General features: G+C 46.5%; 6 protein-coding genes across 15 annotated transcripts; 2 read left to right on the top strand and 4 right to left on the bottom strand.

Moving 5' to 3' along the window:
• Positions 1–15,846: 15,846 nt before the first annotated feature.
• BLCAP (BLCAP apoptosis inducing factor) lies at positions 15,847–28,679 on the bottom strand. Of its 7 annotated transcripts, XR_013393006.1 has the most exons (5): positions 28,453–28,580; positions 25,406–25,537; positions 23,073–23,231; positions 20,205–20,377; positions 18,483–18,622 (listed from the first exon to the last, which is right to left on the bottom strand). XR_013393006.1 is itself a non-coding variant. In XM_028735028.2 (3 exons), the coding sequence occupies exon 3, from the start codon at positions 18,484–18,486 to the stop codon at positions 18,223–18,225; it is 264 nt and encodes an 87-aa protein (XP_028590861.1). In that variant the 5' UTR covers positions 18,487–18,622; positions 25,406–25,537; positions 28,453–28,579; the 3' UTR covers positions 15,847–18,222. The 7 variants fall into 7 exon arrangements, 2 of the variants coding, with proteins under 2 accessions (XP_028590861.1, XP_028590864.1); XR_013393005.1 differs by lacking the exon at positions 23,073–23,231; XR_013393007.1 differs by lacking the exon at positions 20,205–20,377.
• A 2,779-nt stretch (positions 28,680–31,458) lies between these two features.
• Positions 31,459–44,171, bottom strand: PIGT (phosphatidylinositol glycan anchor biosynthesis class T). 3 transcript variants are annotated; one of them, XM_077929255.1, is made up of 12 exons: positions 43,875–44,171; positions 42,880–42,971; positions 41,769–41,896; positions 40,495–40,595; positions 40,160–40,246; positions 39,805–39,892; positions 39,622–39,719; positions 38,414–38,579; positions 37,942–38,142; positions 35,365–35,530; positions 34,980–35,063; positions 31,459–33,208 (listed from the first exon to the last, which is right to left on the bottom strand). In XM_077929255.1, the coding sequence occupies exons 1-12, from the start codon at positions 44,154–44,156 to the stop codon at positions 32,956–32,958; spliced, it is 1,746 nt and encodes a 581-aa protein (XP_077785381.1). In that variant the 5' UTR covers positions 44,157–44,171; the 3' UTR covers positions 31,459–32,955. The 3 variants fall into 3 exon arrangements, with proteins under 3 accessions (XP_077785381.1, XP_028590865.2, XP_028590866.2); XM_028735032.2 differs by having other exon boundaries at positions 42,880–43,057; positions 43,875–44,100; XM_028735033.2 differs by lacking the exon at positions 42,880–42,971 and having other exon boundaries at positions 43,875–44,155.
• A 6,856-nt stretch (positions 44,172–51,027) lies between these two features.
• Positions 51,028–79,957, bottom strand: DBNDD2 (dysbindin domain containing 2). The gene is made up of 4 exons (XM_028735034.2): positions 79,663–79,957; positions 60,696–60,851; positions 60,425–60,571; positions 51,028–51,352 (listed from the first exon to the last, which is right to left on the bottom strand). Exons 1-4 carry the CDS (start codon positions 79,703–79,705, stop codon positions 51,150–51,152), a joined length of 549 nt encoding a protein of 182 aa, XP_028590867.2. The 5' UTR covers positions 79,706–79,957; the 3' UTR covers positions 51,028–51,149.
• A 21,477-nt stretch (positions 79,958–101,434) lies between these two features.
• TP53TG5 (TP53 target 5) lies at positions 101,435–109,383 on the top strand. Its single transcript, XM_077929512.1, is given in 5 exon segments — positions 101,435–101,573; positions 103,527–103,595; positions 104,132–104,292; positions 106,988–107,315; positions 109,363–109,383. Coding segments are annotated over 5 exon segments (615 nt in total). The 5' UTR covers positions 101,435–101,537.
• A 6,147-nt stretch (positions 109,384–115,530) lies between these two features.
• On the top strand, positions 115,531–126,738 carry LOC114599566 (neuritin-like). The gene is made up of 3 exons (XM_028735038.2): positions 115,531–116,046; positions 117,394–117,556; positions 126,194–126,738. Exons 1-3 carry the CDS (start codon positions 116,004–116,006, stop codon positions 126,417–126,419), a joined length of 432 nt encoding a protein of 143 aa, XP_028590871.1. The 5' UTR covers positions 115,531–116,003; the 3' UTR covers positions 126,420–126,738.
• A 5,559-nt stretch (positions 126,739–132,297) lies between these two features.
• On the bottom strand, positions 132,298–141,244 carry SYS1 (SYS1 golgi trafficking protein). Of its 2 annotated transcripts, none has more exons than XM_028735039.2 (4): positions 141,080–141,244; positions 139,635–139,894; positions 135,167–135,234; positions 132,298–133,842 (listed from the first exon to the last, which is right to left on the bottom strand). In XM_028735039.2, exons 2-4 carry the CDS (start codon positions 139,794–139,796, stop codon positions 133,602–133,604), a joined length of 471 nt encoding a protein of 156 aa, XP_028590872.1. In that variant the 5' UTR covers positions 139,797–139,894; positions 141,080–141,244; the 3' UTR covers positions 132,298–133,601. The 2 variants fall into 2 exon arrangements, with proteins under 2 accessions (XP_028590872.1, XP_077785382.1); XM_077929256.1 differs by lacking the exon at positions 141,080–141,244 and adding an exon at positions 140,187–140,335.
• Between the last annotated feature and the right edge of the window lie 720 nt (positions 141,245–141,964).

Consider the following 141,964-nt stretch of genomic DNA (forward strand, 5'->3'; position numbering starts at 1 on the left):
TTGTACTGTGTTCTACAACCCCACAAGGCTGAAACCTGAGTTGAAATTTCCTTGATACTAAGTTTTGACCTGTTCAAACTGCTCTTTTGAGATTATCTGTCTCATTTTAAAATGCAGAGTCTGGATCCCTGCAGTTCTGCTTCTGTATTTGCCTGCTGCCACCTGGTGCCCAGCCACAGTGCAAAAATTTTCCCAAATACATCCCTCATCCTCTAAAGTGTCAACCTTTTGCTAAGCATGATAACCAAAGAGGGTCAGTTAGATGTAGGTGTCCAGAATCTTGCCTGTACAGTGGTACCTCGGTTTACAAACTTAATCCGTTCCTGAAGTCCGTTCTTAAACCAAATCCGTTCTTAAACTGAGGTGCACTTTCCTAATGAGGCCTCCTGCCGCCAGTGCCCTTCCACCATTCAGCTTCCGTTCATAAACCGAGGTGGTGTTGTTTAGTCGTGTCCGACTCTTCGTGACCCCATGGACCAGAGCATGCCCGGCACTCCTGTCTTCCACTGCCTCCCGCAGTTTGGTCAGACTCATGTTTGTAGCTTCGAGAACACTGTCCAGCCATCTCGTCCTCTGTCGTCCCCTTCTCCTTGTGCCCTCCCTCTTTCCCAACATAGGGGTCTTTTCCAGGGAGTCTTCTCTTCTCATGAGGTGGCCAAAGTATTGGAGCCTCAGCTTCACGATCTGTCCTTCCAGTGAGCACTCAGGGCTGATTTCCTTCAGAATGGATAGGTTTGATCTTCTTGCAGTCCATGGGACTCTCAAGAGTCTCCTCCAACACCATAATTCAAAAGCCGAGGTACCACTGTATTATATCTCACATTTATATCTGCATCCTTTCCCTAAAAGAGCAGCATACATATGGGTTATTTCATCTCATCAGACCAGGCCCACTAGTAGAAGCCCACACAAGAGCTTCCACTAGTGCAATGGGGCTTTCCATCTCTCCTCTACTCCACCACACCCAAATCAGCTTAGGAGGTCAAGAGAACCCCATACATTTCCTTTTTCCTTGGGCCCCTAGGAAATTTCTAGCCAAGTTCACTAATGCACTGACTTCCATGGGCCTTGAGGCAGCTCTGTCTTGTTTAAATTTGTATAGTTATCAAGGCACTAGATGATGTGCCATAGTTCGCTCATGTTGCACTTCATACATAATTCTCTGTACAAAGCCTCACTTCTGAAAAGCCACCAAGCCACCAAGCCCCGGAGCCCTGTTACTTGCTCTCTTTGCAACCATTGATTTCCAAACTTCCACCAGCTTGTTTCTTTCCCCCTGTTCCTCTGATCTACCAAGCTGGTAAGTGAGTCATACTCCTTTTTTAAATGTTTAATATTTTGTATTACACACCCTCTTTAAAGCAGCTTACAAAATGAAAGGGAATTTCTCTCTTCAGCAACATCTTCCCTGCAAGTCCCTGACACATGGACTGATTGCTTAATTGGTGCATCCATTTCTACTGGGGAAAAGGTAAAAGAAGATTTCTGCCAGCCATTATTCCTCTGAAATCTAAAAAACACTGAGGCAGCATGAGGCTGGGAAGAAAGTAGGGCACAATGCTGAGCACAGCTGTCTCTTAAAGCAGATGTCATAAGGAAGGTTTTCCTTAACCACCATGAAACTCTTTGCAATTCAGAGGCTTCTTAGGAATTATCGGTTGTTGCTCCTGACAGTAGCAAACTATACTGTGGGAGGCTGGTGGGGAATATATTATAGTTCAGGGATGCAGAAACTGCATTCTCCAAATGAAGGTTGAACTCCAGTTCCCAACAGCCCCAGTCAGCATGGTCAATGTGAGTTGTAGTCCAACAACATCTGGAGGCATGGGCATAGCCAGGATTTTTGTTGGGAGGGTAGGCCTTTTGTTTGGGGGGTGGCGGCAGAACCTCAGTTAGCTATGTATTTTTTATTGATTTTCATTGATTTGGGGGGCCCATGTCTGTAGATCCACAGGTTTCCCATCCCTGTTCCTAATGCCTTCCACTGAACCATCAGTTTTAGTGCAGTAAATACATGTGTCTACATTAGTTTTTTCTGTCCACTTATTATTATTGTGCTGAGGTCGCACAGTACAAGTGCTCATCCAATCACTTGGTGCCAGTTTTAAAATATGAAAATCTCAGCTAAAAAGCCATTACCCTTGCCATGCATGACCCTGCCACTTCAGTAACCATTTTTTTAAAAGTTTTATTTAATCATATTGTCAGAGACTGCCTCCCGGTCTCAGCTCACAGAAGACCAACGCTAGCCATTAGAACTGTACAGAAGTCTTTATTGGCATTTAGTTTCCATTTCCAAACACTAGCGTGCGTCTCTACGTCTAAACCCTAGACCAGCGAAGCCTCGTCTGAGTCTCCGCCCCCTGTACACCAGCTTAAGACTCTAGCCTTACTCCACCTTCTACGTTTCTCCTTCCTCCTCTGGGTCCTACTACCCCCCTGGGTGCCTTCTTTCCGGGATGCCTCGGAAGCGGACCCTTCGGACTCCTCCCCTTCTCTCCGGCGGGCTTTGGGACCCGGCTCTCTCTCCGGACTGCCCATTGCGCCCCCCTCCTGTACATTTGAACTTGGCGCGCGCGCGCTGCCCCTGACCTTCCTTTTGACCGTTACCTCGCTCTCTGATGCAGGCGTGGCTAACCCTGACTCATGTCCTTCCGCTGACGGAAGGCTGCCTGCTGCCGATGTTTGGGACTCCTCCCCCTTACTGCTCTCCGGTGGGAAAGTTGGTCCCGATTTCCAGCTGCTGCTCTCTGAGTCCCCTCTGGCCCCTCCTTCCTGGGGTGTTCCCTCTGGCAACCCCCTGGCTCTGACCACTGGGGCCCCTTTCTGTGAATCCTCTGATTCACTGGAGAGACTTAGAGACCTCGGATGGCTACCCTCGCTGACTTCTCCCTCAGATTCCTCTCCCTCGGTCTCTACTTCCTCCCTCTCCTGTCCCTCTGCTCCTGAACCCCTGACATCCATCCCCCCCTCGAAGCCCCCCCTTCCCCCCTCCCCTCCTTCCGGTGCGGGTACTGGGTGCTCCGTCGTCGCGGGGGTGCTTGCCGGATACAGTTCATCCCCCATGTACTCGTCAACGTCGCTCTCCTCTGCTTCCATCTCTCTGTCTTCATGCTCGAACCCCACATTGTCCCCCAACACGTCCATGTCCGTCTCGCCCCTCTCCCCCTCTTCGGGTGGTCCCATCCAAGGACCCCTCAGCCACTTCCTGCGCCACTGCTCCTCTGGTTGATCGTCCCACCAATACGAGTGGTCTGAGGCAGACCCCGGTGGCGAACCCACCTGAGAGCTGGGGACTGGTGCCTGTTCCTCGTCCGAGTCGAACCCCAGGAATGTGCTGGCTGAAAGAGTGGGTGTGAAAAGCCAGTCATCGAAATACTCTGCTGGCATGGGCCTGTGCGGGAAGAGGGCATGAAACTCCTCTTTGAGCAGCGGTTCCTCCAAGGCATAGTCCGGTACCCAGCTGTTGGCACTGGCCGGGGTACCCTCTCTGGCTAGGAAATATTCTACTCCCTCTTCCCCCCATCTCGAGTCCAAAATCTCTGTGACCTCATTGATGTGTCCCTTCCTAGGCGGCCCCCTCACTCTGGGCCCTTCACTGCTCTGGTCTGGTGCTGTGTCTGGCTCCTGAAACCTATGAGGTGCTTTGTAGGGCGTGAGCACCGATCTATGGAACACCGGATGCATTCTGGAACCCTCCGGAAGAGCCAACCGGAAGGCCACTGGATTGACCTGCGCCTGGACTTGGTAAGGTCCTAGCTGCTTATGTCCTAGCTTCTTCTTAGCTAATGATCTGGTCGGCACTGCTTGCGCTGCTAGCCAGACCCAGTCCCCCACCTGTATGTCTTCCCCAACTCTTCTGTGTCTGTCGGCCTGCACCTTGTATGCGTGCTTTGCTAGTTCTAGCTGCCTCCTGAGCTGTTCGTGGACTTCCTGCAACTCTGACGCTAAGGCTTCCGCTGCCTGTGGCTCCCCCTCCCCCACTCTCTCTAAACCCGGGAAGGTTCTGGGATGCCTCCCGTTGTTGGCGAAGAACGGCGTCACCCCCGTCGACACGTGCTTCGTATTGTTGTAAGCGAACTCGGCGAGCGGCAGGTAGTCCACCCATGTCGTGGGCTGCTGGTTGGCGTAGCATCTTAGGTACTGCTGCATGACGGCGTTGACCCTCTCCGCTTGTCCGTTGGTCTGCGGGTGTCTCGCCGACGCCAAATTGACCTTGACGTTCAGAATGCCCATCAGCTTCTGCCAGAAGTTCGAGATGAACTGTCGCCCCCGGTCGGAAAGAATAGACCGTGGCAGACCGTGGACCTTGAACACGTGGTCTATGAACAGTTTGGCGGTCTGCTCTGCCGTGGCTACCTTCGCACACGGAATGAAGTGTGCCATCTTAGTAAACATGTCCACCACCACTAGCACTGCTGTCTTTCCCCTCGAGCTGGGCAGATCCGTGACGAAGTCCAGGGCCACCCTCTCCCACGGTTCAGACGGTGTCTGCAGCGGTTCCAGCAATCCCGCCGGCGGTCTGTGAACTGACTTGGCCCTTTGGCAGGTGTCACATCTCGAGACGTAATCCGCTACTTCCCCCCGCATCTTGGGCCACCAAAAGTCTCTGGCTACGAGTTCGACAGTCTTTTCTTTGCCAAAGTGCCCTGCGGTGGGAGCGTCGTGTAGCTGCTGCAGGACCCTTGCGCGGAGGTCGTCTCCCGGCACGTAGAGTGCTCCCTTGTGGAGGAGCAACCCATCGCGGATCTGGAACTCGTCGGCCCTCGCTGTGCCCCTGTGCACCTCCTCCATCTTGGCCCGTGCGAAGGGGTCTTCCCGCAGCGCGCGACGTACGGCGTCCAGGTCCACTGTTGCCGACGCGCATGCCCACGCTTCCGGTGCGAAAATGTGCTTGGCCGCCGACGGTGCCGCCTCCTCCAGGTATTGCGGCTTTCTGGACAATGCATCCGCCATCACGTTGTTGTCGCCTGGGATGTACTCTATCTTGAAGTCGAAGTCCGCGAAGAACTCCGCCCATCTAATGTGTCTCTGGTTGAGGAACCTAGCCGTGCGCCAGTACTCCAGATTCTTGTGGTCCGTGTGGACCTGCACTATATGTCTGGCTCCGATGAGGAAGTGCCTCCATGCCTTGAAAGCTGCATGTATGGCTAGCAACTCCCTGTCCCAGATAGTGTAATTCTGCTCCGACTTGCTGAGCTTCCTCGAGTAGAAGGCACACGGCCTCCAGTCCCCCTGCTGGTCTTGTTGCAACAGGACAGCTCCCACGGCTCTGTCTGAGGCGTCCGTCTCCACCCTCATGGGTCTGCTGGGATTCACATGCAGCAGCTGCTCTTCGGACGCGAAGAGACGCTTGAGTTTCTGAAAGGACTGCTCCGCTTGCTCCGTCCAGATGAATTTCTTCTTCTTGGAGCTGAGCGTGTCGGTGATGGCCGCTGTCTGCATGGCAAATCCCTTGATGAACTTGCGGTAAAAGTTGGCAAAGCCGACAAACCGCTGGACTTCCTTCCGATTGCGTGGGCTCTTCCAGTCCAAAACTGCGCGAACCTTGGCGCTGTCCATGGCGAGCCCCTTGTCCGACAACTTGTAGCCCAGGAAATCCACCTCCGTCACGTCGAACTGGCACTTCTCCAGTTTGGCGTACAGCCTGTGCTCCTTCAGTCTCTGCAGAACTTCCCTGACATCCCTCTCGTGCGCCTCTCGCGATTCTGAAAAAATCAGGATGTCGTCCAGGAAGCATACGCACTTCTTGTAAAGGAGCCCCGCCAGCACGTGATGCATAAAGGCTTGGAAAGTGTGAGAGCCATTTTGTAATCCGAAGGGCATAACTCTGTATTCGTAGGTGCCCAGTGGCGTGAACATGGCCGTCTTCCACTCGTCTCCGTCGCGCATGCGAATCAGGTTGTACGCGCCACGTAGATCCAGCTTGGTGAAAACGCGTCCTTTCCGCACCGTCGCGAGCAAGTCGTCTATCTTGGGCATGGGGAAAGCTGAGGGCTTGGTTTTCGAATTCAAGATTCTGAAGTCCACCACCAGTCTTTTTTGGGGCGTATCCCGCTTCTTCACAAAGAATACGGGACTGCCTCCCACCGCTTTCGACTCCCGGATGAACCCACGCTTCAAATTGTGATCTATGAACTCCCTGAGTTCTTGCAGTTCATCCTCAGACATGGAGTACAGTTTCCCAGTTGGCAGCGTCGCCCCCGGCAGGAGGTCAATCTTGCAATCATAGGGTCTGTGAGGGGGCAGCTTGTCCGCCTCCTTCTCGCAGAATACCTCCAAAAACTCCGCATACTTGTGGGGTACTGCTTGCAGCGTGCCCAACTGCAACTGCGGGTCCTCCTCTTCCCCTTCCGGGCTGGGTATAATGCAGTGTTCTGCACAGTAGGAGGAGCCAAAAGTCAGGTGGCGCTGGTACCACGCCAATGCTGGGCTGTGCCTGTGCAGCCAACTCATGCCTAATACTATAGGCGTGTCGGACAGCTGGGTGACATTGAAACTGATGACTTCCCGGTGATTCCCAATTTGCATCACCATAGGCGGCGTCTGCTGCACCACCTGCCCCCCTAGCAGTTCTCTGCCATCCACCGTGACAACCTTCAGGGGCAGTGTGGCTGGCAGTAATGCTACGTTGTGTTGTTGAATGAACTCCAATCCTATAAAGTCTGCGTTACTGCCAGAGTCAATTGTTATAGGCACTTCTAAGGTGAGTCCATTGGGCAGCTGAAGCGATGCGGTTAGCTGCACCACTGGCTTGGGCGGGAGGGGGTCTGTGGGCTGCAAAATCTCTGGGGACTTCCTCACTGACTCGTCTGGCTGGGCCCCAGTGCCTCCTCTTCCAGCCAGACCTGGTCGTTTCCCTGCTGTGGTGCTCTCTGCTGAGTTGTTTCCAACACTGTCACTGAAGCTGCAGTGTGCTTGAAACTCCTCTGGGGACACTCTTTCGCCATGTGCTCTGCACTCTCACATATATAACACTTCCTGTTCCTTCTAGGCAGCTTCGATTTTACTGCTCCCGGCGTTAAGGCTCTGGTAGCTGAGTGAGCCCTAGCACCGCCAATCTCCATCTGCTCCTCGCCCCCTCCCTGTGGAGGCGTGGACTGCGCACGCGCTGCCTCTCTGGGCAAGAGGGAGGGCACTCTCGCTGGTGAACGTCCCCAACGCCCTTCTTCTTTGCTCCACGGACGTTCTTCCTGCCTCACCCCAATAGACAACGCTCTTTCAACCACTTGCTGAGTGGTGGTGGGTCTCTCACCCCTTGCCATCTCATCCTTGATCTGTGCATTCAGACCCTCCCAAAAAAGGTCTCTAACCGGCGGAGAATCCTTATCCCAATTCAGCGCGTTGACCAATGCAAAAAACCGGGAATGATACTGCCTTACGCTGGCTTTCCCTTGTCTTAGCCCAAATATGTCCCTCCGGGCAATGTCCAGGTCTATTTTGGATAAGAAACAAGAGTCCATCGCCTTAATGAACGCATCTGCGCTTTGGAGCGCTGGATCCTTATCTCTCCACAGGTTGCGCAGCCATGATTTCGCGTCCCCATGCAAATGAGACAAAATAAACCCCACTTTTTCCCGTTCATCTCTAAAGTCTCTTTCCAGCAGCTGCAGCGCAAACAGCACATCTGCTCGGAAATTGGGGTACTGCTGCAAATTCCCATCAAAATGAGATACAATGCTGCCTCCTCTCTTCCCCAACCCGATCCCCTCGGACCTGGGTGCTGGGATCCCCTGCTTTACAAGCCCTTCCAACCTGGCTTGAAGATCTCTGCATGCAGCTGCCGCTTCTTCCTCTCTCTTCCTGGATGCGATTATTTCAGCGTTGAGTAGCGTCACCGCTTCTTGCAGGGAAGCTATTTTCTGTTCTGTAGTCATCTTGCCTGACTCTTGTGAGCTCGCAAGGCACCAGCCTTCCACCCTCCCTGCCTCGCTTCCTTAGCGATGCTTGAGGCGAAGAAAACCGATGGTAACTTGAGACGAGGCTTACTGTCAGAGACTGCCTCCCGGTCTCAGCTCACAGAAGACCAACGCTAGCCATTAGAACTGTACAGAAGTCTTTATTGGCATTTAGTTTCCATTTCCAAACACTAGCGTGCGTCTCTACGTCTAAACCCTAGACCAGCGAAGCCTCGTCTGAGTCTCCGCCCCCTGTACACCAGCTTAAGACTCTAGCCTTACTCCACCTTCTACGTTTCTCCTTCCTCCTCTGGGTCCTACTACCCCCCTGGGTGCCTTCTTTCCGGGATGCCTCGGAAGCGGACCCTTCGGACTCCTCCCCTTCTCTCCGGCGGGCTTTGGGACCCGGCTCTCTCTCCGGACTGCCCATTGCGCCCCCCTCCTGTACATTTGAACTTGGCGCGCGCGCGCTGCCCCTGACCTTCCTTTTGACCGTTACCTCGCTCTCTGATGCAGGCGTGGCTAACCCTGACTCATGTCCTTCCGCTGACGGAAGGCTGCCTGCTGCCGATGTTTGGGACTCCTCCCCCTTACTGCTCTCCGGTGGGAAAGTTGGTCCCGATTTCCAGCTGCTGCTCTCTGAGTCCCCTCTGGCCCCTCCTTCCTGGGGTGTTCCCTCTGGCAACCCCCTGGCTCTGACCACTGGGGCCCCTTTCTGTGAATCCTCTGATTCACTGGAGAGACTTAGAGACCTCGGATGGCTACCCTCGCTGACTTCTCCCTCAGATTCCTCTCCCTCGGTCTCTACTTCCTCCCTCTCCTGTCCCTCTGCTCCTGAACCCCTGACACATATCATTTCTTTGGTGGGCACAGGACTACAGTATTGGCATTGAACAGGTCCTGCCCAAGTTCTACATCTCACTGATGGAGGATTTTTATTTTTATTTTAAATCATTTGGAAAGGCTCTTGATTCCCAGCCACCCTGCAAATACGTACAATATAATGCTGTGCAATGACAACATCTCACTCCAATTTCTTAATATGGATGTTAAGTGCGCTGCTACAAAGGTGGAGATGCCTCACATCCAAGGCCTCATCTATTTGGAAAAAATGGATCTGCTGCTCCCTGTTTAGACCTGGATGGGGCAGCCTACACATTCAAGACCTCCACACCTATGTGCTAATAGTGGAACACATTAACAGAAGGGGTTTCTAATTCACATCTTCATCCTTTGTCTTCTGGCTGGGAGATGGGTGTTGTTTGCTGAATACGACATTGGTTCTGTGGTGTGAAAAGCATTACTGTACATTCTGCTCAATGGGAGCAGTAGAATTTCTTTCAGTGGCCAAACATTCAACTTTCAGATCTTACCTTCTACTGCATATTCCCCTCTCCAAGCACTCCCCACCAGCCCCAGAGCCTACTGACATTTCACATAGCACCATAGTAATATACCAGCCACAGGTCAGGACAGTTGCTAATCTAGATCTGAGCTGGCTGGTGTGCCTTTAGGGGATTATGTTAATTGGTTAACTAATCTTGCTGTTTGTGTTCGTATTTGATCACTTTGGAATCTAGGGGTAGAGTGTGAAAATTATTGGCCTGAGATCACGGAAGCAAAAGAGGTGTCTAGCAGATCTCCAACTCCTTATGTTGAACATGAACAAGTGAGTTGTATTATTTATTTCTGTAGGGATTCTGCAGATACATGCAATTATTTATTTCTGCACTGTGCGTGCATGCATGTGCACGTGCATGCACACACACACGTTGAGTGGGGAACTTTGCTTATGGGGAAGAATGTCTCCTGTGATTTCTACTAGCGTCAATGTGTTTAAAAGGGGTTAAGCTAAATGGAGGATAAGGCTCTTAGCCCTAGTTATTATAGGTACCTCAAGGATCAAAAGCAGCCAGAATCTGAATACCAGTTGCTAGGGAACAAAAGCAGGAGAGGGCTACTGTGTTCATGCCCTACTTCTGGCCTTGCCAGAAGCTCTGCCCACCTGTCAGACCTGGTCCATAAAGGGTGGGGAAGATAACCTTCTGGCTCACCAGTCACAGCCTGTTTCCCACCCCTGCTCTATACTGAAGAAGGGGGCTGTCCTGATTCCTGGCCAGCCTATGATGATAGAGACTCTTATCTGAATGTAAGAAGATCTTTATTGAGGGAGAAAAGAGATGCAGGCTCAGCAGCAGGTAATGACTCCCAGGAGCTGCTATGCTCAAACTAAGTGGCATTCTCCATACGCCAATGAAGAACTATCTGGTGGTGTGAGCTGTTCAACAGTGCAATGAACTGCCTTAGAAGGTGGTGGAGGTCCATTAGAGTTTTAAACAGATGTTAGATTGGATTCTTTAACTCTGATTTCTCCATTGCAGGGGAGCTGGACCTATATTACCCTTGGGGTCCCTTTCCAACTCTACAGTTCTATGATTCTAAGGGAAAGAAGCAGTAACAGCAACCACCCCCACCACCCAAGTATATCCTTTCTGAAAATAGGGGCCATCCTATATCAGGTGGCCTGAAGAGTAAAGGTAAAGGGACCCCTCCCCTGACCATTAGGACCAGTCGCGGACGACTCTGGGGTTGCAGTGCTCATCTCACTTTATTGGCCGAGGGAGCCGGCGTACAGCTGGAGTACAGTCATGTGGCCAGCATGACTAAGCCGCTTCTGGCGAACCAGAGCAGCGCTCGGAAATGCCGTTTACCTTCCCGCTGGAGCGGTACCTATTTATCTACTTGTACTTTTATGTTCTTTCGAACTGCTAGGTTGGCAGGAGCAGGGACCAAGCAATGGGAGCTCACCCCGTCGCAGGGATTCGAACCTGCCGACCTTCTGATTGGCAAGCCCTAGGCTCTGTGGTTTAACCCACAGTGTCAACCGCGGCCTGAAGAGCGGGTATATGCTAATGATGGAAATGGGGGTAGCATTTGTTTTGACCCTGCTTACTGATTTTTAAATACTGTTTCCATGGCTATAACTTAGTATTCCAATTACGTGAGAACAATTCCTCCCACCCTCCTTTTTTAAGACAATGACAGCTTTAAACAATTGTTTTAGAAGGGCTTTTGTTTTCTTTCGAAAGTCAGTTTGCATGCTGATCTCTAGTGAGCCTTAATGGTCTGCTGAACAGTTCTGAGAAATGGCAAGGGAGGAGGTATCTTGAAGAGAGAACCTGAACACGAGAATGCTCTTAGTCAGCAGCAGTGAGCCATGATAACAGAGGGGAAATTGCAAAGCGTAGATGGAACCATTTGTATATCAGCCATGTGGGAAGAACTCACAGAGGGCCAGAAGATACTGCTGTAAACAAGGCCAGTGCTGCACAAGCGGATAGCGCCAACCCTTTCTGAAGCCCATCAGAGTGCAGAGTGGGTAACTGTAGACCCCCCAGCTCATGTTTACATTGAACTACAACTGCCATCAGCTCCAGCCAGAATGGGCAATGCTCAAGGATGGTGGGAGTTGTAAGCCAAGAACACTGGTAGTTCCCCAGTGTAGTTCTAAAATATGTTTTCCCCATGCAAAATAAATAAATTTAAAATTTTCCATATAGAGCAGTGTTCTCCAAGCCTTCACAGAGATCTAGTTTTCTACATTGACGGGATTTTGATACTGAGGAGCTTTCAGTGATATGAGCATCCACCTGCAGCAGTACAGGAAAGATACAAGTTTACCATCTCACTACGCCCTATGATTCTCCAGGATTCCTATCTGTGAGATCACAACACTAGCCCTACAATTACAGGCAGCTTGGCTGTCAGTCTTAAATTGTCAAACTTAATGGAAATTACACGAACTTGCAATTACACCCCTTTTCAGATTCGCTTACAGCACCAAGACTTCTCATTTACTGACCCATTTATAGGCTTGCAAGTCAAAAGTCATTTGAAACAGTCTCTTTCTCCCCACACCTTTCTCAGTCCTGTCCTTCAGGTCGAATAGTTCCTCATTTTACTCAAGCTTACTAGGCAGGCTGCTGATGTGTTAATGAGGCTATCAGTCCTGACACAGAAGGTCATGATACCAATTAGTTTAATACTTAAGGTGAGCAAGAGGCAACACCACAAGAAGTTGATCAGCTGTGTTACTGTGGCTGCAAAGGCCACTTCTGAAAGCAGGCATCTAAGAGCTCAGAAGTCACTGTGATTTTATTTGTCCTTGTCCTCAGTTGCATTACATTCCCTTGCATGGCAAGAAAGCAAAGTTAACAGAAAAGGGATATAAAACCAAGCATTCAAATAAGCACCCCAGCTACTAAAATAATAGAATCAGAGAATTGAGGAGTTGGAAGAGGCTACAAGGGACATCTAGTCCAATCTTTCACACAACATGGGGCTCAAACCCACAACCTTGGCATTAAGAATCTCATGCGCTACCTTCTGAGCTACCCAGCCTCACAGTGGGGAGAGATAACTTAAGCAGCATATGGACCTGTGCTAGGGATAAAATATTTGTTAAATCGTAAAAAGCCTGTGGAACAGAACACAATGAAGGTCCAAAATAATATTAGACAGCTCTGCTGCTGAAGCCAAACAAGTCTAGCTCTGTAGTTTTCCAAGACACGCCCCCCCCCACTCCCAGGATCCACATGTAAAGTGATTTGAACTCACTAGAGAAGTGAAACTTAAATGAGACTTCTCCCTTTCATATGGTTTGTTGTAATACCAATATTCTGCCACCAGATGTCCCTCTAATACAGTTTGCTTCAGCAATAGTTTCTTCACAAACTGTGAGAGCAAGCAGCCAATTAGGTTTCACAGATGTGTATTGACAAATAGATGTTTGACAGACACAGACACTTTATTTCCAGACTTCAGTAAGCATAATGTGTAGTACTGCACTGTGCAGCTCATCATGGAACAGGAACATCTGCTCATAGGAACCTAAGAAGCTGCCTTATACCAGGTCCAATTACTAGTCCATTGAGGACAGCGTACCCTATCAGTACTCCAATTGCAAGCAGATGTTCAGGACTCACAGACACTCTTAATTGGAGATGTCAGGGACACAACCAAAGACTCTCTGCATACTAAGCCTATCCCTGAGCTATATGGTCTATCTCGTAAAGAGCTGCCCTATTAAAATAGTCACTCCTTCATTACCTATGATAAAGCTAAATAAACCTCACCAGTCCCATCGAATGCAGAAACATGAATTAACAAATGCAGATAAGAAGTGCTGTGAAAGAGCTCTACCCAAGACCATGCAGAGTTGCTGCCAGTCAGAGTAGACAATATTAGGCTAGATGGACAAATAATCTGACCTGGCATGGCTAGGAGCTAGAGACACAAGAGGAAAGCTGGTGCTACCACTGGTGCTTGAAGACTGGCAAGAAACCCCTAAACCTAAATTGTGCCTTCCTACCTTTACAGCTTTACATATGGGATGACCTTTACATATAGGATGCGGGTGGCACTGTGGGTTAAACCACAGAGCCTAGGACTTGCCGATCAGAAGGTTAGCAGTTTGAATCCCTGCAATGGGGTGAGCTCCCGTTGCTCGGTCCCTGCTCCTGCCAACCTAGCAGTTCGAAAGCACCTCAAAGTGCAAGTAGACAAATAGGTACTGCTCCGGCGGGAAGGTAAACAGTGTTTCTGTGTGCTGCTCTGGTCCGCCAGAAGTGGCTTAGTCATGCTGGCCACATGACCTGGAAGCTGTACGCCGGCTCCCTCGGCCAATAAAGTGAGATGAGCGCTGCAACCCCAGAGTCGGTCACGACTGGACCTATGGTCAGGGGTCCCTTTACCTTTACAGCTCAGGAATAAGAAACAGCTATGAAGGAGTGAAAACAGCATTAACTCTTCCAAAATTAAGGGGCAGCTGAAGGCACAAGTGGCAGGTTTAGGGATGGAAGGGACCTAGGATGATTTAGTTCTTGCAGAGCCAAAGATAGGTGAAAATGTGGGCCAGAATTAAACAAAAAAACAACTAACTTAGTGAAACATGTTGACCTTTTTTCTTCTCTTTTAACAGCTGACTCCCATCCTGCAAGCTGCTTTTGAAAGCCATGCAGTCCAATAACTGTTTTATGGCATTCCGTGAAAAGCTCCTGCATGGGAAAACCAATAGCCAAAGTCTCTTAGGACACTGGCTTCACAGTTCTTTGGATCCTAGTGTCTACAGAAGGGTTTAGTGGGCTGCACGGAAAGCCTTGCCTTTTAACTGAAATGTTCAAGGACAGAGACTAGAGCAGCAGAGCAGAAGTGTTGTGCCTCCGTGCTCCTGTGCCCCCTCCCATGCTTTTAAAAATTCTGTCTTGAAGTGTCTGCTGTGCTTTTGGCTGCATCGCTGCCTGTCACACCCCTCACGGGAGTCCTCCACAGGCTGAGTCAAAGGGCACATTAGCTTGTCAGTGTAATTGCAGAGCAGCAGGCAAGCTTGTGCCATCAAGTGGAGTGTTTCCAAATACAAAGTGAAAGTGACAAGCTGGAGAAAAAGCAAGGAAGGAGGAAAGTGAAGTGCACAAGGCCAGGCTCCGCTGTTGCACAATAGCAACAGCCTTTTGCTCTTGAATTTTTCAACCTCACATGCTGAGAAGTTTCAGGTCGCTACCATTTTTCGTGAAGCAGGTCTGTGCATCTAGCCATTTTTAGGACAGGGAGGGATGGGGGGGTGGAGAATTCATAACCTAACTGATCAACCTTCCTAATCTGGAACAGAAGGCTCATAGCCCAGGAGCGATAGATAGGCAAGGTGTTAAGCAGTAGGGAGACTCTTTTCCCATCTTACCATCATGGTTTCCTTGTTGCAATTAAGAAGATAAAAATAGCCCTGTTGGGTCAAGGCCAATGGAGCCTTCTGCTCCAGCATCCTGTTCTCAGAGGCCACACAAGGAGGACCTGAGCCCAACATTACTCTCTCCTCCAGTGATTTCCAGAAACTAGTATTCAGAAGCATACTGGCTCCGGCCGTAGGCAAGAGTACAGTATGGGCAAGAGTACAATATAGCCACCATGGCTGGCAGCCACTGATAGTATTCTCCTCGATGGATTTGTCTAATCCTCTTTCAAAGCCATACAGGTTTGTGGCCATCACTGCCTCTTGTGGGGGCAAAATCCCAGAGTTTTTGCACTATGTGAATAAGTATTTCCCCGCTGCCCTGAATATTCCAGCATTCAGCTTCCACAAGTGTCCATGAGTTCTAGTAAGAGGGAGAAAAGCCTTTCCCTATCCCTATACAATGTAATAATTGTATACACTTCTTTCTTGTCACCTCCTACTCATAGCAATCAAATCCCATTTATTATTTTGGTTGTGCTTTTCTGAACCTGTTCCAATTCTACAATATCATTTTTGAGATGAGGCCTCAAAACCTACTTGCCTCTAATAGCTTACATTACAAACTATTTTGTTATTGCTTGTTTGTCAGTCTTACATGGCTGACCACCTATTGCCACTTTCTAACACCTCTCCTCTTTTCTTTGCCTCTACCACTCTGAGCTTTTGCCAAACATGCAAGTGAAATCAGCTAATTCTCCCCACTCTGCTGCCCACTAAGCCTTCAAGTTTGGGGCTTGATGAAAATATTTGTTCATTCCAATTCCTAGATTTTGGCATTTACATTAAACTTACTTTTTCTGTTACACACGAGTTTAAACTGCCCTGTTATTTCAGGAACACAATTTGCGTTTTGGGTTCCACATGTGAGTGGTTTTAATGTTAAAGATGAGGAAGTTTACACAGCCCAGCTTTGATCGTACATAATGTCAAACTGATCCAATGGCGTCCAGATAGTAACCAGCAACAGACAGAGCACACAAAAAACCCAGAGTGCCTCATGCCAATGGCCAGGAAATATAACTGTAATGGGGAGAGAAACACAAAACGTGAAAGCTAACCTTGGCAATGGCTGCAATCAAAAACCCAAGCATAACTATAAACCATACACAGAAAGCAAAACATAAAAGTTAGATGGGTAAATCCGTAAGAAATGCCAAAATCCAGAGTCAGACAATTCCTTTATTAGGGCCAACCAAAATGTCACAAGTTAGTGAGCACACATTCATCAGGGTGAATGTCAAGCAAAGTGGGGAGCAGAGAGGGAGAAAAGCCGCTTGGTGTTGAAGCCATAGATCATTTTAAACAAACAGTTTTGAACTCCACCACCTCCACTAGCTTGTAAAATCATCTCTTGCAACTAAGAAAGAATGCAGCTCCAACAATAGTAATAGAAAGGGTTGCCAGTTCCCAGCTGGATCACAGTTCTTTTGTTTGTAGAGAACTGCAGTATCAGATATAGGAGCTCAGAAAGTCAATCAGGAGTACAGTATGTAGTCTAAAACACAGAACTTACCCATATATACAAGTTCCAAAGACTTGCACATTAGCTGTGTTATTCTACTAAGGGGGGGAAACCCAGTGAATACTTGGAGGTTCAATGCACTAAAAGCAGCTTCATCTTCACCCCAAATCACCTCATCCCATGCCAGTTCAGAAATGGTGTTCTCTTTCTTTCTTTTAAGCTGTGTTGTCATCTAGCCTGGCTGCTGCCGCTTACCCCAACTATCCTTTCCACTGTAACCGCCCCTCTGGTTTCTTGCTTATTGTTTCCCACCTCCATTCCAATTTTATAGTTCTGCAAGCACTGATATAGCCTAGGTGGTAAGCTATTCCCCAAAAAACCTATAGTGCTTTATGAACTCAGAATAACGGTCATCAAAACACTTTGTGAGAAGGGCCAGCAGGTCAGTGTCTGAACTGCCACATGAAAGTGAATAAACCAAGATGAACTCTATTCTTTGCTTTAGCTTCCAAGCAAATTGTCCTGGGAACAGAAGCGGGTAGGGGGAAGAGGAGTTAAAATGCTGCAAATCCGAAGGCCTTAGTCCAGCGAGAGTGACTGCATCATAAATGGCACTACTCCACAGACCAAAGTTTATAAAGCTTTATTAAACCTGTTGAACAGCTGTGCAATGAACAAACAAAAAATAAAAAAAAATCTCTGTGGAGGTTTCACGATTGGTTTCTCATTTCCAACTCCCCTGGAAAGAAAAAGCATTTTCAGCAATGCTCTTCCAGGGAAAGATTGTGCAGAGCTAAACAGGTGGCAAAACAAGAGCATAACCTTGAAATGTTATCCAAAAAGTGTATGCCTGCTTCCCCCAAAGGACTAGCTTATGCTTCAGTGAAACAAACGTTTCCTAAGGAAGAAACATATATATTTTCTGGAAATTACTGATGTGCAAGAGAGTGAAAGCTTGAGGGTGGGGATAAAGCTACGATCCAGGCACCACCACAAAAAGGTTTCCCAGAACCACATGAAGAGCTGCAGCTTAACCATTAGTTGCTTTCTTCCTCCCATAAATTCATGCACAGGCTCATTTACTTGTGATGAGCGATAGTAATAATACTCTTGGCCTCAAAAGGGAAAAAAGCAAGAAAAAAAGCAGCAAGTCACTCAAGTGACAACTCCAATCCAGTATCCAGAAGCAGCCCATACCTCTCATGTCAGGCTTAGCACATACAAGCTTCTCTACTTGCACTTGCAGTTCGCCTTTTCAGGTTAGAAACACTGAGAGCTTAAAAGTCAACAGCAAAAATAATAAGAGGGATCCTGAAACATTACAACAGAGCATGCTTCTTTTCAATTCAAGACCACTGGTAAACTGTGGATATTTGGCTGGGTGGGGTGGCGAGGCAGGCTACTACACAGTGCCTGTGTAGTAAAAGTGGCATCATGACAACTCTGGGATTTTTGAGCTATGATCTATGCAGATAAGTATTTTGGAAAGGACTCAGGCAGTGCACACATTCCAGGTTGGCCTGCTGTGATGAATCAGCAGCCTCCTGGCTCCAACAGCTTTTAAACTTTATTAGCCATTTGCAACCCCCCCCCCCCGCCGATGTTCGGAATGAGGAACACTAGCTCTTTATCAAAAGCAAAATGGAGAGAAGGCTTTCCAATTTCAACAGGATCAGATGACACATGTTCCAGAGTACTGATGGTTGCATCCTCAACTAGGCAAGGAGTGAGACCACTCCAGCGTCAGGCAACACTCAAAACGTCTCTTCACCACCAAGTCAGAAATAGAAGGACCAAACGCAGGTAATAGAGGGCAGGAAAAATGGGGTGGGAAAAGGCCACCCGCCAACTGCTCTGTTTCAACCCCAGGACAACAACGTTATCACCATAAACAGCTTTTGTAAAATTTTACAGGCAGATTGTGGAAGGGCAGGTGATCATGAATGAAACACTTTAATCCAGACATACAAACAGGTTGCTTGTACTCTAATCACATGCCTTATAACCCCTCCTTCCCATAAAACCGTCCTTTTAAAAGAAAAAGAAATAAGGAGCTTGCAACCAGGTAGAGGGTTTTAGGTGCCAACCACATTGGGATCATGAGCAGAGTCCGGCAGCTGGGAGCCAGAGCAGTGATACAAGAAACAATTCCCCCAGCAACTGTAGCAGATGAGGAACAAGGCGGCCAAGAAGACCAAGGCACAGATTGTGCAAGGTTTCCGCTCCAACAGAAAGCTCAGTAGGTAGAAGCCCATGAACACTGAGTGACTGAACCACAAGGCTGGGTTGAGGGGCTTTGGGATGAGGAGAACAGGCAGTAACCACTGGAGGCAGTACATGGTGTCTAGTGATCAGGGCGTCACAGTGATGGCAGCAATCCAAAACGGCAGTGTAAAACGTCTCCTCTGTGCATTCAACTCTTCCAGAATCAGATGAGCTGACTTCATAAAAACGTGTGGTGATATATGAGCAAGTCTTAACAGAAAGGGGGGGGAGGGGAGGGGAAAAAAGAGAGGGGACAAGTCAGCAAGTTGGATTTTCCAAGTGTTTTAGATTTGCATTGTGTAGTAATCCAACCCAGCTCCCCAAACCCTACTGTAGTTTTCACACTCCAAATCCCAAATCCTCATTCCCCCAGCTGCCACTTCCCTGGGTCCATGCAATCCCAAGCTCTAGTGCAGGGGTCAGCAACCTTTTTCAGCCGTGGGCCGGTCTACCGTCCCTCAGACCATGTGGTGGGCTGGACTATATTTTTTTGGGGGGAGAGAATGAACAAATTCCTATGCCCCACAAATAACCCAGAGATGCATTTTAAATAAAGTACACATTCTACTCATGTAAAAATACTCTGATTCCTGGACTGTGCACAGGCTGGATTGAGAAGGTAAATGGACCGCATCCAGCCCCTGGGCCCTAGTGGTTCCTTCTTGTAGCCTATGGGGGAAGAGACAGAAGATGCATGAATCTATTGTGGCATCCTTCTATCTCATGTACAGGTGATTGTCACAGGTGTTCCTATGTAGTTTGAGAACCATTAGGCAACCAAGGTCAATTTCATTCTACCATGTTTTCAGTACTTGAGAACACAGCATGTGAACACACATAACAACTAAATTCACACACACTCCTCTCTCTCCCTCACTTACACGAACACTGCAATAAAGTTGGAACATGAAAAGATCAGCACACCTTCAGAGTTCTTCTTGATTTTATTTTCTTCATATTTTGAGACCACTGTTATGCTATATTGGCCAAGTGTGAGAGCACAAGGTACAGTGGTACCTTGGTTCTTGAACTTAATCCATTCTGGGAGTCCGTTCGACTCCTGAAACAGTTCGAAAAGCAAAGCGCGGCTTCCAATTGGCTGCAAGAGCTTCCTGCACTCGATCAGAAAAAGCGGAAGCTGCGGTGCACATTTGGCTTCCGAAAAACGTTCGCAAACCGAAACACCCACTTCCAGGTTTGCAGCATTCAGGAGATTTGTTCAGGAACCCAGTCATTCGAGCACCAAGGTACCACTGTATCTGGTTCAAATCTTCCCTCAGTCTTGAATTCACCAAGTTGCTTGCCCAATGTTACTTCCTCTCTGACTCTGTTGTAGGGACCGCTGAAAATGTATATGAAGAACTTTCAACTAGTGACATTCCCTATCAAATATGTTTAGTGGGTAAACCAGAGATTTGTAGAGCCCTGATTAAGAACCCTACATTCTTGGCCATTTGTATCCAGAGGAACTTCCTACTCTCAGACACCTTTCACTGCCCTCCCCACCATCAAAGGCTTCTTGCCTTCTCCAGATAAGCTGCAGCTCTCAGTCATCATTGCTCCATCTACAAACAGGAGGCAGAAGCAAGAGTTGGAAAGAGAACTACTGAAAAAGCCCAGTTCAAATAATACACAGCTCCCCCAAATGCAAGTATTACTAAGGCTATGGCTACTGCAGAGACAAATGCAAAGGAAAGCCTAGAACTCCATGCCCTGTCACTTGAGCTTCAGACAAGAGGAAGCAACAATGTTTTTGCATTATGAACGTTGAGCAACTAAGAGGAAAACTTACTGTAGTTCTACCAGCAAATAGCTAATTGTTAAGCAAGGAAGGAAAAGAATAACTCTTTATTTTCTGAAGGCCAGCCATAGGAAAACAGAGAGATCAGGACACGCTGGGCTCAATCCAGGTGGATTTTCTATATATACTCCATTGTGAAGAATTTGTCTGATGTCACATGCTTGCTGGGAGACACATAGACGAAGATAATCATGGACTGTGTCTAAAGTACTTCAGTTTGAAGGAATAAAAAACTTTAAATGACACAGACTAATCAAGAAGTGTTTTCTTTCTATCTAAAAAATGACTTACAGCTCAACATAAAGGCAAAGGTCTTTTGGAACCCATGTTAAAGAGAATTTAGCCATAAATTTGTAGAATCTGGGCAGTGAAATTTTCCCCACCCAGGGATGGGTTCAATTTTCCTTTATCAGGTATGTGGCATGAGCGAAGGGAGCAAAACATGGCAGATCAGGTTTGTACAGCCCTCTCGATGCATGACCTTAGTACATCACACACACCAGTACTGTCAGCAACAAAAAAGGAATGACAACCCATCCTACAATTAGCGAAACTTTAACCATAATTTAATAAGCCATAGTTTAATAAACGGGGTAGTTTAATGGGATGGTAACACAAGATAGGGTTTTCTCAGTAGTTTCATGCAGCATTGTGGAACTCCCATCCAGGGAAAATTCAACTATCCCACATGTTTATAAGATTCAGGTGCCAACTGAAAACCTATTTCTTTGTCTAGGCTTGGAACATTATGCATTGGACTCTACCCCAGCAAAGTTTTATTGTCCTTGTACTGTTTTTAGTTCTTGATATAGATTTTTATGTTTTATTTATTGCTTTATCATGTTTGTATTTTATGCTTGTCAGCCAGCCTGGGTTCCCATGGGATAAAGGGTGGGATAGAAGAACAAACAACAATATTGTTCAGTTGTTTGAGTGTAAACATTGTTTGGGTGCAAAGTTGTCATCATGAATTTAACAGAGCAAAGTTACCAACTTCAGGAGAAATTTTATAGTGCTCCTTGACAATGGCTTTCTTAATGCTAGTCATAAAAAAACATGAGATACACATGGCAAAATCTGCCCAAGATTTATTTGTAGGTAAGTAGCAAAACACTTTGTGAATAGGAATTTCTCCTTTGTGGCAGCAAAGAGTGCCTCTCAGGAGCACTGAGAGAGAGGTGACAAAGAACTAGCAAAGGGATGCAATGCTGTTTCCCTTAACTCTCAGTTGAAAAGCTATCATACATGGCTCTGTTGAGCTGTGCAGTATTATGCACATTGCCATGGAAACATCAGATAAGACTAGCTTGAGGACATCTGACGATCTTGTAGAATCCTACTCCGCTGACTACATCAAATACCTTGCTAAGATCAACAGAACTGAGGTAGAGTGGCTTACTTTGTTCTCTGCATTTCTCTCATAGCTGGTGCTGACAAAAGATCATATTTGCTTTGGATCTGCTTGCACAGAAGTGGGACTGTGCCTACCAAAGCACTGAAGCATAAAGTTACTGGGAGTACCCTCAAAAATCATTCTGGCAAATACTCTCCCTAGGGTGCAGATGAGAGAGATTCCAATGCCTCTGGGGTTGCCTTCATTCTTACACAGCATGATAATGTTAGAACCACATGTTCAGTAGAACTACGGTACTTCTTTCCTCCAGCAGCAGAACTAGTTATAAAGGACTGTCTGACTTCTCCACTCCCATGAACCTCAGCTGTAATACGTCTTCCCAGGTACTCTCTCTCTTGCCAAGGACTCCATGAGTTGGCTCTTTGTACTATCATTCTTCATATGTGTAAAGTATATCTGATTTGAGGGCTGCCTTGAGATACATCTTTTTCATAAGAAACATAGTCTGAAGTAGTTTTCTACTTGTGAGATGCAGCTGCTTGTTCCTGTAGATCATGCTGCTATCCGGGGTCTGACAGGCAGGAGACTGCAGAAGTGGGAATGAGAGTCTGTCATACGTTACATGACTGCTCCCCAAATCAGAAGCAGTTTATATATGATATAGGCTAATCCACTACAGATGTATACAGCATCTAAAATAAATGCTTTCTATACTGCACTTTTTGTTGGCTTGAGTGTCTTGACAAGGCTGTATTATTTCCCTTGGCATACGACATTTTAATTTCAGTAGGTTTTAAATCAGTTATTTCTAGTCATCTTGCCAAAAACTGTCCACCACTCTTCCATATATTGCTGTGTTTAGAGAAAGGAAGACCCACAGCTCAGTGATACAGCACATACTGTGCATGCAAAAGTTCCATGTTCAGTTGCAGACATCTCGTGTTATGAAAGGATCTTTGACAACAGGGTGGGGAAGGCCTTCCACCTGAGACCCCGGGGAAGCAATGCTAGTCAGAGTGGATGATACCAAGCTAGTTGGAACAATGGACTGACTTAATACAAAGCTGATTATATAAAAGGCGCAAGGCACACCTTCAGGTTTAGATCTATACAGCTTTCAAGTATGGAATAAGGGCAAAGGGCAAACAAGAGAATGGAAAAAGTTAAGAGTGCAAGTGCTGTAGGAGAAGTAAGAAATACACTGAACAACCACATCTCCTGCTAATGCCAAGATCATTGTGATGCTAGGTGCCACCACGATACCTTTTGCCAATTGTCACTGATATTGCCTATGCTATGTTGGCCAGCATTTATTAGGGCTATGACTTGCATTTTAATCAAACCCTTCCATTCAAATCACTGAGAAGAAATTATAGGATAGTAGATGTCCAAGCTCTCGCAACTGCAATAGCATCAAAGTACAAGAAACTGAAAATGGCAATTTTAGGTTTCTGCCTCAACGCTTATCCCACCATTCCCCAGAACCACTTCTCTATTCCCCTTACCATTTAGAAGCAGTTACATGCCAACTACGTGAGAGCAGCATGTGGGAGTGATATAGAACAGGTTGTAGCAGCCCTCTCACAGAGTCCCCCACTCAATATCCATGAGGAAAGAGAAATTGAGGATTGAGAAACTAACCATGCTTGTTGATTCCAGATTATCTGGAAAAGAGATACAATAAAGCCCTAAAAAATGACATCCTGTTCACTTCCGAAACACACACAAATCCAGTTCGGCACTTTCAATACTTTAATGTGGAAACAATAAAAAGATGACTGTTTTGCTGATAACTAAAATTATTCTCTGCTGGCTTGATGAAAGAAATTAGGATCTTCCCCTTCATGCACCATTAATAAATACAACTGATGACATGAAACAACTCTGTCAAAACAAAATTCAGCCACTAGGAATGTGCAAAGGACAGAGCCTCTACAGCCCTCAAGTAATCCCTGTTGCTCCAAAAATTATCATCTGAACAAACCTTGCTGTTCTTATGCAGCTTGTAAAATAAATAAAAAATAAAAAAACACTTTAGCAATTGTAGCTGGAGGCCACTTATTAAAATCTACCACCAAGGTCACCTGGACTGTAAGTAAAGTATGTTTAATAGTAGCAGGGGAGTAGACAAGGTAGATAAAAGCATGCTCAGTTTCATCATAAATGATGTCTCTTTCCCTGCTGCTTCCATTTCCCTATTCTCTTTGGTGAGGTTTCTGGGAGTCATGTCACTCTGAGATTACCCGTAGCCTTTACTACATTCTCTCTACAGGTTTTCATGTCAATATACTTCAATTAGCAAAACAAGATATTCGGCCTCAAAGGTTTTCCCCTTTTCCCTTTAGCAATTGCATTCTTAGAAGTTTAGAGGATGCTGTTTTACTGTGACAACCACACAGTAAGAGACTGAGATTTCAGAAAAAGAAGGAAGAACAATTATGGGTGCAAGATGTGAACTTTAATACCCAAATAACTGTTCTCTAATTTCTATGAACTACTGTATAAGGAAAGATGGATCACTAGTTAGTAAAGCATTCCTTCTAAAAAAAAGGGCATTGCTTTATTCAGCAATATAAACTTTTTGAATAAAAGAGAACAAAAACCTGCATTAACCTGCTTTGCAATTACAGTGAAGTAGCTATCTTGAGTGACTTTCTTCACCAGATAAACCTCAAAGGGAACAATGGAGAAATGCTTAGAATCCTATGGGCTTTATACCAAGATTGACTTCAAGGCTTTATAGGCAAGTTGAATTTTCCCTTCACATTTTCCCCATTTATTTAGTAGCAGCTGACAGTGGCATAATGCAAAGTAGTTTACCTGTGTCAAAATGAAAGAAGGTAAGCTAATGGGCTGGCACAGGTGGAGGGAAAATAGAGAGATTTGTACCTCCAATTTGCTTAGTGTGCTTGCTGGCTGTGGGGGGTAGCATTGTAATTAGATGCAGAGGATTGATGGGAGGAACCAGTATGGGAGTGGTGGTGGGACAACTATGAGTGGTCAGAGGGAGAAGACTAGGAACAGAAGGTGTCAGTAGCTGAATGGGTAGCAGGGCTTAGCGAGCTGGGGGAGTCTGTGGCAGAGTGAAGTCAAGAATCAGTAGTAGCTAAAGCTGGTGAGTGGGAGGAGGAAGGTCAAGAGGCAGATATGAGCCAGGCTGGTGAAGAGTCATGGTTGTCTCCCTCTCCTACTGCAAAAAGCTCCCTTCCCCCTCTGTCTGCCAGAACCAGAAGAGGGCTGAAAGGGGCAGAGCAGTGACAGGATGCCCACAGGTGCAGTCTCCAATTGCTTGGAAAAAACCCTGAAGAGGAGCAAACTTAGACGGCTATGGGGAGGCAGGGACTTTCAGTCTCAACATCTGCTTTAATGGAGTAAGACAAACAGGGAATGAATTGCTGTGCTCGTTAGGCCTGACACTTAGCCAAGAGATCATGCGGAGATCATGTTTTCCTAATACAGAGCTAGCTTCAAATTTGAATTGTGTGATTTACTGGCCGGATCACTCTGTGACAATCACCAGCAAAATAACTGTGCTATCAAAATAGGCAATTGGGTGCTCTCCAGATGAGGTGGACAAACTCTAATCCCTAACTCTTGGCTATGCTATCTGGGACTGATGGGAGTTGTAGTCTATAACATAACACCACATTGACCACCACTACAATTTTTTTTAATGTACTGCAGCCTTCAGCAATCTGATACTCTCCAGATATTTTGGACTACAACTCTCATCAGTCCCACCCAGGATAGCATACATCTGGAGAGCACCAGATTGCTGAAGGCTGATTTACTGAATGTGTTAAGCGCATGGTCCAGCAAAAGTGCTGCTTCAGAATACCTCAGGAGGAGAGAGACAACTGTTACACAATTGTCAACTTCAACCTGGCATCCAAGGAAGAGATTTTTGCAGGCTGATATACTTCTGTACTGAAGAAGGTCACTCGGGGTAGGGCGAAAGAGGCAAGGGAAACTGGAAGAGAAAATATACAAAGTAAATGTAATTTAAAAACTGACTGGGAATTGCACAAACATGGAGATTTCTCCTCAGAAAGGAAGTAAAGCAAACAGTGACATTCCAGATTATTATTTTTTACTCTATAATAATAAAGAATGGCTACTGAAGTGCACTACAGTATTTACTTTGTTCATCCTCAGCAACTTAGGAGGAGAGGGAGGCTCGTCCACCTCACATTTTAAAGAACCAAGTCTGAGAAAATATCACCAAGGATGTTTATGATGGAGAGAATCAAACTTGAATCTCCCAGGTTCAAGCCCACCACTTCAAACTAAACTGTCTTGTGTGGCCTCTAGAATTTTATTCCAGTTATCTCAAGCAGCAACATTTTAGACAGCAACTCTTGTATAGGCTTCAGGCTGTTTATCCATCATATTTGCATAGAAGCTTCACACATAACTAGCTAAAACACAGGTACCACAAAATGAACAAATATGGAATGAAGATGTAGCAGAATAGTTACTTCATGCTTCTTATGTTTCCAGAAAGCATTAAGACTTACCAGCCAAAGAACTAAAAGCCACATGTTACCCTAGTTGCAGAAAGCTGTTTGCTTCCAATTTACAGTTAAAGGAAAATTTCTTACTTTAAAGATCTTTAGTGCTTTTGAAAAGGTGGGGCACTAAAAATGTATTCTCATTCCCAACCCATTATATACCTACTGAGCCACATACACACTCTGATGAGAAAAAAAAGTACTCAGAAAATGAGGTAGAAGCAAATCTAATGTTCAGTGAACTCTTCAATTAGGTCTTCATTATGGCAACGGCTGCCAAAATCAAGGATTGCCTTGACTCCAGAACACAGGAAAGTTTTACCAAGCAGATTCTGCCATTTCTGCAATCCATTTAGTTTTGAAGTATTCCTACTTTTAAATATTTGGTGCCAACTGTGCATGGGGTCCTATACAGGACATAGACAGTGATCAGAAAGGAAGTTACTATGCATAAGGACAATAATTTATTTGGGGGGGGGGGCAGCAGCAGCTAGTGGTGGAGCTATGGAGCTCAGCACTGGTGCTGTTGCAGTTTAACTGGACAGTGCTAGGGTGGGGCATGACAGCAATGAGGTTGGGGCTACACAGATGCATTGACAAAGCTACGCTGGTGCTCCCATCAGTTCATCTGTGTGGCTCAGACTAGCTGTCACTCTGCTCTATGTCCACACCAGGCATAGGCAAACTCGGCCTTCCAGATGTTTTGGGACTACAACTCCCATCATCCCTAGCTAACAGGACCAGTGGTCAGGGATTATGGGAGCTGTAGTCCCAAAACATCTGGAGGGCTGAGTTTGCCTATGCCTGGTCCACAACATCCAGGTAAGGTGCACCGCTACTGGCACTGGCGGGGGGTGGGGGGGAGAACTTGCAGCCCTTGGCCTAATACCATGCATGCATGGCCATGAGAGGTGGAAATAGGGAGAGGAGGAGGAGGGATGGCAAAAAAGAGAGAAAAAACAGGGCAGAGGAAAAGAGAAGAGTAGTGCCACACCCACTGTTCATTCAGGCCCGCCCACTACTGGCATTTAGTTTCTGACAGATCACACACAATGGAATTTGGTCAACTGAAAAAAGACTCACCACCCCTGATTTAATAAGAGAGTAATATTTTAGGATTAGGCAACTACTGTTACTTGGCAACATCAGACCATGGTCTTCTAGTGACAGTCCACCCTCCTCCTTTCATCACTGCCCTGCCAGATGCCTCTAAACAGCACACAGGCAATATATGAAAATGTTGCTCTTCTCCAGCACCTGGTACATCAAGGTTCCATTTAACTATCATGGCCAACAGGCACTGACAGACACACAGGTTTGTCTATTCATTTTTGTTTTTTTAAAAAACCCATTTAAATACACATGCACACACATACCTTAAAAGTTACAATTTAATTTGTGTTTTAAATGACATCTATGCAGCTGTAGTATACTGGCATGCTGCTGTTTATCTTACTTCCCATGAGAGCTACTTGAGCCATTTCTTTTGAATGGGAAAGCAGTATTTAAGCCTCAACCTTCATGTCTTGCAGCCCCTTCAGATACCATTGCAGCCCCCAGCACCACTGATTATCACCTACGCTGGCTGCGGGCTGATGGGAGTCCCAACAACCCCTGGAAGGCCACGAATTCTCCACCAGCTAGAGAGCGGGCTTAATAATCCAAGCGCACAGCGGGGAATTCGATATGCCAGAGGTTGCTAACCTGTGCGTGGCCCTCCAGATGCTGCTGAACTCCCAATTCCCACCAGGCTCTGTCAGCACATCCAAGGGGCCAGGAGTCCACAGGGCAACGACACCTGGAGGGTCCACGATGTTAGAATTCCTGGAACTCCTGACACACAACACCTGACACGAGCCGATCATCACTTTTAAAGGGGGGGGGGGGGAGGGCAAAGAAGCAATTCATTTGGTCCACCCCTGAACCCCGACACACCGCATGTCAATTTTCACTGGACGCAGAGCGGGCGGAGAGGGGGCAGGATCGGCGCCTGGGCCGTGTCCGGCCCACACCTGTGGCCACGGCGGAGCTCCCAATGAGGAGGCCTCGGTTCAAAAACACCCGTGGGGGGATTGAGGGGGTGGCGCTCCCCATGGGGCACAAAAGACGAGGCTGGGGATGGGGAGAAGCGAACAGAAAGGAGGCAGACATTCAGCGGGGGGCGCTGCGGATTCCTCGCCGCCCCCCACGGCCGAACCCTCGCGGGCTCCTCGTTGGGGTTCGGAAAAACGGCACTTCCCCACCCCCACCCCGAGGGACGGTTCCACCCTCAGAGCTGACGCGCGGAGCAGAACCACCCCGGCAGGAGCTGCCCCCTCTACCGCCAAGACATTCCCTCAGGCGATCCCTTCTGCGTCCCCCTCAGCCGCATTACCTGCGCTCCTCGCCATAGCGCTGCCTCGCCGCTGGGCCGCTCTCCCTCCCTCCCTACCCGACGCCCTCGGCCCTGTCTCTGCGTCTGTCACTCCCCGCAGGACCCCTCCTCCTCTCCAACTGCCCACTCAGGACCAGAGCCGGGCCGCCCTCGCCGCTGCCTCCTTTCAAGGCACAAGCAGCGCTGCACACCCACTACCCCTTACCGAAGGGCTGGGCGGCCTGCTTTAAAAACGGGTCTTGTTGCGTTCGGCGAGCCGGCGCCGGGTCGCCGGCTGAACCGTCTCGTTGTGTTTGAAACAGGCATTGAAGTAGACAGCCCTTTCAGTTGGGCTCTAGCCCGTCGGCGTAACGGCGCCGAGCGGGCCTACCGCCTGGCTCGGCAATTCCACGATGATGAATATGCAATAAGGGGGCGGGGCCCGGACTTGGTTGCCGGCAGGAGGGCGGCTCGTGCGCGAGACGGGCAGCCGAAGTTGGTTCCTCGTGTTTACACGGGTGCGGAAGCAGCAGCCTGAGTAAGCAGCCGAAGTTTCTGCTCCTGCCCTCCCAGAAAAATAATTTTGTTACCCAGAGCCTGGGCCCAGGATGGATTCCGACCACTTCAGGAGGCTTCAGATGGTGCTTTGGAATGCTTTTTTCAAATTATTTTTTATTAATCTTCCAAATGATTACAAATCAAACCAAATTACTTTTTATTACAATTTCTTAAAATCAGGTTTCCCGCTCCTGTTGCAAACATATGTTGATCATTTCCTCTCTAGCCGCATCATCTGCATTTGAATGCTTCTGTTGTCTGTGCCAACCCCCCCCCCCTTGCCGCCCCCCCCCCAAGTGAATCGACACGGTTCTAACCAAGCCATCTCTCTGCCTGGCGCGCTCCTGTTCTGGTTGCTGAAGCTTTATGAAGCGGGAAGCGATGGGAAACGCGGTACCTGCAGTCTGGAGTGCTGCAAACGCTCCCTCACACCCGTATCTATAAGCGAGAGAGCGTGGACCCGTGATTTCCTGTTCCCGGTTTTGTAGAACAGCATCCCCTTTTGAGAAGCAACGGGCACCCGCTGTACTGTATATAGTTTTCAGAAGCAATTGGAAGATATTCGGGTTTCAGTAGACTTTTCAAACTGGCTGAATTATTCTTTTTAAGGTCTTTCTGCCTCCGGTGCCCCCCCCCCGCATGTTTAAAAAACCCTATTTTTATTGTATGCTTGCAAGTCAGGTTGCAAAAAGCATGTGAGAAAAGCCACCATCATTGCACATCGTATAGATGAGCTAAATATTTTTGCTGCCTCTGCTATCAGACAAGAATGCTGATGTCAGCTGCTATGGTAACACCAATACACCTGCGGTGGGGGCATGTTTATGCAATGTGAGAAGCCTTCAGGTGAGTTCTTGTTTTTAGGCTACTCAGCAGCTCCAGATCAGCACAGTAGAGAACATAGGCAGCAGCTGCTTGATCTGCAACAGGGCGATGGCAATGAAAGCAGATGGCGATGAAAATAGTGCAATATTCTACCCCAGGTAAGTCAGTACAGTGGTACCTCGGGTTACATATGCTTCAGGTTACATACGCTTCAGGTTACAGACTCCGCTAACCCAGAAATAGTACCTCGGGTTAAGAACTTTGCTTCAGGATGAGAACAGAAATCGCACGGCGGTGCAGCCGCAGCTGGAGGCCCCATTAGCTAAAGTGGTGCTTCAGGTTAAGAACAGTTTTAGGTTAAGAACGGACCTCCGGAACCAATCAAGTACGTAACCAGAGGTACCACTGTATAATAAAACACACAGCAGGGTACCTTTCTGTCAGCTTCTCACATTTAGGTTTGTGCACTACTGTACCTAAACCCAAGGGACGCGGGTAGCGCTATGGGTAAAAGCCTCAGCGCCTAGGGCTTGCCGATCGAAAGGTCGGTGGTTCGAATCCCCGCGGCGGGGTGCACTCCCATTGCTCAGTCCCAGTGCCTGCCAACCTAGCAGTTTGAAAGCACCCCTGGGTGCAAGTAGATAAATAGGGACCGCTTACTGGCGGGAAGGTAAACGGCATTTCCGTGTGCTGCGCTGGCTCGCCAGGTGCAGCTTTGTCACGCTGGCCACATGACCCGGAAGTGTCTCCGGACAGCGCTGGCCCCCAGCCTCGAGTGAGATGGGCGCACAACCCTAGAGTCTGTCAAGACTGGCCCGTACGGGCAGGGTACCTTTACCTTTACTACTGTACCAACCAGGAGCACCCAATCAGATTTGCCTTTTCCAGACTGCTGAATCTTCACCATGGCAAAAGACATGGGCATTCAAGTCTTGCAACATTTCTGCACAGCCTATGCTGCAAACCTACACGCTTCCCTGTGAGTAGGTTCCATTGAACTCAATGGTATGCATGCACTTCATCGTAGGACTCAGCCTTGTGCATGAATACTAGCTGGATTGTAAAATGCATGTGCTAAAAAATGTTAAGAGTCCCCAAGATAAATATATATTTATGGTGGAAAACAATAGGGTTGGGGAAGGGCTATAGGTCAGTGCTGGATCAGATGCTTTGCATGCAGAAGGACACAGGTTGAACCCCTGTCAGGTACAGGTAAGGTTGGTAAACATCCTTCTCTGAAATCCTTAATAGTCAATGCCAGTGTACAACAGAATGCTGAGAAAGATGCAGCAAGTCAGACTTTGTATAAAGCAGTTTCCTGTGTTCCACAAATGTTACTTATGACAGTGATTTAGGAACACCTGCTGGTTAGGAGGAGACACTGCACACAACTAGAAAAAGAGCAGAAAAAAAGGCATTAAATCAGAGATAGTTGTACCTTGGTTCTCAAACGCCTTGGTACTCGAACGTTTTGGCTCCTGAACACCGCAAACCTGGAAGTGAGTGTTCCAGTTTGCGAACGTTTTTTGGAAGCCAAACACCTGACACAACTTCTGATTGAGTAGTTTTCTCAAACCGTTTCGGGAGCCATGAATGGGCTTGCTATATGTCACAGTGTGCCAGTTAGTAATCACACAGTTCACAAAGGAGTTAACTTTTTATTACCAAAACAAAACAAAACCACGATCTCCACAGACTTGGCTAAGTGTCAGCACAACAGCTCATTCCCATTGGTCTTCCTCCATGAAATCAGTTGCCGAGACTGAAAGTTCCCACCTTCCCACAGCTCTTTTAAGTCCCCTCCTCCTCTCCAGGGGTTTCCCCAAGCAATCAGAGACTGCGCCTACACGCAGCCTATCGCTGCTCAAACCATTTCAGCCCTCTCCTGGTTCTGGGAGACAGGGAGGTGGGCAGCTTGTCGCAGGAGGGGGAGATACCTGCGACTCTTCACCAGCCTGACTCATCTCTGTCTCTAGGCCTCCCTCTTCCCACTCACCTGCTTTATCTTCTGCTGATTCTTGACTTCTCTCTGCCACAGACTCCCCCAGTTCACTAAGCCCTGTTACCCCGTCATAATCTGACACTATCCTCTACAGCCAGCAAGCACAGAAAGCAAATTGGAGGTTGTGAAGCTCTCTGTTTTTCCTCCACCAGTGCGGGCCCATTAACTTACCTGAATGGAATTTTATTCATTCACCTGCATGGAATACCTGGCCACTTATAGCTACCAGGGGACATGTTAAGTACAAAGCTGATTTAAACCCATGTTACGGAAGACATAATCACCACACAGCATTTATTTATTGAATTCCTTATCCATCTCTGACAGTTGGTTTTTTTTGTCTTCTTCCTCTCTTATGCAGCAAACAGTGGTTATTCCCATCACCAGCAGATACGAACGCAAATCAAATTGGTATCGACTCACACAGCATGGTTTCTCTTTTATTTCATAGTGTCCCCTGTGACCAGCCTGACCACCCCAAACCCCACAGTCCCAAATGAACCCCCGTAGCAATTTTATTTCCCCAGTCATAGCTGCCTCCTCATATCCTCACTTATTCTCTTCTCCAAAACTGCAAGAGACAGCATGCTAAAATTAGATAGTCTGAGGCCTAAAATGCTATTTATTCTCTCTGTTGCACTCTCACAGTTTTGCCATTTCCCCAAGCATTTTTTCTGCGAGCTTTTTTCCTCTGGCCTGAAAAAAGGTTCAGCGTTCCAACTACATCCATTACGCGGCAGCTCAAAAAAGGATAATTAGCACAGCTATCAGTTGCTGTGGAAGAAAATGAAAAACAGGTTGGTGAGTTAAGTGGTGCAGGCTCTAGCGTTTGAGCAAGGCCAAGGTGATCATAGTTCAGAAACAGGTCATGTTTATTTCCAGTGTTTTTCCGGCAAATGCAAGTTCCCCTTAAATTAGCAAGCTTCATCCCTGGGCATTTTGCTCTTGCAGTCCCAGTACCAGTGATTGCTTCCCTAGCTGGTGGCAGGCAGGCACAAACAGCAGATTTATTGGCTGTGAAGGAACTAGAGGGCAAAACAGGTGTTACATCTGCCTTAAGCCCACCTATCTTCTTGCAGCTTTGTCCCAGCAAGTCTTGGCAGTAGAGATCCTTGACAAAGCAGCTGCATTGCCTGCCCTCAAAGAAGTGGGACGCCTCTCATTTTACGGATTATGTTAGCCAGTCGCTTGGCTAAGCCTCCCCTGTTAGGTTCTTCTACATGGAAGGTTCTGGTCAGCAGGTTATAGAAGGAGCCATAGCAAACAGCTACCACTGTGCAGGTCAAGCAAATGACATTATACGGCATGCTGAAATCTGGCGTCGGCAGGTTCACCAGCAGCGGTTCTGTGTAGAGGCGCACAAAGTAGCTGGAGCCGTCCAAGGAAGGAAACCTGGGGAAAAGGAAGGAGATCAGCAGAGCTCTAAGGGCTGATTCAGATAATGATGTGTTACCACCCTTGTCTCCAAGCATATCAGATCAGGAGATTAGGCAAGAGTGAAGGAGTGGCACATATTTGAGGGCAGCCTCAAATTGCAAATCACAAATGAAATATTCATGTGAAAGGTTTCGATGCGCAAGTGCTTTTCAAATAAGCAACACCCCGTAGACACTGTGCCACATGAAGAACTCAACTGGTTCTCCGTCTTCTGCAATTCCCTCTATGAAGATTCCCCTGCAAAACTACACATGCATACACACACATTTCCATACATCCCATACTTGTGGAGAGGTCAAGCCTTCATTGCAATGCAGCATGCGGAAGTCCAATATCTTGCAACTTTGGCCAATGCCTCTGTCTCATGCAACCTTACAACCTTAAACTTACCACAACCTTAACACTATTTGAATCCAAAAGTTGCTTACAAAATCAGCACAAACTGATCACTGCTATTTGGTTTTAAGTTGGAAGTATAATGACAACTCTGTTTCCAGATTTCTGACACTCTGAAACCAAGATCTACACAGCTATAAAAATGCTCTGCAAAAAACTGTTGCAAAGTTCACAATTGAAAATATAATTTGAGTTGTGATTTGAGCTCTACTGTGCCATCTGGTTTCATAATGCATTTATAATGCTATATTTTGACTAATGTAGCTGAGTCCCCAGTGGCAGTCTCCTTTTCCGCAGCAGTGAATGTCCAGGGCGGGAAGGGAGATTTTCATTGAGACCACTGTATGTTGTGAAAGGGTTAAACGCTACCTTTCCCTCCCTTTCACTGTACTTCAAATCATGATTGCCTCCCCTGCTACAGTTTAGGGGAGAAAAAGAAACAAAACACATGCTAGATTAGGAGCGTGATAACCCGTTTACACCTGGGGAAATTGCACAGCTACTTTGCTGAGTGCTTGATTTGAAGGGGGGGGGGGGAACAATACATTTTTTGAGTAGGGTTGGGAGAACAAACTGAACAAGGAAAAATGTGAAGAGGGTGTTTTGTTCATGACATCATGTGGTTGCCCTGTAAAATGCAGATCAGCAAAGCATGGCTATTTCACAGTAAATGCCAGTGTAAAGGGTAAAGGTAAAGGGGCCCCTGACCATTAGGTCCAGTCATGACCAACTCTGGGGTTGCGGCGCTCATCTCGCTTTATTGGCCGAGGGAGCCAGCGTATAGCTTCCGGGTCATGTGGCCATCATTGGCGAACCAGAGCAGTGCACGGAAACGCCGTTTACCTTCCTGCCGGAGCGGTACCTATTTATCTACTTGCACTTTGACGTGCTTTTGAACTGCTAGGTTGGCAGGAGCAGGGACCGAGCAACGGGAGCTCACCCCGTTGTGGGGATTCGAACTGCCGACCTTCTGATTGGCAAGTCCTAGGCTCTGTGGTTTAACCCACAGCGCCACCCACGTCCCTTAAATTCCAGTGTAGAAGCAGCCAAATAAATGATTTACTTCTTGAATCTGCTCAAAAATATACATTCAGTTCAGAACTAAATTTCAGATTAACCAAGGTTGTAATTTCTGAAAACAGTTCATGAAAAAGTCTTTGATATCTATGTTTGCACAGACTTCTGTCATGGTGGTCTAGCTACAGCCTTTGCTAGGTTAATCTGAAATGTCCGGTATGAAGCCGTTTCCAATAATCAACAGAAATACAATACCAATCCAACACATCTCATTCCCACCCTTCTCTGTTCTGCAGTCATCAAATGCACTCACAGTGAAGCAAAGAGTGGACTTTGATCTTCATCTTCCACTTTCATCGCAATGACACTGGGCACTAGGGCACTCAGAACAGATGGGCTACAAACCAAACAAAAAGAGATTACTTAGACCTTCGGCCCAAGGATGGAGAATCTGTGGTCCTTTAAAAGCTGCTGGGCTCCCAGTTTCCATCATCTCCATCATCTCCGTCATGCTGGTTGGGGCTGATGGGAGCTGGAGTCCAACCACATTTGGAGAGCCATATAGGTTCCCCATCCCTTCATGGGTCCCTCTTGGAGGAGAGGGGGTTTATGAACCTGGTCACAAGGGATGCAACACAGACAAACCCAGGGCCGACAAACTCTGATGGCGAGTGGCTCGAGGACAGCTGCAGCCTTACCTCACATAAAACCCGTGGTTGGGGTCAGGAGTGTATTCTGTCCACTTCAGCAAGGCTCTCTCAAACTGGATGGTGATCTTTGTGACAGAGTTTGCCGGCAGCTGAATCAGCATTTCCAAGAGATGGGGCCGCTGTCGGTCCTGAGCCGGCTGATAGTGGATGTAACCTAGCACCAAAGACATGCTATCATCGCACACCACTTGGGTCAACATGAATAAATAAAACCCTCCCTTAATGTTTACATAATGCCCTGAGGAACACTCTTAACTTAGGCCCGACTGATCTCCCCAGCAACTCTGGGGAGGAAAACAAACTCGGATCACAAAATATTTCTCCAAACGCCTCCATTTCCCTTGTTTGGAATACGAGCTCTTACGCACTGAGATCAGTCAGAATACTGTATGTTAAGACTGCAGCCCTGTATCCGAAGGGCGGGGAACCGTTTTTGGCCAAAGGCAGCATTACCAATAAAAGCCGCATTCCAGTGGTGGATGAGGCCAGATCCATCTACAATCTCTCACAAACACACAGCCATTTCCCATGGGAACAGAGACATATATAATTCATAACCACTCAAGTTTCACCTTCCATTTTCCTTCTGTTGTTGTTTTAACCAAAGTTTCTTTAAAAAGAAGCAGCAGCTCTATAGCACCCTTTATTAGTTCTGACTGTGAAAAAGGCAGGAAGAACTCAGGAATCCTAGCAGAAGAATTCAAATTACTCAATGTGCAGCTCAACTGCAAGCACAGCCTTTCAGCTATTCACAGCTTTAAGTTTTAAAATGCAATTGCATCCTCAGAATTGTAAGTGTGCAAGCTGCAAGGCCACTTTTTGCACATTTGCAAGGAACAAAGGCCTACCTTTCTGCTGAAGCATTTCCCCCTCTACTTTTTTTGCAGAGGCTTTTGCAGAGAAAGGAGCTGCAGCTGCAAACTTTGCACAGCATCAATGCCCCTTTTCTCTGTCAGAAGCTCCCTGCTTAACAGCTAATGCAGGGGCCTCAGCAGGGTTAATAGCAGGGAACCCTTGTCCTATAACCACTTACGTGGGAGAAAGCCCCATTGAATTCTATGGAACTTACTTTGGAATAGATATGCACAAGATTGCACTACAGAGCTGCAATCCCATGCACACCCACTGTACAAAATGGGCCCTTCTTTTGAATAAATATACATAGTGTGGGGCTCTCAGAACCTCGGGACAGCACACTGAAGTAAACAAATAACATAAGAAACCATCAACAGGGTAACATGCTTCACTTCTTGAGAAGTGACTGCAAATGCCACCAGTAAAACTCATTTCCTTTTAAGGAAGTCAAACATTTATGGCTTACACAAAGCCTTCCAAATACACATTTCTGCTACTACATCCCTACCATGGTATATTATCATGCTCCTTACCTCTCTCACCCTGACCTAGCCACTGTGATCCACGCGACGGTCACCTCCAGACTTGATTATTATAACTCACTCTACATGGGGCTGTCCTTGAGACTGACCCAGAAACTCCAGCGGGTGCAGAATGCTGCGGCGAGACTCTTTACGGGGTCCTCGCTGCGAGATCACATTCACCCGGTGCTATACCAGCTGCACTGGCTCCCGGTGGAGTACAGGATCAGGTTTAAGGTGCTGATTTTAACCTTTAAAGCCCTATACGGCCTAGGACCGGCTTACCTACGGGACCGCCTCTCCTGGTATGTCCCACAGAGGAACTTACGGTCTTCAAACAAAAACATCTTGAAGGTCCCAGGCCACAGAGAGGTTAGGCTGGCCTCAACTAGAGCCAGGGCTTTTTTGGCTGTGGCTCCAATCTGGTGGAACGCTCTGTCACAAGAGACTAGGGCCCTGCGGGACTTGACATCTTTCCGCAGGGCCTGCAAGACAGAGCTGTTCCACCAGGCCTTTGGCCAAGGCACAGTCTGACCTCCTCCTTCTGTAATCCTCATAGTACTCTAGCCCAATGGTTGCCATTAATTTGATTTTGAATTGATTTTAGAATTAATTGATTTTAGAATGCATTTCCATTAATTGATTGTGATTTTATGTAAACTGTGTTACTTTTATTGTTGTTAGCCGCTCTGAGCCTGGCTTCGGCTGGGGAGGGCAAGATATAAATAAAATTTTATTATCATTATTACATAGGTTAATGATAAACTGCATCAAAAGGGGAGTGAGGATGGTCTCTGGAGCTCAGCAAGCCAAATCACTGAACACATAGAAAAAGCAAATTACTATGGCTAGCCTACATATCCAGTTGTTGAGAAATGCATATGTAATGCCAGATGTACTTAAGAGATGCTCCTTAAGGGGTTTAGATATGTATGCATGTCCTTAAGGGGTATAGATATGAAGGCAAAACTTTTCAACTCAGGCCTTCCTTTCTGAATCTGCTCCATTTCCTTGGCATATCAACTTAGAACATGATCGAGTACATATACTGGAACACAGAAAGCTGCCTGCACTGACACACAGAAGCTCTTCACTGCAATGTTGTCTGGGGCTGGTGGAAGTTGCCATCTCAAACATCCGGAGGGCATCAGGTTAGGAAATGAAGTATTACTAGGAGGCTCCTTCTTACTTGGTTTGTTTTCCTTGCCCTTGGTGATAATGGTCAGCGTGTGGATGTAGAGTCGCAGATACCAGGGCACAGTCTCCAGCAGAAGCACAGGGAAAGCTCGGTATGGGTGTGTGTTATAGATTAGGGTGCTGATTTCTCCTGTCTCGAGGCCATAGCCACTCACATAGCGCTGGGCATGGAGCACAGGTACTGCCAGATCCACTGCAGGAAGGAAATGAAACCAGGTTAGGAGTCAAACTACAGGAGCACCACCAAATACAAGAATATTAACCCTGGGATAATGCGAGTTCTTAACTAAGACAAGTCTGGTAGCAGTCCCAGCAGAAAAATACTATTTTTCTGCTGTGACTACCACTAGATGTGTCCCGGTTCATAAATGAACAAGCTTAAATGATGCACAGCACAAGTCTCTCGCATTCAAAGGGTGTCCATTTTCAACGCATTAGAGACAGGAAAGCCACTGATAACTCACAGCCATCCTGAGGGCGCTTCCATTTTAGTTGCACATTGAGGCTGCGAGAGCCATTAAAAAGTCCTGGGTTCAGGAGATCATAGACTGCGTATGTTCTCCTGTCTCCTTGGACGGATGCTTCATGTACAGACAAGGGAGCTGGGGAAACTTCAAGTAACTCTTTCTCCTGGAAACATAAACAAAATAAAGTAAAATCATTATTAGCCATCAAAAAGATAACCAGCCCATCTATATTATATTTTTGTATATATTCAGCACGTGGGCAGGGTACGTGGGGGAGACTACCTTCAATTGGCCCCAATTCTCATATTTATTTAAAAGCTTTCTGGCCTGTTTTACAGGATAAAAACATCTCTGCAGAGCGCATTATAACATACTTTGAAATGCAGAGGGTGATATCCCACCCCTCCCTGCAAAAGGAGCCCAGGTTGGCGAAGGGCTTAGGTTCATTTATTTCAATGGCTCTACTCTTGAGTATAACTAACACTGGATATCACCCAGAAAGAAGCAATCTGTGTACCCAGCACAACAACTGAAAAGAAAGCCTATATAAAGCTGTATTCACAATTGCAGAGGGTTCCTAATTAGGTGAATAACCTACATGCTTACGGATGCAGGCATGTAGTTTCTCCTCCCAATCACTGCTAAACACTGGTGTTTGAGGGTATAGCCAGTGGGGTGGGGGTCCCATTCCATTATCCATGCATTGGATATACACATGGAGATTATTTGAGTAGCCCTCTACTCTCAAGACTCTGTAATATTACTGGAGACACAAAGCACCTAAAGAACTGTAAGCATCTGGTTAAATCCTCTCTCGATTATATATACAGTGGATGCTCGGGTTGCGAAAGTGATCCCTGTGGGATGCACGTCTGCAACCTGCAGCAACGCGCCTGCGCATGCATGGGTTGAAATTTGGTGCTTCTGCGCATGCTCAAAGCGTGATTTAGCACTTCTGAGCATGCATGACTGCCGAAACCCAGAAGTAACCCATTCCGGTACTTCTGGGTTTCGGCGGTCCGCAACCCGAAAAAAACGCAACCTGAAGCAGCTGTAACCCGAGGTATGACTGTATTCCGCTCAGTTACATCTGGGGTTTCCGTCAAGCTTCATTCACCCACAGAGCTCTGAGTAAGGTGGGCATCTCCTAAAGGTCCTGATGTCCTAGTCCCTATGGCAAGGTTACTGGGGAAAGGATAGGTTACCTGGCCTTTACTGGAAATGTCAACGTAGACTTTGCTTTGAGACGCCAGTGGGCACGCTTCAGTAAGAGTGCGGGAGAAGATCTTGAAGAGGGACCAATCTGGTGGGAGAATGGCACAAAGGTCATTATTAAGAAGTGAGTAAACCGCTGTAACCATAGCAGAGTGGTGATGGGCTGCAGTTACCTTTCTTTCCATGGCCGCTGGCAAAGGAATCAAAGACAACCGTGAGGGTCTGTCTGAGCTCCCAGGACATGCTCAAGCACGAGGCATCCTGAGAGAGAAGGACAAAGCATCAGAAATGGCAGGAGCAAGGGCAGCTCTAAGGCAGGCATCCCCAAACTCGGCCCTCCAGATGTTTTGGGACTACAATTCCCATCAACCCTGACCACTGGGCCTGTTAGCTAGGGAAGATGGGAGTAAGATGGTAAGGCTTGTGAAATGTGATCATAGGTTTGGGCAGATCATAGGGGGGTGGGGATCCTGTCTCCAACTCTTTCAAACAATTTAAGACACAGCACCAAATCCTTCAAGGACTCACCCTGCAAATGGGGCGGATGTGCACAGCTTGGGAGTGGTAACTGCTGTGGAACAAGCGCTCAGCCTTCAGCAGAACAGCCAGGCCAGCCTAGGAAGAAAAAAAGAAAACAGGCTTAACTTTTGCTCTGTAGTATAGCTAGAAACAAGCCCAAGCACCATGCAACAGTGCGCACGTAGCTCGCTCTCCTCCAAAGTACTTGCTCCAATTGAGAACAAGGCCCCAAAGCTTCAGATGTGAAAGCTTGCGGGGGGGGGGGGGCTAGGATGAGTGAATCCAGAGCAATGACATGTGTTGGTTCAAGGCTCCACCTGCATGATCACAGGAATGTGCCTCACCTTTGAGCTGCACGGCAGCAGCTTCTTCCAGGGTGTGAGGTTCTCAGTGCAGACAACTTCACGGGGAAGGACGGCATATCGTAGGAAATGGTGGTCTGTAACTGAAGGAGGGAGAGGAAGGGTTAGAACATGTGGCCCTCCCCCTCTTGATGTTGGTGAAATTTCCATCAGCCCCAGCCAGCATGGTGAATTCCAGGAAATGATTGGGTGCCCATTGGTGGTATATAAAATTTAAAATAAAATAAAATGCTCTCAATATGATGATGGAAGTCAGCTTCTAGAAATCACCCGCCTTCAGATCTTGCCTGCGCCATGAATTCACTAGCTAGCCTTAAGAAAAGCAGGCATCTGACATAAAGGGTACTACTAGATCGAATTCCTTTAAGGATTACTGAGGTCACATGCATGGAATACTTGGAACTACTGTAGAGTGTAAGACTCTTAATCTCAGGGTTGTGAGTTTGAGCCACACATCAGGCAAGAGATTCCCGCTTTGCAAGGGGTTGGACTAGATGACCCTCATGGTCCCTTCCAACTCTACAGTTCTTTGTAATACCTATCTTTTAATAGTAGAATCAATCACACAAAGCACTTATTTAATGAATTATTGTCTGCACTATCCTAATGGTTCAAAGTAACATAAACAAAACAGTCAAAGTGAATCAATAAACACATTTAAAAACTAAGTCAAAACCTATGGCATTAGCCTAATTCCAATGCCAATTAATTCTTATTACCCAGTCAGCTCAAACAATCCTTACAATGCTCTCAAGAAACACAGATTAATTACAAAACCAGCAACCCTAATCAGGATAACGAACAAGGAGATGGGCAGATGTTCCAAAAATGTAAAGCCTTTCAGCACCCCCAAAACTTTCTGAAAATCTTATGCCAGAATACATTTGTTAATTTTTAAGCTGCCACAAGATACTTGGGTGTTTCTAAGAAGTTCCGGTCTCCCTTTAATTCCACCAACTAATACATACCAACAACACAAGGATTCCCACTTGTACAATGTGACTTTTCTCTCTCCTTCCCCTGCATGCACCCTGCACTCACCAAATCTGTGCCAGAGGGTTTGGGAACCCAGAGAAAATATTTAGGGGGGTGCACAGGGGGTAGAGGGAGGGAAATAGCATTGCACCGATGGGACAACTTAAGTGCTACACTGGACACAAATCTTTGTCATTTAAGTATTTAGAACAAGCTGCAATTCAGTGGTGCCCCTTCTTGCAAAACAAGCCCTTCCAGGCCAGAATAGCCCAATCTCTTACCATTTGCCAATCCCAGAGGTTTGAAGGATGCTGTTGGAACGACAGTGTTGGTGGAATCAATGAAGTTCAAAGAGGCACAGAATATTCCTGAGAGGATGTTGCTGAGATCTTTCCAAGCTTTGTCAACGCTGAAGATGAAAAATAAACATATTTAACAAACATTTACTGTGAATGATTTGCCTGAAACTTGCAAGATGCCATTTGGAAAACAAATGCGTTTTCAAGTCACAGACTGTGTTTGCAGTTGTACATCACTTCAGGTGCCATTCTAGTGGCAGGAGATGCTTCATATAAAATTCAAAAATAAAATAATGAAAAGCTTGGGCTTTGCTTCAGTACTGCATTAACGCGGCAGCACTAGTATATGGAAATGAGCCATGTTCACAGCCCACAGGTACAAGCACTATCTAGCACCTGATGGCCTATTCCAAGAATGAGAACCTTTTCCAGGACAAGAACTGCATTCCCTTCTGGGGGCCACACACTTGTGGGCGGGGCCAGAGGCAAAAGTGGACAGAGAAACGAACACACATTTTACCTTTGCATTGTGGGAAACTTTCTACACACACCACTGTTTCCTTCATCCAAGCAAGCAAGAGGTATTATCAGACTCTAAGAGCACATTCTAGTCTGGCAAAAAGCACTCAAAGAGGCTGTGAAGCAGGGACTGTGAGGGGTACGGCCTGAAAATTGGCTGTTTGGCACCGAGAGTCCTGAGAGACAGACAGAGAAGCTTAGAGGGCTACAACTGGCACCCCAGGGTCCAGGGACCACCACCCAATGCCTATTATGAAGGGAGAAGAACTATGGCCCTTCTAGAGGCTACCACTGATTTAGGTGTTGGGATGTCCCAGTGCGCCTTGGCAGTCTTTGACAAAATTGTTCAATGCAAAGGAAAGACCCAAGAGACATCAGAATTTGAAGGTGAAGGGACAATGTCTGCTCGTTTAAACCATATGATTGCCTTCATGGAATGGACCTTTGAAATTTATCTTGTTTATGCACTTATGCCATAAGGAAGCGGGCAGGCAAGAAAAGCAGAGTGCAACAGCCTTCTTATGATTTACAGGAGAGCCCTTCAACCAAGTAAAATCAGCTCAGGCTTACTTACTCAGAGACAGACTCCTGAAACCAAACCCAGAGCTCAGCCCCAGCCGGAGCTTGCAAGTAAGGCTGTCCCCAGCTCCGTGTCCGCCAGAAGCCCTGAGTGAGGGAGAGATGCAATTCGCGCACCGAGTACTTGGAGATGAGCTGGCCAAGGGCTTTGGGGAATAGCCGGTAATGAGAGACTGTAGGGAGCAGGGGGGGGGGGGGGAAATAGGAGCATTACAACAGCATATCTTCACATCAACCTCTCCACCTGCCCCACTCCCCAATTCACTTTCCCTTCTCCTGCTCCATTGAAGAGGAATGCCGCTGCAAGTTCTGCTGGCACCCATGCAAGTCACCCAGTAAGTAGCCTATCCCTCAGTCTATTATTGACCAGGGTTCCTTGACCCTTTGCTGCACTCATTTTTCCATTTGCTACCTCAGGCCTTTTGTGCTTTCCCAGTGAGACTGGCTTGTACCCCCGGCAGCTCAGAGTCCCCACTGCTCCCCAATGGCTACTAGACATGATCCTCTCTACCCCCGCAGTCGGTGGCAGCAGTGCTTCCAGATACCAGTTGCTGGAAAACATAGGAGGGGAGAGTGCTCTTGCATTCATGTGCTAGAATCCCAGAATGGTAGAGTTAGAAAGGAACCCAAGAGTCCAGCCCCCCTGCAATGAAAGAACCTCGACTATAAAGCACCCAGAACAGAATGCATGCATGCATGCATTTATCTATCTATCTATTCTATCTATCTATCTATCTAACCCCCAAAGGGAAAAGGCATCAGGTGTGTGAGGGAGGAACCTTTGGCTCTCCAGCTGTTGTGGAACTACAACTCCCATTACCTCTTGCCACTAGCCACGCTTGCTGGGGCTGATGGGAATTGTAGTCCACCCACCCACACAACTGGCGCAGGAGAAGCCCTGTCTCCGGGGTTCACAGGGACCCCCTTTCCAGATAATGCTTCTCCCCCCCAAAAAAACCCCCCTCTGTCGCGACAGGCCCCGCCCCTTACCGCCCTCCCGCTGCAAGTCGGAATCCCAGCGCGTCCGGAACTGGAAGGTGGCGGCCACGTCCCCCGATGGGAGCGGGCTGAGCAGCAGCTCTTCCCGCAGGGAGTCCCGCGGCTGTTTCGCCCCGCTCGTCGCCAAGAAGAGAAGCAGCAGCAGCAGCGGCCCGAGCGGCTCCATTCTTCCGCTGCGCTCGCGGCAAAACGGAGCAGCTCCGCCCACTGCCCCGGGCGCGTGTTAGCCAATGGGGAGCGGAGAAAAGAGGTACCATGGAACCCCGCCTCCATTCACCCTGTGAGCCAATGGAGGCTTTTCAGGAAGGGACAGAGACGAGGCTAGAGCGGCACTGCCCGTGGCCTTGTTGTTGTTCGGGAATGTGCTTCCGGGTCGGAGGCAAGGGATGCCGGAAGGAACCTGCAGGGTCAGGTTTACTGCTGTGGCTGCGATTGGGCGCCCCACGTGCCCAGACAGAGGCAGGAGGTAATAGAGGCAGCAGCAGGAGGAGGGGGAGCTGACATGCTCTTTGTAGGTTGATCCTCGTTTCGTTTAATATCCTTTTACATGCCTAATATAATATAATATATTATGCTTTGTAACATATAACATCATTTCTTTAAAAAAATAACACACAGAGAGTTGCGTTATCTTGAGCCAGACTTTTGATTTTTCTCTACCTGAATATTGGCACTCTAAGGTTTGTTCCTAGCTCATACCTGGAAATGCTAGGAATTGCAGCTGGGACCTTTTGCATGGAAAGCATCGTCTTCTGCCTCTGAGCTAGAGCCCCTCCCTCAAACACTGGCCCCAGTTCTCCTGGTCTGGGAATTTGAACCCAGGACCGCTTGGAGCCAAGGTAAGAATAATACACCAAGACTAACGGTGGCTAAGCTGTAGCATTCCAGAGGTTGTCGGACTACAACTCTCACCAGCCCCAGCCAGCCTGACCAGTAGTCGTGACAAATGGGAGTTATAGTCAGTAACACAGGGGATCACAGGTTAGCCACCCCTTTACTTTAGTTTACAGGCATGTGTTGGGGATGACAGAGGTATAGGATGTTGTTTCTCGGGACAAGGGAATAGGCCAGAAGAACTATTTCCTTTGTGCATGCAAGCTTGAAGTGCTTATTTATTAGCCCTTCTTTCTTTATTTTTTCTGCAACTTCCATCAGCACCAGCCTGTATGGCCAGTAGTAAGGGATAACTGGAATTGTAGTCCAAAAAACATCTGGAGGGCCATAGGTTCCCCATCACTGTTCCGGAGCAAGCAAATTTGTTCCATTGTCTCTCTGGCAAAACTATTGAGAACTGCAGCCTTAATTATGTCAAAGCTAGGCCATGGCTTAAGTAGTTTTCTGGCAGGGTTCCCTGCAACCATTTCTTTCTGAAAGATGCCATTACTGTAACCTCCCTGCACCCAGTGCTTTTTATTACTAAGCTGTGATGGCTAAATGGAGCCTCTTCGTTTGGAATTGGTGTCAGTTTCTTGGGAGGGCTCTTTCCATAGACATCGGATTGGCCACTGGTGGATGCTGAACGAGATAAATGGTTGATGTGATTCCTCAGGGCTCTTCTTATGTCCTTCTCATTAAACACGTTGCATTTTTGAAGAAGTGTAAACACTTCCTAATATTAAGTAGAGTTTATGTAGTCTTGTTACTCACGTGTGACAATAAGCCAAATAAGCTAGCAATCCTGGCTTCTCAGAAGGAAAAAATCCATGTTCCCCTTTGTAGTGCATTTACTTGTTCATGCAAAGGTAGAAGCAAAGTGACAGCAATCAGTGTGCTCTAGTATGTAGTTTGTGCACAATATGGTTGGTTGGCTTCTCATTTTCAGCAAATGTGCCCTCTATGTGAGTGGTTCTGACAACCTTTAGTATAGCAGCTCATGAGCGAACAGAGATTTGAACTAGGGACCCAATGACCCCTAATTCATTGCTTTAACATCCTAAACCATACCAGCTTCCTATGCAATATTTTATCTTGCCAATCCTTGTGCCATTGTTATTTTCAGTAGATAAGTGAGTCCAAGTCTGAAATGGGATTTAAACCACCATGTTCATCTCCAGCTGTCTCTGGGGCTGCTGAAATGGGCATTCGGGGTCATAAGACCCCAACTTCTGTGGGTCAGGCATCTGACACGACTTGGGAGTGGGCACAGAAGAGAAGCCAACACAGTGCAACGAAACATATACCTAGTTAGAAGTGACTTCCCAAACTAATTATTCCAGCCTCCTGCTTAGGCAGGAAATCTGCTATTGCATCCCTGATAGTGGGGCTGGCCCTACCATTAGGGGGAAATGAGGTGGCTCTCAAGTGGCAGATTTGGGGGTGTGAGAGGAGTGCTGAGGTTTTAGAAAACAGAAGAGTCTTTGCCACATGACCTGCCCTATACCTTCTAAGCCAGGCATGTCCAACTCTCTGGAGACTGCGGTCTACTCCCAGTATAATAAAACTGGCAGTGATCTACTCATTGTTATTGCCCAGAGTTGTTGATCTTTTGGGGGAGGAGGACAGAGGGTTTTTTTGGGGGGGGGCTGGTGGTCGGGATCAACCAACAACACCTTGTGATTGAAGCAGTAGATCACGATCGACCGGCTGGACATGCCTGTTCTAAGCTATCCCACAGCCCCTAGATACAGTGCAGACGTCCAGTCACCAGCATTGAAGTAAGATTTGACTGTCAATCTTGTCAGCTTCTTCACATGGGATGGTGGGGGTACCATCTTGTTGGTTGCCTCAGGCAGTCAACTGTTTTGAGCCAGTCTTGTAAGGCTGGGTAAGGCCTCTTGCCTTAACCAAGTTGCTTAATTTCCCGCAACTTGATAGGAAAATTTCCCCACTAGAGGGCAGGCACAGCCTTTTTCAAATTCCTGCCATTTTCTTCTAGAGCCCAGGAATGCAGGGTTGAATTTCCTTCCTTTTATCTAACTCCTAATCACATACTTAAGTGCAAGCTTCACTTGAAATAGCCAGAGAAGTCCCACTGGTTTTAAATTTCAGAATTGTGCCCCTCCAATTCCTGATAGATTATAGCTCCTAGTCAGCCCAGCCAGTAGTCAGGGGATGATGGGATTGGTAGTTGGAACAACTTCTGGAAGGCCACAGATTCCCAATCCCTGGAATGTTCTGTTGTCACTTCTTGTTAAAGGCACAGGAGCATGTCCAGAAAAGGGGATGATAACCCTAGTTGGATCAACAGCAATGAAAATTCCCGTCCAGTTGAAAATTTCCACTCCGAGTTGGGGGGGGGGGGAATGCATATTTCTGTTTGTGTTCAGAGGAGAGAGCGCTTCTCTGCTACCCAGTCATTAAACATTTTCTGGTTCACCTGAGGCAGCAAAAGGCATTGGGCCAAACCTGACTGAGGATAACACTTTATGCATCTGATGACATGGACAGACATGAACTCACAGAAGCTTGTGCCACAATAATAAATAAATAAATAAATTTGTTATTCTTTAAGTTGCTATAAGACTTTGTTTTTCTGTGAAAAGCAGTGCACTTGGTGCTCAAACATGTTCCTGTCAGGAGTTCTCCTCTCCCCCCCCCCCCCCCCCGCACAGTTGCTAAGAGTTGTTTTCTGTGTTCGCAGTTCACCCTCTTTCCAGTTGTATTTTTCCACTGGTTTCTTTTATTGCTTAGGGTGGGTTGTCCTTGTGGCTGCTAGATCTCTATCACTGGTCTCTCTCCCCACCCACCTGTGCTGTTAGTTCCCTGAGTCACTTCCTCTTCTCAGTCCTTCGCCTTCTATTCAATCCTCTCGCTGGAAAGCAGTTGCTGGAGTTGTTTGCAACTATGACTCACTTGCACCTGGATGGAAGCTGAAATGCTAGATGTTATTGCCAGGACCCAAGAGGGCTGGCTGATGTGTTGAGTCAGTGCCGATGCCAGGCAGCTAAAGGGAGCTCCCCAGGAACTGGGTCGGTCCAAGGTTATTTATACACCAGGCTCCTTTTATTTCTTCTTGGGATTCTTCCAGTTTCACAATCAGAGTGGTTTTCTTGTTCAGTTTACAACAGGGCCAGCACCTGTCTGGTTTAAAGCAGACTGAAGACTTGAGTGCTGCTCCCAACATTAATTTGACATGCTAATTTACAGTGTAGGGGAAGGCATGAAAATTGCATTGCTTTCAGGTGTGGACCATTGCATACACGTGTATTTCCGCTGAGGCTGGAAAGTTGCAATTAGCTTCCCACTGTATAGCAACCCAACAAAATCTGTTTGTGATCATGATACAAGCTATGCATGGGGAATGTGGTGGGGGATGGATGTCCAACAACATTTGGATGGCCATATATTTATATGGTTTGTTTTCTGTATACCCAATCAAGTTGGCCAGAGTAGTAAGACAATTTTAGACTTGTATACAGTTTAGCTGCACTATACGGAAATTGAATACAAGAATTCAATTCAATTCGCCGAAGAATTGATGCTTTTGAATTATGGTGCTGGAGAAGACTCTTGAGAGTCCCATGGACTGCAAGAAGATCAAACGCATCCATTCTTAAGGAAATCAGCCCTGAGTGCTCACTGGAAGGACAGATCGTGAAGCTGAGGCTCCAGTACTTTGGCCACCTCATGAGAAGAGAAGACTCCCTGGAGAAGACACTGATGCTGGGAAAGATGGAGGGCACAAGGAGAAGGGGGTGACAGAGGACGAGATGGTTGGATAGTGTTTTCGAGGTTACCAGCATGAGTTTGACCAAACTGCGGGAGGTAGTGGAGGACAGAGGTGCCTGGCGTGCTCTGGTCCATGGGGTCACGAAGAGTCGGACAGGACTAAACGACTAAACAACAACAACAACAATACGGAAAACAGTACTAGGCTTGAGCTTGGAACCTCAGCTGAGAACAGGTGGCTTTTAAAATGTCACTGCCTCTCAGCCTCAATTACCCACCTGTAAACTGACATTATAATTACTTGTCCTCAAAACTGACTTGAGGATGAGCCACATGGATGGTTATTCTTGGATTGGCCATGTGGTTTTCCTGTGCTCCCCCCCCCCCCATTCTGTCAGTTGGGTCCAACCTCTCAGCTTATTGCACACTTTATTGCTCACTTTTTTGCAGCTCTTACTGCATATACCAAGGGGATGCTAGAAGTTGGGTCGTGCAACTATTTGTGTCTTGCACATACAACCGATAGCTTGTGATCAAGTAGTGTTGCCAGCCTGCAACCCAGATGCCATTCATCTACTTTCAAACCACCCGATGCAGTGAAGATTTAATTGGGAGCACCTTTCTTTTTTAGTCAATCATGATGTTTAATCAGTTAATCTAACCAATTCATTGATAATATGTAGTGCTCCATCTGTGATAGTAGCAATTTTACACAGTGAGGTTATCAACAGATAAAATACATTAGGCAAGTAATCTAAAGCTTGGGTGGGGAATGTGTGGTCCTCCAGATGTTTTTGGGATACAACTCCCATCATCCCTGACCACAGGACTTGGGAGTCCCAACAACATCTGGAAGTGGTTGCACAGGTTCCCCATCCCTGACCTAAAATGTCATGGATATTCAGAGCTCCACTATTTATTCTGCACCATGAGATATTTCTTTTGATTCATCATCCCATCTCCTATGCATGTTTACATCCTGGTTCATTTTGGCTTCTGTTTTACAATCAGACTGCTCACTGTTAATGTTAGAAGGGGGTAAGAAAGAGATCTAGTTATGAGTAAGTGTGACTTAAGCGGTGTCTAACGATGGCACCATGAACCCCAAATTGGTGGGGGACAAACACACCTGAACATGCAGTCTGCTTTGAGTGGCAGTTGCATGGGAAAGCCATAGGCAGAAATCTTCCCCTGTTCTGCTAGCCGAGATCAATTTTAACTGGAAAAGGACTTCCTGCATACAATGCCTATACTCTACTGAAAAGCTGTAGCTCCTCCCTAAACCACGATTTTGCTATCAGTTCGTTTTCAGGTGTGCCTCTTGAACATTCCCCATGAATTAGTGTTGAGCCTGACAGTTGAGAAACATGATGACTAATAAGAATACAGTACTTAGCATTTAGTGTTCAAAGCTCTTAATGTACATTGTTTCAGAAACTTTCAATGTTCCCTTAAGGTGGGTCATTGCTGCTATTCCCCCTATTGAAGAAGAAGGACAGGGCCACTGTGCAAGTTCATGTGCAAGTTCATGTCAGAGGAAAGATTTGAACCAAGGACTCTGAGACTAATCTCATGCATCCTGTAGCTACTGCACCAAGTGAATTCTATTGCGTCATTGAAAAACTAGCCACATAGCAGCAGCCCAAGGCAACTTTTCTACCTAGGGAAGGTCTACACAACTTTATCACCCATCAAGCTGAATGCCACGACCAACCACCAATTACAGCATACCAGAAGCGTGATAACCTGTTTTGTAATCACTTGGAAACATCAGAAGGGGGGGGGGCAGACACGGCTGGGGTAGATTGCATTCTGCTCTGTGTGTCAGAAGTTATGTGGGCCCACACTAAATAGATGTTATTACTGCTGCACCCCTTTTTTGAAGCCCATTTTTCTTTTCATTAGTCATTCCTCTGCTTCTTACCTTCCCAATATACACTGCATATTTGCAGTGTAAGAATGCAAAATTATATTTGTAGGGGAGGAAGAATAAACAACCATGCTCCACTGCTTATCAGTGCCTCCCCCAGGAATCTAATCCTGTTCAGGCATCTCTTCTTGAACCACAGTGCCTTACTGGCCCTTTCCCCCCAATAATGCACATCCTCCCAGTTGTAGACTCATAGAATTGCAGAGTTAGAAGGGACCTCCAGAGTCAACGAGCCCAACCCCTGCAATGTAGGGGTTTCAACTAGAACATACATGACCATCTGCTTGCTTGAAAGGAATACAATTTTATGTTACAACTAAGACATTTGTTGTGTGTATGTGGTGTGCTGGAATTGGAGAGACTCTAAGCCTGCACAAATGCCTTGCCTGAAATAATTGCAGCCGAGGTCATGGCTAACTTGCGTAGTCGGGATGAGTGAACCAAGAGCGTTAGCTGTAAAAGGCTGGAGAGTTAGTTGAAAAGAACAAAAAACGACAGTCCCTTTTCCTCACCCCTTTCTCCCTATGCTCTTTACCTTTTCAATGCATTGACCATCTTGCAGGGAGAAGGCTTATTTCTAATTCTCCCCAAGTACAAGAAATGAGATAGGGAACCGCTGTGAGGTTTAGTCACTGAGCCAGACAGCCACATTCCTCCTTCATCATGTCAGCTGGCAGAGTCAATGTGGTGGATTGGCAACATACACACAAACGCACGCACACACACCGCTAGCTGCTGCTCTCCTGCTCCTCGGGGCCATCTTGCTGCAGCTCTTCTTCATCTGACTGCACCACGGGGGTCTCGGCCCCTTCCTCACTGGTGTCTAGGCTGTTCAGGTCTGTAGAGGCAGAGGATGTGGACGAGATCCGGGATTTGATCTCGGTCGAGTTGGGCACTTGCAGGGAAATTTCCTCCTCGTAACGGTTGGAATCTGGCCAAGGAGGAAGACAAAAAGAGAACAAGCGCTTGGTGAGGCTGGCCAACATTTTGCTGCCCTCTGTACCGATGTGAAGCTGTTCCTGTAACATTTCTGGCCTCTTAAGCTATGCTGGCTCTCCCTATAGTAGAGCAGAAGAAAACCTAAGCTTTGCTGCTGTTTCCCACCGATGGTTATTGCAACTAGTTAGCAGATACATGCATGCCACATTATAGTAGAAAATGCAAGTGTTTCAAGTTTTTTATAATGTCTGCAGCACCAAGGGCAGTATGATGCCACATGTCTATCCCCCCTGCTCCATTCCTAAATTTACTGCATGCAAGTTGCTGCAAGGGTATTGTCAGGCCCAGACAGAGGAGGGCCTCTGATTCCAAGGGGGCCTCGGTCAGCATATTCACAATCGCAGGGGATGCACTGGGGCAAACACAGAGGCGCAAAGGCGGCGGTGGTGGTGGGCGGATTCCCTGGGGCCATGGCTGGCAGCGTGAGAGTAAAGCTTCCCTGGCGTCCAGGGCAGGGCCTGCGATCGGCTCCGCGGAGGAGCACGGAACGGGCGCCAGGTAAAAAAGGGGGGGCACATTATCTACCTGGCCCGGGCCTCTGCCTGGCTCTGCAAGGCCCTGGGTATTGTAAACACAACATCAACATATCAACACCTACGCTGATATTCTAGGTAACCAAGGGCAGGCATAGATAGGCAAACTCGGCCCTCCAGATGCTTTGGGACTACAACTCCCACCATCCCTTGCTAACAGGACCAGTGGTCAGGGATGATGGGAGTTGTAGTCCCAAAACATCTGGAGGGCCGAGTTTGCCTATGCCTGTCCTAGGGTAATGCCTCACATGCATAAGAGCATAGGAAGAGCCTGCTGGATCAGGCAAACAGCCCATTAGCCCAGCATCCTATGCTTGCAGTGGCCAACTAGATGTTTCTGGGAAACCTGCAAGCAGGGCCTGAGCCTAAGAGCCCTTTCCCCTCCTGCAGTCTCCAGCAACTGGTATTCGGGAGCATTGCTGCCTCCAACTGTGTCATCATGGCTAGCAGACACTGAGAGCCTTATCCTCCATGAATTTGTCTAATCCTCTTTTAAAGCCATCCAATTTGTTGGCCATCACTGCTTCTTGTGGGGGCAAATTCCATAACAGCGCATTAAAATGCATCCAGTTTCATATACACACAAGACTCGCCCCTTCATCTCACAGACAGGCTAACCAAACACAAGGATCTTGAATGATTATTTCTTGCAGCCATTCTGCAAAGCCTAAAATGGGGCGGGACATGCTGGCTTCTTGCTGTCTGGATAAGCCTTTGTAGTGTCAGAGGAGTCAGACACAAGTTAAGACTCTCTGTGCATCTCACCATGCCTGACCTAATTTAAGGTATTCCAAAGATTACCATCTCTGGGCATTTTCTGGCTGTTGCACACACACAGTTTTTTTGAGACTGTAAACTGCAAAATGTAATTTGAGAAGGTGCCCAGAGAATGCCTTTCTGTTTTGTTTAGTTTTGTTACTTTTAAAAATTGCCCAGTGCCTTGAGCAGCCATATTTCCCATTGCTGGAGCCTGTAAATTAATACAGCTGACTGCTGCCCACCAGTTTGACTCCGCTATTTGCAATGAGGAGATTTCAGGTGTGGAATTGGCTGAAGTTCAAAATGGGCACTACATAATTGTTCTGGAGCAGCTGCAGGGACAGAGAGAAATGTGGCTACCTTTTGCATGCCGTTGAAATCGCCACACAAGCACAACCTTGTAGAGTGCAAAATCTAGCTCTACAGCAATCTCACTTTAAGAAGAAAGGAAAATTCTCCCTTATGACTGTGGAGAAAGGCTTGCAAAACAAGAGAGGTATTTGGGTAAAATTTGAGATTGCAGGGCACCCAGGGATCCAACATGAAATGCTCAGTAGCTCCCTTTTGCTCCACCAGTTCGCTCCAAGCTTTAGAAAACACGGGACAAAGCACCCTCTGGGGTGGGGTGGGAGCAGGGCCGTCTTAAGCATATCTGGTGCTGTGGTACACAGATCCCTCTGGCTCCCCCCCCCCCATGGCAACTCCAAAACAAGGGAGGGGGCAGTGGAAAATGTCCTCTTCCTCCCCCACCGCCCCGATCCCTGGCCTGGTGGCAGCTATCAAGCAGGAAAACGTTCTGGTGGACATGCTCTCTGGCATCAGGGTGCCCAAGAAGGCAGCCTGGGAAGGCTACACGCCACATTTCGCCAGGAAACAGGAGGAGGGCAACAACCAGGAGCAGGGCCATCTTTAGCAAATGCAGAGGCCTGGGAGGGAAGCTGTGCGCAGGTTCCATCCTAAGCCTCTGCAGGGATCGCTCTCCTCCTGCAGAGGCTTGGGAAAGAAGCTGCATGCCCGCCAGCCATATAGTTGGCAGGGCGCAGCTGGCGGGCGTACAGGGAAAGGGGAGGCTGCCGGCAAAGCCGCACAGCTCCCAAACTCGCTAGGGCGCCCCTGAGAGGCTAGCGCTGTGGCGCAACAAACCACTAAGGCCAATGGGAAAGATGGCTCTGGGTGGGAGTAGCTCCTTCTTCCAAAAGCTGCTGAGAGGTCAAGGAAAAGCAGCAGGGTTGCGTTCCCCATCGCTTTTCTGACAGAGGCCATCAATCTGGCTGCTTAGGTGCCAAAACCAGGCCTGAAACCAAGAATGGATCCAGATAAAATGCTTCCAGGCATACCATGGGCTGGCCAGCCACCACACTCTCTGTCACCTTGCCCTGGAAGGGAATGTTAGAGACTGCAGGGTAGTTTTCTAAAAACTTACCAGAACATCGTAAAATGGGGACTGGCAGACACAGCTATCTGGCACAGCTATCAGCAGTGGGAGGGCCTTGTTGGGGCCATCAGCTCACAGCAGCTGCTGAAAGCTGGGCCTGTGCTCCCTTTGTGGTTCTTATGCTCCATGCCTGCTAATGCTCATAAAGTTTACAGGCCCCCTTCTTCCTTCTATTCCACTGCTCGTTGCCAAGACAACAAGACAACTATTTGACAACTTGCGTTTTCAGAAATTAGAATGAGTTATGCAATACAACATATGGGATTTTGCTTAATTTACATCTTCCCTTTTGCTGCCTCTGCACAGAACTTGGCAGCCCAGGCTTCCGTATGGTTCAATAACTCCCGATCCTGTTCAGAAACAGCCCTCCGTGCTTCTGCGCGAAAGTTACGTTGCGCGGATGGTATTATCTGCCCTGCTAATAAATCATTAGCCAAAGACACCGCTGAACATGCCGCGCAGTGTGTGACTCCATAACAGTGGGAGCAGGTTGACCCCGTAAACCCCTTCCGTCAAGAGCCTGGCCTGGCCAGATCTCCTCCGTGAATCCCTGGCCGTGTCATTGTACAAGCCACGTGCCTCGCATTCCTTCTCCATGTTTGGCAACGGGAGCTTTTGTGCATGGCTTGTGAATAACGTGGCTTGGAGACATCATCAGTGAGGCCGTTTAACTGGAATGCAGGAGGCTGTGCCGGTAAAGTACTTGAATCACACTCTGTCTGAATCACTGCATAATAGCCGGGTCTTGTCGCCTTCTCTTTGACCTCCTGCCCAGGGCAAAGAGCCTTCCAGCCTGAGAGTGAACAGAGCGGGGATGCAGAGAGCTGTATTTTAAAAAATGCAATCAACATAAATTCAAATACTTTGGGAGACGGGTCAGTGATGTTGTCCATTTAGGGACAACTGGCCCATGCTTGCAGAATACTGTAATAAAAACTGATTAAATGGTGTGCCGGGCTTTGGTTGGTAGGTTGGTTTGGCAATTCGTTTCCCAAATTCTTTTAATTAGTTCGTTCAGTGGGAACAAGCAGCCTTCTGGAGGTGGTACTGCTTTTCCAGAAAAGGCATTAACCTTCACAAAGTGGGATGTGTGGCCAGTCCTTCTGTGTCCTCTCCCCACCCCTGAACATTTATTCCAAAGTTATGGTGCTACATTCATATTGCACTATGCAGTAAGATTAGCTGAGGTCACAGGGTGATGGGATAGATCAGTGGTAGGAAACATCTAGCCTGTGGGCCGTTTAAGTCTGCCAGACCTCCACATTTGACCCGTGGCATAGTTTGTCCCAAACCGTATCACCTAACATCATAGAACGTCAGGCGTGGGGCAGGCAAACCTCCTGGAAGCCCATTGCACAAACGGAAGTTCTTCCGCAGGGTTCTCTCTCCCTTGGACGGCGCTCATTAGCTCAGGGGTCCACCGTCCCTCAGACCATATGGTGGGCTGGACTATATATTTTTTTGGGGGGGGGGGAATGAACATAGAAAAATTCCTATACCCCACAAATAACCCAGAGATGCATTTTAAATCAAAGCACACATTCTACTCATGTAAAAACACGCTGATTCATGGGCCGGATTGAGAAGGCGATTGGGTTGCATCCTGCCCATGGGCCTTAGGTTGCCTACCCCTGCATTAGCTGAATCCCAGCCTATGGTAAGTTCTACTCAGTATATCCATTGGGTGGAATTTAAAGTTGTGCTCCTCCAGCCATGCTGCATGCACAAGCATTGCAGCTTGGCAGATGGAACGATCCCCCCTCCTTCCTCCTTGCATCGATCCCCTTTTTGAGGAGTGGCTAAACTGGGGCGTTTCAACTACAACTACATGCCCCATCATCCCTGACTAATGGCCATACTGATGGGGCTGGTGGGAGTTGTAGTCCAACAACCTCTGGAAGGTGATTAATTAGACACCCTTGCTCTGTTTGAGAGACTGCCTGGTTCAAGTTTGATTTAAACTTTAAGAACGAAGAGTACAAGGGCTTGTCCATACTTCCACTTCCCCTGTGCCTGGACAGCATGGGTCCAAGCAGTTCCCCACTTTCCCTGTGCTTTCTAGCCATTGGTCTTAGCTGTTTTGCCTTGGCCTTGCCACTCTCCTCCGGAAAACCAGCTCTTTTGCGCTAAATCAGAGCAAATGACAATTGACATTTGTTCTGATTCAGCACTAAAGGTCCTCCATGCCTCCGAGGGCAAGTCGAGGTATGGAAAAGCCCTGAGTCTCACCCACCAGCTGTTAATACACGGGCAGAAGACTGAGCAGACGCAGAGTTCCCCTAGGCACAGTGTTCTCCACTATAGTAAGGTGGACTGTATGTTTATTCAGATTATATTACTCATTTCTAAATTTGCAACCATACATATACAGTAAGTTATTTCATGCAAATTTTATACAAGACTGTGCCCTTGTTTCTTTTTTGGTGGCACGTTTCTTTTGTTGCATGGTGAGACATAAATCGCCGTCCTATTTCACAGATTTCTTCCGGGGCTTCTTCTTTCAGCCTTTCTACTAGTAGACTAGGGGTTGTCAACCTGGTCCCTACCACCCACTAGTGGGCATTTCAGGATTCTAGGTGGGTGGTAGGGGGTTCTAAGGCACAAGCTGAATCCTCCTTCCATTGAGCACTGGTGGGCGGTAAGGAAATTTTACCCTCAAGAAAGATGCATTAGTGGGCAGTAGGTATAAAAAGGTTGACTACCCCTGTAGTAGACAGAGGTTAGTCCCAGTTTCATTCCCCACTGCTCCTTTTAACCAGAGAGCATTTCACCTGTATAGCTCCTCTTCAGTCTTAGGAATCTTTGCATCAAAGTCCCCATCGCTCAGGCTCAGAAAAGCATACAGCCAAAACACTGTAAATGGCAAAGCGAGCTACTTGTTTAGCCCCCAATCCATGGGAACCTCTGTGACATTTGAATAAAATGTCAGATCTATCCATCAGCCAGCATTAGATCTGTCACATTTGGTGCTTGCTCCCTCATCTATTCTTGTTTGGAAAGATTCAAATGAGCATGTAGGGCCCAGAGAAGGGGGGGAAATGTACTTTTCACTGACTTGGGATTTGAAGGGTTTGAAAACAGAAGAATAGTTAGTAATAGGGAGCAGGGACAGGTCCAGGTGGGGTGGAATCAGCGGGTAGGCTGAAAGGCTAAATTTGTTTCTGTGTGCTAGTAGCAGAGTTTGCATTGATATTGTGATGGCTTTTTAACTAACACACCAACACACTGATTAATTTCAAGCATCTGGATTTCTCTGCTACGGAGAAAAAGCCAATCAATTTTTTGGCGCACAACCCATAAAGGTTTCGGTCCTCTCCACTGACTGTTTGATAATCTGTTTTGGCAGTGGCAATGGTTTCACCTCCTAAATTATAAATCCCACTAAGAGGCAGCACAATTTCACTTTGAAGAGCACATGCTCAGAAATGGAGTGTGTTGGTTTGACCTGGTCCTGCACCATCATCGTTTAAACACATAATAAAAGAGACTTTCCATTGTTTACTGTCACATTTAATGTGCACATTGCACAGAAAAAGAAGCCAAACCGATACAAGCATGACATACCAAATGGGTACCGGTAAGTAGAAAGTGCATAAATTTCACTTTTATTTTTCACTAGTGTATGTGTGGGTGCAGATCAGTGCAACAGAGTACTGCTGGTACCTGAATGAGTTCCATAAATCCTAAAAGCATGGCATTTGTGTGTGTGATCCCCATAACACCCAACCATATTCCATAATCAGGCAGAGTTTAGCTAGTTTTGAACCTCTAGCCCTCGTGCTTATGAAGAACAATAAGAATTTGGCATGATCTGCCAAAGGCGTACAAGTTAAAGTTGGCACTAGGCAGTACTTCTAGTAAGCAGTAGACCAGGCTTCTGCTTAGCTCAATGTCTCTCCTCTATTTCTCTTGCTCCTCCTCCAAACTATTGCTTCTCCTTCCCAAGCAGCAAGCTGGCAGACCGACCCAATGGCAGAGCTACTCGTAAGTACCTGCAGTTGGTCAACTGAGAATCCCACTCTCCCTGTCTCAGGATGGTAGGTTGGGGTGCTTATTCTCAAGTAATTCCTGTATCGCCCTTTGCACACAAAAATGCAAACAGTAGGCTGCAGAGAGATAGTCTGCTCCACCTTGCCTTGGTAAGAAACGCAGACAGAGCAACTTGCACAGGTGCAACCTTAGCACGTGCCTGTTAATGATGCTGTTGCAGGAAGTAACCTTGGCCCCACTTGACCCGAGAAGATCCTGAGTCAAGTCAAGTCCATTTTTATTGTATGTAGCCAAAGGCCTTTACAATGGGTGACAGAAAATAAAAGGAAAACTTTCCTCTAAAATCATACAACATAGCCTGTAGCAGTGTGTAACATAAAAAGAAATTTACAACATTAAATTTTAATATTGGAGTGCATTCACATAGCTGGAATGGAGCTTCTTGGCTGTCAGTGCAAATTTGGCTACCTGGTATGTAATATATAGATGTTTATCTGCTAGCAGTTCAACTATCACTTCCTGTGCGGATCGACCTGGAAGCCAATTAAAAATTGGTGATATAAAATTTCCTCTGGGCGTTGTACACAGGGGGTTGTGTGATGTCCTCTACCTGATTGCATCCATATATACATTTGCGATCCATATGGGGGATTCCCTGATATCTCCCCTCTCAATATGCTGGGGGCATCTGTTGGAATCTTAGTTCTACAAAAGCTAGTTGTGGGAAGGTCAGAGTCTCAAGGTAATGGGGCTTTGAATGATTGGTCTTAATTTGGGTGTAACAAGTAGAGTAATGGGTGGCAATGATGGATGCTCTTTCTTGGTTGGCATCCTGATCAAAAATCCAATTTCTAAGGTCGTGGGCTAAGTAGTTCTCCATTTGAAGATTATAAACCCTAAGCTTATCTTGGCACTTTTGAGCCAGCCCCCTGTCCTTAGTTGCTCTAACCAGCAGAGCTTAGTAAGGGTATGATCCTCGAAGGCGTTTAGCCTGTGCCAGTATCTCAGATAGGCTAGATCAATTCTCTCTACTAGCAAGGGGAGTCACGGTCCAAGGGCTCACTAGGCTCATTCCTAATCTCAGCTCTTCAGATCCCCTTTAGTAGCTCTGCAATTTAGTTGGTCTGCGATTACTTACCAGAAATCAGAAGGCTGCCACCAGAACACCCTAAGTAGCCTTACAAACACAGTGACACACACACACAAATCCTATAATAATGATAATGATAATAATAATAATAATAATAATAATATAGCAATAATAATTTATTATTTCTACACTGTCCATCTGGCTGGGTTTCCACAGCCACTCTGTATGTTCTTTCCTCATTGTAGCTTCCTCCATTGATGTCAGCAATGAACAGTGATTGGTCCAATTCACACTCCAAATCCCTTGGGTGGGCATTCCAGCCATTCCCCTTTAAGAAGGAGTTATATTTCTAAAATTTACTGCATGAAATGCATTGAAAGAAAATGTGATGAAAATAATGTACAGATGGTATATTGCACCAGTGAAATTAGGTAAAATGTATAAAATAAGTAACAAATGTTGGAAATGTAAGGAAAAAGAAGATACATTCTATCATCTGTGGTGGGAATGTAAAAAGGTGAAAGGTTTCTGGGAAATGATTTATAATGAGATGAAAAAGATGTTGAAATATACATTTATAAAAAAAACTAGAAGCATATTTACTTGGGATTGTAGGCATGGATATTAACTATTTTATATGCGACAACGGCAGCAAGAATATTATTGGTACAGAAATGGAAGCAGGAAGAATTGCCGACAAAAGAGGAATGGCAGATGAAATCAACGGACTACGCAGAATTGGATAAGATGACAGGAAGAATTTGAACCAGCAGGACCAGAAATTCTTGAAGGACTGGAGTAAATATGTGAGTTATTTGAAAAACAATTGTAATCAGCTGACTATGCTTGTAGGATTACAAGAGGTTTTGTAGGGAGAACTATATGAAATATTACAGAAAAAAATTAGGAGAATGGATTCTAAAGTATGGATTATTGAAAGCAATAGTTAAGAGGAGATGCAAGACTAAGAGATGAAGGTGGAAAATCACTAGACGTGGTTGATGGAAGTCCTAGGCTTATAGCCAAAATGTGGTATAAGATGAGAGATGTTATGTTTTATTTGGAAAATATATGTAAAACCAATAAAAATAAATATATTTTTCTTTAAAAAAGAAGGAGTTATATTTCAACAGGCCACAGAAAGAGTTGGATGCGGCTAGAAGTTGATGTGGGTCAGTTAATGGGAACTGAACATACCTGGCAAAAGAGCAGCTACGTTGTTATTGTCCTCCGCCCCGCAGCTGAGAAACACGTCCACAGTGTCTTGGTCAGAAAGGTCCATCATGTCCATCTGTTCCAGCATGTCCACATTCACTTCCATGGAGGAAATGCTGCCTAAGGGAGCTAGCAAAGAGACAGAAGCCATCAGATGTCATGGCCATCACCTGTTAATTTTTTACATGCGAGTGGGGCAACTGTGTTCCATAGTCTAACGCACCTCCTATGACACCTCCCCAATGGTACTTACGTCTCCTGTGCTCTATCTGCAGATGAGATACTGGGAAGAAGAAATCTACGTCATGTTGGAAAACCTCCTCAAAGAATCTCTGCCTCTCCCGTAGCTTGAGCTGCTGTTGCTGCATCTGCTCTGCATCCAGCCCTCGCTGCCCATTGTCCATGTCGGCTGCAAAGGAACCAGAGAGAGGAAAAGAAATCAGAAGCAGCTTCCTCTCATTTCTTATCTGAAGGGAAACACTTCCCAGAGCCAAATGCAGGTTAAGTGGGCAGGCAGAATTTGAATGAGAGTTTAAACTGCTTTGAGAGAAGGTTCAGTCAGTACACGTTTCTTTGCCATAATGTCACTGCTCTTCAAGAAGTATTTCATTATTATTATCGATGATGATTTGAACTTACGAGTGACTTATTAATCACTTGCTACACACACACAAAATGTCTCTGGGGGTCTTACTCATTTTTTTTAAGTGAGACCTGCTGGTTAGGAGGTATACAAAATAAACAAACAAGCAAGCATAAAATGAAGACATTATAATAAAAAGATGTAGCAGTTCATAAAAAGATCCACTGACAGTCCCCAATAAACCTCAGCAAACATTTCCTCAGCAACAACTCATCAAGCACAACCAACAACCAATATCATGGGTTTTAATCTGACACCAAGAAGTTGTTAGTGAGAGCCCCAGACAGATCTCATTGGGGAAAGCATGCTACAAATGGGGGGCCACAACTGAAAAGGCCATTTCCCTTGCCATCACCCCAGATTTCTTCAGAAGAGGGACTCAGGGCAGGGCCTCAGAGGAAGATCTAAGGGTCTGGGTAGGTTTCTTAAACAAAACCTGCAAAACCTGTTTACCAAAGGTGAAAACAGAATGACCATACATTTCACACGCAGCATTCTGTTTTTCAAACAACCTCTAACTCCGGGGGTAGGAGGGACCTCCTGCTTCTGTCTAACCAAACCAGCTACACTACTTGCTGCAGAGCTATAGCAGGGTAGTTGGGAGAAAGGTGATTGAAAACAGAGAGGCATTGGGCTCTTATCTATCCTTGTCAGCCGCCTTTCTTTCCAAGCTGACAAATAATTTGTATCCCTTTCTTGGGTGTGTTTGTTCACATTTCTCCCACCTATGAAGAATTGTCAGAGGGCATGCATAACCTCTCTAGACAACAGCCTTTCGTACTTCTAATAATAAATAATTTATTTGTACCCCGCTCATCTGGGTGGCTTCCAACAAAGATTAAAAATACATTAAAATGTCACACATTAAAAACTTCCCTAAACAGGGCTGCCTTCAGATGTCTTCTAAATGTCAGGTAGTTGTTTATCTCTTTGACATCTGATGGGAGGGCGTTCCACAGGGTGGGCACCACTACCAAGAAGGCCCTCTGCCTGGTTCCCTGTCACTTTGCTTCTCACAGTGAGGGAACCACCAGAAGGCCCTCGGCGCTGGATCTCAGTGTCTGGGCAGAATGATGGGGGTGGAGGCGCTCCTTCAGGTATACTGGGCCAAGGCCATTTAGGGCTTTAAAGGGCAGCACCGACACTTTGAATTGTGCTTGGAAAAGTACTGGGAGCCAATGTAGGTCTTTCAGGACCAGTGTTATATGATGGGAGTTTCTGAGCACAACATCAGAAGGACCTCTGGTTGGCTACCCCTGTTCTAGAATGATAATCTCTGCTCTGAACAAGCGTGACAGTAAGCAGCATGGAGAGCAGTCATTAGGCTTAAGTATATTCTAAACCATTGGTTCTGAATTCTTTCTTTCTTCCATGGATCATTGGAAAATTGCTGGGGATCTTGAGAGGCCACATAATAAGACAGTTGTTCTACCAGTCAAACAACATAAAGAGCTCATATTTTAAACCACACTTTCCCCCCACTTAAGCACAGGCATCATTGTCAAAACCAATATAGTACTGTGAAAAATATGAGCCCTAGACCCAGTCACTGAGAAGGGTTTCTTTAACTAGCAAATTGTTTTGGTGAAAAATTAGGAGATTGTACCAAGTCTCTGTTATGAAAATCACATGCCTTTTTAAGTGAGCCAGCCTTGGCAAAAGAAGAGTCCTTGATCTCCACAATTGGAAAAGAATCAATAAAGTGCAGGGCCAAGTACAAATATTCTAAAGTGTTCCTTTCTGTGGACCACTTGGATGGAGCTATGGACCACCAAAGGACCACAGTCCACATTTTGAGAATCTATGCTCGAAACCAGTCTTCCGCAACCAGGTGCCCAGATACCTTTTACCACAACTCCCATCAGCCCCAGCCAGAATGGTCAGTGGTCAGGGATAATGGGAGCTGTAGTCCAAAATGATATGGAGGGACTGGGGGAAAGTTGATTCAGACTCAGCCATCCTATGAATCAGTAGACTGAAGGAAGCTTGAGCACAGAGTCTCATCCTCCTCTGCTATCTATGCCATCTTCACAGTTCCAATATCTAGTAGCCCTGTTCCATATGTAACCATTTTTTGAAACTTTCAAGGGGAGAGGTTTAAATCTTTCCCTCACAGTACTAGATGGGAGCAACACCTCCAGTTTCCACTGCCTTGACCCATGATGAAAGCAGAAAACAGTGGTAGACATTTTAATATTTGCAAATTTAGCATCTGCATTCGTTCAGACAGTATTTTTAGATATGTTCTAAAAAGCAAACCACATTCTGCCTGGTTTGTGAAATTGCCGGATCAAAGCAAAGAGCCAGCTCCCTTGTAATCTAAGTGGACTTACACAAGGGCAGAGCTGGGTTCCAAAGTGTTTCACTTTGATCTAGTACTGGGCAACTAAATTGCCAATAATATGAGTTAGGGACCTGGCCAGAATATTTTTAAAAATTGGCATTAGGATTAGGGAAGAATGAGTCTGGAAAAATGAGAAACCAGAATTGACAATCTTAAATTCAACTCACCTCATTTCTGCATCAGTTCACAACAATAAAAACTCTGTCAAATACAGGGCTTTTTTGGTACGTGTTTTCTTGCCTGGAGAACTGCACTGCAAAATTTGGAGAATTTTGAAGGATAGCTTTATTTCAGTTCACAATTGGTTCAAGAAATGTGAATTAAGTAGGTTTCCAAATGAATTTCCCCTCCATCCCTATAATTTTAAAGGGAAGGAAGGTGGTGAGCTCTTGGGTACCCATTTGAAGTAGAAAAGTTGCCAAGTCCGCTTGATTATTGCTTCTTTTGTTTCATACTCACACTTTTCTTCAGTCCATCAGCATACTTCCCCAAACCCATAAAAAGATTTCCTCTTGAACACAGATAACTCAGTTCCTGCTCAGTTTTTTTTCTTAACAACAAAAAATTTGAGTCTTTTAATTCTTTCCATGATGAAAACCACAGAAGAGGGGGAAATACCAGTCAAGAAGCTCAACAATCAATCGCAGCCTGTTATGAACAGGACAAGGGTTGGGCCAATCTCCCATTTTGGGGAGAAATCCAGAGGTCAATGATCAAAGCAACAGAGGAGGCACAACAAAACTGGGTAGCCATCGGACTTTGCCTTTGAGATTTTCCGCAGCGAATCTCAGATGCCTCCAAGCTTCTTGACTCAATAGCCATCGAGGCAGGGACCAGTCTGGCTGGTATAAGGAAAATGTGATTACTGAGTTGGGCAGTGCCATAACCAAGGAAACCAAACAAACAGTGAACATTTTAATTGTCTGTGTCTCAGGCTCAGCAGCCTTGTCTGTTGCTTCAGGGGAAATTTCAGCCAAACAGCAGCAACTGTTGAACTTTGTGTTGGCTGTGGAAAAAAAGAAGTAGGAGGAACCAGACAAGGCTGTGTCTCTCTACTGGGACTAAGGTATTCAGTGCCAAGTTTCAAGAGAAAACTCGGGAGATGCTGCAGCAGCTACCAGGAAAGGGGGATACAGCTGCTGGGCTAAGCAAGGCTCATGCAGCCTTCTTAACACATGCCCATCAGCTAACAAGCATGGCAGTCATGGACTGCTTGAATGCAGATGAGCAGTGGAAGGAACCAGCTGGGGAACCCCCAGGGGAAGAAGGCTCAGAGCCATGGGAGTGGTGGTGGGATGAAGATGAGTGGTCATAGGGAGAAGAGGGAGCAGACTGGCAGGAGGTAGTGTCGGAAGCTGAAGAGGTAACAGGGTTTAGTGAGCAGGAAGAGGCTGTGGCAGAGAGCAGTCCAGACTCAGGGGCAGGAGAGGAGGCTGGAGAGGAGAGGAGCCATGAGGCAGGTTGCTGAAGAATCCAGGGAGTCTCCCCCTCCTGCTGCAACTAGCTCCCCTACCCCCTGGTCACCTAGAACACAGCGAGAAATGAAAAGGGCAAAGGAAAGATTGGTTGCACGCAGATGCAGTCTATGATTGCTTGTGGGGGGACTCCTGGGACTTGGGCAACTGTGGGAAGGCAAGGACCTTCAGTCCTTGCAACTGCCTCATTGGGACAAAACCTACAAGCAAATATTTATGGGATCCCTAGGCCTGTGTTGTTTTGGTTCCTTTGAATAAAGAGTTGACTTCACAGACACAGTGGGGTTATGTATTGCTGATCTGCACCTGACTCTGGCTGCTGACAGTGGCTTTCCTAGGTCACCAGTCAACACTGGAATGTGTGCTGAAGCACAGGAAGCAGAGACCACAGCTCAGTAGCAAAGCATCTGCTGAGCATGCAAAACATCCCAGTTCCAACCCCCAGCTTCTCTTGGTAGGGCTGGGAGTGTGCTTGGTCTGAAACCATGAAGAGCCACGACCTGCCAGTGTGGACAATACTGAGCTAGAAGCACAAATCAATAGATGTCCACTTCCCTATTTTCCTAACTAGCTGATCCGGAAGGGTAAACATGTCGTTTTATTCCAAATATTACATGACGCAAGAATGGGGGAACTCGGGAGGAAGGGAAGATATATACCCCCATGGAAACTATTCTGCCAGCCACCACCATCACCACCCCTGGCAGTTTACACAGTGACTAATAGTAGTAAGGATGCAGAAGTATGTATTGTGCAGTGAGTCCAGCATACTCCCGATGAAGAAGTAGTCATGGATGGAACTTACGCATGTGAAAGGGCCATAGTTCAGTGGTAGAGCACCTGCTTTTCAGGGACAAGGTCCCAAGTTCAATGCCTGCCATCTTCAGCTAAAGCAGGAATGGCCAAACTTGGCCCTCCAGCTGTTTTGGGACTACAATTCCCACCATCCCTGATCACTGGTCCGGTTAGCATGGGATGATGGGAGTTGTAGTCCCAAAACAGCTGGGGGGGGCAAGTTTGGTCATGCCTGAGCTAAAGGGAGCAGATGATTGGAAAGCCCTTTAGCCAAGACCCTGGAAAATCTTCTGCCAATGAGAATAGACAATACTGTGCTTCATTTTCAAGGACTGGCAGGACACTGACAAGTGTGCACTGGGGGAAGGGTAGCAGGGGCCTGACTCAGGAGAGGGGGTGGGTGGTTTGTGGGGACCTGTACCAGCCAGGGGACAAGAGGCAGAGGCAGGGGGAGCTTCAGAGCTGGAGGGTGGAGCACAGCAGGAAGAGGCAGGAAAGGCAAGTGAAGGGCTGGGTGCTTCCCCACCCTTTCCTGCAACACTGTCTCCCAGAAGCAGGAGAGAATTGAAGTGGAAAGAGCAGAGGCAGCTCACACGCAGGCATAGTCTCCAGCTGCATGCACAGCCCGTCGGGGGAAGATGCATAAGCATGGCCTCCTGTTGCTGCAACTGCTCTGTATAGTGCAGACCTGGGAATAGCTCCCCAGATGCTAGACTGGTTCACATGGGTATTCAGAGCAGTAGAAATGACTGTGTCAGCTTTGACAATAAAGAGTAAACTAGCTCCTGTGTGCATTTCTTTGACTGGGGAGCACCTTGACATTAATGGGATAAAATTCCAGTCTGACCTGGAATAAAGAAGTTTTGGATGTTCTTATATCCAAGTAAGCATGCCTAGGAAGTTCTTCTACATGCCTCTTCCACCATGGTGGGCCATTTCCTTTTATTCCAGCAAAGCCCCAGCTGTATCACAACTGGAATCCTTTACTAACAGGCCAGACCAGTCAGCTGCTTAGCTGAGTTTTCCCACAGAAAGCAGCCAGCAATTAAAACAAGAGCAAATGAGTGATGAAAAGGGCTTGTGGGGAGAGACTGCTCTAATAACAGGCCGTCCCAAGGCTAAAGGCTGGAGGCAAAGTTGCTGGATTTCACACAAAGCCATCGACACCTGTTGTGTGTTCTCAAATGCAAAGCTACAAAACTTCATTCCAACAGAGCGGGGGGGGGGGGCGACATTCATTTCCCACAAGAATGCAACTCCTGCGAAGTTCCCAGATCGAACCAACCTAGTAAGAGACAAATACTGGACTTCTGCTCTACAAAAATCAAAACTTCCAAGCCATGGTAACCCAAATTCGGCACCAAGACAGGCTGAATATTGCAATATATATGAGCTAGATTGGCCAATGGTCTGGCTCAGTATAAGGCAGCTTCCTAATCTCCATTCGCCTTGTCCTCTCCCCTTTGGAAGGCAGTGCAGATTAGGACCAGCAGGAGAACCAGTAATGGTCAGTAGCAACAGTAATGGCTCCACTGAAAGCATCTTGCCCAAGGCCTCTCTAAGCCCTTCTATGCAGGCTATGTGTGTGTGTCCTTCTGGGTGTCCAGGCACCTTTGTGTATGTATGATGTGCCCTGCTGGATCGCGCCAAAGGTCCATTTAGTCCAGCATCCTTTCCTCCCAGTGACCAACCATTGCCTGTAGATAGCCAATAAGCAGGAGCATTCTCCCTACTTGCAATTCTCAGCAACCAGTATTCAGAAGCATCCTCTCTCTGACCATGGAGGTGCAGCATAGCCATCGTGGTTGGCAGCCACTGACAGCCCTATCCTCCAGGAATGTGTCCAATCCTCTTTCAAAGACATCCAAGTTGGTGGCCATCACTATGTGGTCACGTTGCTTTAAGTAGCACCATTTGCATCCGCGGTCTTACTCCAGACAAAGAACCATATTCAGTTGACTTGAATTCTGGCTGAGAATATTAGCAAAAACAACAACACCATTCTCAGAACTCTGATACAGCCAACATTCAAGTTTTCTGCTTCAACGGGGCAACAGAAGAACATAAGACATCTCTGCCAATCAGGCCAATGGCCCATTTAGGTCAGCATCCTGATCTCACAGTGGCCAGCCAGATGCCTATGGGAAGTGTGCAAGATGGACATGAGAACAAGAGCACTCTGCCCACATATCATTCCCAGCAATTCCCTCCGACAGTGGAGGCAGAACCTATTCATTGTAGCTAGTAGTCACTAATAGCCCTGCCTCCCATGAATTTGTCAAATCCTCTTTTAAAGCCATTGGTGTCCATCACTGCCTTCTATGGAACTGAGTTCCATAGAACAACTTTGAATAAGTACTTCCTTTTTATCTGTCCTGAATCTTCCAACATTCAATTTCTAGTGTTATGAGAGAGGAAGAAAAACTTTTCTCTATCCACCCTAGTACAGTAAACCGGCAAATTACACAGGGGTCACATTCCAGGGATCGCATCTAAAGTCAAAATTGTGTATAGTCAAAGCCCACTGGGTTCAATGTAGGGTGGGATTGCCAAAGTCATTTTTCCTGGAACCCCCACTCCTTTTCCATCCCTTTTAATTTTTTGATATATTTTGGTCATGCACACAATGCACACACAATACACATATGTTGTGGGCTTACTGCAACTGAAATTAAATCTCTGGTCTTATTTCACAATTGTGCAACCCTGTATCAGCTCACATTGCATTCGGGCCCATTGCTCTGAGTCTGCTCCTCCTCTTCCTTGTTCCTAGCACACACACACACAAACACCAAGGAAATGCGCCAGGAAGCCAGGCCACAGAAAGGGTCAGGCGTCCAGACAAAGAGAGACGGGACTGATGGGTACTGTGTCAGTACATGCCAGAGCTCGCACAGAATGTCTTATGTTAGCATCGGAGAGACGTGTCAGGATTGATTCCCCGGGGTAAATTAACAAACCTGCTGATAAATTCCCTGATGAGATTTCATTAGCCATCTGGGCAGCCGGCCACTAACACTGAAATGCCATTATGTAACTTGCACAGATAGCCAGCGGGCGAGATGAGCAGCTGGTGATGGGTCCTGACCGCCCCATGACTACAGGGAGGGTCAGAGACAGTGTCTTGTTCGCCACTTCCCTTCCTCCTTTTATCTGGCGATGTTTACTATTCTGTCCATTTATGGATGGGAGGAAAGAGGTCTGTATGCACACTTTGCCTTCTTATTTGCTAAGGCTGCGTACACACTGCACATTTAAAGTATGCCCCACCAAAGAATATCGGGAACCGTCATTGGCTAAAGAGGCTGGGAAATATAGCTCTGCGATAGGGAAACTACAGTTCCCAGGATTCTTGCTGGGCAGGGGGGAATGTGCTTTAAATAGATGGCGTGCAAGCAGGCTAAGACAGGAGCAGAAAAGAAGAGAACGTACCATTCTCCCTTTTCCCCTGTGACTGATGGTCTCACCATCTCACACACGCTGCTGAGATTGCCTCACTGGGATGGCATGTTCGCCAAGACTGCTAGGCATCCACACACAATGCTGCCCCTGTGTGCTACAAGCTGTCTTTAAGGAGGGGAGGGGAAAGAGAAATACCTGCCCCTGCTGCTGGGGTCTCTTTCCCATGGCAACCAGCCAATGGGGGCCTGAGCGCATTCACAGCTGGGAGAATGCAGCCCCACTCCCCCCGCCATCCCTGTCCCCGAAAACGCCGACCTCCCAACCCGGCTGCCACCGAGACCATCAAATGGGCAGCAGGGCTCCCCACCGCCTGCTTAATCCTTCCGGCTCTCATGGTTCATTCATTACACAACGAAGACAGGGCCTGAATGCAAGTGTGGGGACCGAAGGGAAGGAAAAAAGAGACCTGAGGTTTTCCCTCCTAATTCCTCTATTCAGTGTACACGCAGGGAAGATTTTTGGCAAACGGGAAGAAGTTGGAAGCAGGTGGGTTGGCCGCGCCATCAGTGGCTTCGCGTGTTCTCGAGGGAACAAGAGGAGAAAGCCACCTTGGATGCCTGAGTCATAGGATGGTGGGCTATACAACAGCAATTCTTTTAATAAACCAAAGGAAGGCTGGCTCCTCTAGAGCCTCCTGCCATGTCTTCCTCCTCGGTGCCACACAGATCATATTATTTACAAGATTGCATTTTTAGTGCGCTCTTTCTCTCGGGCAGGAGTTGGGAAACTTTTTCAGAGCAAGGGCCACATTCCCTCCTGGGCAAGCTTTTGAGGGCCACCTGCCAGTGGTGGATGGAGCCAGAGATGAGAATGAGTGGAGCAACCAAAGGAAATTTTACATTTTGTGCAGTAGGCTAGTTTCCACATCCACTCAAGTGCTCCCTTATTCTTCATCTGGGCAAGCAAGAAGTACTATCAGACTTCGGGGACAAATTCCAGCCAGGCAAAAATGCTTGGGGTACAAAGCAGTGCCAGTCAAGGGTGTGGCCTGAGGAGAGTTCCAAAGAGCTACAAAGAGGTCTAGAAGGCCGCATTTTGGCCCTGGACTGGAGCTTCCTCACTCCTGATCTTGGGATCTCGGGGTGGTGTACATGGTATTCACTTACAGATAGGTAGCCGTGTTGGTCTGCCATAGTCAAAACAAAAAAAATTCCTTCCAGTAGCACCTTAAAGACCAACTAAGTTAGTTCTTGGTATGAGCTTTCGTGTGCATGAAGAAGAGCTTTCGTGTGCATGAAGAAGTGTGCATGCACACGAAAGCTCATACCAAGAACTAACTTAGTTGGTCTTTAAGGTGCTACTGGAAGGAATTTTTTTTGTTTTGACTATGGTATTCACTGCGTTTTCATCTTCACAGCAGCTTTGTGGGGATGGTGCCTAGCCCAGGGCTCCATGTGAGCTCCATGGATGTTGAGGAGTTAATGGTCCAGTTCTTCCTGATCCTAATTCAACACAGTAACCACTTAAGAAGAGGCTGGAAGGCCTTCTATCGGGGGTTGGACCAGCCCAAGACAGTTTGCTGCCTGAGGCAAAGAGCAAGTTGGTGTCCCCTTCCATTCCGTAGAGAGAAGCTGAGTGGATTGGCAGACAGAACCTACTTCAAAACTGGTAACAGGACAGTGCTGTCCATAGTATCTTGGGCAGTGGATTAGCTTGGAAGGCCCAAGGCAGGCAATGAAACCTCGCCACACATCCACACACATACAGCTTACACTACCGGAGGCAGCCTCCTCGCTCTGCCTAATGGTAGGGCCGGTCCCATAATAAAGGATGAAGTTAGCAGATTTCCTGCATCAGCAGGTGGTTGAAATAATATTATATCTGAGGTTGCTTCTAACTCTTACAATTCACTGCACTGCACTGGTCTCCCTTCTGTGCCCCCTCCCAACTCCAGTGTTTGGAGACTGACCTCTACTGTGGTTAGGGGGCTTTGTTGTTGTTTAGTCGTTTAGTCGTGTCCGACTCTTCGTGACCCCATGGACCAGAGCACGCCAGGCACTCCTGTCTTCCACTGCCTCCCGCAGTGTGGTTAGGGGGCTTATGACCCCAAATATCCATTTCAGCAACCCTAATGGGTTGCCCACCTCCCAATTTAGCACTGGATTTAGGGTGGTTTCCCAGCACAGGGCACCAAGCCGAGGGGGTGCAAAATTGAGAAGATCTATTTTGGGGCGCCAAATTTTGGGCTTGCATGGAGCTTCATATTACAAAAGATTACCAAAGTCCACTCCTGCCGATGCCCTGAATGTTTGCCTGCCTATTACTACTGAGATGTCCAAAATGGTTTCCTCTTTCCCCTACATGGTGTGCTTCCCATTTTGAAATACCCTGGTATATGGAATCCCTGGCTATTTTGAGTTAATAACTGTAGCCCGCAGACAGCATTTCAGCCTGGGAACTCCACTGGAAAGAGAGTTGGAGCTGAACTTGAGGACTCAAGTCCCGTTTTAGACATGGATTTGCTTGGGCATGTTGTGCAAGTTGCTTATCTCCTGGCTTCCCACCTGTAAAGTGGAAATAAGAGTGACCTACCAGGAATGACATGAGGATGTGCAAGATAAGAGATTGCAAAGGAAGCTGGTGTACCACAGGGGGTTAAGAACATGAATTAGGAGTCGCTCTGGTTCAAATCTCAGTCAAGCCATGAGCTGCTACAGGCTGTCAGAATAACTCGGATAATGTAAGGCACTTTAAATACCTGAAAAGAGACACAGCAATTCTACTTGGTCTTAGAAAGTGCTCTGCGCTTTTAAAAGTGCTACGTGCAGATTAAGAGTACAGCAAGCCCAGTTCTGAGCACCACAATTTAAGAAGGATATAGACAATCTGGAACGTGTGCAGAGGAGGGTGACCAAGATGATCAAGGGTCTGGAAATCAAGCCTTATGAGGAGATGGGTATGTTTAGCCTGGAAAAGAGGAGATTGAGAGGAGATATCTCAGCCATCTTGCAATATCTAAAGGGCTGTCACATGGAAGATGGAGCAAGCTTCTTTTCTCCTGCTCTGGAGGATAGGACTCAAACTAATGGCTTCAAGTTACAAGAAAAGAGATTCCGACTAAACCTCAGGAAGAACTTTCTGACAGTAAGAGCTATTCGACTGTGGAACGGTCTCCCTCAGTAGGCTGTGGGCTCTCCTTCACTAGAGATTTTTAAGCAGAGGTTGGATGGTCATTTGTCTTGGATGCTTTAGCTGAGATTCCTGCATTGTTGGGGGTCGGACTAGGTGAGCCTTGAGGTACCTTCCAACTCTATGATTCTAAGTGCCCTGCTGGATCAGATGAAACGTTCAGATCTAGTCCAGAATCTTGTTTCCTACAGAGGCCAACCAGACGTCAACTGAAAGCCTACAGGCAGCAGGCATGAAATCAACAGCCCTCCCATGCTGTTTTCCCCGATACCTGGTATTTAGTGGCCGACTCCTTCTGAAGAAGGAGGCACTAGATGGTTATTGTGGCTAAATAATGAAAAGCACAGAACTTGCAGCGAAACCTTCTCTATGTCGTCTCAGAAAGCAATGGCTGTAGGAGATGCTGCCAGACAGTGGATAGAGTCTACATGGAAGTTTTGGGAACAGAGGATGGGGTGGACCCAAGAGTTCTGGAGAATGCAGGCAATGCCCTATTCTGGCCAAGAGAGCTGGCAGGATTGTTTGGTTGCATTTCTGCTGGGAGTGGTGGCATTTGTCATTATCCCTTGTCCTGCTGGATCCTGAATACAAAACGCCCTCTATGCATCAGGCAATGCAAATGAAAGAATGGGATGGAGGGGGAGGAGTGTTAATGTAGGCATAAATCCAACAGAAGATGGGGGGGGAGGGTTTTCTTCATTTCCAGGCTCTTTAATGTCCACGAAAAACTCCCAACTGCTTAAAAGGGCAAATAACTCGGAATAGAGCTGTGGCCTAAGGAACAGCCACAACCACATTTGCAAGATTGAAGAACAGCGGTGTAGCTCTTTGGGTCCAACGAAGGCCACAGATTCTGGGGTTGGGATGGGAAGTGCAAACCACATTTGGATTTCTAACCCATGGTTCATGGGCTGCCCACCCGGCCACAATGTAAAACAAAATGCTTGCATGTGTGAGAAAGAGACTGTTTTCCCAGACTCCATTATGGTTGCCATCGCAACCCTTTGCTCTTCTTTTTTTTATGATGCTCATAAAAGTTCACAGTCAACACACATGGTGCAGAATTTTGCTTCCTCAGGCTCTCATCAAGTTTCTAGATCTCATGGTTCAAGCATGGAAGACAAATGGAAAATGTTCAGATAGGCAGGTTCAAAAACCAAAAGGAACTAGTATAGGTGACATTTCCCTTCATGCAGAGTTAAATCTGACCCAGGGTTCAAACCTCTGACTCTGGTTCAAAAACAGCAATCATAGCTGCCATACAATTTGCCAGAATGTTTCTGCCCACAGCGCCTGAGCATGTACAAAATGCCTACCAGCCAGCCTTTGCATATCTAGGACTGAGAAGGGTAAATATTTGCAGATTAAAGGCAACAGCTTCTAAATTATGTTTGAGCCCTACCCGTCTCATTTTGCAAATAAGGACTATCTGAACAACTTTTCTTCCTACTTCCTTCTTCCTCCAGGCCCCTGGAGAGCTGTATGCTCACATATGATCTGGTTTTAACACATTTACAACACACCTTTGAAAAATATTCCCTCCTCCTGACAGCGGACACGCATTCCAAAGATGTCAATTTACCAAGCAGGATTTTAAAAATGCAAATAGCATTAGCTGAGAGCTGGTAATTATAGGGATGGCAGAAGGCATGGTAGAAATGTAACCCTTCTATCCCTTGCAGCAGTTCTGATAAAAAATTATCATCTGCAGCTGAGATTTTCTTTGCAGGGAGGAAGCCACTGGCACCAATGTAAATTAACAGCATCAGAAATATCCTTGCCAGGTTGCACCTCATGAGACTGCAATAGTGGATCTAGTAACCATGCATTGCTACATTTCAGGTATTTAAAGGACCTTGCATAAATTAATCTTTACAACAACTATGCAAACAGATTAGCACTGTTATTCTCATATTGCAGATGGAAAGTGAAGACCAGCAATGGTGACTTGCTTAAAGAACCCACCTTCTGAGTTCATGGCTGAAGTGAAATCTGGTTTTTTCAGCTTACATGCTTAGCGCTTCCACAACACTAATGCTCAGAATTTAAGATATCTGTCTTCTCTAAAACGTATGGTTTTTCCCCACTGTCCTGTATTGAAATATTTTTGGCAGAAGGTAACTGAAACTATAACCTTTTAATGAGGGTGAAAGAGGAGAGCGCAAAATATGGTCTGAAGCTCAACATCAAAAAAAACGAAGATCATGGCCACTGGTCCCATCACCTCCTGGCAAATAGAAGGGGAAGAAATGGAGGCAGTGAGAGATTTTACTTTCTTGGGCTCCATGATCACTGCAGATGGTGACAGCAGTCATGAAATTAAAAGACGCCTGCTCCTTGGGAGAAAGGCGATGGCAAACCTAGACACCATCTTAAAAAGCAGAGACATCACCTTACCAACAAAGGTCTGTATAGTTAAAGCCATGGTTTTCCCAGTAGTGATGTATGGAAGTGAAAGCTGGACCATAAAGAAGGCTGATTGCCAAAGAATTGATGCTTTTGAATTATGGTGCTGGAGGAGACTCTTGAGAGTCCCATGGACTGCAAGAAGATCAAACCGATCCATTCTGAAGGAAATCAGCCCTGAGTGCTCACTGGAAGGACAGATCCTGAAGCTGAGGCTCCAATACTTTGGCCACATCATGAGAAGAGAAGACTCCTTGGAAAAGACCCTGATGTTGGGAAAGATGGAGGGCACAAGGAGAAGGGGACGACAGAGGACAAGATGGTTGGACAGTGTTCTCGAAGCTACCAGCATGAGTTTGACCAAACTGCGGGAGGCAGTGGAAGACAGGAGTGCCTAGCTCAAGGACAGATGCAGCCAGGCAAAGGAGAGGCACAGAAGACTCTCTAGATTTGTCTTATCTTTTCAGATTCCATTGAAGAGACTGTTTCATGCGCATGTAACCATCCTAGGCCGTCTCACTCACTCCAAAGAAAGAAGACCACAGATCTTTCTCACATCTGATCTGCCCTGAAACAATGTCTCTACTTAAACATTTAAATCCAAATCCTTGATCTGACATCACTAGAAACTTTGGGTAGTGATAAAAGTGAGTTGTTGTATTCAGAGTTTTCTTCCGTAGAAATGATACAAAACACCAGGAATAACCATTATAGTGAAAAAAACTCATGAAGGTAGGTGGTAGGTGGCCACCTCATGAGAAGAGAAGACTCCCTGGAAAAGACCCTGATGTTAGGAAAGATGGAGGGCAGATGGAGAAGGGGACGACAGAGGACGAGATGGTTGGATACTGTTCTGGAAGCTACCAACATGAGTTTGACCAGACTGCGGGAGGCAGTGGAAGACGGGGTGCCTGGCGTGCTCTGGTCCATGGGGTCACGAAGAGTTGGACACGACTAAATGACTAAACAACAACAACCATGTTTTCTAACTTTCAATAAAGAAGTCTTTAAAAATAAATAAATCTCGGTCTTCCAGGAACATGAAAGGGATATTCTGTGTAGTTCTGCCAGACAACTGGTTTCAGCAGCAGCTGGACCAAGAAGCGCATGTAATATATAAATTGCGCACATTTATTTTGCATGATTTATTCTTCTTTTGCTGGTCCAAAGACAATTGCAAAGAGCTGTACCAGCATCTTGCTCACATCCACTTCAGGCTTTTGAGATCCCCCAAGGCATTGCACAAGCACTTTCAAGTTTATATTTGAAACCTAAGGGGCTAGAAGCTTGTTTTAAAAATAAAAAGGAAACTGGGCTGCTTTGAATTTGGTAAATTCTGCATTCCATACCAGATTTGACACTCATAAATTATGATTACAGAACACACACAGCCATACACACACACAGAATATTCCACAAAAATATACTACAATATATTCCAGAAACTATGTAGTTCAGAGATCATGTGTCATCTAGAGGAGCATCCTATATTGCTCCAGCCAGGTTTATTCAACCTGCTCAACTGCAGTAGTTATTTTCACCAACGGTTCATGAGTTTATGCATCACTGGGGTCTGTTTGGTTCTGCATTTGTAGAGTAGCTGGAGAGGGCAGTTCCTCTGAGCATATGGAGAATGCCTTGCCCTCGTTGCACATAACCACTTGTGCTTGGGATTAAACGTCAAGGTTTTTCTCACCAAAGGGTGTGGCATCCATCCAAGTTTAAGTTCAGACACCATTCTTTCCCTAAAGACTGTATTTGGGCTACTGGTTTAATCCGCATTAAGGCTGTTCCTGTGGCCTATGTGAGACCTTTCAAGAGAACCGCAAGATTCAGGAAATCTCTCCCACAGGGGAACTCATCTGAAACCTTCTTTTCCTCAGTAGCCAAGCCCCAAAGTATCCTTTACAAACTGTTCAGGGAAGGTAAACAGCAATTAGGTTGAACTTAGGTGGAAATGATGGTGGTGATGATGACTTCATTCAGTCTGGATAAGGAATTATGCAGAAGCTGTCACAGTTTGTTGTCCTTGGTGCTTGGAGAGCCTCTTGTCCTCCCGTCATCCCCTCTAATGTTCTCATGGTTTTATCCTACTCGTCGTTCTATATAAAGCAACTCCTGGCCCTGTAAATAGCAGGGCCTTATGATGTATTCTCTGCTGGAGAGGGATCTGTGGGGATATTTTTAGCTTTGAGACTCGAGGGATTTGGGGATTGGTTGGTCTAGCTTTTTATTATGAATTTGTGACAGAGAGAAAAGTCATGGGTTGCCACCTCCTCGCCCCCATTCTCTTCCTCTCAGCCCTCTGTCTATCTGTGCCAAAAGCCGCTGCCTCGATTGCCTTCCCTCCCTCCTCCCTCCTACAATTCTTCCCACAGTGGTTTGGATTATTTTATGCTTTTGCTGCAGTATCATATCCCAGAGGAAGGCTGGGTGGAGCGTTTGTACAAGAGTCTTTGATGGATTCTGGCTGGGCCTCTGGTTTCAGGCCAACTCATCTTCAAATACTCTTATCTCTGTGCTGTTCCCAAGTTCCCCTTCTCCTCGTCCCCATGAAGCAGAAGACTGCTTAGGAAGTCCGCAACCTCTCTTACTCAGCTACGGTTCTCCAGGAACGACATAAGCAGTAGATCCCTCAGCGTTAACGTTACGGCTCTTTGTAGCCTGTCCTTCAAGGAATAGGCCTTCAGCCTGGACCGGAAGAGATGCCCAATAACCAATCTCAGAAAAACATCAGCCCTGCTGACAACCGATGGCTGTGCATATACACAAGCGCACACCAAAGAATAATTCCAGCAGCACCGTCACTCAGTGCGATGTTAAATACGTCATTGCATTCAATCTGCAGTCTCTTCTCCTATTTTTAAAAAAATCTGATGGGGCAGCAGAACGTACTCTATGTGCAGGGATACACGGGGAGGCGGCAGAGTGCTGAGCTTGCCTGTGCATGAAATGACGTGAAGATGGGCACTGCGTGGCAAAGGAAGCTGGCAGCGTGCAACGCGAGGTGTGTGGGGGAGTCGTGCGACTGTGTCAGAACTGGCAAGTGGGCTGCGGGGATGGCGGGTGACGTGTTTCACAAGGGAAAGTGTCAAGCGGGGCAATTGAGGAAGGATGTAGCCCACCTGGCATCTCTTTGCGGGGGTGGCAAACATCTTGCTATTGTAGTAAGCAATGGAATCGGTACCCTGGCAACAGCTGCTGGAGCAGCTTTCCCCTATGTAGTGCCCTCTGGATGCTTTGGATAGCACGTCCCATCACCTCCAGCCTGGGCCACCTAGGGCTGATGGGAGTTGTAGTCCGAGACACATAGAGAAAGCACCATGTTGGGGGTGGCTGTGGCACGTCCTTTACAGCTTAACATGCATGGAGGATAACAGTCATTGTCTCATGATGGATATAGGCTGGAAATCAGAGGGAACATTAATACAGAATGCCAGTGCTGACAAACAACAGTGCAATGCCACTGTTGTGCTCACGGCCTGCCTGTGGATTTCCCATTGGAAAATCCCACTGTCGGCAGCAGAAATTGGACTAGGTATGCCCCTGCTCAGATCTAGCGGAGCTCTCATGTTCACTAAAGAAAAATGCTGATGGGCATGTGGGGCCCAGAGGGATTATGACCTCTAGAGGAATGCTCAGTCATATTACAGCAGGGTGCATGCCCTAACCCCTTACCTTTGGCCTCCTTCGATGCTGTTTTTAAGAGGGCTATTGGGGGTGCGTGATTTGGTTATAATGCAAGCATTCACTTGGAAGCAAGCCCCCCACCACCACCACAGGAACCCTGAAAATCAGCATGCTTAGGAGCATATAGTTTGGGCTTCCTAAACCCTCCCCCCCCCCAAGGATGAGTAAGAGTATTTAAAACAAAACCAAATGAAGTGAAGAGGACAAATAAGAAGACCCTGCTGGATCAGATCAAGAACCCAGCTAGTTCCACATCCCGTTTCCCATGGTGGTAACAGTAAGCCCTAGTGGCGAGTGGGGTCTACAGTTTGTGGCTTGCAGACCCAAACATAAACCCATGCTCCCCCTGCCTATCAGAGCTACAGTTTCTCCCTTCCTGGAACAAAACCTGTTCATCTCGTGGGAACATGAGAGAGAGAGAGAATGATTGCCAAGAAATGACCAAACGCATCCATTTTATCCATAAATACAGCGCAAGCACACACCGAGGCTCCTTTAAGGCTTGCAGGGGAGGCTCTGCCAAGGTGTATTTTCAGAATGCTAACGAGGAAGGGACAGAAGGCCAAGGTTGACAAGTGGTCTGCTCATAAGGTGAAAGCCACAAGATTGTGTATGCGTGTGTGAAATGAGAGAGACAACAACCGCAGGCAGGCTTGTCAGCTCAACTTGTGAAAGGAATGCCGTGGGCTGCTGTTTGCATGATATACAATACTAATGGGTGACTACAATTACAATACAATGGCTAGGATGGCTCCCAGCTGTTGATCATTACAAAGAGGTGTCAATCCTCTGAGCGGTGCCCAGAGCAGCCCTGCAGAATTGACATCTATTTCCAAGGTGATGAGCCGGCGTTTCCAACAGCAAAGCCGTGGGGGGTATAGGTTTGTCCAGCGAGCTACTCTTCTCGGGGTTCAAACCCCCTTGTTTTGCTGTCAGTGTACCTGGAGAGAAGCGCTTCTAACTGGCCACTGAGCCATGGGCTGCCGCTGTTCAACCCGGCATGTCTATAGCCTGGAACAATTCGCAGAGACGGGCAGGATGATGCCTTACGCCTCCCTTGCTGCGCCTGACAAGCGCCTCTGCTTTGCCTCTCAGCTCAGACAACGGCAGCGCGGAAAAGCGTCAGCCCATTTCACAGAAACGCCTGATAAAAGTTTGGGATGGGAAGGCAAGAGGGGCGCTGCTTCGCCTTCCCTCCCACCCCCACCCCGTCCCATCTTTCTCTCCATGCATCCACCAGCTCCTGCCCCCCTCCCTCAGCAAATCCCAGACTTACAGGGCAGCCTCCTGCCGTGGCTGTGAGCTTCAGGTCCTGACATCGCCTTCAGAGAGGATGACAGCCCAAGCAGTGAATCAGCCTCTGTCCCGGGGATCCCCCTGAACCGCCCCTCGCAGCAGGTCAGAGGCGAGGTCCTTCCGCAGCTCCCAGCAGTCTTCTCATCTTCCCAAGGAGTGGTCCAACTCAGGGGCTGCTCTGGCCGCCAGAGGAACTCAGGCTGCCTGCCTGCCTGTCTCCCTTCCAGCTCTGGCTTGGGAAGGGCTGGCTGGGACTTCAGGCAGAGCGTACCAAGTGGTTTATCAGCGAAGGGGGGGGGGAAGGCGCAGCTCTCAAAGGGGCTTTCCCCCACCTCCCTACGTTGCCTGTACCATTGGCAAGATCAGAAGCGAGGGGGGAAGAGGCAGGGAGGAGGAGGAGGAGGAGGAGGTGGGTGTTTTGGTTTCACTGCTGGCGGCTGAGTCTGCCGCAGAAATCCCCTAAGTAAGAACATCAGAACACCCACTCCCTGCGACTTGAAAAGGCTCGGCTCCGCGGCAGCAGAAAGGCAGCAGCGAAAGGGAAACCACGATTCACGCAAACGAGGCGAGCTGGAGGCAGGAGCCGATGGGGGAGAAGCAGGAGCCATTAGAGAACTGGGGTCTTAGTGGAGGTGTCTATTAACTGTCAGTGCCTGACGACAATGCCCACCCCGGCAAACCGAAGTTGTGGTTCTGCCAGCGTGATGCACTTTGCAAGGGCGGTCGCTCAGGGGTAGAGTATTTGCTTTGCATGCAGAAGACTTCAGGTTCCATCTCCTGCATCTAAAGGAGGAACCGAGAAAGATCCATGAGTGGAATCCTGGAGAGCTGCTGCCAGCCAGTGTAGACAGTACTAGGCTAGATGGCCCAGCAGTCTGACTCAGTGCAGTGCAGCTTCCAATGTGAACCTTCACCCTGCGCCTATGAGTGAACAGAATTGCTTCACACTATTCCTAGGTGGACCACAGTTTATGGACAGGGAACCTGTGGCCCTCAAGATTTTGCTGCGCTACAACTCCCAATATCCCTGATAGTTGGCCATACTGGCTGGGGCTGATGAGAAAATGACATGTTCCCCATCTCTGCCACAATACCTTGGTATGCCTCTTGTTCAAATTACATTTTAAGACACACACACACACACACACACACACACACCCACACACCTTTTGCTTAACAGGACAGCTTTCCCTCTGAAAGTCAGCCTATATTTGCACCTGTACATATAAATTGGGATATGCACGCTATGCAAATTTGCATCACGGGGCTGTTTTGCACAGCCTTTCAATGACCTAGCAGCACACATGAGTTATGATTTAGGCTGTCTCACATTTATTGGGTGACCGCGGGGGAGAGGGGAGGTATTCACTTTCTACCTTCACACCCCATTGCAGAGGGAATTCGAGCATGTAGGGCAGGCTCCACATTGTAAGTGGAAAATCAAGGTCTGTCCGCTTGCCTGAGGATGATATCGGTAAAGAATGCTTAGTGCTTCTTAAAACACATGGGGCATGTGATGATAGATACGTGATGGTACTAAGCAGCTAATAGCTTTGGGAGTCCATTTTTACATAATCACCTATTCTGTGTCTTTCCTACCTGCTCTAGAAATCCTATTCCTGAGCTACAAACCACCTCAGTCATATTATTGACTGGTTTGAAGAAGTTCTTCCCACCACACCTAATTTATGGCATTCTGCGCCACAAGATGGGCTTATGGCCACCAGCTTTGATCACTTTCAAAGCAGATCAGACACATTAATGGACTGTAAGCCTTTCAATTGGTATTAGTGATTATGACTATTATAAGGGCTCCCTTTTTTCAGAGCATTAAGCTGCTGAATGCCAGACGCTGGGGTGAGGGATAACAGCCTGAGAGGGCTACTGCCTCTGTGAGCCACTGGTGGGCTACCAAGAGGCATTTGATGGGCCACTGAGGGAAATAGGATTTTAGGTTCGGTGGGCCGTCGACGCAGAGCTGTTCTTATGTACTTATCCCTGTTTGGGATCTGTGCCTTGGGGCCCAATCCTGAACTCCATCCCCTCAAAGTCATGGAGAACCAGCGTGCTATAGTATAGTAAAGGTAAGGTAAAGGTACCCCTGCCCGTACGGGCCAGTCTTGACAGACTCTAGGGTTGTGCGCTCATCTCACTCTAGAGGCCGGGAGCCAGCGCTGTCCGCAGACACTTCCGAGTCACGTGGCCAGTGTGACAAAGCTGCTCTGGCGAGCCAGAGCCGCACACGGAAACGCCGTTTACCTTCCCGCTAGTAAGCGGTCCCTATTTATCTACTTGCACCCGAGGGTGCTTTTGAACTGCTAGGTTGGCAGGCGCTGGGACCGAGCAACGGGAGCGCACCCCGCCGTGGGGATTCGAACCGCCAACCATGCGATCGGCAAGACCTGCATCCCACGCTATAGTATAGGGGTGGACACAATTCACGCTTCCTAGAAATTGTGTTAGTTTTTCAATAGACCACAAGCAAGGTCCCTCAATTAAAAATGGGGGGCAGGCGGCGGTATGCGGTTAAATTTAAGGTTTTCTCTGAGTATGCGCGCGCACACACACACACACACACCACATATATATATGCAGAGCACAGGCATTTGTTTTAATACAAGAACAATCTTTTTACACCGAAATCCATTCCTGGTTTTCTGTTAAGCTTTATCCATTTCAGCAGCCTGATATGGAGATAGGGGAACCCCTACCTTCTTTGCAGGGGGAAAACTAGACTTTATTTCACCTGGGCCAAAGACCCTATTTGGCACTCCCCCCCCCCCCCCTGAGGATTTGTGTACACAGAGAGAGACTGGGAGCCTCAATGGCACCCCTCTGGAGGCTTCGCCAGTGGCCAAAAAAAAAATAAATTATCTGGCTAACTACCATACATTTTTTTTAGATTTACAAGGAAATCTAAAAATTTGGATGTGAGGAATCCACTTCTCTCTATGATTTGCTCCTGTTTTGTTGGACAGGCAGTGCAGGACTTTCAGGCAGGTGAACTCTATCCCATCCATGCCTGCATCCCAGAGACTTGCTGCTTTGCATTCCCAGCTGATCACAGTCAAGTTAACCTCTTTCCATTCTTGTTTTTCCAGAAATGGTAAGATGAAGACAGGTACTGCCATTCTCCCAGCAGTACTGGGTGTTGGTGTGGGTTATAACAATAGCCACTACCGATAATCTCTAGATCAGGGGTTGCAAGCCTTTACAGGCTAGCGGGCAAATTTAGAAAGTGACATGGATGCCGACAGGTCACAAAATGGCGGCCATGAGCTTGTGGCATAACACAAAATGGCTGCTTTAATGTGTGAAATGACACAAAATTGGGGGAGGTGGTAGGCTGTTTGCCAAGACACTTCTAGTTCCTGGATCCAGCAAGTGTTAAAATCTAAGCAAAGATTTGATTCCTGGAATAGCCAGCCTAGCTTCCTGGTGAAGTAATGGCCCAAGTACGGGTCATTAAGGTAACAAAGGAAGTGGCTCTGTGCCAGAGTAAAAATGGGTGGACACCCCCCCCCCCTTCCCTCAACTGTCTGGTAGTTAGAAAGACAAAGGCAAGGGTGGAGAGTTGAGTTAGGTGAGCTAGAAGCTAGAAAGAAGCAAGGCTGCAGGCTGGACAACTGGGAGACAGAGCTATGCCTGATTTCTGCTTGAATCCAAGGCTAGGGCTATGGCAGAAGCAAGACCGTCTTGGGGTGTTAATGCCATAAACCCCTTCATCGTAGGCTCGGGCAAATAAATAGATGTCTAAATAAACTATGTCTCACAAAGACACCACAGTCTCTTCTGTACTTCATTCCAAAGGAAACATGATCCCTGGGTAAATGCCTGGAATTTCGCACCACTCAGAGACTGGGGTGGTGTGCAACGATCTTCTTAAAATAACACGCTTATGTAATACAAAACATCATAAACCCGTATCAGAATGCATTTCTTGTGTTTTCAGATCTCTAGGCCAATTTGCAGCAATACTGCCTACATACTTTTCCTTACATATAGCAGCTTTTGTTGCAAAGGAGAAACCTTCTTTATCACATGCTGATTAGTGGCTTATAAGCAGGAAACCCAAAGCTTCCTTTCCGCATCCCAAAATAAATAAAATAAATAAAATGAAGTGGTAGAATGGACTGTACTACTTCAGATTGCAAGTTTGTTTTATGCTGCCATGTGCCTCAGAATAAGCCTGTAAAGCCTCATATATATATATATAAATACATGTAAATATGTTTTTGTATACTAACTAAATCAATGTGTGATGCTTTAAACTCTTGCACAGTCTTTTCTAGGAGAGAAAAAGAGAACTATATATTTTTTTTCAAGGGTCCAATGGCCTGGGGCAGCTTTCGCACATATAAATACCACCACCACAACCCTTCAACATAGGCCAGAATCATAATTTCCACATTGCATATGAGAGGCTGAGAAAGAGCAGCTTTCCTAGCACTGCTTAGTGAACGATGGCTCAGATGGGATTTGAAACCGATCTGTTCTGGGGGAACCACAGAATCAAAGGGAAGAACACTCTGAACTCCATCCCTCAGCCAGAGGTTTATGGGTAGATGTCTGGGTTTTATTTGTTTGTTTGTTGTATTATTGCAGACTGTTGTAAGCCACCATGCAGACAATTTGATTGTAAGGCAGGGAATTAATCTTCAAAATAAAATAAAACACAGCACAGCAATTTAGTGCAATCAAGCAAAGAGCTATATGAAACACAGTGAAAATGTTTCTACTCCTCTTTGATGAGATTACTTTTTAGGAAGGGGTGGGAGAAGATTCGTACAGTTTCATTTATTCATTTGTTTAAGAAATGTATGCCCCTCCATTCTGTTTGTGACCTCCAAGACGAACAAATAAATTACAGTATATTGCATCTAAAAACCAAATAAAAACCCACAAGTAAAAAGTCACACCTTCAGCACCAGCATTACTACCATCAATCAAATAGCTCAAAATTAAATATGCAGCATACAATTGCAGCAATCAAGTGAGCATGTCTGGAAGGGGGATGTTCTATGGTCAGGGTACCCCCACTGAGAAAGCCCTGCCCCTGATAACCACTTACAGCCCACCCAATCCCCAAATGATGGAGCAGTCCAAACAGAGCCTCAGCTGATGATCTGAATGCACAATCAGGCTGATATGAAGGAAGGTTTTCCTTTGGAAATCCCAGTACTAGGCTGTTTAGTACTTTAATGATCAAAGCTATTAAGAGCCGCTGCATTGTAGTGGTTAGAACAGGCTTCCTCAACCTCGGCTCTCCAGATGTTTTTGAGACTACAATTCCCATCATCCCTGACCACTGGTCCTGCTAGGTAGGGATCATGGGAGTTGTAGGCCAAAAACATCTGGAGGGCCGAGGCTGAAGAAGCCTGGGTTTGAATGTCAGACCCGGGCTGACAAACTCCTTGTTGGCTATAAAGCCTTGGGCCAGTCACTGTAAACTGTCACTGTTTCTTAGCGTAAACTACCAGGGGAGTTTTGATGATAAAATGGGGTGGGGGGGAGGAGAGAAAAGAACATATGCCACCCTTTGAAGGAAACGTGCAGTGTAATAATGGAAACCATAAAATCATAAAAGTATACCAGCAGCAGCCTTGAAATGGTAGAAACTGCTTGGGCTCAGATGAGGCACATTAGCAAGATGAAACTTGCAAGGCAGTGGGAATGAACGCTGCAAATTAATACGGAAGTTCAGAAGGAGCAGATCCGGGGCTTATGTGGCAGTTTCCCAATACAGAACTCTTTGCTGAGTAATGAAGCTGCCCACTGCCTCCCTGCCCCATGACCATTATGTCCACTTCTGTTTTCTATGTGGATTTATGGCTTTTCATTGGCAAAGCGGGTGGAAGGATGAGCATTTACAGTTGCCAAGAAACCCCTGCTGATGTTCCTCCACAGCCTTCTGTGCCCTCAAAGCAAAGCTATACTGCCTGAGAGAATTGGGGAGTGGGGGAGGGAACAGAAAGTGGAGTGCTCAGATCCCCCACCATGTCTTGGAAGGAATCTCTCCTTCTCCCCTGAATCTGCATCAATTACTGGAAAATTAAACTAAAAACAACTGAGAAACCAACATCCATTTTTATTGTCATTGTCCATTCAGATTCCTGTTTCTATATTAAAAAAAACCCACCCTAAATAAAAACATTCCCTATTCCTCTTAGTGCTATCTGAGAATGAAAGAATTTGGCATGCTTTTCATACACAGTACCTATTGTCCAGTACCTGTGTCACCACCAACTTAAGAATGAGTAGCTAACAAAGCTCTGGAGCAGAGGGGCGTAGAATGAGCAGGGCTCCCTCCCAAAATGCAACATAACCACATTTTAAACACACATTCCCATCAAATGAGGTGTGGAAGGTACCCTGTAAACCATAAAGTCTAAAATTGCCTAGCTGCCCCACTGGGGTTCATAGTCAAGGCTCCAGCCGCCAGCAACTTGGAGGGGCTCATATCACTCTTCTGCTGGCCCGTGTTCTAACTCCACACTGATCACCTTCTCCCTCCTCTCTGCCATATTAGTTGGAATACATATAAACATCACTGTCACACTACAGAATTTAGACTAAGATCCAGGCGTTGGCTCCCTAGTCTTTATACCGCCAGAATAGCTAATCAGGAGATGGGAGCTGCAGGCAAAACAAGCCAACTAGGAAACTGCAAACCAAGGACCTTCCTAAGCCAGAGAGTCATGTGACAATTGAAGGCCTATGTCACTCTGTGTCCTGCTATGCAACCTCCAGGTCTCCTGTGGGTCTCTCCTTCAGTAAGAGCAACAACATGTTGTGTCCTGGGTAAATCACTGGCTGTGTGTAGTTCTGTTTGGCCTTAGGCCAGAAGGAAGAAAGTAGGCAGCAATGGCAGAAGGAGCAGCAGCATGGTCTGGGGACTCTGGGAGTGAGTTGTGGGTTATAAAAAAGACAGCAGAACTAGTATTATGCCCCAACTAGTATTAAGAAGCATTTAAAATTCCCCCATTGTTCCTTCAATAAAGGTAAAGGTACGGGTCAGTCTTGACAGACTCTAGGGTTGTGCGCCCATCTCACTCTAGAAGCCGGGGGCCAGCGCTGTCCGGAGACACTTCCGGGTCACGTGGCTAGCATGACAAAGCTGCATCTGGCGAGCCAGCGCAGCACAAGGAAACGCCGTTTACCTTCCCGCTAGTAAGCGGTCCCTATTTATCTACTTGCACCTGGGGGTGCTTTCGAACTGCTAGGTTGGCAGGCGCTGGGACCGAGCAACGGGAGTGCACCCCGCCGCGGGGATTTGAACCGCCAACCTTTCGATCGGCAAGCCCTAGGCGTGAGGCTTTTACCCACAGCGCCACCCGCGTCCCTTGTTCCTTCAATACATGCTGGCAACTGTTATCTACCAGTGCTGCTGTCCGTCTTGGTTCTGGTGGTGTCCTCTGGGTGTTCCCTGCTGAGGTGTGTGGGCCTGATAATATCAGCCTCTTTTGCCAGCTCTGGTTAAGATTTCTTTTCTATCTGCTTGCCTGTGAGTTTCCTGTGCCTCCTTGTTTGCCTTCTTATGTACGACTCTGTTCCTTTAGGCTGCCTCCCTAATTTTGGACTGGATTCATTGCTTGCTCCTATGAAGTTGCCAGGGCTGGCCCTATCATTAGGCAGAGTGAGGTGGCTGCCTCAGGCAGTAGGTACTCAGTTGGGAATGCAGCAGTGGCAGTCCCATGCCATTCCACTTGAGCCCCCTCTGTTGGAGGACAGCTGGCACTGCGCCCCTTATGCTAGCCTGCTGCTCCCAAGTGGTGGACACTGTCCCATCACCAGTGCTGAAGCAAGAGTCAGCTTCCAGCCCAGTCAGCTTCTGGGAAGAAGAAGAAGAAGAAGAAGAAGAAGAAGAAGAAGAAGAAGAAGAAGAAGAAGAAGAAGATTTTATTTATACCCCGCCCTCCCTGGCCAGAGCCAGGCTCAGGGCGGCTAACACCAGTAAAATTACAATAAAACATAATGGCGGGGGGGAGGAAACCAATTTAAAATACAGGTTAAAAGTACAATTTAAAATGCAGACTCATTTTAAATAATAGCCCATAGATCAAAACCATAAGGGCAGGGAAACATAAGGGTCAGACTGAGTCCAAACCAAAGGCCAGGTGGAACAGCTCTGTCTTGCAGGCCCTGCGGAAAGATGTCAAGTCCCTCAGGGCCCTAGTCTCTTGTGACAGAACCTTCCACCAAGTTGGGGCCAATACTGAAAAGGCCCTGGCCCTAGCTGAGACCAATCTAACCACCTTGTGACTTGGGACCTCCAAAATGTTGTCATTTGTGGTCCTTAAGGTCCTCTGCGGGGCATACCAGGAGAGGCGGTCCCGTAGGTACGTGGGTCCTAGGCCCTCCTGGCCTCTGCCTGTACATCTTTGACTTCAGAAAGTAGGGACCCAGGTCTCTACTTGCAGATATAAATGGGGATGTTTGAAAGAAGATGGCTGCAGTGTAGTGATCAAAGTGAAGATGCCCTTAGGGCAAATGGGCATTGCCTCACCAATTTCAGCCTGCCCTCAGCCGGTCACCATTGTCTGTCTGCCTTCTTACTTGCAACAAGCCCAGCGGATAGCACTCTTTATCAGCCTCCTTCTCCCTAAGTCTCAGAGCTTGTAGGGGGAGCCAGCTACTGTGGGCTTCCCTGCCTTCTGCCCTACCAGTCCCAGGGGGCACCAGCCACCACTGGAAGATACCAAAAACTCATGAGTGCTCTCAAGCTGGATAGAATACGGAGAGGAGCAGGCAGGGGTTGTGTATTGGTGGGAGGAGAATCTCCAGACTGAGCCAGTTTGGGCCTATTCAGGTCTTTCTGAACCGAGATGCACAACAAACACAGCTTAGTAGGCAGGGACCGCTTTTGAGCATGCCAAGAATCTGCCTCTTAACAACGGCAAGGAAAGAGTTAAGGCATAAAAGCAGTAATCACCAGCCACGAACTGATTCACTACAGGTTTAAAAGGTGGAATTAAAGCCAGGTTTTAACCAAAGCTGTCCTTTGTAAGAGAAAGTTCAGTGCTGACGTAAACAATTTTGTAAGTCTTTTATTTGCGTCTTTTTTTATTCAGGCAGCGTACTAAGTATTATTTGGGGGAAGGGCAGCTTATGGAGCCACCCTGGCTGCCTCAGGCTAAGTGTGCTGATCTTGAAGAAGCAAGAAGGCAGGAAAGGGGGCAGAGAGCAGGATGGCCTGATTGACCCCTTTGGCTCAGGGGCGAGCTACATGTTATATTCAGATGAGCACCCATGTTGGTAACTGCTGAGATCTGTGGACGCCCACCCCAGGTGGTGGTCAACTGCTGGACTTCAGGTGGCATTTTCTCTGTGAAGTCTCCTGGATTGACTCTGTTTGCTCCATTGGGCTACTGGACCCTCCTGGACAGGATGGAGTAGAAGAAGTCTTCCTGTTCCAGTTGAGCCCTTGCTTGGGCAACAAGGACATCCCAAGTTCTAGTGTCATTTCGTCCCCGATTCTGCCTTGCTCTCCAACTCTGCCTCCTGATTTACAAAATCAGATTGTTGGAGCTCAGTATTGTCCACTCTAACTCACTAACAGCATCTCTACAGGGTTTCAGGTGGGAGCTTTCCCCACCGCTACCTGGAGACACCAGGGATTGAACCTGTGACCTTCGGCATGTAAGGTGGATGCTCTACCACCCAGCTACATCCCTTCTCCAGATTTCATCCTTTGGTTCTAACATACTCACAGGTCCTAGCTATTGCTTTGCCTCACTGCTCTCAGCTCAGACCATGTCCCAGTCCTGACACCCCGATGGTCACTTTCTGCAAAGAGAAACTGCCTTGGGCAGGGAGACATTCTAAGTGAAAAGTTGGAGGAGGAGGAGAGTGGAATGGTGGTGGTAGAGAAATGCATAACCTTTTCCTTGCCAGATGCTGTGCTCCAAATCTTTTTCTTCTTCTTTTTACATGCAAGGGTAAACACACATTTGGCATCTGTCAGAGGAGAAAGGTGCTATGGGGATTGGAGAAGGCCATGATTTGGAGAAGAGACACAGAGACCTGGCCCACCAAGGAACAGTTTAGATAATCCTATTCTCCTCTCATAGGAATATAGAAAGCTGCCTTAATACTTAGACCATTGGTCCATTTAGCTCGTTGTTTACACTGACCAGCAATGGTGTTCCAGGGTCTCTCCTAGCAAAGCCTGGAAATGCCAGGAATTGAAACTGGGGCCTTTTGCATGCAATTCCTGAGCTCTACTACTACGTCTTAGGGACACGGGTGGCGCTGTGGGTTAAACCACAGAGCCTAGGACTTGCTGATCAGAAGGTCGGTGGGTCGAATCCCTGCGACGGGGTGAGCTCCTGTTGCTCGGTCCCTGCTCCTGCCAACCCAGCAGTTCGAAAGCACATCAGAGTGCAAGTAGATAAATAGGTACCACTCCGGCGGGAAGGTAAACGGCGTTTCTGTGCACTGCTCTGGTTCGCCAGAAGCGGGTTAGTCATGCTGGCCACATGACCCGGAAGCTGTACGCCGGCTCCCTTGGCCAATAAAGCGAGATGAGCGCCGCAACCCCAGAGTTGGTCACGACTGAACCTAATGGCATAGGCGCCGACTCCATGGGGCTTGAGGGGGCCCGAGCCCCCTCAAAAATTCGTTTGGGGGGGCTCTGCCCCCCCAATAATCTCCGGCGCCCCTCCAGCAGAGCGCCATCGCCGCCCCTCCCCCAGCCCAAAATGCACAGGGAGGGGCGGGCTGCATGCCTCCTGCCCTCCCTCCCGAGCAAAAGCTCCACCCAATTTCCTTTGGAGCTGATTAATAGGCGCAGCACGCTCTCCCCTATTCGCTCACGAGGAGGCGGCGCCACTTTATTTGCATATTCATGAGCTTATTTATTATTCATGAGCTTTCCCGGGCCCCCCCCAATATTTTTTATAAGTCCGCGTCCCTGCCTAATGGTCAGGGGTCCCTTTACCTTTACCTTTACTACTACGTCTGGGGGTGGGAGGGTGGGAAGAAATTTGATGCAGCCTATATTTAAATTCATACAAATTCATACTTTTCTGAAACAACATGCGAACTGAAACACAGCCATCCTTCAAAATTCACACACCTCCAAATTTTGCAGTGCAGTTCTCTGGCCAAGCAATGTGTATAAAAATGTATATATTAAAGGGTGAATACAATGCAAATAAAGGCTTATAGCAGTGAAAATAACATACAAATAACATGCATTACCTTATTATCTTGCAATGTCCTTTCGGGGAGAAGGATGCAAAATTTGCAAAATTATCTTGCAGCAATGTTGATGTTAGGCAAAACTGCATATAAAATGTATATAGTAAGAGAAATCTGCAGGAAAATGCTGATTAATTTTCAAGAATTTTTTTAAAAAGATCACAAACTGATGTGAAAATGTGAAGAATTGAACTTAAGACTGGAAGAATGGGAAACAGACAAAAACTAAAACTGATGCATTCAGCCTTCCCTAGCTAGCACTGAGTCACTGCCTTTCTCCTACTCTTCTGCTTAAAATCACCCTACCCCACAAATGCTTTTCATAAAAAAAGACTCAACCAGCCATTGTGCCTTTAAGCCCCAGTCAGCATACCTTTGTGTGTGTATCAGTGTGTGTTTATAGGATTTGTGCACAGCATCCCATGAAATACCTTCAAGGTGGTTTTTACAACAGTCAATAAAAGCAATAAAATTCAGGCAACTGACACAAGAGCAACAACAATAAAACAGCAGAAGCAGTCCATAACAAAGGAACAAAAACCAACGGCTAAAATCACAAAAAAAAGGATTTGAAATGTCGTTAAAAGCCCAAACTTCACTTGGCAACCTGAAAGATGGCAAAGATAGCACTAGGAGAATACGTAACAAAGACAGCTCAGGTTGAAGATGTTCTGGAAGCTGGATGGGGCCTCAGCAGCAGCAGCAGCAGCAGCCTTGTGGTTAGAGAAACCCACAGGGTCACTGCCTATGCAAAAAGAAGTTTGCGTCGGTGCAATGCAATATCAGAAAAATGCTGCAAAAAGGCAGGAGCAGTGAAGCTTCGAGGCTGCCATTCAGTCATTGGTAGCACTGGGGGGAAATCAGGGAACAATGCCTGAGACAGGATGCCTGCCCTGGTGTTGGTACACTTTCCTGACTTTCCAATGGCTCAGGACATGGCTTATTTTTCCTGTGTGCTATAGTATAAGAACATAGGTAAAGGGACCCCTGACCATTAGGTCTAGTCGCGGCCGACTCTGGAGTTGCAGCGCTCATCTCGCTTTATTGGCCAAGGGAGCCGGCGTACAGCTTCCGGGTCATGTGGCCAGCATGACTAAGCCGCTTCTGGCGAACCAGAGCAGCGCACAGAAACGCCGTTTACCTTCCTGCTGGAGCGGTACCTATTTATCCACTTGTACTTTGCCGTGCTTTCGAACTGCTAGGTTGGCAGGAGCAGGGACCAAGCAACGGGAGCTCACCCCATCGCGGGGATTTGAACCGCCGACCTTCTGATCGGCAAGTCCTAGGCTCTGTGGTTTAACCCACAGTGCCACCCGCGTCCCATAAGAACATAGGGAGGGTGTTTATGTAAAGCATGATGTGATGTCATGCTTCAGCATCATACCACTCCAGTGACAGAGTATAAACACATACAAGGTTGCCTATGACATCACAACGTTATCCTCGTTCCGTCTCAACCACACATGCTGTATACTGATGGAGTCTCAAGTGGGTGTGAGGATCCAGATAACCTCATATGGTTGTCATGGATAACGCAATGAAAGCCTCGGTTCAGTGCATAGCAACAGTCCAAAAGGCAAATTCCATGCTAATAGTATTAGGAAGTGGATTGAAAACAAAGCAACCAGCATGCCCTTTATAACATAAAGCTATCGTATGAGCGTAGTTGGAATACTGTGCATAGTTCTGGATATTCCATCTCAAAATGATACCATTAAGTTGGAAAAGGTGTTAGAAAAAGGCAAATAAAATTATTAAGAGGTTGGGAAGAGTACGTTCCCTGCACACACACACCCCAAAGCTATTGTTTTAGGTGCTTTTGACAGTAGAGAAAGATAGCAAAGGAGGGGCATGGCAAAGTTTACAAAATTATCCAGATTCCCCTCCCCCCCTCCCCAGTAGGCCTAGAATCCAGTCACCTAGATGGAAATTACTGGCACCTCCAGGTAGGCCTGAGAACATCCCTTGCCTGAGACTCTGGAGAGATGCTGTCAGTCAGTGTGGATGATACTGAGGTAGGTGGACTGTTGATCTGACTCAGTATAAGGTAGCTGCTTATGACAAATTTATGGAGGGAAAAGCAATCAATGTTTTTAAACCTCCAGTTATGGAATCTCCCATTTGGGGAGGGGGCAGTACCTCTGAATGCCTGTTGCTGACAGGCAAACAACAGGGCAGGAGTGTTAAACTTCATGCCTAGTTTGTGGGCTTCCTGGCAACATCTGCCTGATAAAATGTTGAACTAGATGGTAAAGGTAAAGGTAAAGGGACCCCTGACCGTTAGGTCCAGTCGTGGCCGACTCTGGGGTTGCGGTGCTCATCTCACTTTATTGGCCGAGGGAGCTGGCGTACAGCTTCCGGGTCATGTGGCCAGCATGACTAAGCCGCTTCTGGCAAACCAGAGCAGCGCACGGAAACACCGTTTACCCTCCCACCAGAGCAGTACCTATTTATCTACTTGCACTTTGATATGCTTTCAAACTGCTAGGTTGGCAGGAGCAGGGACCGAGCAATGGGAGCTCACCCCATTGAGGGGATTCGAACCGCTGACCTCGGCAAGACCTAGGCTCTGTGATTTGGACCACAGCGCCACCCGCATCCCAGATGTAACTAGATGGTACCCTTGCCTTACCCAGCAGGACTCGCCTTACGTTCTTAAATGTCTTTCAAGCATCAGCTGTAGTGCGAATTTGAACTGATAATGAACCAATCTGTTGAAATCCAGACAGCTGATTGAATGAACTTTTTCTTTTTTTTACTTAGATGACAGCTCTTTTTAAAAAATAAAATAAAAATGCATAGTTCTTTTTACCTTATCTGCCAGTCAAGCATTGTAGTTTCCATGGTGATTTTGGTCTAGACTTAGAACCGAGCAATACTGCCCCCTGCTGATGAAACATAGAGAAGCATTCTGCGGTTTTAGCGGAGAGCCTCAGTGGTCTACTAAATACCGCTTTCAATCATAATCAATTTACATAACAAAGCACTGCCTGTTTGAGCTCATCCGTTTCCATTCTAATATGCCGAGATCCACTCTTCCCTTCTCTTCAAATTGTCCTTTTAACAGGGGTATAATGCCTAATTGGGAATATGGCTAGATGACACACTAGTGATTTTGCTTCACATCTGTAGGAACCACAAATAGATGTAGAGTGGCTGCTCCTTTTACTGCTCTGATCTTGAGAACAATATGTGCCCTCTTTTGTTTCTTTGGGATTTTCTGTTCCATTTGCTTGCATGCCTGCTTCCTTCTTTCTTTTCCCCCTCTTCTGAAAGGAGGAAGCACCCTAAGAGGGACTTAAAAGCGGGGACTCACAAAGTGAAACGGAAATAAGACTCAACCATTCACTGAATCCTTAAAACCTCAGCAACTGAGATTGCCCATCTACCCAAATCCCATTCTTCGTAGAGGATGCCCTGCTGGACCTTCATTTGAGACAAGAAGGTTCAGCCCCATGCATAGGGGCCAACTCCCTGAGGCTCTGGGTGCTGAAGCACCCACATAATTTCCCATGAAGGGGCTGGGCACCCACAAATTTGGGTACCAGGGCCATGCACACTGCATGGCACCCACAGTCCCAGGCACCCACTCTAGGATGGCCACTTCCACAGCTACAAAGAATTAAAAAAATTAAAAATGTGTGCATGCTAATGTATTAGAGAGAGATGCAAAATTTGGAAATAATTACTATAATTTTAATAGATATATACAGCCTGACTTGCCATAGTGGGGAGGAATATGGCCAGGTGCCTCCTTAGTCAGGTGATAACTGTTGATGGGCAACCGGGTGCTGTCTCCCCGGGGCTAAGATCCAAGATGTAACTGAACGACTGCAAGGAATCATAAAACCCACTGACAAATACCCCTTCCTCTTGGTTCATGTGGGAACCAATGACACTGCAAGCAATAGCCTCCAGAAGATCAAAAGAGATTACGAGGCTCTGGGCAGGAAATTGAAGCAATTAAATGCACAAATTGTCATCTCATCTGTCCTCCCAGTTGAACGACGTGGCCCAGGGAGAGAGGGGAAAATAGTGGAAGTGAACAACTGGCTTCGCAAATGGTGCAAACAGGAACGGTTTGGATTCTTAGATCACGGAATGCAGTTTCTTGAAGATGGACTTCTGGCAAGCGATGGGCTGCACCTCACAACGGTTGGGAGGAATGTTTTTGCAAAAAATCTCAGAAACCTCATCAGGAGGGCTTTAAACTGACTAATGTGGGGGAGGGAGACAGTGCTCCTGAAGGTAGGAGTCTATCAATTGATGAAGATGATCATCCAAATGTCATAGACCGAATGGAGCAAAGAGCATGCAGACCTAGTGGTGGGAGGAGAAAATCCTTAAATAAGAGACACGGGGGAATGATTAATGGACTTCAATGTCTGTACACTAATGCGCAAAGCATGGGAAATAAACAAGATGAGCTTGAGCTCCTGGTACAGCAAACTAAATATGACATAATAGGAATCACTGAAACCTGGTGGGATAAATCCCACGATTGGAATGTAATAATGGAGGGATACAATCTATTTCAAAGAAACAGACCAGACAAGAAAGGAGGAGGAGTGGCGTTATATGCCAGGGATGTGTATACCTGTGAAGAGATCCAAGATTTAGAACCTCAAAGCCAAAGTGAGAGCATTTGGGTCAAAATTAAGGGAGAGAAGAATAACAGTGACCTCATTGTGGGAGTTTACTATAGATCCCCAAGCCAAACGGAGGACATAGATGATGCCTTCCTGGAACAGATGGCCAAGCATGCAAAAGGAAGGGAGATAGTAGTAATGGGGGACTTCAATTACCCGGATATTTGTTGGATGTCAAACTCAGCCAAGAGCATAAGGTCAAACAGATTCCTCACTGCCCTTGCAGACAACTTCATTGTCCAGAAAGTGGGAGAAGCAACAAGAGGAACAGCCATTTTAGATCTCGTCCTAACCAATGTTGATGACCTGGTTAGTGGGGTAGAAGTGGAAGGATCATTAGGCGCGAGTGATCATGCTCTTCTGAAGTTTACTATACAGCGGAAAGGAGCAGCCAAGCATACTAGGACTCAATTTCTCGACTTTAAGAAAGCCGACTTCATAAAGCTTAGGGAAGTGCTGGGTGAGATCCCATGGACAGTAATACTAAAAGGAAAGGGAGTTCAAGATGGCTGGGAGTTTGTTAAGAGGGAGATAGTAAAAGCACAACTTCAGGCAATACCAATGAGACGGAAACATGGAAGGTGCCTAAAGAAGCCAGGGTGGCTATCTAAAGAACTTTTAACTGAGTTAAGATTAAAAAAGGATGTGTACAAAAAATGGAAAAGGGGGGAAACCACCAAAGAGGAATTCAAACAAATAGCCAGCACGTGTAGACACAAAGTCAGAAAAGCTAAAGCACAAAATGAACTCAGGCTTGCTAGAGAGGTTAAAAGCAACAAAAAAGGCTTTTATGGGTATGTTCGTAGCAAAAGGAAGAACAAAGAAACCGTGGGGTCACTCAGAGGAGAAGATGGTGAAATGCAAACAGGGGACACAGAAAGGGCTGAACTCCTCAATGCCTTCTTTACCTCAGTCTTCTCCGATAAAGAAAACAATGCCCGACCTGAAGAATTTGGAGCAAATGATTCAGCAGAGGAAACACAGCCCAGAATAACTAAGGAGATAGTACAAGAATACTTGGCTAGTCTAGATGTATTCAAGTCTCCAGGGCCAGATGAACTGCATCCAAGAGTATTAAAAGAACTGGCAGATGTGATTTCAGAACCACTGGCAGTCATCTTTGAGAATTCCTGGAGAACAGGCGAAGTCCCGGCAGACTGGAGGAGGGCAAATGTTGTCCCTATTTTCAAAAAGGGGAAAAGAGAGGACCCAAATAATTACCGCCCAGTCAGTCTGACATCAATACCAGGGAAGATTCTGGAGCAGATCATTAAGCAAACAGTCTGTGAGCACCTAGAAAGGAATGCTGTGATCACCAATAGTCAGCATGGATTTCTGAAAAATAAGTCATGTCAGACTAACCTGATCTTGTTTTTTGACAGAATTACAAGCCTGGTAGATGAAGGGAACGCAGTGGATGTAGTCTACCTTGATTTCTGCAAGGCATTTGACAAGGTGCCCCATGATATTCTTGTAAAGAAGCTGGTAAAATGCGGTCTTGACTATGCCACCACTCAGTGGATTTGTAACTGGCTGACTGACCGAACCCAAAGGGTGCTCATCAATGGTTCCTCTTCATCCTGGAGAAGAGTGACTAGTGGGGTGCCACAGGGTTCTGTCCTGGGCCCGGTCTTATTCAACATCTTTATCAACGACTTGGATGATGGACTCAAGGGCATCCTGATCAAATTTGCAGATGACACCAAACTGGGAGGGGTGGCTAACACCCCAGAGGACAGGATCACACTTCAAAACGACCTTGACAGATTAGAGAACTGGGCCAAAACAAACAAGATGAATTTTAACAGGGAGAAATGTAAAGTATTGCACTTGGGCAAAAAAAAAATGAGAGGCACAAATACAAGATGGGTGACACCTGGCTTGAGAGCAGTACATGTGAAAAGGATCTAGGAGTCTTGGTTGACCACAAACTTGACATGAGCCAACAGTGTGACGCGGCAGCTAAAAAAGCCAATGCAATTCTGGGCCTCATCAATAGGAGTATAGCATCTAGATCAAGGGAAGTAATAGTGCCACTGTATTCTGCTCTGGTCAGACCTCACCTGGAGTACTGTGTCCAGTTCTGGGCACCACAGTTCAAGAAGGACACTGACAAACTGGAACGTGTCCAGAGGAGGGCAACCAAAATGGTCAAAGGCCTGGAAATGATGCCTTATGAGGAACGGCTAAGGGAGCTGGGCATGTTTAGCCTGGAGAAGAGGAGGTTAAGGGGTGATATGATAGCCATGTTCAAATATATAAAAGGATGTCACATAGAGGAGGGAGAAAGGTTGTTTTCTGCTGCTCCAGAGAAGCGGACACGGAGCAATGGATCCAAACTACAAGAAAGAAGATTCCACCTAAACATTAGGAAGAACTTCCTGACAGTAAGAGCTGTTCGACAGTGGAATTTGCTGCCAAGGAGTGTGGTGGAGTCTCCTTCTTTGGAGGTCTTTAAGCAGAGGCTTGACAACCATATGTCAGGAGTGCTCTGATGGTGTTTCCTGCTTGGCAGGGGGTTGGACTCGATGGCCCTTGTGGTCTCTTCCAACTCTATGATTCTATGATTCTATGATTCTATTCTATGATTCTATGAACTTCACGACTTGCCCCTGCCACTCTCTCTCTTCTTCTTGTTGTTCATCTTTAAACCAAACTTGGACCAGACAGTCTTCCAAACAGAGGACTCCTTCAAACAGAGGGCTTCAAATAAGAGCTACATATGCTACTTCTATCGGGATGCGGGTGGCGCTGTGGGTAAAAGCCTCAGCGCCTAGGGCTTGCTGATCGAAAGGTCGGCGGTTCGAATCCCCGTGGCGGGGTGCGCTCCCGCTGCTCGGTCCCAGCGCCTGCCAACCTAGCAGTTCAAAAGCACCCCCGGGTGCAAGTAGATAAATAGGGACCGCTTACTGGCGGGAAGGTAAACGGCGTTTCCGTGTGCATCTCTGGCTCGCCAGAGCAGCTTCGTCACGCTGGCCACGTGACCCGGAAGTGTCTCCGGAAAGCGCTGGCCCCCGGCCTCTTGAGTGAGATGGGCGCACAACCCCAGAGTCTGTCAAGACTGGCCCGTACGGGCAGGGGTACCTTTACCTTTTTATGCTACTTCTACCTTTGCAACAGAACTGCACTGCGGACATATGGCCACATTCATACCACATATTTAAAGCATTATGATCCCACAGTCATGGTTTCCACCCAAAAAAAAAAATCCTGAGGCTTCAGTTTGTTTACCTTGCATTGCAAGGTTACTAGAAGACTCCCTCTTCCCCTCCCAGAGCTACAATTCTCAGAATTAACAGTCAATCCCTCTTCAAAGAAAACTCTGGGAATTGGAGATCTGGAATAGGTGTCAGCACTTGTAACAAACTACAGCTCCCAGAATTATCTGGGGAAAGCCCAAACTGTTTGAAGTAGTATAAGGTGCTTTAAATGTATAGTGTGAATGTAGCCATAATAAACGTGAGCGCTTTCCCCCCCCCCCCAGCTTAGGTACAAAGACGGAGCCACCACAATGTTCAACTATGAGCATGAGCAAAGAATAATAATAATAATAATTTATTATTTATACCCCGCCCATCTGGCTGAGTTGTTTCCCCTTGGTGGCTTCCAATCAAGTGTGAAAAACAACACACCATTAAATATTAAAAACTTCCCTAAACAGGGCTGCCTTCAGATGTCTTTTAAAGAGAAAATAGCTGCTTATTTCCTTCACATTGGAAGGGAGGGCGTTCCACAGGGCGGGCGCCACTACTGAGAAGGCCCTCTGCCTGGTTCCTGTAACCTCACTTCTCGCAATGAGGGAACTGCCAGAAGGCCCTCGGCGCTGGATCTCAGTGTCCGGGCTGAACTATGGGGGTGGAGATGCTCCTTCATGTATACAGGACCGAGCCGTTTAGGGCTTTAAAGGTCAGCACCAACACTTTTAATTGTGCTCAGAAACGTACTGGGAACCAATGCAGACCGGTGTTATGTGGTCCCGGCAGCCACTCCCAGTCACCAGTCTAGCTGCCGCATTCTGGATTAATTGCAGTTTCTGGGTCACCTTCAAAAGTAGCCCCACAGAGAGCGCATTGCAGTAGTCCAAGTGGGAGATTAGAAGCTGAAAACATGTCCCTGAAGTCGCTGAGAAGGTCTGGTGTACTTATATTCCAAAGCAGGCAATTCCACAGCCCTGCTATGTCACAACAGAATTTGGGGTGGCCAAAAATGGACAATATAGCACCTTCCCACCTTTGTAAGTACATAATTGGATTGGACTGGCATGTCCAATTGGACATATGATGAGACACTAATGGCCACATCACCTGAGGACAGCAGGCTAGCTCAGGGCAGCTTTTTCCAATATTGGGTCCCTAACCATTGGCCATGCTGGCTAGGCATAATGGGAGTAGCATCTGGAGATCCAAGAATGGGGAAAGCTGGCTGGATGCCACTGCCTCCCCCAGTATCTGTCACTTGAGGCAGCTGCCTCACTCTTCCTCAAAAACAAGTCCACCACCATGGACATTATTTTTCCAACTTATGTACAAAATAAGAAAATGTTTTGCATCAAATGAGAAGCAACAAAATATTGTTGCCCTTTGAGCCCCCTGACTCAGATCAGGAGCAAGAAGCTCTTGAGGACAAGGACTCCGAGTGGAAGGGGTGGGGGATGAGAATATGCTGCAGAGAACATTAAGAACATGAGAAGAGTTTGGCTGGATCAGGTCAACGGACATCGAGTCCAGCATCCTGTCCTCACAGAAAAGCACTCTTGCCTCCTGTGGTTTCCAGCAACTTGTATTCAGAACCATCACGGCCTCTGCCCATGGAAGCAGAGCCGAGCCATCATGAATAGTAGCCATTGATAACTGTGATTAATCTAAAATGGAAATGGAAGCTTCTGATAATGGCTGCAGAAGAAGAAGAAGAAGAAGAAGAAGAGTTTGGATTTGATATCCCACCTTTCCCTCCCTTTAAGGAGTCTCAAAGCGGCTAACAATCTCCTTTCCCTTCCTCCCCCACAACAAACACTCTGTGAGGTGAGTGGGGCTGAGAGACTTCAAAGAAGTGTGACTGGCCCAAGGTCACCTAGCAGCTGCATGTGGAGGAGCAGGGAATCGAACCCGGTTCACCAGATTACGAGTCTATCGCTCTTAACCACTACACCACACTGGCTCTGGAGGAGGGAGAGAGGGTACCAGCCCAAGGGTCACTGTGGTTCATCATAGCACTAAATCATGGTCTAGCACAGGATTGGGGAACATTTTTCGGTACAGCAGGCCAGATCGCTGTCTGTTACTACTTCAGTGGGTCAACTTTGACAAGTGGGTGGGACAACCTACTTGTTCATCATTATGATGTCGGTTGCCCCAACCACCTGTCAAAGTCCCACAGACGGTTTGGGGGCAAGAGCAGACATTCAAGGCTGGAGGGGCTGTAGCCTTCATACTCTGCTTGGGGGTTTCTAGAGGCCCCTGACTTGATCATTGGTGATGGAAAGAGATTACTTGACTCCATGGGCCTTTGGTCTGATGCAGCAGGCATTTCCCATTATCTCAAACCAGGGAGAAGTAGTAGCTTCTGACAATCACAATTGCACCCTGGTTGATCCTTTACAAGGATTTGTGGACACAAAGGGCAGAGGGATACTACATCCCTGATGCAATGTGAAGTAACCAGGGTCACTTTTGCTTCCTTTGCTGCTGCCTTCACACCTTCTGTGGTCCCTCAGAAAAGCCCTTGTTTAGACATAGGTTTCCCACAATCCTCCTCCTCTAACCCTCTTCCAGCCTCCAAGACTGTGACTCTCTCCCCACCCCAGTCATTGCTGACACCTGGTTTCTGACATCACAAATAAATTATGTCACAGCACTTAAGCTTTCACATCATTCATGGCTCCCCAAGCCCTGAAAGGGGCAGTAGCATCTCAGAGCCAGAGAAAGCAGCCACCTATTTCTCATATATCTTGCCTGTCTGCTACAAACCCTGTTGTTGAAGCTCTTAGAAAACCACCTGAGTGAATATGAAAGCCTTGGAGAAGAAGAAACAATGTCCAAAGGTACCTCATCTTCTTAAGAAGCCAGGAGTTGGCATCATTTACTCAAGGCTCAAAGTGAGGGGTGAAGTGGGGGCGACAGAAATGCTGAAAATTGGCCTGTGGGTTTAAAAAAAACCCCAGAAAGTAGTGGAATTTTCTGGTACCTTACAAAAAATGTTATGAGAATCTATCCTTCCCTGGCAGGCAGCCTTTCATACTGATCCAAGTGCTACATATTTGTAAGCAGCTATAGATCCCACAAAGGATAAAGCAGCAGTGAGTTCAAAAGCTTCTAAAGCCGTGGCTTTTATTAAGAACATCAAAAGAGGCTGGCTGGATCAAACCATAGACCTATCTATCCCAGCCTCTTGTTCCCTACAGTGGCTATCCAGATGCCTGTTTACTTATTCATTTACTTAAGCATTCGTACGCTACTCTTGAGCCACGGAGGCTCCTGCAGTGGCTTACATGCTAATTGATAAAAACAAGACACCCCCTGCCTGCAGTGTTATGTATAGAAATTAAATTTTGATGATATGCAAAGTAACAGCGTAGCTTACAGCTAGGAAGCTAAATAACTCTTCTAGGTGAGCGATAGCCTTTCTGTAAAGACTATACAATGTCCAGACTATTTATATTCAAAAAAGCTTTATTTTCATAAACATATAACTAACTGAGATGAATATATTTACGATCTCACGCTTATTCAAACATGGGTACGTTCTCGCTTGAATTGTAGTCTTCTTCCTTAGACCTATAAACAAAACTGCATTGAAACTTGCACCTCACTCAGGCCTTACAGTTTCTTATGAAAGGTTTTGCTTTCACCTCAGCAGTGTCCTCTTTGTTCCTTACAGAGAGCTCCTGCGCAGATTTAGAGTTCCATGTCGGAGAGGGGCTAACTCACATGACACACACCCCGCCAATGATCTCATATCCTCCAACATTTCTCAGATGAAAATAGGGACGTCTCATTCCATAATGATAATGTTACTATTTATACCCCACACATTTTAATGGGTTGTCCCATCCACTTTAGGCAGCTTTCAGCATATATAAAAACATAATAAAACATTAAACATTAAAAAAAACACCCCTACCCTATAAAGGATTGCCTTCAGACAGCTTGAGGGTTGGATAACTCCATACCCTCCAACATTTCTCCAATGAAAATAGGGACGTCCTAAGGAAAAGTGGGACATTCTGGGATCAAATCAGAAACCAGGACGGCTTCTCTAAATCAGGGATGTCCTTAGAATATAGGGGCACTTGGGGGATCTGTGATCTGAATCACATGGTGGAGACTCATGCGTAGTTCTAAGGCCCTCAGCAGGCCCATGTATATAATCTTGCCCTTTGGCCAACTTGGTTTTCTCACATGTATTTTTATTTGCAGTCTCTCTATCCCTAAATAATAATGGTTCTAGACATGATTTAACAGTTATATAAATAGGCTGCTCCTTCTGAGCGACTCATGCGTTCTGTGTAATATTTGCTTCTTGCTCTTTATAACCAAGTTATAAAAACACTGCAATTCAAAGGGTAGGCTCTGTTAGTGGCTTTGACGTGGCTGACTCAGCAGTCCAATTCATGCAGTCTCCTCCACAAGTTCCCCACTTCAGGCATTTCACAAGGATGGCAGTGAGTACACAGCAGAGGGCATGGGGCCAGTTTTTGTGGTACCCCTCTCCCCCCCCCCCCATAAAATCCCACAATAGTAGGGTGCAAGCAGAGGCCTGTTACACACTGTCTAGCTTATTCACCCACCACAGTAGTCGATACCACATTATAGCATTATTTTTAAAACTGCCACCCGGCCCAATTTTAGATCAATTGGACTTTATCCTAAGGGTATAGTTCAATGGCCACTTGCATTTAATTCCTCTTGATGCAGCAGACAAAGTGCCACAAATGAAGTGCGTTGAGGACAAGACGTCTTTTGTTGTCCCCATAACTTTGCTCTGTCTTTCTCAGATCATTGATGTGGAGAGTGGAGCATCTCAGACAAGCAATTTGGTACACGTAAGGAGCCACCTAAGGAGGGTAAGATGCCATTTTGTTTGCCTGTTGCAAGGTTTAAAGCCTAAAGTTAGCTAGCATCATTTGGGGAGATGCAACTTCCTTGTCAAAAGCCCCAACTATGTCTACCAGTTTAAAGACTGGTGCAATATTTTTTTGTCAGGGATGGAATGCTAACCCAAGAAGAAAGTAGCACACACCCAATCCCAACACAGAGATGATCTGAGGCAACCAACATATTATATCAACATGTAGCTCCACAGTGGACCCAGCCTTAAGGAACTAGGCCAAAAGCAAACATAAAATTAAATCTAAAAACCTTAGGCATTTTGGAGCCTGCTGGAATAATTGCATGTGTGTACAATATCGTATCGAAACAAAATTTTAAAAATGAATTTTTATTTTAAAAAATATTTCTGTCTTTTTCCTGTTGACCTCGCAAAAGTAAACAGTTAACTACAATAGTCTCAAGAGAATACTAAGAATGAAGCAGGCTGGGCTCACTGTTTGGCAACCTCTTCAGATGTTGTGTGCTCTCTGTATTTTCTGTACCTGCACAGATAATAAAGAAACTGGTTCTCCTCAAAATGCTCAAGAGTCCAAACCGCAGAATCGAGTGGCTTTGTGAATTAGCGCACAAGTACAGGAAGATGTTAGCGATTGGAAGTGCTCTGGATTCAGGTGCTTCCTGCTCTGGGTAAGTGACCATAGATAGGGATCTGTGTGCATACGTGTGTTTATTTTGCTAGAATATAACAAACAGGGCCCTCTGAAAGTGTGTGTGTGACTATATGATCATAGAACTGGAAGGGATCTGTTATGGCTTGGTCTCTCCCACAAGCGTGAGATGACTCTGCCTGTTAATTATTTCAGATATATTGCTGAAACAACAAACTAGGATGGAGCTCCTCTACTCATCGTCCTCCCCAGAAGATGGAGTTGCCCGGACTGAGCTCCTCCCCCTTCCCCAGCACGAAAGCCCCCACCTTCTCTTCCGGTATCTTTAGAGCTTCTTTAGAGCTCTTTAGATTCTTTATGTTAAGTTGTGGGTGAACATATCAGATGACACAGCGATTCTTCAAAACAGCTCTTGTTTATTCACTGGCCAGAACAGAACTGAACTGAAGGGTTCAGCCAGCCTGCTTATATAGAGCTCCCCTACAACGCTACAGTAGCAACTTTCTGTAACTAGCCAATCACTGAACGTCACTTTCAATCCCCTATTTGCATATGTGGACCTGAGTGGAAACTATCTACAGTATCCCCCTGCTGGCCCAGGGTGAGAATTTCAGTACATAACACTTTAGATCTTTGGAGCACTTTTGAGATCCTACGAGATTTGGGAAAGAATGCTTTCTGCATTCCAATGTCTGACTCACTACTGGAGCTCTCACGCAGCAGCCTGTCACTCTGGCCCTGTCTTTCACCTCCCCTTTGTTCAGAGCTCAGATTACAGCTGCTCTCCCCCTCCTTTCTGCCTTCTGATTTTAACTGTTCTCTCTCTGTGCCTGCTTCTTCTTCTCCTGTCAGCATCTGAGCTTCGCTGACAGGATCCCAAGGGTCATCCAGTCCAATCCCCTGCAATGCAAGAATCTCACCTAAAGCATCCATGACCGATGACCATCAAACCTCTGCTTAAAAACCTCCAAGGAAGGAGAATCCATCACCTCCCAAAGGAGTTTATTCCACTGTCAAACAGCTCTTACGGTCAGAAAGTTTTTTCTGATGTTGAGCTGGAATCTCTTTTCTTCTAACTTGAATCCATTGGCTCTGGAGCAGGAGAAAACAAGGTTGCTCCATCTTCCATGTGACAGCCATTTTTTATATTGGAAGGTGGCTATGATATCTCCTTTCAGTTTCCTCTTTTCCAGCTCCTTCAACCATTTCTCATAAGGCTTGGTTTGCAGACCCTTGATAATCTTGGTTGCCCTTCTCTGCACATGTTCCAGCTTGTCAACATCCATCTTAAATTGTGGTCCCCCAGTTGGACAAAGTATTCAAGGTGTGGTCTGACCAAGGCAGAACAGAGCGGTACTATTACTTCCCTCACAAGGAGAAGGGGACGACAGAGGATGAGATGGTTGGACAGTGTTGTCAAAGCTACCAGCATGAGTTTGACCAAACTCTGGGAGGCAGTGGAAGACAGGAGTGCCTGGCGTGCTCTGGTCCATGGGGTCACGAAGAGTCGGACACAACTAAACGACTAAACAACAACAACATTACTTCCCTTGATCTGGACACTATACTTCTGTTGATGCAGCCTAGAATAACATTAGCTTTTTGCTGCTGCTGCATCACACTGTTGACTCACGTTAGGCTTGTGATCTACTAAGACCCCTAGATCATTTTTCACAGGTGTCCCCCATCTTAAATTTGTGCAGCTAGTTATTCCTGCCTAAGTGCAGAACCTTACATTTCTCTCTATTGAAATTCATGTTGTTAGTTTTGGCCCCCTTCTCCAATCTGTCAAGGTAATCTTCTGCGGCATTAGCTACCCCTCTCAGTTTGGTGTCATCTGTAAATTTGATGATCATCCCCTTGATTTACCTGATATTGGGATATGGGGATAATTCAATGTTGGGGAAAATTGGGTTCCAAATTCCTCTCAGGGTCACAGATTATTTGTTTTGATCTTTTTGGTTAGTTGGATCAACTGCCACTTTCTGCAGCTCCCCTCTTCCTTGCCCAAGGGCTTTCATTTATTTTTTATTTCCAGTGTGCCCTGAAAGGAAAAACTCTTCTTTTCTTTTCATCCCTCAGGTTTGTACAAAACTAGAAAACTGCACAAGCAAATTTACCATTGCCTATCTGAATGCATTTCCACTCTTCTTGGGCAGGGAATTTAAAAAAAAACCAAACCAAACCAAACAAGGGGCACATGGGCCTGTGAGTATTTCACTGGCCTGACAGAATCAACAAACTATAAGGCAGGGACAAACACAAAAGGGAATGCCTCCTTGTATGAATTTGAAAGGCCAAAATTGCTCCTCGTGTACAAATTTAAAATAGTTTAAATATTAAACTATTCATTTAATTCTAAAGGGAGGGGGAGTGGATGAAGAGCTACATAATGCTCAGATGTGCATGAGCCCTAAATTACAGTCATACCTTGGTTTTCAAACAGAATGCGTTCTGGAAGTCCGTGCAACTTCCAAAATGTTCGGAAACCAATGCGCAGCTTCTGATTGGCAGCAGGAGCATCCTGCAGCCAATCAGAAGCTGCAGAAGCTGCACCAGATGTTTGGCTTCTGAGACAAAGTTTGCAAACCAGAACAGCTACTTCTGGGCTTGCAGCGTTTGAGTTCCAAGTTGTTCATAAACTAAGCTGTTCAAAAACCAAGGTATGGCTGTATATGGAAGAAAAAACTAAAACAATGAAAATCCATAACAATGCTTCCACCCCGCTCATGTGACAGGGTGTGCACCCCCTCTGAGGAACCTCCAGCACCTAATGTCAGCGTGATGGATGAGCCTGCCATGGAAGTTGAGGAAGTTGCTATAATAGACAAGGTAGATGAGCCTAAATCGTCAACTGAGGCAACATCCCCAGAGGCGGCTTCTTCAGAATTGTATGAGGCGCTCTCCTTGAAAGGCCTGCCCCACCGGATTCACATGCCTGCGCGCAGAGTGCTCTGTAGACCATCGAATTTGAGATGGGTCAAGCCGTGCTGCACACGATCATGTAGTGAGACTCTGGAGCATGTTGTCACCATCCCTTATTCAGAATGTCAGAAGCGGCATCCAGTAAGCAATCCAAACTGCAATTGTTTTCGCCAGGGAGGTGGGCAGAGATGAAATTTGTGGGGGTTTGCCTCTGGGTCGATTGAGTGTATGCAGTCGGGTCTCTCCTAAATACCAGATCTAAACCCAGATCTAGTCCTGCTTTGCCCTGAAGAGATCTGCTGCATGGATCCAGAAACTGTAGGCAGAAGTTTAGGCAAGTGGGTTTAATTCAGCACAGAATTTAGGCTGATTAACAGCAGTTAGCCAGTGCTGTAGTGGTAAATTTTGAAGAGTGGGAGAAGCCTTCATTGACATGAAGGTAGCTATGCTATCCATTATTGTTAGAAGCTTCAATTCCATTCATAGTTTCCTGGGAACTCCATTGAGCTCTGTGGAGCTTACTCCTGACTGCACAGGCTTTAACAAAGTATCTTCAGTCAGCTGAAATGCAACTTTTAGCCTTTAATTAAATATTGAAACAATCTTGCAAAGAAGCATTACTGTTTAAACTGCTGGCCTGAAGTAGAAATCTCATCAAAGAAAAGGAGATAAGTATCTAGCCTTTGCTTCATTATTTCCCTCATCCTCTGACTTTCACTGTGCTAAACTGTCACAAACTTGCAATGTTCAGCATCACCTCATTCAGTGGCCAGAGCAAGGCGAATCTGCCCATTAACCGAGTGCTCTGGCAGATGATGATAGAGCAGGAGTAAGCGGGGGCGTGGGGGGGGGGGCAGAATACCAGCTCACAATCCCCTCTCCTCCACTACTCTTGATAAATCAGGTTTAGGAAAGTTTAGGTCACAAGCCCCGGCAAGAAATCCACTAGCTGTCTCCCTGAGCTGTGAGTTTGTTCTCATTTCCAGTAAACAGATTTCTGAAATGACATTGGCAATAGGAAGCAAAATTTTTCTTGCACACACCGTCTAAGGGAGCCCCAACCGCACTTTAGACTTCCCACAATTTATTTATTCCTGCAATTTATTTAGCATGGGATAAATGGAAAGGCTTGGGTGGATTGCCTTGCTGCAAGGTGGTAACTTGATAATTAGGGCATTTTGTAGGCCAAGCAGGGTGGAATGAACATCTGGCAAGGCCTAGGAAGTGGGTTTAAAGGTAAAGGTACCCCTGCCAGTTAAGTCCAGTCGCGGACGACTCTGGGGTTGCGTGCTCATCTCGCTCTATAGGCCAAGGGAGCCGGCGTTTGTCCGCAGACAGCTTCCGGGTCATGTGGCCAGCATGACTAAGCCACTTCTGGTGAACCAGAGCAACGCACGGAAACGCCATTTACCTTCCCGCCAGAGTAGTACCTATTTACCTACTTGCACTTGATGTGCTTTTGAACTGCTAGGTGGGCAGGAGCAGGGACCGAACAACAGGAGCTCACCCCCGTAACGGGGATTCGAACTGCCGACCTTCTGATCGGCAAGCCCTAGGCTCTGTAGTTTAGACCACAGCACCACCCGTGTCCCTAGGAAGTGGGTTTAGTCTATTTTAATTTCCAAAGTGGAACAGAAGATCCCAAGAGACCAAAACCTCTTAAGCAGCAGTAGTAATAAATAGTAATAATAACAATAACACAGAAGTAATAGTAGTATTTTGGAATACCAAGTTGGGAGTTCTTACATTTGAAAATCCTTGATGCATCTTGTCTTTTAAGAGCCGGGACTGACTGGAATGATTCTCATTTCAGAGGTTCTGAAGATAGTGAGAGGAGCCTGGAAGACATAGATCTATTGCGTGTTGATTCATATTCCTGCAATAAAGGGGATATTGAGCATCCTTCAAACACAAAACTTGTCTCTGGCTTGAAATAAACGTGTGTGTGAGTGTATGTGCCAATGTGCCAGAAGCAGGGAGAAGCAACGAGGAAAGGAAGCAGATGCATTTCATTTGCAAACATGAAAACTGCAGATTGACAACTTTCCCCATCTCATGGAGAAATATAGCAATACAGCTGCTACAGATCTGGTTGGAATAACAGTTGCCCATGGTTGCTCCTGGGGAGACTTCTGTATACAGAAGAAATTGCCTTTTTTAGTTCACAATAAACCTCCATCTGCTACAGAGCTTGATCCCAAAGAAGTGAAAGCAGACTCAAAACTCCAAGGGATTTGCTAATGTTCCAGGAAGGGCTGTCAATGCATTGCAAGTAGAGGAGACCTATCATTACATATTTGTAAAAAGAAGGCCTCTGATTATCTCCAGGCGTAAGACTGAAGAAGAAACCCGGGGGGGGGGGGGGATTTGAAAGGGGGAAATAGCAGCCAATATAATACATTTTGAAATCACCCTCACTGTAGTTATGATGTCACTAGAATGAATAACCGTACAGCCATGCCTTAGACCCACAAAGGAACCACAGTTCTTTGCTATATTGATAAAAGCCCTGCCATTGTTCACACTTTGAATGGCTTCTACAAGAGGTCTGTGGTGGTGGGACTATGTAGAACAGCCATATAATCAGAGGATGACACAAATGGAAGCACAACTTAGACAGAGTCTGGGCAGGCATCAGCACCCAGCTTCTTTTGGGCAGCTAGTAACACCAAAGCACCTCAGCAGGTCCCACCACTAACAGTGCTTTGAGAGCAGCAGGTGGCTGGGCTAAGCCACCATTTAAATTTCTCCCACAATGCTCCAGAGCAATGTACTATTTCAGGGGCATTGTGGGAAAATTAAAATGGTGGCTAGACCCAGAAATCTGATGTATTCTGAAGCAGTTGTCCATTACTGCCCACCAAGGCCCACCCAAAGGTGAAGCGACCTACTGCACATATTACCACACTGGCATGAAGCCATGTGAGATACTTCGGAGAGATTCAGGTAACGGGAATTTTGCTTGGATCAACAATGGCATCTCAGTGTGAAACTGGTGGAAAAGTAGAATTTGGCCCGGTATCTGAAGACTAGTATTAGTGTGACATTCTGTATGCCACCCATGTACCCCACCAACACACCAGTGTTAAGAGGAGGTGTGTAAGGAGAAAGATCTAAGACTTCTGCTATAAATCACATTCGTCTTGCAAGAGACTGGAGCGGTGTTTCCCAAACTTGGGTCTCCAGCTGTTTTTGGACTACAATTCCCATCATCCCTGACCACTGGCCCTGATAGCTAGGGATGATGGGAATCGTAGTCCAAAAAAATGCCAGTGTCCCAAGTTTGGGAAACACTAAACTAGTGGCTAGTTCACCTTAGTCAACACTTCTTATTCACAGCCATAGCAAAGGACCCTACTTGTAGCAAAGTGAATTAATTTCATCCCTAGACTTCAGGAACACAACAGAAATTTTCAGTTTTCTCAGTCTTTCTGAAGAAAACTTTGTGGCCGTCGTTACTATATGACATCAAAGAAATCTTTGAAATCCCTTCTGTTCTTTTCATCTGATTCCCTGAGAAAGCAAGTTCTATCTACAAATGTATCAAGAACATAAATAAAATTCTGCTGGATCAATGTCTCATCCACATCCAGCATCCCGTTCTTACCGTGGCCCAACCAGGTGCCTAAGAAAAGCATTTCTTCATTTTAAAATGTACGTGCTGCTCTTTGCCTAGCAGCTCTGAGTAATTTGGGATGTCCTCTCAGTCTTACTCTGAGTCAGATTTCACAGTCTCTTTCCACCTTTCACAATCTTCTTTCCAAACCCCACAAAATATATATCACCTCCTGCTTTATCATGCATTCCACGTACTCTGTTGGTTCTCACTCTTTTAATTAGAGAGGATGGAACTAAGTAATGAAGGTGAAAAGGAGAGGACAAAGACAATAATAGGGATGGGGACAGTGTGCCATCCCTGGATATTGTAGTCAGGAGCTGCAAATCCTCCTCAAAGAGTTATATTCTGGAGCATCAGTTAAAACACTGTACATTAATTAGAGATAAATCTACAACAGCAAACACAAGCAAATGATTAAGGATTCAACTAGGCCCTCCAGATGTTTGGGGACAAAAATCCCATCATCCCTAGCTAACAGGACCAGTGGTCAGGGATGATGGGAATTGTAGTCCCAAAACATCTGGCGGGCCGAGTTTGGGGATGCCTGTCCTAGTAGCTGTGAACACGTGTATGGTGTGGAGCAAGGGTCCCCTATCCTTTTATGCTCAGAGGAACATTGGGAAATCTAAGTAACGGTTTTGGGCACGACAAAATACACATTTCACAGAAGAAAAACCAGCAATGCTCAGATATCCTTCCCCACAAAAGAGGGAGAAAACCTAGATTTCCACCTATCGGGGGAAAGCTGGTAATCCCTTCTCAATCAAACAGCTCTCCACAAAACCCCCCAAAAAGCCTCAATGCTTTTTAAAAAATATATAGAAAATAGGAGCGTCAGGGACCTTGGAGGGTGCCAAAGTGCATCTGAAGATGCTATGGCGCCCAGCAGTTCTATGGCTGGGGACTCCAGATGTGAAGAAACCCCTAGCTTGGAGACACAGAAGGAGCTTCTTTATACAGTCATAGCTTGGGATAAATATGCTTCAGGATAAGTATTTTTGGGTTGCGCTCCGCGGTGACCCAGAAGTCACAGAGCACGTTAATCCTGGGTTTCACTGCTCGCGCATGCACAGACGGTCAAAATGACGTCACACGCATGCGCAGAAGCAGCGAACCATGACCTATGCATGTGCAGACGCGCAGTCGCATGTTACGTTCTGTTCAGGATGCGAACGGGGCTCCAGAACGGGTCTCGTTCGCATCCCGAGGTACCACTGTATTCATTCATTCCATGGTAATGTGGGCTGATAGGAAACGCTTAATTAAGAGGATGGAGCCTATATGGTGATACCAGTGATGCTGTTGCTACAACTCAGTTTTAGGTCCCTCCAGCCCGGTATTGTCTACTTTGGCTAGCAGTTGTTTCCCAAGGCCTCAGACACAGATCTTTCCCATTACCTGATGTTTTTAACGAGAGATGGTGGGGACTGAACCTGGGAGCAGCAATGGGGAAACTTTTTGTCCAGATCTGCCTCTGTGGGCCAACTGCAGGACCACCCAGCAGTCAATCATCTCATGTCACAATGATATCAGGTGACTGCCACCTGTCAAAGCTAATCTGCCTTTTGGATCTTGGCTTGCAGGACAAGTCCCCCCCTCCCCCCCGTATAGTGGGGTGGATATTTTCGGTAGTAGTGGCCCAAGAAAATTTGATGCCTGAGGCAGAATGGCTAATGGTGTCCCCCACCCCCACTGACTCAAGATGCAAAATCCCAAAGGATGGCCAACTTATTTTGGCACCTAAGGAAGAAAATCCTACAAATGTTCTTCCCCAGGTGAGAAGAAAATCAGTAATAATAAATAGCAAACAATCTGCTGTTTATTATCTGCTTGGTTTTGCATAATGGAAAGGCCAACCCTAAAGGATTTCTAGACCCCTGTAATATTCTAAAACATTGCATTTTTAGTACCAATATCACCTGCAAAAAGCATAATTATAAGAACTAATACTGAGAATACTAGATAACAGGGGTAGGAAAACTGTCACTCGCCTGATGATGCTTGACGAAAACTCCCATCATCCCTCACCATTGGCCATGCTGGCTAGAGCTGATGGGAGTTGCAGTCGGGGGGGGGGGGGGGGGACAGCTTCCCCAACCCTGCTGTATACCTTGTAACACAGTCCACCAGACCACACCACCCACCCCTGCAAACCAATAGAGAAAAAAGTAACTGGATTTCTCGGTGGACTACAATAAAAAGCCAGCAGATGGCAATAATCCTTTGCAACATACAAATGTAGTATGCCAAGTAAAGATATTGCCACCTTTTGTTTAGCTTCTTTGCTTAATAATGTTTAAAGGTAAAGGTAAAGGTACCCCTGCCCATACGGGCCAGTCTTGACAGACTCTGGGGTTGTGCGCCCATCTCACTCAAGAGGCCGGGGGCCAGCGCTGTCCGAGGACACTTCCGGGTCACGTGGCCAGCGTGACAAAGCTGCATCTGGCGAGCCAGAGCCGCACACGGAAACGCCGTTTACCTTCCCGCCAGTAAGCGGTCCCTATTTATCTACTTGCACCCGGGTGTGCTTTCGAACTGCTAGGTTGGCAGGCGCTGGGACCGAGCAACGGGAGCACACCCCGCCGCGGGGATTCGAACCGCCGACCTTTCGATCGGCAAGCCCTAGGCGCTGAGGCTTTTACCCACAGCGCCACCCGCGTCCCTTTTAATAATGTTTATTAGTAAGCAATTCAATACAATCTAAATCAATTCTATAAAATGCAGTGTGCATCTGTTATTATCTGTAACTGCATATGTGCACGGTTAAAAAAAGCAAAACTGTGTACATTATAAACAGGTAGAAAACCAGATCATTCAAGTTAAAAACATCAGCAGAAACAAATAAAACAGGTCAGTCTGACAGGCCAAAAGCCTTGTTGTCAGAACTAGATCACTAGAGATTGGCTAAGTTCCCAAGCCACCAAAAAGGCCTTCTTTCTAAGTCCTCAACATATACTCTCCCAGAAGTTGGCAGGGCAGAGAAAAAAAGCATTTCCTGGAGATCTTAAAATTTGTGCAGGCTTGTATGGAAGAAGGTGGTCCTTCAGACAGCCAGGTCCCAAGTTGTTTATTGCCAGTTGATGATGTAGTGTGGTATAGTGGTTAGAGTGTTGGATTGGGAACTGGGACACCAGAGTTAAAATCCTGCTTGGGCATGAAGCCCACTGGGAGACCTTGGGCCATTCATAATCTCTTAGCCTAAGCAACCTCACAGGGTTTTCGTGAGGATACAATTTAGAGAGGGAAAAGCATCAACACCACTTGGAACTTCTTTGAAGAATGGTGGGGTATCAATGCAATAAATAAAATAATAATAAAGTTGATGCTCAGCTCAAGGAAGCTGCTCAATGAACTTTGATGGTTAGAATGTGTTTTCTTCAATTAGCACTGATGGCTGGTGACTGATGGCTGGCATACAAGTCAGGTCTCAAGCAGGGGCTGAAAAAGCACTTGGTAGTTGCCAAAGAGCCTCAAGTCTGAGTTTTGCAGCCACCGTTCGAGAAGGAGCTGTGGGATTGTGTAACTTCACTTGTCCTGGGGAACTGATACTCCTTTACACATCTGAGTGCTCGCTAGACAACCAAGCTCAATGTGTATGTTATTCATCAATAAATGAATGGGACAAAAATGCCCCAAGTCTCCAACAACACTTTCAAAACTGCCCAGCATTTTAGGGTATTTACACATGAGAAGCTAAAGTGCTTCCTGTATAGCTGCCTTGTCCAATGTGATTGCTTGGACCAGAATGTACAATTGATTTCTCTCCTACATCAGCATCGCTCACTTGGGACAGAAATAGCATCGAAGAAGCTCAAGTGTGATTTTAAGCACCTTATGCAAAAACACCCTCAGAATAGGGCTGCCAGCTGGCAAGGAAAAAGGGAATAAACATCACAATAGCCTAGCATGCTCTTGTGTCTTAAACAGCAGCTTGATCTGCAAAAGTCAGCCAGTGAAACTTTTCACTTTGTGGAGTTTAAGCATGATCTACAGATCAAGCTGCTGTTTAGGACATAGGAGCAGAGACCAACATTCTTATACTTCAGAGCTGAGAGTAATCATTGGGCAGGAAGGGACGGACCCCTTTAACCTCGGATATATGAAAAGGATGCAGTCACAAAGACTTTGAAAGTTAAGAGTTAAATCCTAGAAAATACAGTACATATAAAACTGGTAAGCTTGAGGTTTTGCGACACCCAGACCCTAACTTTTTTATTATCTTCAGAGCCCTGCTGAGCAAAGAACTTTTCAATATCCTTAAGCAGGGCTTGCCATTGTGTGAGTTTCACAGACAAGTTGCTAAAAGTAGGCAAACCCAGCCCAACATTTCCCAACTTGGTGCCCTCCAGATGCTGATGGGAGTTGTAGTCCAAAACATCTGGAGAGTGCCAGGTTAGGGAAGAAAGCTGACCTGGTTTTCTTTTTTAGCAGAAGTCATCCCATCTCAAGCCATCCATGACTATTGCTTCCTGGAGTAAACCTTCTGTCAAATGAGAAAGAAAGTCCCTCTCTATTCTACTAGCCAGGGCGCACGTGTGTGAATTGGAGTGAGGCGTCTGTGGCCTTTCAGATGTGGCTAGTCCGGATTTTAAAAATATCCGCCCAGATTTCCACTTCAAATGCTTCAGGCTGAAATCCTCTGCGCACAGTGATTTGCAAGGGAGCCCTACTAGGGCAGAGCGATTCCTAGGATTGTTTTGCCCACATGCAGCCCGAGAGAGAGAGAGCTCCCTCCCTACCCGAGACACTTTCCGCTCTGCAAGCGTCAAACTAGCCCCTTCGCACATCTGCTCAACACCAAAGCATGGCAAGACCCCTCCGTTTTCTCCCCCGGTGAGCGCGGTGGCTGCGCCTTCCTGGACTAAACCACCTTTCTCGGCAGGGGGAGAAAGGAGAAAGGGTCTGGGCTCCGGGAGGCAGCTGGAGGGAAAGAAGTGGCGTCTCCAGATGGGCTGAGCAGACTCCCCCCGGGAGGGCGCGGGAGGAGGGAGCTGAGCGCTTGCAAGGCGCACCGAACCAGCTGAGCCCTCGAAGTTACCTCGGCGGTCGCCTGCGCCGTCTTGCTTCCTCACCGGGAGGAGGAAGGCTAAAGAGGCGCCCGTGGGTGCTGCTGGCGGGGGAATGGGCTTCCTGGGGGCATGCTGTTGATGTCAGGGGTGGAGTCCAGCCGGAGCCCCTGAGCAGGGCGGCGGCAGCAGGAGGCGGCGGCTATGGGACAGCGAATGGGCACGGCGCTCCTACTCGTCGCGCTGGGTGAGTACCAGCCTTCCCGGCGTAGGGGTCGTGCTTCGATTTGGAGAGGGTCCGGATCATGGAGCTCAGTAACGAGCCAAGCTGAAAGTCTTTTCTCTCCATCCCGGAGGTGCGCGCCCTCTAGTTCTAAGGGTTAGTTAGCTACCGCCTCGCATTTCTTTTGAGCCTCCGTCTGCTTTGAACATCGGTAAAAGGGGACATAAAATCTCGGCTGTGCCCTAAGTAGGTTGCCAACTGTTTTTTCAGGCAGTGCTCCTGTGTCGTTACTAACAACAACCTTTCAAGCAAAAAATTAACACACACCCTCCTATAGAGAGGAAATGATGGGAGAAGCTTCCCCTGCTAAATGTCTGCATCTTGGGTAGTTGTTAAAGGCATAGGAGCTCAGGGCAGGGAAGTTGGCAAACTCCAGTTCTAGGCACGTTTGAATACTTGGCAGCAGCTCCAGAGGAAACATCACAACGAACAGGTCGTGTATTAGACATGTATTGCATGGCTTAGATAGCTTTGTTGGTTAGAGTGTAGTGCTGATAATGCCAAGGTTGCAAGTTCGATCCCCGTATGGGACAGCCACATATTCCTGCATTTCAGGGGGCTGGACTAGATAATCGCTGGGGTCCCTTCCACCTCTACAATTCTGAACTCACTTTGTAAGGTTCTGCAAATGCAGACAACCAAATTCAGGGCAGGTCTCATTTCGCCTTCCACTGTAAATATTTCTCACCTACATTTTTATGCTGCCTGATCGCCAAAGAGTTCAGGGCAAAATGAATGGACCCCTTTCTGCCATGTTAACCTCACAACACCTCTGTGAGGCATGGGCATAGTCGGGGGGGGGGGGCAGGAGGGCAACTGCTTCTCCCTAAATCAAGTAAATCAATTAAAAAAATATTAACTGAGGTTCTGTCCACCCACAACATAAAGTCTGTTCCCTAGCACAAATCCTAGCTAGGTTAGTTTCTAGCAGCCCAGATCCTCAGCTTGCATCAAGACCCCTAAGTCTTAGTACCTGCACACTATCAGCAACTTCATGCTGGCTCTCATATGATGCCTATTAAACAAATCCAAACCTTAGGGAAGGAGGATTGTTCAAAGGCATTGGCTCTGAATCTGAAATGAGGGTGCCCGAAGGAGATTCCTTGCATCATGAGCTGTTTGACAGGGGAACAAACTCAATCAGAAGGAGGTAGACTGTGCTTTTAAGCAGAGGTTGGATGGCCATGCCATAGATGCTTCAGTTGTGACTCCTGCATTGCAGAGGGTTGGACTAGATGGCCCTCAGGATCCCTTCCAACACTACCATTCTGTGATTCTATTAAGTTACACGGATCCCCTTTCCATTTGCAGGGTACCTGCTCAGGTCATTGACTGCAGAAGCCCAGTGTGAAAACATTTACCAAGATTTATCTGACTGCATCTTAAAACTAGGAGAGAATATGGCCATCTATGAGGAAGAAGAGGAGGAGGAAGATGAAAGGGACCAGATGCAAGGACTGTATGCTGTCTGCGGGTGAGCATGCATATAACACCATCCATCCATCGCTGAAACATCTTGCTTCCAGATTCAGTGCTACTCTCCCCCAAATCCTGTTCTCCACTGTGAATTTTGGTGTCAAGTATTCCCCAGATATTTTCTAAATACTCCAAATATAGACCTCTCCCATAATTAAGTGGGTGACTCCATATCTACTCCACATCTAGGACAGGAAAATGAGACACGGGTGGCGCTGTGGTCTAAACCACAGAGCCTAGGGCTTGCCGATCAGAAGGTTGGCGGTTCGAATCCCCGCGACAGGGTAAGCTCCCGTTGCTTGGTCCCTGCTCCTGCCAACCTAGCAGTTCGAAAGCATGTCAAAGTGCAAGTAGATAAATAGGTACCACTCCGGCAGGAAGGTAAACGGCGTTTCCGTGCGCTGCTCTGGTTCGCCAGAAGCGGCTTAGTCATGCTGGCCACATGACCCGGAAGCTGTATGCCAGCTCCCTCAGCCAATAAAGCGAGATGAGCACCGCAACCCCAGAGTCGGTCACGACTGGACCTAATGGTCAGGGGTCCCTTTACCTTTTATTCCCCAGATATTCTCTAAATACTCCAAACATAGACCTCTCCCATAATTAAGTGGGTGACTCCACATCTAGGACAGGAAAATGAGACTCCACACAGACAGCAGGCACATTTTCCTGCATATCCAGGGGCACCACCATAGCTCAGTTTGCTCTGCATGCAAAAAGGCCCCAGATTCAACCCCCAGCATCTCTAGGTAGGGTTGGAAAGACACATTTAAAACCCTGGAGAGCAGCTGCTGGTCAGTGTAGACAATGCTGAGCTTGGTGGATCAATGATCTGATTTGGTATAAAGGAGATTCGTGTGTTCTTACAATGGCTTGTTTAATATACACACAGACGTCTGAGAAAAGAGCATGGGTATAACTGCTCCATCTGCTATGTGCCCGTTAGGCTGAAAGGAAGCATGTGGCATGCCTTCAGCCCAGAGAAATTGGGGTCAGGGAGCCTTGCGATTAGATGCACACATTCCAAATCTCAGTTTCCCCCTTCTAAGGTTGTTAGGATTTCTGCCCTCTTCACAGCACTCTGATGGGTAATTAATAAAGGAGGAAAAGTGCTTCCCTCTGATCCTCTTTATCCCCTCCTGGACTGCTTCAGTGGCACATGGGGCAGAGTCCCTGATAACTTTGCAACTCTTGTGGGATGCCTATAGCATAGCCCAGGGGTGGCAGCCCTCAGGAGCTATTGTACGAGAAGGAAGAATTGGTGGTCTGAGGAGATGTTGAAGGAAGAGCAGGGAGGATCATGCCTGAGGAGATTCCGAAAAGATTGAGAGAGGAATGGGGAGCATATAGAAAAGGAGGAAGGGAGAAGGAACCACAGAGAAGCCAGCTGCCATGTTCTACCCTCACGGAGGCTTGAGGCCTCCACCAGAGGCAGAGATATGCCTGAGAAACTTTCAAGAGTGCATGCAAACAGTCATTCTTTTCAAGTGGGATTTAATCACACACACTGGCAAATTCAGGTTGCACCATCAAAGCAGATTTGGAGCTCTTGGGCAACAAACCCGGTTCTCCAAAATGGAAAACTGCACCAGAAAGTGTGGGATAACACTTGCTTTGACGCTGCAGTTTCATGTACACCATACACATCTTGTTTCTTCCCTTCTTTTCCTAGCCCCATTTAATAAATCCTTGCTCTTGCCATCTCACCACACCCTGCTTTTACTAAGTTGTTCACTGCCTCCCCCCCCCCCCATTGCCTCTTTTCAGGGAAAGTGGGGCTGGGGACATCTGGCATTTCCCTCCCACCCCCGAATTTGGAAAGTGCAGAAATACAAGGATCCTATGAATAAGGATGAAACGGGACGTGGGTGGTGCTGTGGTCTAAACCACAGAGCCTAGGGCTTGCCGATCAGAAGGTTGGAGGTTCGAATCCCCGCAACGGGGTGAGCTCCCATTGCTCAGTCCCTGCTCCTGCCAACCTAGCAGTTTGAAAGCATGTCAAAGTGCAAGTAGATAAATAGGTACCGCTCCACCGGGAAGGTAAACGGTGTTTCCGTGCGCTGCTCTGGTTCGCCAGAAGTGGCTGTCATGCTGGCCACATGACCCGAAAGCTGTACGCCGGCTCCCTCGGCCAGTAAAGCAAGATGAGCGCCGCAACCCCAAAGTCGGTCACGACTGGACCTAATGGTCAGGGGTCCCTTTAGCTTTATGAATAAGTTGCCTACTGAGAAAGTTTCTGCTCATCAAGATGGCTTATAAATATTCTAAAAATAAGATATAAATATAATTACCTTGGGGAGGGGTGTAGCATTGTGGTGTCAGAGGTGACATGGAGGCCGGAGAGATTTTACTCTTATTCCTCTGAGCTGTTTGTTTATTTATGAGCATCATGAAATTAGGCCCCACTTCTTTCCTTCAGAGGTGATATTAGCTGCAGGGGGCACAGATAGATAAATACTCATGTGTGAAGCTACAGGGAACCAGGCCTTATTGGTAGTGGCACCAACCCTGTGGAATGCCCCCCCATCAGATGTTAAGGAGATGAGTAATTATATAGCATTTATACCTGTATAGGAAATTATATAGCATTTATATAGGAAACATCTGAAGGCAGCCCTGTACAAGGAAGCTTTTAAAAGTTTAATGTTTCATTATGTTTTTATATATGCTGGAAACCACCCAGTCAGATGGGTGGGGTACAAATAATAAATTATTATTAATTATATTTTATCCCTCTGCAGGGAGACCAGGGGAGAGGGAGATTTAAGTTGGGATAATGACATTGGCAGAAGAAGGAATCTAGGTTGTCCCTCAGTTGCTTATCAGGATAATAGGAACTAAGAGCTATGCCTTGCATTTCTGGGATGTATAAAGTCCTCTGCATCTGTTCTTTTCCACTTAGAACAATTCTATTTTTTTATCATTGCCATTGTTTTATCTGTTTTTATAATTGTATTTTCTATAGTTGTAACCCACATTGGGGCCTTACGGTGACGGGTGGGTCAGAGAGCTTGCAAGCAAATAAATAAAACATGTGGTAATAATTATGGATAGTAATAATCAATGAAATGCACTGATTCGGGGCAGAGGCCTAAAAAAGACAGAAGTCAGTCTTGAATCCATTTGGCCTTTCCAAGGAGGGGCAGCTTCAAAGTGAGAAGCTTGAGGTTAAGGTGGATATGCAGCCATTTGTTTACTTGTAATCAAATCAGGATAGATGGGAAGGCAATCAGGTACCAAAGCACCAAGCCCCTCAGCCCGGAGCAGGTCTGGGCCTGATTAAAAGCGAGCAAGGGAGATGGAAGAGATAAAAAGTTTGCTGAGATAAATGGGTGCCATTGTCCAGGAATGCAATCAAGGTAGGGGCGAAGCTCTGGGAAGGCATAAAACCAGCTAGCCCCGCAAGAGAAAAGATGCTGAGATTAGAAAAGGCAGAAAAAGCAATAAATAAGAATAGGGGACCAGCAAAAGGAGAAGCCAGATTAGGGAGAGGGCAAATACATATTGTAGGGTTGGGCAGGAGGTTAATGAAGGAGACAAGAAAGCCTTGGAGGAGGAAAGATGAAGGGAAGATGACCTCTAAGGGGCATTGTGCCTGAATTGGAGTTTGAGCCGTGGGAATTTGTTGTTGTTGTTTAGTTGTTTAGTCGTGTCCGACTCTTCGTGACCCCATGGACCAGAGCACGCCAGGCACTCCTGTCTTCCACTGCCTCCCGCAGCTTGGTCAAACTCACGTTGGTAGCTTCGAGAACCCTGTCCAGCCATCTCGTCCTCTGTTGTCCCCTTCTCCTTGTGCCCTCCATCTTTCCCAGCATCAGGGTCTTTTCCAGGGAGTCTTCTCTTCTCATGAGGTGGCCAAAGTATTGGAGTCTCAGCTTCAGGATCTGTCCTTCCAGTGAGCACTCAGGGCTGATTTCCTTAAGATTGGATAGGTTTGATCTTCTTGCAGTCCATGGGACTCTCAAGAGTCTCCTCCAGCACCATAATTCAAAAGCATCAATTCTTCAGTGATCAGCCTTCTTTATGGTCCAGCTCTCACTTCCATAAATCACTACTGGGAAAACCATGGCTTTAACTATACGGACCTTTGTTGGCAAGGTGATGTCTCTGCTTTTTAAGATGCTGTCTAGGTTAGTCATTGCTTTTCTCCCAAGAAGCAGGCGTCTTTTGGGAATAGTCATTGTAATAATATTGCACGCTACCCCAATCTCTGAGCAGTTCGAGGTTCCAGGCATTCACCCAGGGTTTGTGTTTGCTTTGGAATGAGGTACAGCACAGACCGTGGTGTCTTTATGATCTATGGTTTATTTACACATATCTACAACCTGAGCCTATGATGGAAGGGTTCCCAGCATTAGCAAGAAGGTCTTGCTTCTCCCATAGCCACAGCCTTGGATTCCAGCAGAAATCAGGCATGGTTCTGTCTCCCAGCTGGCTGGCTGGCTGGCTGCCTGCCTGCCTGCCTGCAACCTTGCTTCTACCTCACACACCTTAACTCTCTGGTCTTTGTCTTTCTAACTACCAGCGAGTTGAGGGAGAGGGGCCCCACTCATTTGCTACCTGGCACAGAGCCACTTCCTTTGTTACTTTAATGGCCTGCACCTCACCAGGAAGCTAGCCCAGCTATTCAAGGAATTGAATCCATGCTGGATCCAGGAATTAGAAGGGGGCTCAGGCATACAGCCTACCCCCTCCGAATTCATAATTATAATATTTGTTAAGAACTTTCAAGAGTTCAAAGCGCTTCACACACACTATCTAGTTACAATTAGGAACACAGGAAAGTACCTGCCTTATAGCAAGTTGAACCGCTGGTTCATGTATTGTCTACACTAATGGGTGTAGTGGCTCTTCAAGGTTTCAAGCCGGTGTCTTTCCCAGCGCTACCTAGAGACTTTGGAGATTGAACCCTAGGATATAAGATGCTGTACAGCCTTTCCCTTTCTTTGCAGAGTAAGTCAGTATATTAGCCTCCATATTTCAAGTGGAGAGGAATGAGACTGAGAGAGTCAAACTGGGGACTTCCTATTGGTAGTTCAGTTTCTTAATCACTGCAAGCAAGCAAGCAAGCAAGCTCAGCCACACACCAGATTCTTGCTGCTGTTTTTAAACCCCACTTTCTAACTCTCCGTGGTACAGTGGTACCTCAGGTCAAGTACTTAATTCGTTCCAGAGGTCCGTTCTTAACCTGAAACTGTTCTTAACCTGAAGCACCACTTTAGCTAATGGGGCCTCCTGCTGCCGCCACGCCGCCAGAGCACGATTTCTGTTCTTATCTTGAAGCAATGTTCTTAACCTGAAGCACTATTTCTGGGTTAGCGGAATGTGTAATCTGACGGGTATGTAACCTGAAGCGTATGTAACCCGAGGTACCACTGTATAGCTAAAGGGTAGCTCTCGTTCTCCGTAGGAGTGATCCCCAAGAACTCTCCCCCCCACACACACTTTTGCTCATTTTCTTAGGAGAATTACCTCACTGAGGTAGTAATGTAAAACTTTGTATCTGGGCCATACCACTTTAGATTGCAGGCAGCGGTTCCCATGGTGATGGTGTGAGGTGATTTAATTTGTTCAGATGCAACCCTAACTGCACTTACCTGGTAGCAAGCCCCCCCTTTTTTTCACAGTAAATCAGTACATAAACAACAACAACCTATACAGAATCAACCATGTTTTAAGAATTAGGAAATGGATCCAGACCAGGGCTGTATACATATATTTAGTGGTTCTGTGTGCTTAACCTGTACACATGTGAAATTTAGTACTAAGCACATTCAGCACCTAGAAAACCTCAACTTTTATTGAAATTTCTAGCCCTTAAAAGATTATGAAGTTGGGTCTGAAAATGTGTCCACCACAAAGGATGAAATATCAGAAACTATGGGGAAGGCACATTTTACTGGGTCAGAAACCAGGGCTTCAGCACTCTTCCTATCCGTATCTTTGCCTCTTCTCATGAATTGGAGAAGCAGAATTAATGAAGCAAACTATATGAGCATATGCAAGCCTTAATTAACCTCCTTTATACAGACCATTGGATTCACATTTTGTTGATGTGGAGTTAGGCTTTCTTGTTTTGTTTTGCTTTAATGCAGAATACACACAACCTATCATTGTGCTGCAAGGCCCAATGTCATCCTGGATATGCCCTGCCATTCTTTCCTGCTATAACGGAATTAAAACAATACTGTCTTCCCATGATGTTCCTGTTCCATGTTTCTCTCCCTCTGCTAGTGAGAAAAGGCTGGTCAGTGACAGATATGGAGATCATAACAACTGATGCCTCAGAAAGCAGCCTGCTATGAAACTGATTGTATTTGTTGTTTGGTTTTAGTTGTGCAACATTCCCCCAGAGTCCAACGCTGACAGGTCATGTGATGATGGCCTGTGTTTGTGAACAGATGGAGGCTGCAAAAAGTGAGGCATGCTGGGGATTGTGATTACCCAACTGAGATGGGGAAGGGTGGGGGAGAAAGAGTGAAGAGAAACAAATACACACAAAAAATGTCCTTCAAAGTAGACACTTCAGTTTTCATGCCTCGCTCTTCCTGTCTTTGTTGAAGTCAGATAATTTTAAGCTGCTAACTCACTAAATTTCTCCTTTGCCCCCTGCAATTATGCTGTTGCTGGTTGCAGTGGCAAGGCTTGTTATAAGGCAAAATGAGCTTACCTTGTTTGGCAGTGGCTTCTCTCATTATTATCTCAGGACATTTATTCTGCCACAATAGTTCTATTTAATGAGCTCTTTACAGCTGGCAGTCAGATAAGTGTTCTCTGAGATTTTATGCACACAGACAGACACACACACACACACACCAGCCTTGTTTCATGATTGTGTAAGGATGCCTTGGACAAAAGATGCTTTTCGTATAACCAGGGTCCGCTTTGGGCAAAATGTTCCACTTACATGAGAAAGACTGGTGGGTTTTTGGTGGGTGTGTTCGGCAACATGTCATTAATGCAATAGTTGTGCATTAGTGATGGATTTATAGTGGACCATCCACACATTCAGCTTTATTAGATGTTCAGTGACACTTCCCCAATGTTGCCACCTTATTGCTGACTGGGGAGGCACTCTTGTGCAATAGCACAACGAAAGTGGAGCAAATACCTTTGCACATTTGTGGTTACAGGATAAAGTTACAGGATTCCAGCTGGACACTACAGGACATGCACCGATTGCAAATAAAGCAGAATGTCCACTGAGAAACGACTGCTGGGGAAACTCAGCCAGATGAGCGGGGTATAAATAAATCATCATCATCATCATCATTGCAGGCACAAATAGCACTGAAAGTGGGATCACATATAACCTCACTGATACAATCATGGGCACAAATAATGATGAATGCACAATAAAAAGGACATCTGAAGGGACCCATTGTAACATTACAATCAAACATTTCCAGAAGGAAAATGTTTCAGCAAGGCCAGAAAAAAAGATACAATTCACTTTCACAGTGCAGCTATTAAAGTAACAGCCTAGCAAGGGAGTACAGTCGGGACTCTGTCCTATGTCCCGCTTCCGCCCCCTTTTAAAAATCCATTACTGTATAGCTCAAGCTATTTAGTCTGGAATCCATGTATTCATTGGAAGAACTGAAATTGGTTAACCAACAATTTAGTGTGCACCGTTTTGAGCGCTTGTGGTGGGCGGGGCCAGAGGCAAAAGTGGGTGGAGAAACTGATGTAAATTTTACATGGTAGGCTAGTTTGTGCACTTACACACCCCTCTCCATCCAACAGGAGGCATTATCAGCATTCAAAGACACATTCCAGCCAGGCAAAAACACTCAAGGATGGTATGGAGCAGGGCCAGCTAGAGAGGGTGGCTGGAGAGGAGATGAGGCCTGGAGAGAGGTTTGGAGGACCACATTCATTCCCACGGCCTGAAGGTCTCCACACTTGAGCTAGATCAACCTTCTCAGGGTATCCTAGCCTGCTTAGGCACCCTGAAATTTGGTTCTTTCAACATCCATCCTAATGTTCCTCATGTAGGCTGCATTCGTATGCACAAAAGCAAAATGTTAGGTATCCTAAGAGTTATTCAGGAAGGACTCCCTATAGAAGAACTTGTTCCTACGGGGATAAATTTGGCACAGGGATCATGAATTCATATTGGTAGTGAGTATATCACAGAAGTGCTGCTAGACTTGGATTGTCCCTTTTTTCTTCCTCTAAGGTGGACAGACTCACATTGAGAAGGCTGGAACAGTGCCTACTCTGGTCATAACCAACCAACCAACCAACCAACCAACTAACACATTCAGGGTGTTTGTCAGGGGTGGACAACCTCTTTGAGCCAGTGAACATTTGAGTGCCATGGGTGCCAGTCACAAAATGGCTGGCATGGGGGTGTGGCTTTACACAAAATGGCTGCTGTAGGGAGCATTAGAGAGGCCAAGCCAAAGCAAACAGGAATTGAGCAGAAAGAGCAAGAAGCCTTTTGCGGATTGTGGATTTTTGAGGGGATTTTTACTGAAACATTTCATGGGTCCCTTAAGAGCTACTTGTGAGCACCCGCAGGCACTGCATTGATGATCGCTGCTATATGTTCTACTTTACAGATAAGCGATTTCTAACTGTGACTTCTTTGTTTTATGAAAAGAAACTAAGTCTTCTCTTTCTCCTGCTGCAGATATTGGGAAGAGTTTCACACCTGTGCCGTGGCTGCCCTTTGGGAGTGCCAGAGGGAGGCAGCAACTATCTGGGAGATGTTGAAAAAGGAATCTAGGAAAATCAAATTCCAAGGCAGCCTTTTTGACCTCTGCGCCTCCAGCAACTCCCAGAATTTCAGCTCCTTGCAGATTCCATCTCTTTCGCTGTTAAGCATCACTTTGATGGTCACGTGGCTTAATTTATAAAGGGAACCACTCTGCACATATGTACATATATTTATTTCCAGATCTTTGATAAATACTGTTAGGGGTTTTGTGTTTGTTTAGTGAATGCTTGGTTACATTATAAATATGGAGGGAAATCCACTGCATTTTCCAGTGATCTGGGTTGTCAAGAACAAGTCTGGCAAGTGTTCCAGTGTGACTTTGCCCATGAGAAGTTGCTTGTGAATCTCAGCTTTAAACCTCTGAACTTGGAGGAAATGGCAGCACAAGCAAGGGGGCACCTGCTTTCCTTATTTTGGTCTGGTGTTTTGGATGTTCTTTGATAAAACTACCAATCAAACTATTGTGTCGATCTCTTCCCACACCTACACAACCATTCCTAAGGACAGTATCCTGGACAACCTCCTAGAACAGTAAATATTAGGGAACTAAAAAGGGACGCAGGTGGCGCTGTGGGTAAAAGCCTCAGCGCCTAGGGCTTGCCGATCGAAAGGTCGGCGGTTCGAATCTCCGTGGCGGGGTGCGCTCCCGTTGTTCGGTCCCAGCGCCTGCCAACCTAGCAGTTCGAAAGCACCCCCGGGTGCAAGTAGATAAATAGGGACCGCTTACTAGCGGGAAGGTAAACGGCGTTCCGTGTGCAGCTCTGGCTCGCCAAATGCAGCTTTGTCACGCTGGCCACGTGACCCGGAAGTGTCTGCGGACAGCGCTGGCCCCCGGCCTCTAGAGTGAGATGGGTGCACAACCCTAGAGTCTGTCAAGACTGGCCCGTACGGGCAGGGGTACCTTTACCTTTACCTTAAAAAGGGCAGTTTGAGCTCTTAGAAACCATCAGGAACAGATTTCCCCAGAGAAACAAATTCTAATGGTTGCGTTCCATCTCTGGAACAATCCCCAAAATCTCTACTGACACTCTGCCGTTTTAATATGCTAATCAGGTTACACACCTGTTTGATTTATCAAGGTGTTTTTTTGACAAATGATTGCACAAGAATGGTAAGATAAATGGTACTATATTATGTTGGATTGTGGTTTCAGGTGCTGATCAAGAGCTCTAACCTAAAGCTGGTGGATAGAACCTCAGGGCTACATAAGAATATATGGATCAGGCCAAGGGCCTTCTAGCATCTTGTTCTTACACTGGCCAGCCAGTTGCCTGTGGGAAGCCAACAAACAGGACCTGAGGGGCAAAGAAGGAACTCATGCTGGCTTTGCACACATTTACAAGGGATCAATGTAAACTGTCAATCCTCCTCCCGAAAACCACTTTTTCTTCATTTCCCAAGATGTGATGCAAGAAAAGAGTAAGTGCTGTCAGCACTTCTGAAACTGAGGGATATGTCTGAACGTGTTTGAGGTTGAGAATGATCTCCTGCAATTTGGCAGTATTCCAGCCCTGTTAGCAGAGTAGTTGTGTGTACCATACCTGTTGCTCTAAGACCCATTTGAGTTTCTCCACCTCTCTAGCAGAGTGTAAACCAGCAGTGGAAAGCCTCAAGCGTATGAGCCTAATTAGGCCTGCCGAGCCTTCTTGTCTTCCCTTCCAGATGCAGCTTGAATGGCAAGGTTTCAAAGGAAGATTGGCGTTCAAGCCTTTGAAACATTGACTTCAAGCCCCGTCTGCAAAGGTGCTCCTGATTCTTCCTTTGAAGTGGATTCATCTGACATCATCTGACATCAAGCCCCCTGCTCATGTGGCAAAGTGTTCCACAGTGTGTGTATGAGTTTTGAATCTAGCCTGCTGGCCAGATCCAAGCCCCACCACTGGTGCTAACCATGCTGGCCAACCCGCCAGCCTCCAGCCCAATTGCTTGTAGCCCCTTCCACACTCCATCTATCAATCTGTAATGAACATATGAGTCAGACTATTTCCCCATTTGGCCCAGTTTGGTCTACTCTTGACTGGCAGTGGCTCTCTAGGTTCTCCAGAAATTTCTCACCACCTGCTACCAGGACCCTTTAAGTAGAGACAGCATGGGTTGACCTAAAACCTTTGGCATGTAAAGCACCTGCCCTGCTCTTAACCCAAGGGCTTTCCTCATTTCTGCCTGCCAATTTGGCATAGCTATTACAGGCATATAGGGACGCAGGTGGCGCTGTGGGTTAAAGCCTCAGCACCTAGGACTTGCCGATCGAAAGGTCGGCGGTTCGAATCCCCGCGGCGGGGTGCGCTCCTGTCGTTCGGTCCCAGCGCCTGCCAACCTAGCAGTTCGAAAGCACCTTCGGGTGCAAGTAGATAAATAGGGACCGCTTACTAGCGGGAAGGTAAACGGCGTTCCGTGTGCTGCGCTGGCTCGCCAGATGCAGCTTGTCACGCTGGCCACGTGACCCGGAAGTGTCTGCGGACAGCACTGGCTCCCAGCCTATAGAGTGAGATGAGCGCACAACCCTAGAGTCTGGCAAGACTGGCCCGTACGGGCAGGGGTACCTTTACCTTTTTATTACAGGCATAGGAGGAAGGCTAGAATGTGGGTGGGGATTGGTGACAGTCTCATACTGAGCATCCTGCACAGCTACAAAGTGCCAATGGCCACTGCCAGCTGAGGCCTAGTGAAAGATGGTGAGAGCAGCCATGTTTGTTTATTCACGCACCTCCGCATCCATGTCTAAAGCAGCATCTACAGGAAACCTGGTTTTAATCACAAAAGGCACATCCAAGTCAGGGGAGCAGAACCCTCTCCTATTTTTCCTCCCTGCATGGTATTGACCCCAATGCTTTTCTCCCCAGCCCAGCTCACTCACTGTGTCAGAGCTAGGCTAGGAGAAAAGTGCTTAAGAACATAGGAGACCCACTGGATCAGACCCAAGGCTTCTCTAGTCCAGAAATCGTGTTCTTACAGTGGCCAACCAGATGCCTATGGGAAGCCACAAAGCAAGACCAAGGCACACGCTGACTTGTGACTCCGAGCAACTGCTACTCAGAGGCATAGCACTTGTGACGCTGGAGGTAGTACATAGCCATCATGGTTTGTAGCCATTGGTAAGCTTTAGCCTCCATAAATTTGTCTAACCCCCTTTAAAGCCATACAAGTTGGTGGCCATCACTAGATCTTGTACTTGCTTCAAGAATGCAGTGAAGGAAGGAAGGAGAGAGGGTGAGTTCCACTCCCCTCAATCAAGCATAGCTTTTGTTGTGAAAAGCTGATAGCTCGCACACAGACTTTAGACATCATGGGCTAGAGACATGTGAATGAAGAAACATGGCTTCTCTGTTGCGCTTGGCTTTAAAAGAGCAGAAACAGGAGGACACCCTGGTTCCATCCATCTAAGCCTATCCTCCAGAGACTTTTTTTGTGGAGGGTGGGGGACTTCTGGAATATGACACTGCTTAGCATTGTATTTCTACAATATTATCTCTTGCTCTCCTGCTGTGGCCATTTACACTGTCAAATGCCCCGTCCCACTTTCCCTAGAAATCAAAGCTCAAATCACTTGGCTGGGCAAGGCTACTCCCTGTCTCTGATCCCCCCCCTCCCCCTGGACAAAATTTAGCTCGAGTTCACTGATGGATGATGCACTAGAAGCAGCTGTTGCAGAAACGCTCTCTGGGAGCAACCCCTCAAGTGCCTACATCAGACCAAGTTCATTAAGAAAAGGAAGCCATCTGCCGTTTATTTGCTCTGTGGCAGGGCAGAGGATAACTGCTCTCACTTTCTTATGCACACAAACACATAGGAAACTGGGCTTCACGGGATCAAGATGACAGAAAACAGATTCACAGAACAATCCTATATATGTCTAGTCAGAAGTAAGCTTCAGAACTCAAAATCATTTAGGAACGGGCTGGCACCCAGGTTTGTTCTGCATGAAGCAGCAACAAATATAACAAGGATAAATTAACTCTCCTATATGTATACGACATAGAAATGGAAGTATTTTCCTTCCTGATTATAGAACCATAGAATTGCAGAGTTGGGACCCTTAGGGTCATCCAGTACAACTCTCTGCAATGCAGGAATCTCAACGAAAGCATCCATGACAGAAGACCATCTATTTTTGCCCACAATCTGAGCACCTACATGGTTCCTTTTTCACTTGTGTTCTTTCTCTGAAAACATTCCTCCATGCCCCCATTTCCATCCATGGAGGCTTCCCTACTGGCTCTGAGGAACATTTCCTTGAGTGACATGGCAGGAAACATTCTGTTTGGTTCTTCCAAGGAACATCTCACAAAGTTCCAGTCTGATTTTGATCTTTCTCTTGACATTTCTCACCACCATTTGCTGGCAAGGCAGAATCTGCATGCTCTTCAGGAAGAGCAAATTGGAGACTGTTCAGCAGTGTGGGAAGGTATTATATGCGTGCTGAGAGAAGTACTTTATACATGTCTTTCTTTTTGAAAGTGTGGCAGAAACATGAGATGGCAGGGGTGTCCAAAGGAGAAATGAAGGTAGGAGACCAAGAATAACTGCAATCATGTTTTTCTGCTTACACCACTGCTTACCCACAGTAACAGAGTTAATGATAACCAAATGGAAACTATAGTCTGATTCTCTCTCACTCAAATGCACACATATTTCATTTTTCCAGAAGAACAAGTTTCTAGCCCTCCTGGTTGCAAAGATATGCTTGAGCATGTATATGGTCAAAATGCATGCTGCAGTATCCAAATGTCAGAGGACTGGTTCAATATGATTGTTAGTGACTTGGGAGCAGCGTGTCTACCACTGTCTATAATCCCTTGCCCCTTTTCCTGACATGCAAAACTAAACAAATTATGCAAAATGCTTAAAATGGCAGAATTATACAAAATATTATCTGTATTTGCTGTTTACAGACATTGCAGAATCCAGCTTTCTGTGGTGTTGAATTCTGTAACTAAAAAGGCACACAGCCCTGCATACAAGTTCCAATTAGCACTTGAAGCAGATTTCAGGTTAAATGGCTGGGTATGACATTTCGAAAATGAGAGCTTCCATAGGCTTTGGAGACCCAGCATGCATCTGTGCATTCTGCACAATGCCTAGTCCAGCTCAACTGGCCTGCAATGTTTTAGATCTGTATTAAAAGCGGGGCTTTTCCTTCTCTCCCCTGCTTTGAGTGTGTTGACCTTTCAGCCAAAGAAACAGCAGGAGCAGGAAATGCTTCTGGCCGGGGCCCTAGAGAGCCACTACCTGGCAATACCATAGTAGCTGGATTCTGTAAAGCAGTAGCAACTGATGTGATAGCACAGAACTGCCCTTCCTAGCCTGCTGCTGCTGTTGCTGTCGCTTACCCTAGCGGGGTGGGACAGGACAGTGGAGCCAATCCTGCACTCCCACCAGTCCATCCACATGCAGTCCTAACCTTGCCAAGACCCTGTGGTGCCCTGCCCCATCCAAGTAAGCTGCAGTGATGTCAGGAGGGTGGCTCTGGAGGTCTGCCCCACTGCATTAAAGCGCTGCCAGAGAAATGCTAGACTGCTGCTTTTCCTATCACATAATAGCAGGCTCTAAAAAGCAAACAGTGCCATCTAGTGGCAAAGTGGCGATATGCAACTGTTATTGAACACAGTGTGTAGCAGGGAAAGTAAATGTGTGGAGCTCTGGATGTGGTTAGACTGCAACTCCCATCAGCTCCAGTTGAGTATTATGGGAAATGGACTCCAGAAACATGAAGAGGACACGTTAGCCAGCCCTCATGTACAGCATGTTCGTGACCTAACACTGAATTGTAAACCACGTTGCTGTATTTTTAATGAAAAGTGCAGTCTATAAATATTTCAATAAATAAATAAAGAACACTGGAAAAGGGGCTTTTTGACTCAGAAGTTTTCCCCAATCATAAAGACAGCATAGAAAAAGACCTGCCTTCTGCTAAATGTAATACCTAAGGATGGGAAGCAAAACATTTAATCCAGGGCGAAACTTCTGTTTGCAAAGGATTGCCAGATGAAATTCAGAAAAGGCATCACAGAAACAAAGAGCTTTTGAGAGACAGTTTATCGAGTTCTATATGCAAAATTATCCCCCTAACCATTACAAACCAAGCATTAACTTACCAATATAACTTATACAAACCAATACCACCAACAAATATTTATGTACAAAGAAAGGCTCAGTGGCATGTCTGAAAATAAGTTCATTGTGAAAAACCCATAGTTCCATTGACAGCTGCAACCGGCTGTTACAGATTAACTCTCTCTTCCAAACCTTCCATCCCTTTTAAAATAGGAGAGTTTTGACTGTGTATGACAGGGGCACTCAGGCCTCTGTGCGTAGGAGACAACGGAAGCTGCATGTTTCTCTTAATCTGGTTCAGTTAAAAAACTCATTAATAGTCCTGTTCTTTATATGCTAACACAGCCTTGTATAACAAAAAGGGACAGTGTCCTTGATTATAAATACTAGAATCTGATGATCAGAGAAAAGGAAGTACATTCATGGTAATACTATAAACAAGAAGGCTCATCTGAAGCATTTCAGCCCACAGCTAGCCCTCTTTGTTGGCCGGCGGGCCAACTTGCTGCATGCCATTTTTTTCCTTGAAGATGGTAGATTTAAAGTTTCGATGATGTGACTTCCAGGATGATATTCCGGTCTGATGGCTCCCTTTCCTCCCCTGTTGCTATATAAAATAACAGGATAACCCTGCCTGATCAATAAGCTGCGAAACTGCAATGGACAATGAGAGTCTTTATTTGCTTTGCCAAAAATCAGTCTCTACTATCCAATAAATATTGTCACTTTCCTCTTCACCTTTAGCCAAACCTTCTATAATCACAGCAGCCAAGTGAGAAATACTTCCTACTTTGTCTGATCTCCTTGATTATTATTTTTTTAATTTCAAAAGACAGTTGGAAGGAAAATAGATACGAGATGTACTGGGGAGGGAGCAGAATGGAGCTTTTTATTGTGCATTGCGTGAAGTCAACTGTCTTGGTATTGTCCATATTGAAGAAAACGACAGTTCCAGTTCTGGCAACCCAGTGTTCATCTCACAAAAGCAGTCCAGCTCCTGTTGCTTTGTTGTCCAACGCTGAATCTGTTCTGAGCTGCATGGGCAAAATGGGTGTGTCTACCCAAGCAACAAAGTGTGCTTTATCAAAATCTGATTTGTCCCATGTTGTACCCATGGATGCATCACAAACCTTTCGCGCAAGATTATTTAAAAGTTAGAACAGACATGCTGGGTTGCTTCAAATACATTCTCACGTATCCTGTGTTAGCACCAAGATGAGGAAGCCATGGAGAAGAGAGAGAGAGAGAGACAGCATCTTCCGAGGGTCTATACGTTGGATTTGGGGGTTGAATTTAATGGGATCTCCTTCAGTTCTGTTCGCATACAAAGGTATTCCCCAATCACAGCCATGAGTGCCGTGCACACAGTATGTACAAGCCACCACGTCAAAGCAGTTGGAAAGTGCGCGTTGTAAATCCAGCAGCCCAGCAGGTGGAAAAAGTGAATGGTGACTGTGAAATCCAAGCACTGCTTTCCTCGCCGAATGAAATACAGCAAGCCTATGGCACTGTAAAGGGGAGGGGAGAGAAGATTTTACCTGAAACTGTAGCATTCAAGAAAGAAGGAATTCAGCAACAGAAAGTTTTCAGACACTTTTATATTTATCCTGCACTAAGCAGTACAAGAGTTATCTTAGAATCATAGAATTGTAGAGTTGGAAGGGATCCTGAGGGTCATCTAGTCTAACCCCTTGCAATGCGGGAATCTCAATGAGATCATACATGACAGATGGACATCCAATCACTGCTTTAAAATCTCCAAGGAAGGAGAGCCCACCACCTCCTGAGGGAGTCTGTTCCACTGTCCAACAGCTCTTACTGCAAGAGAGTTTTTCCTGGTGTTTATTAGTCAGAATCTCTTTTCTTGTAATTTAAATCCATTAGTTTGGGTCCCAGCCTCCAGAGCTGGATAAAACAAGCTTGCTCCGTGTGGGGACTTTTTAATTAAGTTTTTAAACCCTGGAACTCTAAGGCTATAGCTCTCTGTTCTTCTTATTTACATGTAAGGTATTTTTAGGCTGTTAGGAATATTTATGGCTGAAAACCTTTGATCTGGCAACTACTCTTCCTCTCCTGGCTGCTCTTGAGGCACAACATATCTCTCTTGTGAGAGGGTGGAAGACTATAAATACTCATGCTCATATGCCTTAAAGGACAGCAGCTATTTGGCTGATATTTCAAAGAAATGTGGAGCACTGACTTGTTCCAAGCCCTGCAGCTCTTGATCACGTGTCCTTATCCTCTCTTTGCCCATTCTCTTTTCCCAGATTTCTTAAACCTCTCTGAGACTTTCCTCTAGCCCTTTCTTGCTTTCATTCCTTCAAACAACTCTTTCTTCCAAACCTGCTTTCCAATATTCCCCCCATTCCCTTTGCCTGTTGCCTCCTTAGGTTCCTCCTTCCTCTTTTCCTATCCTTCATATTCCACCCATTTCCCCCAAAACTTACTTTTTGCCCTGTCCAGCTATAGAGTCAGAGCAGTTCAACCAATGGCAGCCAGAGACTTAAGACAGGTTAGTCAATCCCTACAAGCAGCTTTCTCACAACATTCCTTAGCACATGTTTAGGCAAGTTGGTGCCCTCCAAACATTGTGGATTGCAGCTCCTATCATTCCCGACCATTGGCCACGCTGGCTGGGCGCTGATGGAAGTCGTTCTAAACATCTGAAGGATACCATGTTAGCTATGCCTGCTTCTGCATTACAACACAGACTGTGAGAATACTACGGTTTTCAGCAAAGGATATTTGATTCCTGGAAAAAATGTTTATACTTGAAAGAAGCAAAATGGTGATCAGAAGTGTCAGAAATGCACATCCAAAAAGCCAACTTACCAAGAAAGTGCATTCAGGATAAAAGCCATCATGGCAAGTCTGCCAGGTGAGGTGGAGAACCCCAAAACCTGCACAGGGTTACAAGGAGAAAAACAGCCACTGGGATAAATTGGAAACCAACTCAAGATTTATTTGACTCCTCTTCCCCATCCATGCATTCCATTCAACATAATGCTTCATTTACCTCCAAGGCAGAAAAACAATTTCTTTTTCTAGGAGTGCAGATTTGTATGTACAAGTTTAATTATATCTACAAAAATCAGCCAGGGCTGAGTTTTTGTTGTTGTTGTTACTACTATTATTAGTTAATTTTATATACTGCCCTTTATCCGAAGATCATAAGGCAGTTTACAATATAAAAACACAAAAATACATACTATAACAAGAAGCAAAACAATAACCCTTCAGTAAATTAATAAAATCACAAGGGATATTGATACCATGCCAGAATGGTATTATATATTTTGCAAAAGTTGCCCAATGGCTGAAGTGGGTTCCATTTGCTTCTACAGAACAGATCAGTGTATGTTTTGAGGCTAAAACCCACTCCTCCCTATCTGAAACTGCATAAATTACACACAACATTTTCTTGATTTTGTGAAATTCCAAAGGATCTGAAGCAGTGGTTCCCAAACTTGCACCCCACCTCCACTGAGCTATTTGAAAATTGCTGATATTCTCGGTGGATCACTAATTGATTTCCCCCCCTGCCAGTTGTAATATTTGTAATACACCCTGCTAAGATACTGTGATATCTTTAATTGTACTTTTCTTGCTTCTTCTTCTTTTTGTATGGCAATTGAAATTCCATAGAATTCAAATTGCAATACAATAAAATACAATATAAGAAATGAAAAGCATTAAAAATACAACCAATATGCAAACATACCACTGACAACCTTCAAAAAGCTTGTTGACCAATAGTGGTCCACACACCACTGTCTGGAACCCCCTGATCTAAAATACAACTCAGTGGTTAAAGTTTTCAACATAGGCAATCCAGCCAAGATAAATCAACGTCTACATGAGCCTCCGTCACCAGTTATATTCATAGAAAGGACTGAATAGAAAGGCCAACTGTCACAGTACACTAACTGCAGTTTTTCGGCAACTCAGAACTGAAAACTTACAATTGCCACCAAAATCCAGGCTATCATAAATCACTACCTCATGCAGTTTGCCAAGGTCAGCAGGCACGCTCCACAGAGTCCCTAAGCTGGTCATCATTTCTGCTTGCAAAAGTTGGAAAACAGCAGAGTTGCAGAGAGCACAGGCAAAAGTCCTGCTCTTTCAAACATGCAGCATTGTAACCATTGCTGTCTATGCACTGGACAGACTTCCACAGAGATGGGCAGGTGTCAGACTTCTTCCTGCCCTATTCTCCCAATAGAGATGAGGACAGAAAGCACAGAGATCCCAAATGAAACCTACATTACAGTACTGCAGTGCTCAAAGCCAATCTGATGGTGAGAGCCATGAGAAGGTCTGGCTCTAATTTCCCTGGGTGGAATTCAGTTGTGAGAGTGGGCTTCCACTGGTATCCATGGAATTCAGTTTCCTCTCTTCACACCTGTAATGTCCCATGCACCCCGCAAAAAAATCTGAGAGAAACCCTGTATAGCTGGACAGTAGCCTCCTATACGAAGGTAAAACTCACATCCACTGCTCTGTCCACGTCTGCTTCTCACCCTGCCCATCACTAGCACCACCAGCATGTGGCCCTCAGAATGCTTCTCCCAAAGGGAATGTGGCTCCTGGGCTTACAAAGGTTTCCCACCACTGGGCTAAGACAAGGTTCTCTCCTCCCAGCCTGTGACTTCACAATATGCACTACTGGATCCACTACACAATATCCACTACAGGCTCACTTCCACTCAGTAGCTTCAGAGAGGGGAGTAGTTCTCATGTCCCTGCTCATGGGCTTCTTGGTTGGTCACCATGGGAAACAGGACACGGGACTAGATAGAATACCCAGCAGGGAACTTCTTGTGTTCTTATGAGAGAGATAACTGGGGCAGAAACAAGCAGTTGGGTTTTTGTCTCTACAGAGGTCTTCTTCTGCCATTTAGGCTTGGGTTCACTCTACTGTACTTCAAAGCCTCAGCTGGGGCTAGAAAGAGGAAGTTATGGCAGAGGTGTTTAAGGCTGGGGAGGAATATGCTGTTGAAGTGAATTGGCTCCCTTCCCCAGTCATGGATGGCCACTTCACCCCCAGGGCTGGTTGCAGGTTAAGAGGAGCTCAATTGAATCAGATCAGGGGCCACGTAGTTTGGATTCAGTTTGAAACAGCGGCTAGCCTGATGCCGTAGCCAATAGCAATTGATAAAATTATGTAACAGGAGTGGAGAGTCTTTTTCAGCCTCAAGGTACATTCCTTCCTAGGCAACCTTCCAGGAGACAGATGCTGGTGGGGGGTGGGGCCAGAGACAAAAGTGGGTGGAGCAACTGATGTAACTCACACTTTTTATGGTAGGCTACGTTCCATCCTAGTGATGTATGGAATTGAAAGCTGGACCATAAAGAAGGCTGATCGCCGAAGAATTGATGCTTTTGAATTATGGTGCTGGAGGAGACTCTTGAGAGTCCCATGGACTGCAAGAAGATCAAACCTATCCAATCTTAAGGAAATCAGCCCTGAGTGCTCACTGGAAGGACAGATCCTGAAGCTGAGGCTCCAATACTTTGGCCACCTCATGAGAAGAGAAGACTCCCTGGAAAAGACCCTGATGTTGGGAAAGGTTGAGGGCACAAGGAGAAGGGGACGACAGAGGACGAGATGGTTGGACAGTGTTCTCGAAGCTACCAGCATGAGTCTGACCAAACTGCGGGAGGCAGTGGAAGACAGGAGTGCCTGGCGTGCTCTGCTCCATGGGGTCACGAAGAGTCGAACACGACTAAACGACTAAACAACACCGTTCCATCCAGGTAAGAGTTTTCTACACACTCTTCCGTCCATCCAGACAAGCAAAAGGCATGATCATAGCTCAAGGACAGATGCAGCCAGGCAAAGGAGAGGCACAGAAGACTCTCTCGATTTGTCTTATCTTTTCAGATTCCATTGAAGAGACTGTTTTATGCGCATGTAACCATCCTAGGCCGTCTCACTCACTCCAAAGAAAGAACACCACAGATCTTTCTCACATCTGATCTGCCCTGAAACAATGTCTCTACTTAAACATTTAAATCCAAATCCTTGATCTGACATCACTAGAAAATTTGGGTAGTGATAAAAGTGAATTGTTGTATTCAGAGTTTTCTTCTGTAGAAATGATACAAAACACCAGGAATAACCATTATAGTGGAAAAAACTCATGAAGGTAGGTGGAGGAAACTGCCCTTTCGGGGAGAAATATTCAACTGACTTCATACAAACTTTTACAAGGTCACACATGACAGACCATTTTGGTTCTTGTTCTTTGATGCTATTCTAGTTTGGTAATAGTGTTGGAATAGTGGATTGTTAGAAGAACACAGGAAGCCGTCTTATACCGATTCAGAGCAATGGTCTATCAAACTCAGTACAGTATTGTTTGCACTAAATGGCATTGACTCTTTGGGTCCCAGACAGGGGACATTCCTAACTCAAGAGGCTGGGGATTGAACTTGGGACCTTCTGCATATGCAAAGCAGAAGTTCTAACACTGAACTATGTGCCCTTTGTTTTATAAGCATTTCCTTTTTCTTTTTGAATGGGAAAACAAAGGAATAAACTTTTTAACAAATAAATGAAAGAAATAATATCGGTTCCCATTAGCAATAACAATACTCAGCATGTCCTTTCCACAATAAACAATATCTAAACAATCATACAAAATCATCTTAATTTTGCTATCGCAAACGCAGCCATTTGCAAAAGTGCAAATTCATTTCTGACAGATCTTGTAATAAACTCGTCTATGCAAGCAAAAAATCTGCATACAAAAGTATGTAAAATTTAAATACAAATGTTACAGAATGCAATCTGTGAAGCTGTGTTAATGTCATACTTGTTTAAATACTGGAGATTAAGAAGGGGAACACACAATCCAGATCACCCTTCCTCTGGACTGAGGAGCTGGTGGTTATGATGTGTGTGATTGTGTAGAACAGGAAGCCAGGAGAAAAAGGGGTGGCTGGAGGTTGAAGGAGAAGGCTGTCAAGAGTGGTGGGAAAGTCTGACATACTGTCCTGCCTCTCAACTGTCATTCACACTCACATGACTTCCCTCCACTCCTGATCTACAGGCACCACAACCCAAAGAGGGACAGCGTTTCTTGTACTGGTCAATTCCTTTCCCTTCCAAAATTTCTCCATTCACTCTGATCTGCACTTTTAACTCCAACTTCTACCCAGGGATGGGAAAGGCTGACTCAAGGATTTCCCTGGATACCAAAAAGTAGGAGACGTAAACAACAATCCTCTTAGCCTGCAAGGTTTGTTTTCAAAATCTTCTAGCTGTCAGGATTTCCCAAAATGAATAATATCCTACCTCGTAGTTGAAAATCTGGTCAAGGGATGGGCTGTTGTGAACCAGGCTGTCCACCACAGCCAACCAGAGCCCAAGCGAGCTATAGTAAATTGCCTGCATGAGTGTGATCTGGGAAAGGATAAGAGCAGGATCCCAAACATAACTGCGGAACTGTGGAGCCATTGCTGAAGCAGGGGCCTGCCCACTGGCTAGGCAAAATCCAGAGATGTCTTAAGTATCAAGCACACATCTCAATGACTAGAGGCCAGTCGCATCAGCACCTGAAAGTGAACAACAACAAAACAAAACAAAACATGTTACTCCAACTGAAGCTTATGGAAGGGCCCTCCAATCTACCCATTGACCAAAACCCAAAGTGTACTTTTGGCATCTTCTGGCATTCACATTACTATTCTTTGGTGTGGTTTCCCAAGTGTAGCCCTGAGAGAGGCATGGGAAACCTAACAGAGACAGATTACAAAACAAAAACTTGGGTCTAAGTGTATGTTGCAGATAGTACTGAGAGTGATAACACAGAAATGAGAGAGAGAGAGACCGTAAAAGGATACTCACTAGATGAGCATTGCAGGATTAATGCTGTTTTCTGAAAAAGATTTTAAACCTATCCAACCCTAGGAGTTTGGGACAGGTGAAAATATATTTGACACGAACAAGACAGCCATGTTAAAACTGGTACAGCAATTATTTGAGCAGGATCCTGTTCTGTCAACAAAGAACATAAGAACCTTACTGGATCATAACTAAAGTCCATCGTAAGGTCACATCCCTGCTGGGTCAGATGTCTAGACCAGCATCCCATTCCCCACAGTGGAACAACCAGTTGCCTAAAGAGGGAGCCCACAAGCGGGTCAGGAGCACAGCTCAGAAGCAAATTCCCTTCAATTCTGAATGTGTATCATGCAGCCTCTGAGATAACCTAGTAGCCTCCGAGATCCGATATACCCCATGAAACCTAAATAAATAATAATAACCCCCTTCAACCTGGAAAGCTGCTGACGGTGTAGACATTAACCCTGGGCTGCGTGGACCACACAGTTCCGGCTGCGGATAAAGTAGCTTCCTCTGCTGCTGTGATCCACAGAAACAGAAGCTTTAAAAAGGCTGAGGTTAAAGATTTAAGGCCGACACATGGGCGCGCCTTTTCTGAGAAGAGCTTCCAGGGGGGGTGCGTTGGCTTCCTTAAACGCAAACAGGCAGAAGCCCGACAGGTAGAGCTTCCGCCGTCCTTGCATCACTTAAGGGGGAGAAACCAGACCTGCTGGTTTCCAGCCTGTCGCGAAGGTGTTGAAAGAGTTGTGCCAGGCGCTGAGGGAGGAGGCCGAGAGGAGCGAGGGACCAACCCGCCAGCCTACAGGGCTTTCCTCAAACCCGGCTCCCACAAACCCGCGCCTGCCGCCCCGTCTCCCTCAGGTTTCCAGCCAGCCCTCGCCGCGTTTGCCACTCACCTCTCTCCCGTCGCCGCCGAAGGGTCCCCGGACCGCCCCCGCCGCCCCCGCACTTTCCCAGCCCCAAAACAGCCTCGAGAAACCGCCACAGGGTCCAAACTTCATTCCCGGCCGGCCAGGCCCATCTTCGCAGCTGACTCTTTTTTCGGCCGACCATAGAGCCAAGCGGCCTCCGGATGCCTAGAACGGCGACTGGAGGTCGGTGACGTCACGGAGAAACTGCCCCGAGCCTGGAGGGGCGCCCTACGGAACGGAAGTGACGTCATATTATAGTAATACGCGTCGTCTGGTCATCAACGGCTTGGCTGATAACCGTATTTCTCTGATTACGCGCACTAAAATGCTTAGGTTTGGTGACGCCACTAAAAAAAAGCACCCCAAGAATAATATTCAGGGTGTAAACTTACCCGAGCTAAAGTAGGCGTAGGTTTTTCAGGCAGTTTCCTAGACAGGATGGATGGGAGGTTGTTACAGGCCGCCCAGAGTGGCTGGGGCAACTCGGTCAGTTATTTATTTATAAATAAAATAATTACAGTCACTTTGAAGCAGCTTGAGGTGCCTGCCATCAGCTTCAGCTGGTGTCCCAGGGCGCCCCCATCTGGACAGGGACAACCTGTGATATGCGTCATTATGAGGACTATTTTATTATTAGGCTGTCTGCTAGTATGCTTTTTTATTGTGTTTTTATTATTATTTTATCATGGATGTTCTGTAATGTGTTTTTAATGTTGCACACCGCCCTGGGAACTTTTGATAAAGGGTGGTATATAAATTGAATAAATAAACAAACTACCTTTTGTCTGCTATGTTCTGGTACCCTCTAGGTTAGATCGCAGTAATGCGTTATACATGGGGCTGCCTCTGAAGAGGTTTCGGAAACTTCAA

This window comes from Podarcis muralis, chromosome 5 (genome assembly GCF_964188315.1).
Source record: "Podarcis muralis chromosome 5, rPodMur119.hap1.1, whole genome shotgun sequence".
Classification (NCBI taxonomy): Eukaryota; Metazoa; Chordata; class Lepidosauria; order Squamata; family Lacertidae; genus Podarcis; species Podarcis muralis.

Excerpts from the sequence above, each read along its gene's own strand:
- BLCAP (XM_028735028.2), bottom strand. The coding sequence starts at position 18,486 with ATGTACTGCCTCCAGTGGTTACTGCCTGTTCTCCTCATCCCAAAGCCC.
- PIGT (XM_077929255.1), bottom strand. The coding sequence starts at position 44,156 with ATGGAGGCGGGGTTCCATGGTACCTCTTTTCTCCGCTCCCCATTGGCT. Across the intron at positions 39,720-39,804 it reads CAGCGGCCATGGAAAGAAAG|ATTGGTCCCTCTTCAAGATC; the intron begins GTAACTGCAGCC and ends TTCTCCCACCAG. Across the intron at positions 35,064-35,364 it reads AACCACGGGTTTTATGTGAG|CCCATCTGTTCTGAGTGCCC; the intron begins GTAAGGCTGCAG and ends TTTGGTTTGTAG.
- DBNDD2 (XM_028735034.2), bottom strand. The coding sequence starts at position 79,705 with ATGTCAGGACCTGAAGCTCACAGCCACGGCAGGAGGCTGCCCT. Across the intron at positions 60,572-60,695 it reads GCAGATAGAGCACAGGAGAC|CTCCCTTAGGCAGCATTTCC; the intron begins GTAAGTACCATT and ends TCTCTTTGCTAG. Across the intron at positions 51,353-60,424 it reads CGTAGCTGCTCTTTTGCCAG|ATTCCAACCGTTACGAGGAG; the intron begins GTATGTTCAGTT and ends CTCCTTGGCCAG.
- LOC114599566 (XM_028735038.2), top strand. The coding sequence starts at position 116,004 with ATGGGACAGCGAATGGGCACGGCGCTCCTACTCGTCGCGCTGG. Across the intron at positions 116,047-117,393 it reads GCTCCTACTCGTCGCGCTGG|GGTACCTGCTCAGGTCATTG; the intron begins GTGAGTACCAGC and ends TTCCATTTGCAG. Across the intron at positions 117,557-126,193 it reads GGACTGTATGCTGTCTGCGG|ATATTGGGAAGAGTTTCACA; the intron begins GTGAGCATGCAT and ends CTCCTGCTGCAG.
- SYS1 (XM_028735039.2), bottom strand. The coding sequence starts at position 139,796 with ATGGCTCCACAGTTCCGCAGTTATGTTTGGGATCCTGCTCTTATCCTT. Across the intron at positions 135,235-139,634 it reads ACCAGATTTTCAACTACGAG|GTTTTGGGGTTCTCCACCTC; the intron begins GTAGGATATTAT and ends AACCCTGTGCAG. Across the intron at positions 133,843-135,166 it reads ATCCTGAATGCACTTTCTTG|TGCCATAGGCTTGCTGTATT; the intron begins GTAAGTTGGCTT and ends TCCCCTTTACAG.